The 144,179-nt window shown below is 41.4% G+C and overlaps 4 protein-coding genes across 7 annotated transcripts; 3 read left to right on the top strand and 1 right to left on the bottom strand.

Annotated features, from left to right (window-relative positions):
- Positions 1 to 27,997: 27,997 nt before the first annotated feature.
- On the top strand, positions 27,998 to 56,124 carry CD99 (CD99 molecule (Xg blood group)). 2 transcript variants are annotated; one of them, XM_055802578.1, is made up of 11 exons: positions 27,998 to 28,195; positions 45,187 to 45,222; positions 45,584 to 45,670; positions 46,118 to 46,150; positions 47,643 to 47,684; positions 47,831 to 47,872; positions 49,352 to 49,423; positions 50,747 to 50,788; positions 51,343 to 51,453; positions 52,263 to 52,316; positions 54,246 to 56,124. In XM_055802578.1, the coding sequence occupies exons 1-11, from the start codon at positions 28,135 to 28,137 to the stop codon at positions 54,269 to 54,271; spliced, it is 606 nt and encodes a 201-aa protein (XP_055658553.1). In that variant the 5' UTR covers positions 27,998 to 28,134; the 3' UTR covers positions 54,272 to 56,124. The 2 variants fall into 2 exon arrangements, with proteins under 2 accessions (XP_055658553.1, XP_055658552.1); XM_055802577.1 differs by having other exon boundaries at positions 52,260 to 52,316.
- A 13,530-nt stretch (positions 56,125 to 69,654) lies between these two features.
- Positions 69,655 to 81,927, top strand: XG (Xg glycoprotein (Xg blood group)). Its single transcript, XM_055801979.1, has 9 exons — positions 69,655 to 69,718; positions 71,807 to 71,848; positions 72,197 to 72,253; positions 76,033 to 76,068; positions 77,839 to 77,904; positions 78,814 to 78,870; positions 79,528 to 79,566; positions 79,850 to 79,969; positions 81,167 to 81,927. The coding sequence occupies exons 1-9, from the start codon at positions 69,655 to 69,657 to the stop codon at positions 81,181 to 81,183; spliced, it is 498 nt and encodes a 165-aa protein (XP_055657954.1). The 3' UTR covers positions 81,184 to 81,927.
- A 3,277-nt stretch (positions 81,928 to 85,204) lies between these two features.
- GYG2 (glycogenin 2) lies at positions 85,205 to 105,451 on the top strand. Of its 3 annotated transcripts, none has more exons than XM_055802999.1 (9): positions 85,205 to 85,537; positions 91,176 to 91,317; positions 93,033 to 93,207; positions 94,474 to 94,636; positions 95,202 to 95,328; positions 96,234 to 96,456; positions 98,629 to 98,769; positions 100,442 to 100,552; positions 102,470 to 105,451. In XM_055802999.1, exons 1-9 carry the CDS (start codon positions 85,531 to 85,533, stop codon positions 102,629 to 102,631), a joined length of 1,251 nt encoding a protein of 416 aa, XP_055658974.1. In that variant the 5' UTR covers positions 85,205 to 85,530; the 3' UTR covers positions 102,632 to 105,451. The 3 variants fall into 3 exon arrangements, with proteins under 3 accessions (XP_055658974.1, XP_055658976.1, XP_055658975.1); XM_055803001.1 differs by having other exon boundaries at positions 100,428 to 100,552; positions 102,470 to 102,595; XM_055803000.1 differs by lacking the exon at positions 100,442 to 100,552 and having other exon boundaries at positions 85,207 to 85,537.
- Positions 105,452 to 111,374: 5,923 nt separating this feature from the next.
- On the bottom strand, positions 111,375 to 125,018 carry LOC101918386 (arylsulfatase D; the record flags this gene model as incomplete). The annotated part of the gene is given in 9 exon segments (XM_055801978.1): positions 111,375 to 111,615; positions 111,618 to 111,681; positions 111,683 to 111,801; positions 118,462 to 118,565; positions 119,630 to 119,698; positions 119,700 to 119,778; positions 122,510 to 122,635; positions 124,040 to 124,180; positions 124,853 to 125,018. Coding segments are annotated over 9 exon segments (1,107 nt in total), but the record flags the coding sequence as incomplete, so codon positions are not given.
- Positions 125,019 to 144,179: the final 19,161 nt, after the last annotated feature.

The raw sequence follows: 144,179 nt of genomic DNA, 5'->3' as shown, positions 1-144,179 counted from the left end.
GTGTCCCTGAAAATATGGTCGAGACTGTATACATTCTTGCATGTGGACATCAGCTTCCACTGCTAAGTTTCTACTTTGCAGCCTCATCATAAAATTTCACACTGGGTTAAATTTTGGCGTGATTCAGAGGAAGATGAGCCAGGAATTAATGAAAAGAAAGATTCAGCAACACAGTAATGGAAAGCTAATGCTGCTGCTGTTTGAAAAGCTGGGGAGGGGAAAAGAAGAAGAAGGGAAATGATGTCAGCAAAAGACATTTACTGTTCTTCATTTCTTCACAGAGCTACTCCTCTGGAGTAACAGAGAGAGATCTGTTGAGCACTCTCCATTGTTGTCAAAAGACCAGTTGTATCAGTGATTTTCTTACAGTCTAGATATCGAAAAACTTGTGAGGTTGTTCAATACCAATGGCTACCTGGAACCAAGTTTTGCTTATAAAGTGAATTAAATTATAATGCCAGATTCAAAGGCTGAATACAGAAGAATTTGTATATCCATAAGTTCGGCCCATCCATAACAAATGTTAGTAGAGCAGATCTCATTTCCCCAACTGAGGCATTCACCTCTGTTAAGCTCAAACTAGCTACATCTCTGCCACAGCTGGATAGTATAAAAAAGAACTCTTAGAAAAAAAAAATGCAACAGTGCTTCCCTTGGCAATATACACTCATTATAGTGCTTGCACAGAACTCTGACTATGTGTCCTTTCATTCTTTACTTGTTCTCCAAGGAGTTAGGATTAGTGTTAACATCGCATCTCAGCTAGCTCAGCTGCTAGTCCCTTATTACAGGGTCTGTGCTGCAGCTGAGGTGAGACTGCATGTCTTGTTAAGTGCTGGCCTTGTGACATATGCTAGGAAAGTCATAACTTTTCTGTTTATGAAACAAAGAACAATATCATTATCTTGTCCTGGAGTTCTCTCATAACAAGGTTTTGCTGTACAAAATTCTAACTTATTTCTTCCCTCCATCGCTCTTCCAAAGCCTTACCTAACAGGCCACTAAAGTGATATGTTTCAAACTTGTCAAGAGTTGTTGCCTTGCTCTGATTTTCCTTTCAGGGCTGTGGATGGAATAACTGTCTCTAAAAGAAAAGCAAATTAATCATGCTTATTTTTCAATGCACCCTCACTCTTCATACAAGCCATCATTAATTATTTATCATGTAGGCCCTACAACCACCCATGGTGACAAATGCAAAGACAATGAAGTAATCACCTAACTTTTGAGGTCTGTTTACCTCTTCAGCTCAAGGTAAAACTACCTGGCTGTAAATAGAAGGTTTTTTCATTTTATACATAGGACGGGCAGTTGTAGCTGCCTTTGTTACAACAAACCCTCAGGGAGGATACTAGCTTAGACACAAGCATGGGTCCTTTGTTACCCCTAATGATGTTAAAACACTTATGTATATAGTAATACCAAGTAACAAGTGAACATTTCTGCATACTCCGTGCTGAAGCAAGAGTGCATGCAGTAGTGGTTTTCATCACAGTTTTAGATACTCAGGCTCTGCCTGTTCCGGTTGTTACAAACTACTGTGTACACTGTCAGGTTTTGTGACCTCTGTACAATGGCTGGTTGCTTGAATGTCTCCGTTATCTTCAACATTCTTAAGGGTATTTCCTGATTAGAAATCTAACATTCCCAGCTGTGGCTTCCTAATAACCTCAGCATGCTCCAGGGTCACCTAACAGGTCACATATACATTCTACATAGCCACAGCTTACTAGCAAATTTCACATCTGTAATGCTTGTTGCAGCACCTTTTATTAATATATATTTAATTGTGGCAATCTCTTCAAGTTACAAAGTCCTGACCGCATAGTGTGACCATAAGTACATAGCGTGACCACAAATGTAAGGGCCCTTCAAGATCTCCCCTGAAGAGCTGTGGGGAGAGAGGGAGAGTGTTACTTTCCTAGTCTGTTTCTCCACTGCCTGCTCTCTGAAAAGAGGTGGACTGGAGAGGAAACTGAAGCCACCCATGTCCCACATGGGACACTTGCCATGTCCCACCAGTAGATCACAAGTCACCATCTGCAGCTCCACCTCTAGCTTAGCCACATCACGTGGCTCCACAAATGCCAGCCTCTACATGTGACTGGAGGCCCCTTCCTTCTCCACCAGAGACCCAGCAGAGTCTTGCATTCACCTAACAGAGAGATCAGCAACCGGCTTGTACGCAGATGACTCTCATGTGAAGGTGGCTTCGGTCAGAGCACAGTCATATATAGTTTCTGCCACAGCCAACTGTCTTCCCTCTGCTACAGCAGAGATCAGAACTGCTCATGGGTCAGCTCCTGAACAGCTGCAATTTGCAGCACAGATTTTTATTTTATAACCAAAATCTGTCACAGTTTTTAGGTCTCAAAAAGGCAAGACAGGTTCAATGCGCCCACTACATCTAACTGCAAGATACCTGATGAGAGACAAGGACACAAGCAGCTCACTAATCTTTCTCTCAGGCTCCTACTTCCAATTTGATCACTTCTTCCAGTCGGATGGAAACAAGATGAAATTTTGGAAGACTCAAGTAATATTGAGCAGAGAAACAGGGCAGGAGCACTGCCCAGAGGAGACACAATGGGAGGTGTCCTATAACTGGGAGATGAAGAAAAAGAGCTTTGCTCAGCTTCCTTCCTCCTTTCCATGAGGCTTCAAGAACGTTCCTCAAGATTTACCTCTATTGGACTAGTTATCCTTAATAGGAAAAGTGAAGGACCCACTCCAGGAATGAGGTCACACACTCCAGCTTCCTGGCAAGAAATAATGGGAAAGGATCTGACTGAAGGTATCAGTCAGCACATCAGTGTGTTTTCTTCCTTATAGCCAGGAAGTCCAAAGTCTATTTTTTCCCACTACCCAGCTCTTGTGATTTTAAGTATCTTGGCACCTTCAGGAACACTAGGAGGCTATCTTTTAATTCCACTTGGCAGATTACAAGTTTTATTTTAAAATTTGACTCTTAAAATTGAAGGGTTTTTTTTCTGTTAACTAGTGTCCATTGGTTACAATTTCTGGTTGTCCCCATTCATTCAACTCTGACACAACTGTGTCTTTTGGTCAACGTCCACTTTCTAGTAGCTAATTGACTTTTACTTACTAAGTTAAGATTTTATCAAGACTGGGTTTAATATGGTTATTTTCAGGGAAAAAAAAGTGCAAATGTTTCAACAAATATTTATACACCAAACACAAACACCCCAAAATTAAATCCAAATTCATATCAGCCATCCTGGGCACCATGAAATATTAATTACTCGGTGGCCATTAGTCTAACTTTCATCTGAACCATGCATCTCTGCCCCCATGTGTCCTGGTGCTTTTACTCTGCCTAGAAGCCCTCTTGAGGTTATGTAGCTCTACAGCACAGTCACAATGAGAGGGCTGCAAGTAGCACTGCAAAGAGATTATGTAGTGGTGCACTGGTCCTGTAACAGAGCTACAGAGAAAACAAGAATATTTGCAGATCATTCACTTATATCACTTTTCAGTATTGTGGAGTTATGAATTAGAGCACCATGAATCTGGAGGGATTTTGTTTGAAAAAAGCTTCACTGAAGTCAGAACACACAGAAATTCAGGTTTTAAAAAAAGGAAACTTCTAGAAGAAGATATATTCCTCGAAACAAAGCCCAAGATAAGTTGTCCTGGACTTGCAAATAAATAGGAGTAGGAAATAATGTACCAGAAGTAAACCTGTTCTTAGTAAGAAACCTCCTCTAGATAATCTTGTAAAGTCAGATCAGGTTTACTTTAATAAGGCATAAAAAGCTTTTTTCAAAATTGGTACCATCTCTTGAATAGGACCTACTAGGAATCTCCATTGATGCCTACTGGCAATTGGCAATACAATGTGAGATGAAGGAATTCATAGAAACCATGCAAACTTTCAAAACCACTTTGGCTTTCTCAGAAATGACAAGGTATGTCTGTAAAAAAGTTAGAGGAGCAAACCTGTAAATTAATTATCCTGCAGCCAAACCAAGCCACAAGGTGATCTTTGGAAAAAAAACCAAGCAGCTAATCTTGGGGTTTTACCTGTTCATCTCATTATAAGACCAGACCCTTTGGTAAACCTAGATGCATCATGCCTGTGACATGACTCACACGAGGAGGAAAAATTCTCCTGTCTCAACAGTCTTTATGGGGTATTTAAATGAGTAAGAACAGATGTTATTTTAAAAAACAAGCTAGCAACTTCAGGGTGTGGTACATGTAAACAAGGGGGTTGAAATTACAATTATGACAAACAGGAGATGGGTATGAATCATTGAAAGTTATGTGATGGAAATGCAGATGGCATAAGCAAGAATTTGAAGCTTCCAGAAGAGCAAAGCAAATAATAATTATCAACATTTTAAGGTTTCAAAGTTATTCATCAACATTTCCCTCTCCTGTACTGTGTTTGAAGCAATCAAACCATATCAAGAACAAGTGGAGTGAACCTCGCCTAAAAAATTCACAACGGTAGCAGAGATTGGCTGTGGCTTCTGCCTAACACAGTTGCTAGTTTTCATCCCTGAGCTGAGGAAAGCCTGAAGAAATTATTGGTTATAAGATTCATTTTATTGACAGTCCAGGTAGTTAATTCATAACCACTGCTCTGCTCAAGTGCTAGCTGTTAGTTCTGCTCTCCACAACTTTTTGTGGAGGCTAGAGTAGATGGGACACTGTAGCGTAATTCAAAAATCTCTGTATATATTTTTTGTCTTAAACTTCAGCTCTTGGAACCATGTGATGAAGGGAGAATCTCTAGGTTTTTTTCTTCATTACAATTCTTCATTGTAATGGTTTCAGAGAAACATTTGAAACAGGAACCATGAATGATAAGTACAGAATCCAATAAGACAAAACACATGACTCTAAGTCACTACCATAGTTTTTTTAGTAATCCAATAATTATTTGATGATCAGAATGAGGCTAGTCCTAAGCAGCCCGCTCTGACTGACCTTGGTTTAGCAGAGGGGGTTGGACTAGATGATTTCACGAGATGCCTTCCAATCTCAACAATTCTGTGATTCTGTGTTTGCAATGTCAGACACTTCATTATAATTTTAAAGGGGTTCATCTTATAAACAGTAAAGAGACCTATTGTTTTCTGTTACTATGTGCTGATCATTTCCCAATTGCTTCCCCCTGTGCATGAGTGCATGCACGCACACTCTCCCTCACATACACACACACAGACAGTCCTTGCTCTTATCTAATCTATATGAATAATGACTTGGGCATAATAAAAAGTACAACAGGAATCTCTTTTAAATGCCTGTGCCAGAACAATAATGTGAGCCAATATGAAGATGGCATTTCATTAGATGTGTTACGTCAGTGACAAACATGAAAAGTATAAATGTGCCAGTCTCAGAATTCTCTCAAGCCGTTCATTATGCACCTCTGGTATGTCACCTTTCCACCAAGGAGGCAGTGAGATCTGAGAAATAAGTTTTCACATGGAAGTCTACCATCTCCCATTTCCACAGTGATCATTCCTCTCTGTGGATCTGTGAGTGGCACAGTATTTCAGAAGACTTTTATGACACTGGCATAAGATTTAACTCACCACTTTACCAATCAGCCATGTGCTGACATGAGTAGATCACCTATAAAGCCTGAGCATTGTTGAACCTGAAACACAGTAAGAGATCGGTTGATTCAATTGCACTATGCACTATGGGAAGGATAAATCATACAATACAATTTGCATTTAAGGCAAGTAATCATGCCTTTCCGTTTTTCGAAATATCTCCATCATGGTGTCCATTAAGTTGCTGAAATCAGTGGCTTCAGAGCTCTAACAAAAATGTAAACAGTGGCCCGCCAGGTACCATTAGCTTTAGGGCAACTCTTTGCAGTATTTTCTTTCTGCTCTGAGCACCATGGGACTAAGAAGAACAGCCCACTTATCTTTTATTGGTCAGATTGCATTTATTTTACCAGGAAGACTCAGTATTTTTTTAAAAAAATATCAGACTATTTTATTTGTAAAACAGCTGAGTGTTGAGGACTAATGAAGAATTGCTCTGCCAGAACCACAAGCCTCAGGAATGAATGGCTTGCAGGGAGGGGCGAGCAGTAGCCAAGAAGCTGGGAGGAACACTTTGCATTTGCTGATCACCTTTAATGAATGTATTTTACCCCTTCTCCCATTCAAAACCAAGGACACTATTTCAGATTCTCAAGGTCCACTAAATAACACACAAAAAGAAATGTTACAGCCTGAGACCAAATGTCAGCATCCTTCAGCATTTCCACTAGCAGTTCTGTTTATCTGAAAAGCTACTCAAACCGTTTAACACAGCTGCTTGCATTAATCTTACTTATTTCCTTGCTATGTATACTTAAATGCTCCTTGAAGTTGGCCACAAAAATATATGTCTATGGATAAAGGAAACAGTCCTTAGTTTATAGACTGAGTATTTGCAAATGAATGTGTATCCGAGACATCAAGACTAACATTCCCCTGATGTATTATGCTGTGCATTGCAGTGCTTCAACATCGAAAGTATACAAACCTCACTTAGCTGGTACCTCAGCAGCAAGTCTGTGGCTGTAAATGCTACATTTGTTGAGCCTTCCAATAAGCTTTTTATATTTAGCATCTGGAACTGCATCAGCTTCATCTGGCTCTTCCAATAGCAATCCAGCCATGTGAATGCAGTAATCTTTCTGAAAACCATAATCTGTTAAATGGTAGGTTGTTTTACTTGAAACATTCAATATATGCTTATGGAAAGCCTTACACTATGACATCTTCCTAATTTGCCACTCAGCTAATGAGAGTGTTCACATGTTATCATTTTACTGAAAATACAGAACAGTTCTAGCTGCAAGGATAGCTTGTTGCTCTAAACTGCTTAAACTTTGCATCCTTTTTCCTTGGGAAAACAAAGTAGTGTAAATGAACAAGGACCACAAGATTAAACAGAACAACCAACATTTATCTCTTGTGCATTGATACTTATCAAATGTTAACAATGCATTCATAGTAAATATTTATGGAATGACTTCTCTTGTGTCCAGGGAACACACTGTAATTCTCAACATATGGCTAAAAGCCAAGTGTTTCTCTCAGACACACTACCATACTACTAAATAGTATCTGTTCGCTATATGAACTCCAATATGTTCATTATCTATGTATGAAGCGACATTTTCTTTCTGTTAAACAAGACTAATTAATAATTGATAATAATTATTGATTATTAATAATCACTGCTGGTTCTTCATACAAACATTTATTTTTCTGTGCAATTGCAGCTGTAGAATCACTGGAAGATAGCTGTTACCTCTACTTTTACAACAAATTTGTTTATATTTCTGATCTATTGACCACCTGAATACACAGATTTCTATTGTACAGGCCAGCTTCATGAAGAGGCATAAGCACTATTTCCAAGAGTCATCCTGCATTTTACCTAGTGACTGCTTCACACAAAATACAGAAACAGGACAAAGAGGAACACTGAGACCTCCCCTCCAGGCTAAAAGGTCTGAACCCACTGACACATCCCTTCTCTATCCCTTCTACTTCTTATTTCCATGACTGTTTTGTGGAAAGTTTCGTTACAAAGCCTTGAAATGTTCTTCTTATCCATAGAATCACAGATAGAATCATAGAATTGTTTAGGTTAGCAAAGACCTTCATCATCAAATCCAACCGTTAAACTGCCAAGTCCACCACTAAACCATGTCCCTAAGCGCCACATCTAGACGTCTTTTGAATACCTCCAGGGGTGGTGACTCAACCACTTCCCTGGGCAGCCTGGTCCAGGGCTTGACAACCCTTTCAGTGAACAAATTTTTCCTACTATCTAACCTAAACCTTCTCTGGCCCAGCTTGAGACCCTTTCCTCTTGTCCTGTCACTTGTTATCTGGGAGAAGAGACCAACACCCACCTTGCTACAACCTCCTTTCAGGCAGTTGTAGGGAGCAGTAAGGTCTCTCCTGAGCCTTCTACTCTCCAGGTTAAACAACCCCAGTTCCCTCAGCCGCTCCTCACAAGACTTGTGCTCCAGACCCTCCACCAGCTGTGTTGCCCTTCTCTGGACACGCTCCAGCACCTCTATGTCCCCCTTGCAGTGAGGGGCCCAACACTGAACACGGCATTCGAGGTGCGGCCTCACCAGTGCCCAGTACAGGGGGACAATCCCTTCCTAGTCCTGCTGGCCACACTGTTTCAGATATAAGCCAGGATGCTGTTGGCCTTCTTGGCCACCTGGGCACACTGCTGGCTCATGCCTGGTTGGCTGTCAACCAGCACCCACAGGCCCTTTCCTACCAGGCAGGTTTCCAAGCCTGTGTCGCTGTGTGGGGCTGGTGTGACCCAAGTGTAGGACCCATCACTTCTTATTGTACCTCATACAACTGGTCTCAGCCCATGGATCCAGCCTGTTCAGACCCCTTTTTAGAACCTTCCTACCCTCAAGCAGATCAACACTTCTGCCCAAGCTGGTGTCATCTGCAAACTTACTGAGGGCGCACTCGATCCCCTCATCTAGATCATTGATAAAGATGTTAAAGAGAACTGGCCCCAGTACTGAGCCCTGGGGAACACCACTTGTGACCAGCCACCAACTGGTTTTAACTCCATTCACCACAACACATCGGGCCTGGCCATCCAGCCAGTTTTTTCCCAGCACAGAGTACACCCATCCAAGCTGTGAGCAGCCAGTTTCTCCAGGAAAATGCTGTGGGAAACAGTGTCAGGGGCTTTACTAAAGTCTAGGTGGACAGCATCCACAGCTTTTCCCTTATCCACTAAGTGGGTCACCTTGTTGTAGAAGGAGATCAGGTTTGTCAAGCAGGACCTGCCTTTCATAAACACATGCTGACTGGGTCTGATCACCTGGTTGTCCTGTACATGCCACATGATGGCACTCATGATGATCTGCTCCATAACCTTCCCCAGCACCGAGGTCAGGCTGACAGGCCTGTAGTTCCCTGGATCCTCTTTCTGACCATTCCTGTAGATGTGCATCACATTTGCTAACTTCCAGACAACTGTGACCTTCCCAGTTAACCAGGACTGCTGATAGATGATTGAAAGTGGCTCGGTGAGCACTTCCACCAGCTCCCTCAGTACCCTACATCAAGATGGTGAAGACACAGATTATGAGGAACAGCAGACATACCATGCTAGCTTAGTACTCCTGAACAATTTTAGAAGCAGCACTGAGCAATGCACAGAAAAAGATAAAATGTAAGAGTAAGTATACTTTATTACTCTGTTTTCTTCCTCAACTAGTTAGCAACTGGCATCCATGCTATTTTCTCTAGAATTAATTTCCTGCACAGAAAATAAAATTAAGTCTAAAACAAGGTGTCTACATTATAATTGTGAAAACCTCTTATCAATGCATACAAATATTTTAAGCGTGGGTGTCAAGAGTATGGGGTCAGACCCATTTCAGTGGTGTCGAGCAACAGGACAAGGGACAATGGCCACAAACTGCGACACAGGGAGTTCCATCTGAATATGAGGAAAAACTTCTTTACATGAGGGTGAGAGCACACTGGAACAGGCTGCCCGGAGAGGTTGTGGAGTCTCCTTCTCTGGGAATACTCAACACCCACATGGACATGATCCTGTGCAACCTGCTCTAGGTGAACCTGCTTTAGCAGGGGGTTGGACTAGATGATGTCCAGAGGTCCTTCCCAACCCCAACTATTCTGTGATTCTGTGATACTTTTTCAGGGCAGGAAGGAAATGGGATGGTCTCCAGACATCTGTGTGAGTCATAGCATGCTAACGGAAGACAGATGTGCATGCTTATTTGCCACAATGTTTTTCACTTCTTACTTGGTGTAAGTATTTTCTTAGCTTTTTCCTTAATTACATTGGCATGAGGTAAAAAAAGCAACAGGTCCCAGGATGTTTGACTTCGATTTGCTCTGATTTGTACAACTGTAACAGACAAATATTTCAGGATTTCATAGGTTAGAACCACATAAAGACAGATATATAAGCCCATGTTTAGGACTCCATTTCCTTGAATCATATTTTAAGAACATTATCTTGAGATGGGGTCTAGAAAAGCTTGGATTCAGTGCTGTTAGTACTGAAAATCTTCTAAAGGCTTGTCTGTCATTGTACCTTCAAAATATATTTTTAGTACTGTGTTTCACTAGCCTTAACCATATCAACACACCAGAAAGCTGTGCATGCATGGAAGAGCTGGAGGCCCAGCAATAAGGTTTAAATGTTACTATTTTCCATGAACTGAAAGAGGATCTGACCAATTCCACTGCAGTGGAAATGGGCTGCTATTGCTAATCCTGCCTCAAGCACCAAGTTTTCAGCTTGCCAATGCTACTAGGAAGCTAGGCTGTTACTTAATATCCTATTATCTAAGAGCAGCATTTCTGTATTCTGCCCAGTGTGCTGCATGCTCCTCCCAGAAACACAAAACTAGCTCAGCTCCAGTTTGAGAGAAGAAAGGCTGTATCATACAACCAGAAGTCCATTGGGCAACAGATACCCTTCCTTCAGTGGCAAGTCTGTATCTGGACACAAATGTTTTTTGATTTTCTTCTAAACTCGTTATCTAAGGGAAGAAAGAGAAGCAGGAGGAGAAGAAGAGAAGGAGGAGAAAAGGAGGAGAAAAGAAGAAGGAAAACTGTGATTTGTCCATGCTGTCAGGTGGTGATAAATTGATTTTGTTATCTGGGTGATGTCTGGGAAGAATGAAAACAGAAAGCCTCTGCACTGCAGTTATGCTGGTCTTCAGCACTCAGAGGGGCTACTTGCAGCAGGGCTAGGGACTTAAATGATGCTTTACAAACCATCAGTGCTGCAGGAGCTGGAGCTTTGCCATATGTAAATACTGCAGCAGGGAAAGAAGGAGTACTAGGCTTATTCATTTGGACTTTGCTGAGTGTACAGTCTTAAACAGATGGTCCATGAAGTCCATTTATCTGGTCTTTTTTAGCCTCTATGAATAAATAAAACATAACCCAGGAAAATATTAGCAGCTGTTCTCATTGCTGATAAGACAGAATCTAGTCGACCAGTGTAGTATTCTAGGTTTCTGCTAGTTAAAAGCCTCTCAAAGACTTAACATTGATACAAAATTAAAGTATTATCATCGCATAAAGGAGCAAACCTCCTTCCAGGGGAATAACAACATAAACTGTAGTGCTTGGCATTGTGCCATTCAGCAGACATTTAGTCAGTACCAGCTAGGATTCTGGGAGTATTCACTCTTGACTGAGGTTTTGAGGTTGTCCTCTGAAGTCTTCTACCAAATCCAGAGCATGCAGAACCTCTGTGAGAAGTTAGGTCCTCCACACCACCAGGAGAACACATACTCCAAAGTTACTCTTTTGCTAAGCAAAGGTCTGTGGAGGAAAGGAGGAGAGTTCAGCCTTAGTTTGGCCAGAAGGTTCAGGCCCACAGACGCAGCTGGGGGCTGTGCACTGCCCAGCGCCCTGCCCCGCACAGCTGCATCTGGCCTAAGCAGGCAGCTGGAATCTGCCGGGGTGTGTAGCAGGAGCAGAAAATACCAATGACTAACACTTGCCACTCACACCCTTGCATTACTTCCAGTTTGACTTAAACAAGACTGCCTTTTTCTGATATTCTGTCCTGCCATACCCTCACTCACTTCCAGAGGGTAATTTTTCTGACATGTTGATTTTTCTTATTTAGCACTTGATCTTTTGACAAAAGTCAGCATTTAGGTCCCCAGCAGGCAGTTTTAGGACAGCTGAAGGGCTGTCTTAGCAAGCACAGATGATCTGGTTATATCCCACAAAAGCCACTTTGTGTCATGACTAATTTCAGATCCTCCCTATTTCTTATGCAGAGTCCAGCCTTGTTCCCTTACACACAGAAAATTAAATTCTGTGCCTGTATTTTCTTCTGGATTTCCGCTGGCACACAAACTTATTCAGAACAAGCAGACAAGCTCTGGAGGCAATGCAAAGATACCACCAATAGCACTTGCTGCCACCCTGCATGGCCCCTTTGCATTTCACTGCATGACTGTCCCTAGCGCTGGAGGACTACAAGAGCCGATCTTCACATAACAGCACCCCCAGCCAAGGGCCCTCTGTTCTTCTCCCTTTCCCAAGGCAATTTTCCTGCTAGGACAAACTCTGGACTGTGCTTTCCTGCCAACAAGGAATTTTTAACTTTCTGTGGGTTTCTGCATGTTTTGGCTTTGGTAGGAGAAGCAGCACTTCTGTCAGGTGTGCGAGTATCTCTACAAATCTGTTATCTACAATAGTCCTAGGACCTGCTGAAGGATATTCCTCTTCACAGGTGCAGCAGGTGGCATTACAGACTTTTATCTGGCCTTTGCACTGCTGTAGCCACATACATGCAAATGGCTAATAATGGTAAAACAAACCTCAGAGGAGGTAGAGGTAACGTACAATTGCCTGCCCTATTTATAGGCTCGTCATTCTCTGAGTGAAACTAATGTATACACAGGTGTCCTGTTCCCAGGAAGCCACATTCATTATAAAACACAATTCAAATACGAATAATTAACATCTTTTACTGTATCTGATTTGGGGCAAAACAAGGCTACAAAGAAGAAACAAATGCCAAACGAATACACACATCCTGCTGAAAGAAAGACTTCACTTTAGATTAATTCCGATGGGACAGCTGTCTTGCAGCTTCTGCTGCTGTAAGTCAATCTGGCATGCATCTCCCTTCACCGACAGAATACTGCTTTCAGAAATAAAACATCTTGCTTTGGTTACAGCTCACTATTCACATGCTACATTGAATATTTTATGAAAGGGACATCAGGTGTGTCAAAAGGCACTCTTTATGGCTGCCTCTGTGACTACAAAGCAAGTCTCCTAGATACTATGTTCTTCTTACTTGTGTAGATGGACTCCTTACATAATAACCATGCTCTCAATTTTTAGGCATGTGTGACTACATTTACCTCAAAGGACAGACATATTCCACAGCAGGACCTCCACATCAAACCAGCTGTGTTGATTCCCAGTCACCCTGATTATAGGACCTCTTGAAAAACCCTGCAACTATCTCCCATGCCTCTTTCTAGGAGAGATGTGTATCTGGGATGGTACAAAGTGCTACATCTGAAGCCAAGGGCTGGGCATCACTCCCAAGCTCCCCTGGTAGAAGCACAGCTTGGGAGACTGTTGATAAAAATATTTTCATCTGTTTCAGAAGAAGCTTCTACAAGTAAAGTGGTTTTAAGGAGTTACTCCCACTGCTCATCAAGTGCATGTTTTCATAACAATTCAGCTATGTTTCTGTTGTGCATATCTCTGTATTTCTCTGCTTTCCCAAACACAGACAGCAAAACTAGCAAGATGCAGTCTTTTAATTTTAACTTGAGAAATTAATACTGTTTTTTACCATGAACACTGGAAGAAAATTCCTTGCACTCCATCTATTAGATATTAAACAATAAGGGATAAAAGTGCTGAAGAACCTTAAGGGTGGTTCCCTCTACCAGTCCCTTCCCTGGACTAGTTTCAGTTTCAGTCCAGTTGCCATTACTCTAAATTTCCTCAGATTGCAGCTCCATAACTCCATTGCCAGTGGTCCCCATTTCTAAAGAAAACAACAGCTTGCCTTGGCTTTGCAGGTGGGCCGTCAGCATACCACCTTAATCCAACACAAGGGCTGGCTGGCTTCCTTCCCCAGTTCCTCAAGAACCAAGTGCCATGCCCAAATTGCTTTCAGAGCCTTCTTCCAGCATGCTCTTTAGTTCAAATAAAAGCTGGCATTGAATTTTTCTTCCTCATCTTCCTCATGACAGCAGAGGCCAATTTCACTCAGCCAACAGCAGGAACCCTCCCTCAGCTCTGTCCTCCTCTAAGCAACCAGTTACCTGCTTTGAAAAACTGCACAACGTGAAAAGCAAAGCGAATGCTTTAAATTCTATGCTAAAGCTATAATCAACATTAAAAGTCATGCTGAAGATGACTGTGTATGTGCTAGAGAAAAAAAAACCGACAAAATTATAGATATTCTAGCACAGAGTTTGTAAGTGAGATACAAACAAACAAAGCACTATGGGACTGGCCTTAGAGCTAAAGATCTGAACATTTTTTTGTCTTCAAACCAAACATTTTATAACCAACCGTTATTTGGGACTAGCTTTGTTAGTAAGATTCACAACAATTTAAGAACAAAGGTGCAATGGCCTGAGGCCGGAATTGCCTCTTTTTGTTTTTTCTACAGTTCCTTTTTCATACTGCATTTAGTTGAAAATTACAAGTCCAGTAGAAAAAAAAAAAAAATCAAAATTTTCAGCTTCAGTTGTTCACAGCACAAACTATGCTGACCTTTTCCAGACAATTACATAAACCAGCAATGATAAGCAGTAGGGATCCCTATTAAAATACAACCCACAGCTTTTGTATGTGTGCATGCCTTCTTTTTGGCCCACAGTTACTGGTTACACTGAAAAAGATTTTATGAAGAAAAACAACAGATACGATAAATTCCAACAGAAACCAGCTTCCAAATATGAACAGCAAGCATAACCACAGCTGAATCCAGCATTTGCTTAATTCACTAGGGATGGTCTGAGACATCTTTTATCCTTTATACTCAACTCAAACTAGGCATGCTGGTAAACCCCCATTAATCTGTTTCATGAGTCATAGGCATCTTTGTTCTGTGCGCTTTGCTGACTGTTTCCTTTATCTGAGGGTGGAGAACGTGCTTTGTATAAAGTTTCAACTCATGTGTAAGTTCTTTCGGGTACAGTACATGTGCCCTACCCAGGAGACTGTGTTTTCCTTTACCGCATATTGCTATAGCTGAAATCAGCTGAAAATCTCAAGCAGGAAATCCCTTAAGGTGAACTACAGAGCTGTGCTTGGCTAGTTTCTATAGACACTCTAGGTTACAGCTTCCCAGAGATCCTATTGCTCACGTACTGTGCCCACTGCAGTTTCTGTTCCTTTTATCTGTCTTTGCAAAGAAATGAAAAAAAAAGAAAACTGAGCAGGCCTTCGGTTGCTTGGATTTTAACCTACAGGCTAGACAGTTGTATTTTAACAAAGAAAGTAAATCTAGCATCTGATGTTTGCTTGTTGGATCACCAATACATTGACTGCAGTTGGGAAAAGTTATACTGGATTTTAGTTAGCAGAAGGAATTTTCTATGGAAAAGCGATGGCAACCTTTCCTACACAGTTTGAAGGGGATCAGATTTCAGTTCACTGCTACTCACCTTGACTTCTCCAGCAAGAGCAGGCATTTCTGGGACATTCCCCAAATAGTGTGTGAAGATGGCAATATGAATGATTTTTTTTTTCTTGAAAACACTGGAAGACACAATCAGTAATGCATGCATAGCCACACAAAAATGCATCTGCCTCTCCTTGCCCAAAGAAGTCCTACTTCAGCTTCTGAAAGAACACACTTGTGAGAATATATAGTTAATGGTTTTCTTCCACTCTTCCATTCTCTACTAAAGAATGTTTCTGAGCTTTTAAATAACTCCACCCAAAATTAATGCTGCTGAGTAAATCAAGGCTTTGCAAGCCAGATGCCTGAGAATTTGACCAAATAATCAAGTGCTGATTTTTACCTTGTATGATAAACTAGAGCACTTGAACAAGGATTTAAATTTAAACATTTAGATCTCTGGTCTTAAGCTGAGTAACTGACATATATATCAAATTAGTTGCGTGTATCGGTTTCACCTTTTATACTGTAAAATCCTTTATGTCATTATACAAATGCCTCACTGAAGAAATGCTGACAGCTGGGACAAGATAATTTATGGTATACTGTGAGTTATGCCAGTAATTAAACATACCTGGAAACTCACGGGAACTAGGAATATGCTAAATGAAGAGTCAAAAGGTTACAATACCATTAATTTTCTAAACAAATAAATGCTGCAAGTCACACAACTATCTTCAAGAGTTGTATAAAAGGTTAAAATTAGTTACATAAATTATTATTTGTAAATAAAGATGAAGAGGCATGTGCAAGAACAGCACAAACATGACATTCAGCTGTTGCCAAGTGAGGACAATAAAACAGTAGAACTGGTTTGCTGAGCTGATGTTTTCTTTAAATCCCATTGTGTTGTTTAAAACGTTCACTGCAAAAGCACTGGGCCAGAACAGAACTTGTCAGATCTAATGCATGTTTGTCCAGTGCTTCATCCTCCTCTTGCATCCCCCCCTGCCCAGCATTACTTCTGAAGCAGAAAATTCATTACCATATGACAAATAGATAAGCAAAACTTGATTTTTCCTCCTCATTAGCCAGCTTTAGGATGTGAACACTAAGGCTGAGTAGAGTTAATGCAGCAGTGAAAATTACTGTGGATCTGAAGGTGTTTCAAAAGACTTTCAGCTGTGCCTAAGACAGTAAGGAAAAATATTTTCTACCTGCTTCTCAGTGCTCTTTTCAGCTGCACAGAAGAGGAAGAGAAAGTGGGCTAGGAAGCTGTTGCAGAGGGTGGCTGCTAAGGGGCGGAGCAGACGTGATGCCTCTTTTGTACAAAGTGAAAGCTCTGAAAATCAATAGGTTGTTGTTGCTATGTCAGAGAAACAATCCGTTGTAAACATCTGGCTTTCCTGGCGGTGTCGGTTTCCTGCCGCCCAGTCCCCCCAGCACTGGAATGTAACAAGACACAGCTGAGGCTCGGTGAGCTGCATGCTCCTGCTAACTACACAACCTCTGCAACGATGTTGCAATGGAGTTTTAGTCACTTTTTTATTGTTTCAGTGCTAACTTCAAGATGAATGCTGAAACATCGCCTTCCTGCTTCTGTATCCAGGACAGAACTGACTTTTACGCCACCTGTGGTCTGCTGAAGTCATTAACTGCATCTGTGCTGGCCACATCCAGTGATTGCGCCTGGAACATTTTAGCTTGTTAAAAAATTTCGAGCTAAAATTTGAAAGTTTCAAGGGTGTCAGTCTACTTGTAGAGCTATGGAAAGAGAGGAAGAGCATGATGTTTTCAAGATCACAAACATGGAATAGAAACAGAAGTCTCAGCTGCTAAGCTCCCTGTTTGTATCAGTAAACAATCATTACCTTTGCTCAAAATGTGAAAAGTCCTCTTTTGAGCTTTTACACAAACCAAAAATCACTTTGTGCATCCTGTACTCGAATATGAAGGCAGTGGCACTCTGAAGGACTCGGCTATTTTAATTGTAAAAGGACAGCTCATTCCCTGGATTCACACTCCCTTACAGAATATTCAGAGAGAAAGGCTAAGCGCACCTTTCTACTTTTCTGCTAAAGTTCCTTTAAATCATAGGCGACATCTGTACCTACTGTCCCATTACACAGTAGTCTCCTATAGGAACCCATACAAGTAGGATGCATTTGGAGGGAGGGGACTGAGGTGGCAAATGTGTATTTGTTACTCAAAGCACAGAAGCGTACACACGATTAGTTCCTACTAATGAACAGGAAGAAAGAAATTACAGATTTCTGTAGTATTTTGTACATTTAAAAAGATTCCCCCTGGAATTTTTATCGGCAAATGTCAACTAGAACTGGGGACCATCTATTGTAAAATATATCATTATGGTAGAAATGCCCTGGACAGATCCATAAACTTTACCTCTCTTCTGAGATAGATGATCAACATGATATGTTCCACTTTCTTAGCTGCTTTTAAAATACTGTAGTCACTGCACTCAACCCAGTGCAGACTGAAGCATAACAAACCATCTTAATCATTAGGGTTTCACCTGATTTTGCACAAGAAATGAGATACAGCGCAGTCAGTAGCAGTGCAAGACCTCATTGATACACACATTAGTGCTTTTGATCCCTCCTCCACATCTGGTATCCCTGTGTAGTTTTACCTTCTTTTAAATGTTGGCAAGCATAAAGCCTCAGATTTTACATTACAAAGGTGTGGGGGAACAGTCTCCACACAAGTCTTATCTCAGAGTGGTGTCTTCTTTGACTCTACAGTACTAGACATAGTGGGGAGTGCTTGAAACTAAAGCTGAATGCCTTTCCTGGCTCCTGTCTAAACCACTCAGCAGACAGTATAGGCAAGCTTAAATGACTCCTCCAATGACCCAGATACAGAAGGAGACAAGGCAACAAAATGGAGCAGTATATGGGGGAAAGAAGGTGAATCCATGATAGGAAAGGCAAGCAGTGATAACTTTGAGATTTTGAACCTGGAATAATAGGGCCAGCTTTTCACACTTGGGGCTTTATCAGGACCAGTGAGACCTCACTCCAGTTCCCCACTCCACCTCCACTAAAAAAAGGCAGGAGGATTTGCTCTCATTTGTTTAAGCTTTCTGCTAGAACTCCGGGCACTTAGGAAAAGAGCATTGTAAAAATAAATGAGTCAGAAAAATGGATGTGGGAATGACGAACGCAGGAGCTATTTTTCTCAAGTGATGCTTGCTTTCCACATTCCTTAAATACTATGGAGAAATTATTCATAGCTAGTGTTCTCAAGGCAGGTACAGTTACGCTAGCTTGTTTTGTGAACGCAAATTTTATGTGCTTAAATGTAAAGTGCTGTATCGTTTGACTTCATGATTTTTCCTAGACTACAGGAAAAGGGGGTGTTCCAGCTGTGTGGTATTTCACATACATACTATTTTTCCTTGTATTTCTTTTCTTTTTTCCTTAATTTTGCAATGCAGTAAAGAAAAAAAAGACAATCATGCATTATACGTTTACTTTAGTAAGCTGCATTTCTTTATTTTTTCCTTTAGTTAGAAATAGAATAATATTAGAAGAATGAGAAGTTGCGAATGTTCTTGCTCAGAATTACACTTTAGATCTACCCACCTAGACCCCAGCATTAGGAACAAAATCACATACAAATTAGTAAATTTTTATTCGTAAGATGTCTTTTAAGGAAATAATAAAAGAGAACTTGAATTATTTAGACTTACTAAGTGCCTTTCTGTTGTATACGCTTTTTTTTTCTATGAAGGCAGGAAGGCAGAAGCTGAAAAGAAGCAAATAATTAATAGAGAATTGGAGGAAAAACTATTTCCTTCTGTAGTATGAGAAAAAAAACCTACAATGTTACTCCTGCCCTTCAACTGACTTTAAATCACCAGTTTCAAAAAAAAAAGTCCAAGTATGAATCAACTGATTAATCTGTGAAATATATTATTGCTCACTGTAAACTGAACCATTGAATAATGTAAAGTGCTCTTGGTTTCTTCTCAGCTGGACCACAACATCGATATCAGCAACTCCTCAACTTTTTGTTTTTTTCCACCCAGACAAATACCTAGGCTTCTCCACTGTTACACCCTTCTCTCTGCCACTGCTGTACAGACAGCAGCAAAGGAAAGGATACTAACAGTCATCTTTTAGGAACCAAACTCAGGAAATCAAGTTTGTTCACCAACAAAGTGCACAAGGACAGCCACACATTTCTGCATCATGACCCACAAAAAACTCTACGGGCTGAGGAGAGAGCCTTATGAGCCGGCTAATTGGCATCATTGAGCACAAATACAAAGAGATGTCTCCTAAACAGATGACAAGATAAACTTCAAGATCCTAAAGCAGGAAATCATTCTAATGCTGGAAATGATTTTTTAAAGAAGAATTTTAAAGTTTTCAAAGGAAAATAAGAACAATGGTTTCCTACCTGCCTTTTTAAGCATCCGTCCATTAGAGGGGCATTTGCTTATTTGGACTCATTTGTTCCTAAGACTGTGCATGACTAACACCACATTTAGTTCTCCAGTACGTGAAAGGAGACTGATCCTGGGTACTCCCATATTTAAAGCATCGCAGGCACTCCACTGCCATGATTTTGCATTCATTTATATACTTCTGTCTTTTCAAGAACAGACACCTGTTCTGGTGCACAGGCACCAAATTGAACATCTTTTCATACACACACATGACTTAGTGACTTGAGCTACTTTGGATCACTGAGTCCATAGCCAGGCTATGCAAAGATGGAGGCCACTCTCTTTCAAACCACACGTGGGCCTGAAGCATAATTTTAGAAGATTGAATAGAATCACAGAATGGTTTGGGTTGGAAGAGACTTTAAAGATCATCTAGTTCCAACCCCTGCCACAGGCGGAGACACCTTCCACTAGATCAGGTTCCACTAGACTACACGACTACACTCCCTGACAAAGTCCCTCCCCATCTTTCCTGTACGACTCCTTTAATGACAAGTGCAAAACAGTACACGTCATAACACACTGGAGCAGCTGCTTCTTTTATTCTGCAACACACAACCAAAATAGTTCATGCCTGTCTTAGACTGTAGATGGCTGAAGTTACCAACAGCATTTGCCATAGCATCTTAATGAAGGATTCTTATATGGAGATCTAAGTGAGAAATACAGGGACGTTTTTTGTTTTATCAGTGCACCTCAAGATTTTGCCCTGATGTGATGCATCTAGTATGCATATACAGAAATCATTATGAACAGAATGCCTTCACAAATGGCTGCTAAATTCTTGTGTCAGATCTGCTGGCCTCTTTAAAGAATCCAGCTACGCCCTCACTGTGTTTATGAAACTGAGCAGTCACATAACCTGTGCTACGTAACAGAAGTGGAGATACAGAAGACAACAAAGCATGGAAGAACAATTAGCTCTCATTAAACCGCAGCTTTCTTCCTTGAACTAAATCAGTTCTTTCTAACCTGAGCCCTTAGCAGAGCACATAACCTGGGGTTATCTCATTGGATAGCCACTGAAATGTCTAAATCCTGGTCATCTTAAAGTTCATGCAGTTCAGTGTTTAACTGCCCCTCAGGGCAACTGGTCCAGCTCACGTCTGTGGTGCAGGTGGCCTTGTGGCCCATGGTGCAGAAGGTTTCAGCTGAATGGATCAGAGGGCATGCAGGCAAGCAAGCCCTAGCTACCCAGGGCTGCATTCCCAAGGAAAGGAAGGGAAACACATGCAGTGACACGTATGACTGCTTGTCCTGGTTCCAGCTGGGATAGAATTAATTCTCTTCTTAGTAGCTGGTCCAGTGCTGTGTTTTGGATTTGGTGTGAGAACAATTGATAACACACCGATGTTTTTAGTTGTTCCTGGGTAATATTTATACTAAATCAAGGACTTTTCAGTTTCCTGGGCCTTGCCAGCCAGAGGGCTGGAGGGGCACTGGAAACTGGGAGGGGACACAGCCAGGACAGTGACCCAAACTAGCCAAAGAGGTATTCCATATCATGGGACATTATGCACGTATATAAACTGGTGGGAAAAGAAGGAAGGTGGGGACATTTGGCATTATGGCGTTTGTCTTCCCGAGTACCCGTTAGGTGTGATGGAGCCCGGCTTCCCTGGGGATGGCTGAGCACCTGCCTGCCCATGGGAAGCGGTGAACGAATTCTTTGCTTTGCTTGTGTGCGGGGCTTTTGCTTTACCTATTGAATTGTTCTTATCTCAACCCTTGAGCTTCACCTTCCTTTCCAATTCTCCTCCCCATCCCTCTGGGTGAGGGGGGTGAGTGAGCAGCTTCGTGGGGCTTGGTTGCCAGCTGGGGTTAACCCACAACAATCCTTCCCCCAGATTTTACAGGAAAGAGGTTTTTGAGAAACTTGTTTCTGAAACAATAAGACATGCAGACTTGAGCTTGAAAGGAAGATTTTCAAGAACAGAGGAACCTTCTGCCTTTTTTTACTGTCTGGACAATGTCAGTACCAGGAGTGTCACAAACATCACTCTGTGGCTGAAAATGAAGGGATTCCAACTTTGGTTTACTCCTTGTGAATACAACAGTTTATGAAAGTCAGCTACTTTTACTACAAGGAGAAAATACAAACAGCAACTGAAGTATTAAATAGGGTATGTTTAGATAATATGGCAAATGGCAACAGAACAACTAAAACATATTCACATGTTCCTGTTTTATAGAATAAAACACTTCTAATACATGTTGGGAGTGTCAAAATTGCATTCATTTAGACTCAGAAGGATGCAGTTTGATGAAACAAGATAAACTGCATGTGGCACCTACCTGTTTAAGAACTACTTCAGGCAGTTTTCTCCTTCTTTCCTCTCTGAAGAGCAGAGACAAACAGAATTTAATATCAGGGAAAATAACATACAAACCCAGCACTATGTTATGATCTTAAAATTTAATTATTTTGTTCTTAGAAGAAAAAGAAAAAAAAAATGACATCACAGGTTTTTGAAAAGGAACAAAAAGTTCATTACTGAAAATGTCATTTTGCCAGAAACAGAGGAAACTTATTCCAGGTTTTCTTTTCAGTAAGTCAAATATTTACATTAAACCAAATATTTACATAAAAATATTCAAAACAAAGTTTCATGGTGAAATGTGGATACAGGAGAAACAGGTTTCAAAAGACATGTAGTGAACCATGAAACCTGAATCTCAGTAGTTAAATTACAAAGGCAGATTTATACAGTTAGCAAAAAATTTAAATATTACCAGAGGAATCAAGAGCTCCTATCAGCAGAAGACCTACTTTGCTTTCATTAGATACATCTACATCTTAGCATACCTTACAAGACTTTATCTTTAAAAAAAAAAGCTTTTCACTGTAATTGATAAGTCTAGGTAGAGTCTATACCATATACTGCTACAACCAGATTTCTTTCAGCATTTATACTAGAGTAGATATTTCTAGCCCATACTATTATGAAGGCAAACTGTTATAAACAGCTCTCTAAACAGCACAAAACTCAATATACTAGAAATCAGTGAAGATACTACAGTCTACTGAAACAAATATTAAATAAAATAAATCTTTAATTGAAGGTGAATGTAAACAATTAATAATAACATTTTAACACACTGGAGTAACTGTAAAAAAAAATGTGTTCCAACAGAAGAGGAACCCATAAAAATACAAAATAACAATTTACCACACACACATATTTGGTATGCTTATCCAAAAAATACCACAAAATTATTTCTAACAAAGAAGACCTCTTAATGTCCTGCCTATTCTGACATCACTAGATCTCTCAGAGGAACAATTAAAACATGTTGAGAAAACCACTGCTTATGTATAAGTAATTCAATACCCTAGATGATGGGAAGCTAGCTGTTTAACACCTGATCCTAATAAAAGGCTACTTGTTCCAATTCTACTGGTGTGAGTTATTCCAGAAGAAAACATATTTGGCTTTAAGGGAAAACGATTGCAGTTGCAGGTATTAAATAAGTAAACTCCTAAGGGAATGGTAGAAAAATAGCAAAGAAGACCTTGCTCAGAAAACTAGGAAAGTTAGTTCCTCAAGATCTATGTATTCATTAAGAAAAAATACTCAGAAAGGAATTAGCTGTGACTATCTACAGTTATAGATATTAACATACTTAAACAGCCTGTGTATAACTACCATAAATCTGTTTGACAACCTTCCTGTATTATACAAATTTATGCATAAAACCATAGTTAAGCCTCCATGTAACCGAGGAAGAACATGTTAAAAGTTGTTGCTGCAGGCTGTATTTGCTTGAAAGGAGTTATGCTGGAAATAAAATATCCCTCTGTTTCTGATACAATGCAATAATGCTAAAAAAAAATATTGTTAGCAAAATAAATTATATCATTCATCAATAAACTGCATGTTCTATTACGGAACTAATAGTGGCATCCATGTCATATAACATACAGCTACTTTTTAAACAACTTTTCACCTAATGTCTCTTCAAATGTGGATTAGTATACAGAAAAATGATGTATAAAATCATGTTTCTCTTTATGAATTGTTATGAAAAACCATAATAGTCTTTGGACATAGAAAGATCTTTGGATAGTCTACAGGAGGAATAGTCAAAGTATATACAGCAGAAGATAAAAAATAACAAAAGAGAGTATAAAGCTACATGGAAGGAATCTGAAAAGGAGACAATACCCAGCTGATCGTTATAGCAGGAAAAATCTCTACAGTAGCAGAAATGAGATGACCTTTAAAGGAAATGGGGTCTCAGTTGCAATAGACCGTGATGCCTCACAACCCAAGCTAGTGCTTTAAATCATGTAGGCATACTGCAATGATTACTGCTACTGGAAGGGAACAAGTGCTAACAACAGAGAAGGGGCATTTACTCTTAATAAGCTGAGGGTGGGTAAGACCAGGTAATTGGCCTTTGCAGAGGTCATTCGGGATCGACACATCTCCCACAAAAACTCCTTTCTGAAACACCCTCTTACTCAACAGGCTGGCTGTAGAAGAATCGAATCTGTTTCCTTAGGATGAGATCCTTACGCTGTAGTGTCTTAATGTCTCTTCTGTCCTGCAAAGCAGAGAGCATCAGGAAACAGCACACAACACAGGAGCCAGCAAGGGCTACACAGCAGATACTGGAGTCTCTTCGGACTGGCTCATTCTGAATATACCCTTCCAACTCAAAATAAGACTACTGCTTCTTTAAAAAATAAAACCAAAACCCAAACACATCTGATGCAGTTTTTATAATCTTTAACCAAAGATCACATGGGGGTTAACTATGTTCGTAATACATGCTTTATATTTCATCCTTTTAAAAAAAACTTTGATTGTATTGACTGACTATACCATATCAGTTTGTTTGTGGCCCTAAAACTTCAACTTGCTGCTAAAATATGATGTGTATTTACAGAAAACTTTGCTGGTGGAACTAGCCCTTTCTCTTTCTCACAGCTCAAGTATGAAAATGTTGGGAGAAAATAGTTTCACACGCTTGACTTTGAAATAAAAATGAAGACAAATGTGAACCTTTATACCCTCACAGCAAGAAGAAACATAAAGATCAGAATCCATGCTTCAGTGGATGCCATGACAGAAACCTGCCCTTCAGTTTGATTTCCAACTGATTAAAAAAAAATAAGAGATGCTTCTGGCAAATAGCCCTCCAATACATTGCTGTTAGATGGGGCCACAACCACAGCCTCAACACACTGAAATATACAACTTACATGAGTGTTCTTGGTGTCAGAAAAATTGCACCTGAAATAAAAAATCAGCACAGAGTATTGCTAAATTCTGGTGAACAGTTAAAGCAAAAAAGGCCACATCATTTCCAGGAGTATTTTCATCCTCATACCAGCTTTGTAACAGTAACCAAATGCGTGTGTGCATCAAAGAGTGGCTTTTTACCGTTGCCAATACTGCCCATGTCCTTTCTTCTTTCTCTAGTACTATCTTTGCCCATATGCTTCACCACCTACTGGCGGTGGCTGTGGCCCTCTTCCAAAAGGTGTCCTCAGGGAACAAAGTAGTAAGGTTTTAGCTGGTCCACAAAGATTTTGCTTTTGGCAAATGAAAATATGTCTTCCCTTTTGCTCCTTTGTGTATCTGGAGAGCTATGCTGTTTATGGCAAGGTTGAGAGTTCATAAGTAAAAGGGGCAAAAAGTTATGCTGAGGCAGGAAAAGAGCTACAAGGATCTCACTTCAGAAGAGGAATTGGAGGAAACTGAGAAGAAAGAACATTTATCTTCATAGCCCACCAACAACTACCGAGATAGCTCTTTAGCTGAACACATCACTGAGTTTGCTCAAGTTTGAAGTTTCCTCTGGGTTTACAACTCCCAGCCTTCATTGTGCTGCTTGGGAAGTCACATTTTTTCTTTGGGCCAAACCATAGACCATACATGTCTTTTGAAGATGCTGTTCTTTAGAAGTAAGTCTTAAGGTAACCGTCTTTCCTTCTAAGGCATCTTCAGATCAGGCAAATGCCCGAGCTGTTTGCAGAGGCTTCCTGGTAGAGGCTATGGCCAGGACACAGAGTGAAAGAGCTGCTAGGACAATCACTGCAGGTTGAGTGGGCCAAAGATAGGTGCTATCAGAAGAAGTGGGGCTCAGATTATGCATATTACTCACACAATCAGATCACCAGCCCTAGTACTAAATTATTTTTATTTTTACAGATCAGTTGGCTTTACATGTGAGATGACAAAGCCTGGGTTTTTTTCTAAGTTCCACACACGGAAGAGCTGGTAACCACAAATAATGAAACTCATTTTCACAAGGTTATCAGTGAAATCTGCAGGTCAAAAGATTAGTAACACTGAAAAAAATTACCAGATATTCACAAATCTGGAAAACTTACTAGCCATAAAATGGCTAGTGCAGCAAACTGCCCCTGCCTCAAGGATCAAATCAAATGGAAACCACTAGCTCTAGTTATCTCACATCTGTTCTAACAGGAGACTGCTTTTACCTCATCTGAAGACAGTAACTGTGATGAAGACTAATTCTGGAAACAGGAAGCTACAGTGCCCTGACGTGGTAATTCCAGGGAGTTAACTAGGCTTTCTTTATTAATTCTGCAGTCCTGGGTGAGGGAGGGGAGGAGGGGAAGGTATTTTAGTATGTTGTGATTTTGTGATTAAAAGGAGAAGCACACAGTAGTCTAAGGAGTATTGATTCTTGGTTTTTTGTCAAGACAGCAACTTCTTTAGATGATGCTTAACAACAGCTATAAACACTCTGTTAAAGGACATCCTTTGAGCAACACCAATAATTTCCTGTGTATGTGCACACAGCATTAATGACTACATCCATACGTGCTGGATTACACAATGCATGTGCATATATTCAATCTTACCTTCTAGGCTTGGAGTCCTGGAAAAAGGAAGCTGCTAACAACGGTGTAGCGATGACTCCAGTACTGCTTCTGCAAAACTCGGATATTCTAACGGAAAAGCTTACCCCTAATTTGGCATGCAGCATAATTTTAAGATTAAGCGTGTTTATTACTACAGTTAAACTCTCCATTGCCTCAGGTTAAATCTAAAAATTACTTGACTAAGCACTGTCAAAGAAGAAGAAATATTACCATCAATTTATGAACCGGTGACAGTGATTCACTGACTCTGTGACTTCCCACTTTTATAGCAGGCAAGGTCCTACACATGCTAGAGAATAGGCATAGCCCTCCCTGAGGAAGGTATGCGACCAGGGAATCCAAGTCAGCCCCACACCACCAATTACCTGCCAAGTCACAGAAGACTTAGAGGCTAAGACACTAACACACTAAGGCTGTGTCACCGAACTGCTCCTTATCCAGTTGATAAGCAGCACATACTTGGCAAGTGAAACCCAGGATCTGGGAGAGGTGTTTTGACATACGTGCCCCCAGCAGAGCTCAGCACAGCTGCACTGCCACGGCTCCTACCCCGTAGGACCACAGCAGCAGCGCTTCTGGCTGCTACAGCAGCACCCGGGGGACTGACCGACCCTCAGCTGAAAGCGTCTGATACAGAGCATGAAATGGCCGTTAGAAAAGGACTTGCACAAAACCAGGACCTTTAACATTCACCTTTTCACACCAGCAAAATCAGTTTGGGAAACTCAGTGCCATGCTGTGCCCAGGTTTACATTTGCACCCATCAGCTGCGGGCCCAGCACGGCATTGCTTGTGAATACAAAACTCAGAGCTGTTCTACCAGCTTTCTGTCGGACCACAGCAAAAGCAAGCTTGTTATGGGCAAGATTATTAGGTGTCCTGGTGTGTTTAGTGTCGGGTAGCTTTTCCTGAGGGAAAGCGGGACAAGAGAGCACCTGGGAGAAGAGAGGGCAGCGGCACAAGAGCACGTGTCTCTAACATGAGAACCTGTGGCCGGTGTCTAAGCCCCGCAGCTCACTTCGTCCTGCCAACGGGGCCCCCTTCCCGGGCTCCCTGGCCCGGTGCCGTCCTCCGCTCGCAGGCAGGCCGCGCCGCAGCGGCCGGGGCCGACCCGCACCCCTTCGCCCGCCCCGAGGCCTCGCTCCTTCTCCAGCCCGCCGGAGCCGGGCGGACTCGGGCCGGCCCGCACGGGAAACCCGGCTCCCGGCCTCGGCCCGCCGCCTCCCGCCCGCAGGCAGCGGAGCCCCGCCACCGCCCAGCCCTGCCCGCGGGCGCGGCGCGGCCATGGCGGGTAACGGCCGCCACCCGCAAGTAACGGCTGCCCCACCGCCCGCCCCGACGGCAGCCCCGGGGGCCGCGCCGCCCCGCCAGCCCGGGGAGAGGCCGCTCCCCGCGGGCTCCGCGCCCCGCACCGCCACGGCGCGGCCAGGCGGGCAGCTGCCCCGCCACCGCGGCGGGCAGGACGGGCCGGCTCCGCCCCAGCTCGGCGGGCCGCCCTCTCTCTCCCTCCTCCCCCGAGGTGGGGCGGTGGCCCGGGCGCGGCGCATCCAGCCCCGGGGTTGGGGCGGTGCTGCCCTCGGCCAGGCGGGAGCGGCTGCGGCGGGTGCCGGGAGCGGCTGTCAGGCAGCGAGCGGCGCTTGCGGGGCGGGCAGCCATGCGGCGGTGGAGGCTCCTTCCCTTGGCGGTGCTTCTCGCTCTCCTGGTCCCCGTCAGAGGTGAGGCGGGCGGCGGGAGCGGGGAGCGGTCCTGCCGCGGGGCCCCGGCTGCCCTGCCGGGCCTGGGTCCACGGGCTCGTCACGGAGGCGGGGAGGGCCGGGGAGCCTCCCGGGGACCAGAGGAGCCCTGGGGGGAGCCGGCGAGTCCCCGGCCGCCTCTGTCCGGGCCAGGGTAGCGGCGGACGCTCCCCGCCTCCGTCCCGTTTCTGGCTGGGTTTGTGGCGTGGTGGTGTGGTTTTTTTTTCCTTTAAACTAACCGGAAAAGTATTCCTGAGCTTTCTGCCTGCCTCCCGCAGCGGAAACCCTGTCTTGTTTTTAATCTCTTCGGTGAATACGTGGTGCTCGCCCCAGCAGGGCCCTTGGGTGCGGGGGGGTCCGGGGAGGGGGCTTGGAAGGGGCGGCGGGGAGCTCAGCCGGAGCGCGGCTTCCATTTTAGGAAGGAGAGCGGAGTCAGGGCAGTCCCAGGGCATGGGACAGTTACCAGTCTGCCGGCACGCAACAGCCTTTAACAGTTGTTTTTTTTTAATTACTGCAAAGCCGCCGGGCGAAACGGGTGTATTTTCTGAGAAGCTTATCATGGCTTCGGTGTGTGTCAGGGGCGATTTTCTGGAACCCCGGTCAGAGCGGCGTGTGTGCCACAGCCCGCGGGGCTTGCTGTAAGGAGACACTGAGCGGGGGAGAACAGCGAAGTTCCCAGTACCGAGTTCTTTTCAGGAGAAAGACTGATAAACTGGAATATGCTGTGTGAACTGGCATCTCCCATTTACATGACTTATTTCTAAGAAACTTTTTTTTAAACTACATTAATTAACATACTCGGTGCTGTGCCTAGGTGTTTTCTTTCAGGTGTGTTGTAAAAGCAACACTTCAAAGCCTAGGTATCTCCTCACTGTAAGAGAGGAGGAAAAACAGCCATTCATAACTTTGACTAGACGCTGTAGATGCTGCATGCAGGATGCCAGATAAGCAGTTTAGCATTAAGCCTGTTTGAATTCAGTTCTTCTGCTCTGGTCTTAGCTGCTAGGGTAGCAAACCTGAGCTCTTGGGGAAATAGTACAATTTTACAATAACTGCCTTTAAAACTGACAGATGATTCAGACTGCTAACGTAGGTATTGTCTTACTGCTTAGGTGGAAAACTTGTTCCTCTACCTCTGCAAGCAGTCCTCGTGGTCACAGGCAGCTGGGTCTTTGGTGTGGTGCTCTTAAGGCGTGGAAGTATTTGCAGTAACTAAAAGAGTCTTTCTAAACTTTCTTCCAGCAGTTTGGAGGTGAAGAGAGGCTGTCTGGTTTCTGCTTTGCAGGAGGGAAGGTGCTCAAAAACTGCCTTCAGGGGTTTTGTTTTGATTTCTGAGGGAAATGAGCAGTTGTAACAGATAGTTCTTAAAAAGCTGGTTAATTTAGCTGGGTAATAGTTAATGCCAATAATAACAACCAAGAAGATAGGTTATAATTTGTTTGGCCACTTTTTCTTGAAACAAAATGGGTAAGAATTTGAGCACTGTTGAGAATGTCAGCCTGGGGAGGGTGGGGCCCTCTGGGGGAATTTCAGACTTGTGGTGATGCAGTGAAAATAAAGGCAAGACCTGAATTATGTACTTTTGAAAATTTTAATTTCACCGTTGGTAGGCTCTCTGTAGTCTGAATGTGCAGAACTGCTATAGAAAGTTAAGGATGTTGCCTTATAAGCAGTTCAGCTGTTGTGCGACGATTTGGAGATGGCAGGTTTCACTGGCACTTCTTGCTTCCATGGTTCAAGTGGATGAGTCTGTGCCTCTGGACTGAGAACTTCTTATGGGATCATTTTAGGCGTGTGAAAGCTGTTAGTGCTAAAACAGCATTCAACATATCATAAGGATTTGCATGTATTATTAAGCAAGGGTGAACTTTGTTATTTAAAGAGCTTGCTTAGAAAACGAGTTTTGCAGTTTTAACCTCAAAACTGGTATTTTAAGTGTTGTCTCATTTGCCAGTATGAGCTGTACAAGTCAGGCAAAGCTGGAATTTAGGTATCATTGGGGCTGGATCCAGAGGAAGGTAGAATGCGAGTTTTTATATCGTCAGTTTCTATAGGCAGTCTGACAGCTTGCCCCTGCTGAGGAGTGGGATCTTTCTGTTTCTCTCCTCCTGTGTTTGGTCTGGTGCCCATCAGGGCCTATACTGAGATGATTCAGCTTGATAAGTCAGCATATGACTAATCTGGTGCATTGAGTTTGCTCTGCCGAGTGTTTGATGAGTGTCAGAGCCAGCATAAGGGAGTGGCAGGGCTCAGTGTTGGAGAGTGGAAGTGAGGTGGGGGCAGAGGAGGAGAGGGCAGGAGGTGTCCTGCTTTGACTGGCTATGAGTTGTGAGACTAGATCAGCCATCTTACAACTGTAAAACCACCAGGTTAGCCCAGCATCTAATTTTAGGCATCTGGTTTTCAAAATACAACAAAAAAAAAAAAAAAGTATTAGGCAGCAGATCTTCTGTAGAATGAATGTGAAGAGCACAGCAGAAGGATTAAACAGAAAAATCTGTATGTGATGAGCAACAGAAAACTGCTGCATGCACGAACAAGGCTTAAAAGTCTCCTTTATCTACTGCAGAAAGATCAAGGCATAAAAACTTTATGCTTATGGAGGATCTCAAGTTTGGACTCGGGAATATGTGATTTAAATATCCTTTGCAGGAATTGAGTACAGCTTGTTGATTGAAACACAGTTGCCACAAGAAATAGTTGTAGTGCACACTGGGAGGCGAGCAAAATAGCTGCTGGAAGCTGAGGTATCTGTGTTGTAAGATCAATACCCTAAGGTGAATTACAAGTGGAGATCCTTCTTTGTAAGACCGCTGCAATTATAGTGCTATGAGTAAAGGGAGGGAAACATTTGTGCCCCTGGCTTCTTGTCGAGGCAAGTCATTGTTGAGAAGAATGACTAGTTGGATGAAAGATGGTGAAATGAGCCTGTCTGTAATCTAGTAGATGGAGCTTTCAGCTAGGGCAGGGAGGTGGTGCAGGGACTCCTGGAGACTGATTTCTGCTGTGTGGGCTCTGGAGTTGTTTGCCTTTTAAATCTGATTCAAAAAAAAAAAAACCCACAAACAAAAAAACAACAAACCACACAACTTTTTTTTTCAGTTGAACAATTTTAGTAGCAGTGCTAGTATGCATACATAGTAGCATGAACTTGAGAAGTGCAGCACGTGTTTCTCCATCTTCCCATTTCCTCTAATTTGAAATGGCCAAGAGGTTTTTTAATGTGGTATTATTTATATAAAATGGCCACTGCATTTCTACATCAAAATGACATCACTGTAACAATCCTTGAGCTTTCCGTAGCTACAGGGATTTAACTTGGCGAGAGCTAAGTGTGACTCATCCTACTGCCATCCAGCCAAGACCAGTTTCAATACCTTCCTGATGTTACCCTGGTGCATGAGATGGGGTTGCCTGTGCTTGAGAAAGGACTCTGCTTTAACTCTTGCTGTCTTGAACTTCTCACTGCAATCAACTTATATTTCATCAGATGACAGCTTTGTTAGTGAAATGCAGTAATAATAGTAATCTTCATCAGTTAAGATGATCTTGCCAGAGGCAAGCCGTTTTCTTTTAGCCAAAGTGCTTTTCCCTGCTCTGGCACAGGAACCTACTCTTCCAAGTCTAGTAAAACTGTTTTGAGAGAACGTTATAAGCAAAATGGCCTCAGCTCAAAGGACCTTTCACTTAACTTACTGCCAGTTAACACAAACTAATAATCATGAATTTAGGAATTGAGAGGAAGAAAACAATCAATTAACCCTCTTCCCTACTTTCAGCTTAAGCCAAACACCCCTACACCCCATCTTTGCCCCCCTGGTTTTCACTGCATGTTACGCTCAGCCCATCCTCTGCTGCTTCAGTGAAGTGATGAGCAGAGCAGGAAGGTCATATGTCCAATGAGTTCTTTCTGCTGCTTCTCCTTGCTTCCTGCTGATTTTCCCCTGCTCCTCTTTGCTTCTCAGTATCTCTGCCACAGTGAAGGTTGTTGGTGGTCCCTCAGGGCTGTCACTGCTGTGGTGTGAGTGGCCCACAGCAACAGTCCCTCAGGTCCATACTCTGTTGGCATGGAACCTTCTCTGCCCAGAGCACATCTCCAGCCACGTGTCCCCTCTGCAGCCTCTCCCTCTGTGAGTCTCAGACCATGTCTGCATGTGTCTCCTGTCCCTGTTGGCTGATGCCCTTTCTTACCTGTGTTCAAGGAGGAATACTCTGTGCTTCTCTGACCACTTGAAGATTTATGCACACCATTGGTGTCAGTGCCAGCGTGGCATGACTGTAAGTGGTGCTGGGCACATCATGGCCTCTTCCCAGACGGGGCACCCTGCAGCCCTCTACTGCTGAAACCCTGCCCAGTTCATGCCCTCTACATTCTTGAGCAATGTGTACCTAGGAACTGTTTTGACTCCATCGTGTCTGCAAAGACATAGGTCTTGTGTGTCCAAAATACATGGCATAGTTTATGAAGGAAAATAAGATGATTTATCATATGTAACAGTACATATTTAATTTCATTATAATTTTTCCAGAGACCACCTAGTAGGTAATTCCTGGTCCTCAAGTGATAAGGACTCCTTCCTTAGGGATTTCAGTTGCAGCAGGAGGATAGTCACGAACTTGTGTCTCAATTCTGGGATCCCCAGAACTGGCTGGTACTTTGTTACCCAGCTGGACTTGGGGTAGATGGTTTTCTGCAGGGCTGGTGTGATGGGTTTCTACTTTTATGTTAACTAGCTCCCCTTCTGACCCAGCTAGCTTCATAGAGATGAAACTCCCTTTTCCTGGAGTGCAGTTTCAAGTAAGCCATTGTACCATTCTACCTTTCCAGATTCCTGGGGATTTGAGGGAATATGATACACTTGCTCTGCTCATTCTTGGACAGCTATGGTTTTAAAATGACTACTGCCATCTGAGCCCAGCCAAGGCTGTGTTCTGTCATGGCAAAATATACATTTGTTTATTCTGTCTAGGGTGCTCCCTACATTTCCCTTCCAAGTAGAAAAGCTACTTAACAACCCATTTCTAGCTTTGCCACTGTGAGGACACAGCACCTGCTGTTGTTGCTGAAGAGAAGGCAACCTATCTGCTTGCCAAGCTTCTTCAAACTTCTGTTTTTCCATCGCACGTACTGGTTCATCATTCGTACTTTCCATGTGTGATGTATTATTCTGCAGATCTCATGTGGTCTAGTTGCTTGCACTATGGCTTTGCTGAGACAAGTCTAAGTTGTGTTCTCTGCCCCAGTACACAAGCAGCAGTTTCATGGACCTAGCTGGCTAAAAATAGCTTTCCTTTGTGCTCACACCCTGTGTCTGTGCTGGCAAGTTGAGCTAACTGGTCAGCCTTGTTATTATGTTTCTCAAATTGCCTTTGAATTTCAAATATGTGCATTTACACTGTGTGTTCAAGTAGATGTTTCTCCAAGTTGCTGTTTTATTACTTTCCATTCTTCTGCTGCTGAAAGTGTTTTTCCTAACTGCTGATTATCACATCCAATCTCTGAGCCATTTCTGCACCGCATTAGTGATTACTCAGGAGTCTGTGTACATGTATACTCAGGGCCACCAATGCTCCTGAGCATGTTCCAAGGCGACTCGAAAGGCCATTACCTCTGCAAACTGACGGCAGCTTCTTGTCCATTTGTAGGTGGCAGCCTCCCCTGTGGAGGGGCTCCAAGCTGCTTGGAGCCCCATTTCCTGCTGTGATTTTACGGAATCCATCACTAAACAAACTCCATTGGTTATTTTCAGCATATAACTCATCATATGCAGGGCATTTTATAGCCAGAGGAGTTCAGTGTTTTCATATTTTTGATTAGCTGGCCACAGACTAATCAGTTCAAGTTGGGAAACATAGGGTTTACCTGCGGCCTGTTACTTAGTATTGCTTCAAGACTTTTTTTCCTCTAATGAACACATCATCAATGCAGTGGGAAAATTCTCAAGAGATGCGTTGCTTTAAAGTTTTGTGGATGATGCCATGGCAGATAGTGGGGCTGTGTTTCCACCCCTTGCAACAGCCAGTTCCAGAGGTACTGCACACCATTCCAGGTGCAGACAATCGGGTTCTTGCTTCTTCAGTTAGAGGGATGGAAAAGAAAGCATTTGCAACATCAGTTGTAACATACCAGGTACATTTTTTGGTCTCTGGCTCATGCAAGAGCTGCAGCATGCTTGAACTACAGCTGCTAATGCAGCAGCTACATCATTCAAAGCTCTTGATGTCTGTTGTTAACTGCCATTCTCCAGTATGCTTCTGGACATGCCAAACAGGACTGTTGTAATGTAAATGTGTTTGAGAGCCCCTTTTCCCTTATTTTTCCAGGGGCTCCATTGCTAATCACTTTCGAAATCTTACCCGTGGCCCCTTAATTAGTTCAGTATCTCTTTCAGAAAATTATTTGCGTTGCTAAGGGAAGAGCCACTGGGTCTGAGTGCATGCAACGTTACTGCAGTCAGTACAAGTCCTGTAGCTGGTTCCCTCCTGTACAAAGCACACCACCTACACCAAAAGCCCAATGCCTTCCTGTCTCATCTGTCCCATCTACCGTGGTCAAGAGAGTCAAACCCAAGAACGGCAGGGGCAGTGGCAACAGGCACAGGCTACCGATCCTGTCTATTCAAACTGAGGCTCCATTCTACTAGAGGTAGATGTGTGTCTTCCCTGCTTACTCTGTAACTGCTCATTCATCACTGGTACACAAGGGCAATAAGATGCACTGAGCATCAGGATCTATTATGGCACCATGTAGATGAGGCCAAGCAGTGCCTGGCCACCTTACCCAGACAGCCCAATAAATATGGTTACTTGCACCTGCTCCCAGGCCAGCAGCAGGTACCTCCCAGTGCAGTGATGCAGGTGGATTGGCAGAACAGTATTCAGTCCAGAGGCTGGGGGCAGGAGAAGGTGATGGCTGAACCAAGCTCTGACTCTGCCTTGTGCTCACAACTCCCCAGCTGGCAGTGCTGCATCTCTGAAGGGCCTTCTGTTTGACTTGGTCATACCGTCTCTTTTTCTGTTCAGGAGCATCCATAAGTCCCAGCATCTGTGAGAGGGGCATGAAGAATTCCCATTCATTCCAGGCATTTTCCCCCAAGATTTACCATGCTGACAGAATCTTGGTATTATCCCTGGCCTTGCTGTTAATCCTACAGCATGCTCCCTCCAGCATGGTACGTAGTAGGTCATTCCTTGGTCAACAGGGGTCCCACCATGTTATCAGCCCTTGCTGCCTAGACCCTGTGAGTTATTCCCAGTACAGAGAAACAGTGTTCCAGCTTGTGTATCTGGCCCTTTGCCTGACTGTCTGCATCTTCTCAGCTGCCGCAGGAGGTCTCTGTGCCACCTTGCAAAAGAACATAGTAGCAGCAACAGCTCTGAGTTAGCTTTTCTGCTGGCTTGGGACCAATACTGCAAAAGCTAGTGATTGGAAGGTTGCTTCGTGTCGTAAAAGCTAGTTTTAGTTTGCTTTTTCATTAAAAAAAAAAAAAAAAGTAACTCTTGTTTTCTCTGTATGCTTGCAAATTCTGGTCTGGGAAAGATTTCCCTGCTTCCTGCTGTGTCAACAGGTTCCTCGCATGTCTGCTGCAGCCGTGTCCCATCCTCAGAGCTCTTTGATTTTATACTTTTCCTTTAGAGGTGAACAGTGCTACGTTTTTCATATAACCCTTAATTTTCAGACGCAAACCTTAATTTTCCTAATAATTCCACAGCCTCCTGTAAAGGTACTGTGCTAACTAAGCAGAGATGTGGACCTTTTTCCCCCCCAAACTTCAGAGAAGAGCAGTGATTCTGAAGCTTGTGGCTGTAGCAAGCTGACAGCTTCTCTGCAGCCAGAGCTCTCCGACTGTGTCTCCTTCTTCCTCTTCCTTGGTCACTGCTTCTTCTACTCCTTTCTCTTGGTTGTTGCCGTTGCATCGTTGTTACTGTCTCCGCTGCCAGTCCTGTCCCCAGGCATGGCTTCCTTCAGCTTGTGCTTCTTACTTGTCCTGAGGACAGTTTTCCCCTCCATTCCTATTGATTTCCTGTGCTGTTCTGAAAAATGAGTAAATTTATAATGCAGAGTAACATCTGGCATGTGTAATGACTGCCTGCAAGTATTAACACTGGAACTTAAAATCCTGTTTATGTTAGAAGGTGATACAGAATCAGAGTGAAAATGGTGAAATTATTTCTTATGATGGACATGGAGAATTCTTGATAAAAGGTTCCATCTAAATATAGCAGAATAGAAGTACTTTCACAAGATGCACTTGAACTAGAAATGCTTATGGTTTCGCTGTGGACACATTCCAGATGTTTTGCTAAGCACATGAACACGTTGGAACCACAAAGAATATAGCCTTGGTACAAAATGGAAGATTTACCTTGTTCCTCAAGTAAAGATAAAGAAGGATGGAAAGAAAAGAAAAACAAACAAAAACCCCAAACCCAAATTAAAAAAAAACAAACTAAACCCTTTCTTAAATTGAGAAAAAATACACTCTTTCCTGACCAAACTTATTACACATTTCTGGCTTGCCATATATCTGTGGCTGCCACTTAGGTAGAATCCAACTGATTATTTAGTTTATCTGTCTGGTTTGGGCAACTAAAACTAGTCACATTGACCTGGGTGGCTGCAGTATCTCTGCAGGACATGGCTGTCCTTCAGAAATATTTTTTTAGATAGTAGTTTTGCATGTCCAGTACAAAGTTGGTTGAAGCAGAAGTAATGAGCTTTCTCCTGCAGTGTTCCACATTGCCCAGGGAAGAAGGCTGGTATCACATCACATGTCCTTTGGCTGAAGCCAGTCTGCACGTTTCCAAACCTATACTGGTGCAGTGCAGTGAAATCCTGGGTCACTGAATTGTCACTTAGTCCGAGTCTTTCTCAAGTAATCCTGTAAACATAAATACTTGTAGGAAGAAAAGTGTCACCGGTGGTATTGAAACATATCAGTGTTTGAAGTTTGATCAGAAAAATAGGTTTTGTTATAAAATCAGTTGACTAGTGCCAGAACTGATTCAATCTCCAAGCAATGGTTTAAAATATGAGTTGAATCATTGCAAACCACTGTACTGGGTCTGGTTTCCTCTACCCTAGCCTTCCCCACCAGAAACCCTCATTGTAAAATCCAAAGTCTTCTACCTCTATTTTAGCCAAAGCTGTAGTAGCTATATTTGAGTGTGCAGACAGAAAATATTGAGAAATGTTTTTAGCCATAGCTGAACAAGCCATGAGGAAAGACTCTAGAATAACAAAGTCAATTTTACTGTACAGATAAAGTTTCTGACTAGATTACAGATTTTGTTTAGAGTTTGCTATTAGCATACAAACTGTATGGAACCAGTAAGACTTCTGGTGAGGAAGCTAAAAGAAACAGGCTGTGAAATATATTGTCAGTTTACAAGTATCAGCAGACAGAAAACAGTCCTGCTTACTACAAGCCATCATTTTGGTGTACTACTGTAAAAATAAGCATATTCTTAACCTAGTTCTGTGCTCATTGCAAATATATATTTCCACTCTATTTTGAAGAAGGAATTCCTAAATGGAAGGCCAAGTTCCATTTACTTGTTCATTCTAAGTTACAATTTAAATATAAAGTTATAATTTAAATTATTTCTCTAGTGCAGACCTCCCTACCCTTTCTGCAGCTGAGCCTTACTGCTGCATTTCCCCATTTCCCTTCTCCTCTGAGCCCCCCGCCCCAGGATGCTCTTTTTTTTCCATCCCTCCCTGCCCCAATCCAAGAAGCTACCAGAGGTGCAAAGTGTGCACAAATAAGGATGCAGAGAAAACATAACGCTGGTGTTTGCTGATGGTTCAGTGGGGAGGGAAGCCTTCAATCTATCACCTTACACATATTACACAGTGATAGTGTTTTACTGAATTGGGATGAGCAGAAAAAGCACGCAACTCGAAGTCATGGCTCAAGATATCACACAGTTGCCCTGACAACACGTCTCCCTTTCTCCACGCGAGGCTGGGCAGGGTACCGAACTGTACAGATGCATATAGAGGTTTTCAGTGCAAAGAGAGGAGAATGTTATTATCTGAGTAGAAGTATAGATAAACTCCTAGCAACAAAATAGCGTTAGGTTATGTGTCAGTTGTAGTTACTTCCAGGAGAACCAATGATTTTATCCAATTACACAATACTGAAGAGTTTGCAACCTGCTTAGATAAAATAGTTTTCTTAAATTCAAGACTAATCTTTTGATTAACTGCCATCATAGTCTTTCCAGTGTATTTAACTGTTAATTATCGGTGCTGGCTGCAGTTTGGGTTCTTACCTAGTGAGGCTTAATGGTCATGAATCTGCTTGTGAAGATGAGAACACTTGAGTTTTCAAAAGGCCTTGAATGTGTGCCCCTTCCGAGCCCCACCATCTCCATTAGTGTCCGTCTTAGTGCTATCAGTGTGTATATTGCTCCGCAGTTTTCAAAGTATAGGTTTGACTGCTTGCGGAGTCAGTCACTGCAGGTTGCCCCGGCCCATGGCCAGCCAGGTTTTGAGTATGTTTGATATGTGGGGGAGGTACTCTCTGCAACAGACAATTTTCTCCACAACATGGAAAATATTTTAGCCCTTTCCAAGGTGCTGTTAGTGACTGTGCTTTGGAAGCTCTTTTAAGTTTAAGGAAGAGATCTGGGACCTGTGGCTCTGCCATTTGATGTTGGCTTGCTACTGAGGGTTGTAACCAGAAGATAATCACCAAGCGTCCAGACTGTTGGCTTGGAGGGAAGGTGGTCACATTGGTTATGGATGTGCAGAATTACATACTGTAAGAAAACAACCAGACTGTGGTAGACAACTCATCACTGGGCAGGTTGTGATTAAGATCCCAAATATTTGCTTTTATCGTCACTACTCGATTGAAGGAACTCAAGAGTTCCTAGACCTTTTTTAACTATGGCATACTTCTCTTTTATCCCTTCTTGTTTCTGGATAAGCAGCTCAGCCATTGGCAGGACTGTTGTAATCTCGTTAATACTCTAGCTTCATAGTTGACTCTGTTGTTCTGTATGCTTTCTGCTGATTCAGAAGTATTCATTCTGTTCTCTGCTGTATCAAATCCTCCCTGGAAAACTGCTTATAGCTCATGTTTATAGCCCCATCATATTTTCCTACTTTCTGTTGCTCAGAGGGGCAACGGAAGTTGTGCAGTGCGTGCACAGGAGACTTTCAAACAAGCAAAATTCCCCAAAATGCTTCAAAATGTTTTTTTCTTCCCCAATAAATAGCTTATTTTACCATGTTCTGTTAAAAAACCCTCATATGACTACAGTTACTGAAGTAAACAGGTTTGAGTCAAAATGTGTAGGCTTTTTAAAAATATTAAATTGCCATTTTTAGATGGAAAGAATAGTTAGTAATTCAGATATTAAAATAAATCACAGATTAGTCTAAAAACTATTTCCTAGCAGACAGATCAGGAAAAGATTAGGCCATGTAATCACCTAACTTTTTCTTTACTGTATTTTCAAAATTGGTGCAAATAAAGTAGCTTTTCAGGGAAGTCGCTTTTGTATCACTCTACAAAAATTAAATATGATAGTTATTAGGGTAGCCTGGTGCATCTTTTGGAAAAGGAAATAAATCTTTTTATTGTTTGCAGCAGAGGCTTCGCTGACTTTATTCCCATCAGATATGTTAGCGAAAGCTCCAGATGTGCAGAAAGCACACATTCCCCAGATGTAAAAAATTACCTTTGTTTTTTGGCTGATTTACAGTTGTTATTTGTGTTTGGGCCATATTTATTTTTAAGTAGGAAGGGGCTTTGTTCTTAGAACTTTCTATGCAAAGCTTTTTGTTTTCTCTTGCTCTGTAGAGAGACTAAACTTGAAAAGCAGCATCAATAGGTGGGTATGTGCAGGAGGAACAGGGTTTGAAACCAACTGTGTGGAATTCAATTTCATAAGACTCCAGGCAGGGCTAATTATAAACTGCTGTTTGGCAGTGGGAGTAAATATCCCATCTGTGTTGCCTGACGCAGAGGAATCTTGCCTGCAAACCTCTGCCCTGGCTGAGAGATGGAGTACAGTTTTAAGTATGTTCTTCCATTCGCAGTGAACTTAAAATCTTAGAAAGGCAGTCCTTTACAGCAAGGTATGGAGAACCAAGTCACCTTTCTCCCAGGTTTTTTGTGATTAAATTGCTCCTCTTGGTTTTGCCTGCGTAGGACATGTTGGAAAATAACTGTCAGAATGTGAGCAGAGCAGTAGAATTCTTTTATTGTTGATAACTAATGCTGGTGGGGCAAAACCTGGATTGAAACCAAGTGCTGGTAAGCTTAAAAACCAGTGGTAAGGGATGTGATGGCTTTGCTCTGCACTTGAAGTGTTTCATGAACAAGGTTCAATGTATTTGCTTTCCTGTATTTTCTGTAGCACCTGATATGGTTAGGTGTTGAATATTTCTACTGCTTGTGTTTTCAGTCCCCCAAGGGGAAGGAACACAAGATGCAGGAGTATAAAATCCAGTTTCCCTGCTGGAAGTTGGAGAAGCTGCTTGTTGCCTGATTGCCCAAGAGTTTATGCCCTTGTAGCTACCAGCATCCTCATCCCCCAGGAGGGCTGCCAAACCTCCTGTAGACTCTACAGAGATGAGATGCCTCTTTGAGCTCAAGATTTTTGCAGATTTCATGAAAGTGAGCAGCTAGACAGCAGGGCAGACCCAAGTTGGGCAATCACCAAGCATATGAAATTTAACAAGAGCAAGCGCTGGAATCTGCACCTGGGATGGTATAATCCTGGTTGTACGTACAAACTAGGGGACAAGAGGCTGGAGAGTAGCACCGTGGAAAGAGATCTGGGGGTTTGGGTTGATGGCAAGTTGAACATGAGTCAACAGTGTGCCCTGGCAGCTAAAAAGGCCAACCGTGTGCTGGGGTGCATCAAGCACAGCATAGCAAGCTGGTCAAGGGAGGTGATTGTCCCACGCTGCACTGCACTGATGTGGCCCCACCTCAAGTACTGCGTGCAGTTTTGGGCACCTCAGTATAAAGGAATCAAATGGTTGGACTCGATGATCTTAAGGGTCTTTTCCAACCTAAATGATGCTATGAAACTATGAGAGGGTGCCCAGAGGAGGGCAACCAAGATGGTGAAAGGCCTCAAGGGCAAGGTTTGTGAGGAGCAACTGAGCTCACTTGGTTTGTTCAGCTTGGAGAAGAGAAGGCTGAGGGGTGACCTCATCACAGTCTACAACTTCCTCAAAGGAGGCAGTGGAGGGGAAGGTGCTGATCTCCTCTCTCTGGTGATCAGCAATAGGACACGAGGAAATGGAATAAATCTGCATCAGGAGAAGTTCAGATTGGACGCTAGGAAAAGACTCTTCACTGAGATGGGGGTCAGTCACTGGAACAGGCTCCCCAGGGAAGTGGTCACAACGCCAAGCCTGTCAGAGTTCAAGGAGCATCTGGATGACACTTCTAGTCACATGGCTTAGTTTTAGGTAGTTCTGCAAGGAGCAACAAGTTGGACTCTATGATCTTTCCTTATTGGGTCCATTCCAACTTGAGATATTCTGATTCTATGATTGTAAGTTATTTGGCCGCTGACAAGAGTGGCAGGTAACACCACCCAGTGGTGAGATCACAGCTGACTACTGTCACCTGGTCCATAGGCCTACAACTGGAAGACCAGCTGAAGCATGCAGGCTCTGTGGCACCCTGTGGTACACAGGGCACTGGGGAGGGAGGGAGGGAAGGAGGAGAGCACCCGCATTTAGAAAAACAACATTCGAGCAGTTAGTTGCTCAAGTCAGAAAGTTATGTTTGTGGTGATTCATCACAAGTTTCCTTTCTTGGTGTGTTGCCATACTTGTGACTGATGGAGGAACTTTCCAAAGCTTGTGTCAGCTTCTGCAGTGGAATGTAAATATGACTAATACCGTAGCAGTAAGTATCTGAGAGCGGTGATGGGTCTTTGCAAAGGACTCCTGTTTGGGTAGTTACTTTGCAAAGACCCATCACCACTCTCAGGTACTTACTGCTACGGTATTAGTTACTTCACTGTCTTGAATACTCTTTAGCTCATCAGCTTTTCAGAAGCATATGTTTGCTTGCCTGTTTTACCTGCTGTTTTTCCGCCATCTGACACAAACTATGCAGGTTACTGGGGACAGCCTGTTGAAGAAATGTCTCTCTTGAGATCCTGGTATTTGAGCTATGAACACAGAAAGAAAATAGTGTAGACGCTTCTGAAATGTTCTTGAATCTGTTCTTGCCCCTAGGAGCTAGAAACATCTGCTGTATTGTGCTTTATACTCAGTATAGTATCTGCTTTATTTGCTTAGACTAAGAAAATGCTCATAAGCTTGGTTACTCTTGGTGCTCCTTAAGCCTGTAGGGAGTGTAGCATATTCTTGCTGACTTTTTCTTCTTGGATCCTGCAGCTACGTTTATTCTAGTCCTGTGGCTTTATCTCTGTTACCTAATTGTTTCTCCCCTGGTACCAGCTGAATCCCTGGTACTGAGCCTCTCTCCTTTCAGACTAAGTAATAGAACTTCTAGTTTAGTTGGACCCACCCATACAAAAACCTGAATGAGTACAGTTGTAAAAGCAAATGATTTAAAGACATAGGAAGGTTTGTTATGGACAGTGGAGAAACAACCAGGCTTTTCTAGGAAAGCAGACTGCCAGCACTTCATAGTGCAGATTATTGTAATGAGTTTGATAAGCTAGGTTTTGACATTTTCTCCTTCTTTCTTAATAATGTGTTTGAAGAGCCTGTCACCTTGCTGCATGCTTGGAAAACAGAATTGCGGTTGCAGAATATTGAATAATTCCAGTCGATATAGAATTATTTTTTTATTAACTCTCAGATTTTCTTAGTGGTATCTCAAAGCATGCCTTATGTGAGATTGGCATCAACAATCTCATCCTAAATTATTTCTCTGTGAAGATTATATGTGAAGACAATACCTTAAAATAGCAATGTCACTGAATGCACTCTCTTTTACACTGGTTTCCTCCTTTTGAGGGAAACCACTGCAACTGGAACTATTCAGAGTTCTCAGACTGTTTCATGATGACAGTAGGAGACTCTTCAAATAGCCTCTTTTCTGCTCCAGGTAAAACTTCAGCTACACCAAAGCATGATGTTGAGTATAGGTGCCCCTCCCACTCCTAAAAAAGAAATACTGCTCTTGAAGTACATTCACCAGTGTAACATGCCTTGACTTGGTGATGTATCTTTAACCTTGAGACATACAGTGTTAACATATGGTGGTGGTCCATCCTCTGCTACTCTGATAGAGTGTGTTGAGGAGCATGCATCTTCAACAGATCCTTCTGCCTGACTTCTTAGACTAGTAAATATCTGATCAGGCGTTGTCTTAGTCATTCCTCCCTGGAGGACTGTAGGCTGAGAGATTAATGTATTTGAGAAAACAAACAAACCAGAATTTGAGTTTGAGGAACAACTATGCAAATACCTGTTTAAATTTCTCTTGAGTGTTTTGACCTTTTTTTGCCTGTTAATGTGGAGTTTTCTTGGGTAAGTCTAAGCAAAGGGGTGACTTCAGAGGTAACTGAGATATGGGTCTTAGCAATGGCTCATTTTACTGAGGTTTCTGAGGTTATATTGCAAGATGGTGTAGGCTTCAGATTAAAAATATATCTTAGTCTCATTTCTTCTCTGAAAAAAAAAAAAAGGCATTATTAGTTCAGTTATCTGAGAAGGAAGAGATTTCAATTTTGACCTCAGTTGACATGAAAGATGTTACCAGGTATATGAGCATCTGTCATTCCTGGGACTAGACTTGTGACTTGTCCTTGTCTTAACTTAGCCTGTCATGTAAGCAGAAAGAACGTTGTGCTTGTCGTTTGATTTTTGATGGGTTTTTTATTCCTCTCTTCAGACTTTGCAATATCAAGTTCTATTTCTTCTCTATAGGTAGCTACATTCTTAGAGGAGAAGTCAGACACATCTATGTTTTATGTGTGTTTCTTCTGAATTAAGGTATCTTTGGCTGGAATTAAGTTTTACTCTGGCTGGTTTGATAGTAGTTAGAAAAGGTCTTCCAGCTTCTTTGGGGCTAGGGCAGCATATTTGGATGTCTTTTTCTTAAATAGTTGTTATCTACTTTTGTGCCTTTTCCCATTCTGCAGTGAAAGTAGGAATGATGAACTATCAAGCAGTTGTTTTAGCTGTCCATTTGTCTTACAAGCCTGTGCTGCTGAGATCACACTACTATGTGCTGTGAAACCAGTTTGTATCATGTATATATTAAGTTACTGAATTTGCAGTTGACTGGGTAAGCAACAGTAGCTCTAGCAACTGACTTAATACAGCAAGAGAGAATGTTCTTTTCCTAAGAGCTGAAAATGAAGCTTAATCTACCTAGAGTGAAGACCACATAGCTGACAGCTGCATTTAGCTGTCTTTTAGGAAATTGAAGAGACTGCTGAAGATCATCTGTAATAACTTAACCACCTTCATACTGTTAACCTTTGTTAGAGGAAAAGATAAGTCTTATAAACCCATGAAAATTAATTTTTGATGCCAAGGTATTAAATCCATTACCCAATCATATAACTTTCATACTGGCCTTTGTGCTTCAAGGCTCATCTTCACACTTGGATTGTGTAAATTCTTGTGAATTGGAGCTGTGCCCCTGCTTATTTTGCCATGCAGTAGAAAGAAGGCTAGGAAAGAATATGCTTTGGTTGTAACTAAGAAAGCATGCAATAGCAGTGGCAAGAATAAAGGATTAAGTGCATTATATTGACTGTAGGAATATACGTTCTGGTCCTCTGGATCCTCTGTGACAGGGACACTTTTAGTGCTGTTCCTTTGTTTTTCTAAGAGATGTGTGGATAGTGGTCTGCAGAAAGAGAGGAGTATCTGACTCAAAATATTCTTCTAGCCTGATGCAGGAAGCATACCTCAAGGTAGATCAAAGACATGGTTATGACTGTAATAAGTGTTGGTTTTGAGTAAGGAAAACCAGTGTTCTTACTGTTGCTTTCATCTTCTACAGGCAATTTTGATGACTTCAGCTTAGAAGATGCAATTGGTAATTATTACACTCTTACAAATTTTGGGAGGTAGGTGGGAAAATAGTGGCTGTTCTTTTGGCTTGTTTGTTCCTGAGTCCCACTGCATGACCAAGCATGACATCTTCCCCACAGGTTTGTTTAAACCTCAGTGGAACTATTCAGCTATGGGTATGTCAAAATGTGATGACTGCATAGAACTGAAATTTGTCTCTGGGAACACTCAGGGATACCTCTTAAGGGGAAAATGTCTTGCTGTATAGACTTGATCCTTGTGCTTTTCATTGTATAGGCATAGGCTTACATTTGTCCTTCAGGTATCCTTGGAACAGTGTATTAAATAGTATTTAGACTTCTTTTTTTTCTAACTATCCCTGACAGAAACTACGAAGAAACCTCCTCCATTGAAGCCTCTTCCATCAAAGAAGCCTCTTCCATCAAAAAAGCCGCCACCATCATCAGATTTCAGTGAGATCTAATTGGCTTGTAATGCCTTTTACTGTGTAGTACACAGTCACTTGAGAGTCTGATTTTTTTATTTCTATAAAAGAAAACAGTTTCTTAATGGCAAAAGGATTTCTGCATTTTTGAGTCTTCTGCTAATGCTTTCACAAATTTACTTTGTGATTTCACAAGTTTAAAGACCCTGCAAGAATCCCTTCTGTTGGCTTTCAATCTGCATGTTTTGAGCTTGCTCACCTTGAGCTGGCCCTTGGTAAAGTACCATGACCACCAAAAGCAGCATGTAGTTTGGCAGATAACGCCTGGTAACTGGTGGTCTTCTGTGGGCCACAGCTGAATGACCGTGCCATTATATTCTTGGTGAAAACATCATGAGGTGCATTTTGTGTAAAAATAGTCTAAAATTAGTTCAGTTTTTGCATTACACTTAAAACTTCCCTTCTTTCTTTGTAGATGATTTAAACTTGGAAGATGGTCTTCAGCCTGGTAAGTATCCTGTTTTCCTGGATATACTGTTCAGTGGTATTTCATGCAATGTCTATCCATCCTTTATTACCCACATTTAATAAAGACACTGAGTTGATTAAGGTAACAGACTGCAGATAAAAATAATTGCAGTGTAGTTATCTTTATTTACCTTCGTTTTTAAAGGTCTGGGTGACAAAAACTGTATGTATTTCACTCATTTCTTTGCCAAGTCCTACTTGTTTCATTGCTGTGTCTTCACTAGATGGCACTAATTCCATTAAATATTACTTATGGAATTAGTTTTTAAATCTTAAGTAATCTCTTCCTTTCCAGGAAGTAACTTCAGTAGCACAAGGGAACATTAATGTATTTGAAATTATATGAGGGAAGGTACTTTTTCTAATGTGCTTCAGCTCTGCAGTGTGGGCAGGAGCAGAAATTGCAGTATTGTTTTCACTCAGCCAGTAAAAAGTGCATCCAGTTAGGCAGATAATGCACAGTAGATTTTTGTACCATCGCTGTTGCAGTATATACAGCTTTCCTAACACAGGGCATACAGTAGGACAGCAGCACTGTCGGCTGCCCTGTTTGATTTAGCCCTTTGAAGTTTTGTCTCTCTGAAAGCAGTCTGTTTCGAACTGCTGGCACTTTTGAAAACAGTTGGCTAACTGAGAAACAGTTGGCTGAATGAATTGGATGGTTCAGGTAAGCAGAGAGAGAGGATCCTTTATAAGATGGGAAGTCTAAGTTGGGGTCTTAGAACTGTGGTTTGGAGGTGCACGCCTCTTTCTTTGAATATGCAGAGGACCTAAGAGACCTGCTTTGATTTGTGCTAGAGCTGGGAGGCGGCAAGACCACACAACACCGAGGAGAAGTAGCATACAGAAGAAATGGGACACTAGATGTGTTCAGCTGTGGTGAAAACAGTTTTACAAAACCACTGCTGGTGTGTTAATTTGATGTGGGCAACAAAGACTGTGACCATATGGTGCAGAGATAATTACTAAGATCTCTTATTCTCCTATTTTGTGGCAGGCTAAATGAAATGTCGTGGGGACCATATTTCTGGTTCTGTTGTGTGTATCTTGTCTTTTTTAAAGTGAGGTACCAACCTTTATTATTGGTTAAAATCTGGTAGTTTTAAGAGAGGAAACAGTCAAGTAGCCTATACCTGATAGAAAAATTTGAAGAAGTTCTGCATTTGAAATCAGATGTGCAAGCTAAAATGCTGCATAACACTTAGTGAGTTCTTCTGTTTGTGTTCAGTTATAGCAAGGGTGTGACGTACAGGCTAATGTAGCAGAAGCAGTGTTAACTGCATTAAAGTTCAGTGTTTAACCTAAAATAACCAAACAAATAAAACATTAGCTAATGAAAGGAAAGGAAAATGGCACGGGGAAGATTTGATAACATTTTTTAGGTCAGATAGTCTTTCAAGGTCACTGTATGCTCTGCTTTTGGTCTCTTCACACTAGTAACTTTGCTTACTTTATACTATGTTTGTCTACAGATGACCCCAAGCCAGGTCCACCTGCAAATCCTAGAGACACTGGTAAGACTGACCTAACAGGAATTTCTGAACATAGAGAAGTATTTGTTAATCTTTCCTAGTCCCTTTCAAAGTTACCGTACTGTAGTCTGATTTTGATATTTTAACCTTTTGCTTTTTTTCCCCAAAAATCTCTCTTTCGTGTGTAGATAACCCCAAGCAAGGTCCACCTGTACATCCTAAAGACACTGGTAAGGCTTTTAGCACAAACTCCTGAATAATTACATGGGTTTACTGTCTCAAACTTCTAATAATTACTCCTTGTTAATTGGCTGCTATGTCAGTCAGATGTTGCACTGAATAAACACTGAGGATTGAGGAAAAATTGTCTTGCAAATAAACTTTGCAGTAGTCTTGAAATTCCATAACAAACCTGTTGAGTTACCTGCCTTTCACTTAAAAGCGGGATGGTGTGAGGAGCAGGAAGGATGGGACAGAGTGTGTGTGCTTGGAGCAATGCTGTTCTTGGCTGCCTGTGGTGGAGCATCTGTGCATTGGATTGAGTCCTTTCATCTTTAAAAACTGAATCCCTGCTAGTTGTGCTAAAATGTAAGCAGGAGTTACCTGTGATCTGTATTCTTAAAGCATTTCAATGAAAGGCAAAGCTCAAAGTTAAAGGGTAATTTTTTTAGTGGGTTTTGGGTTTTTTTTAAAAGCCCAGTTAAGAAATACAATTCTTTTGTGTTTGGAAGGTAGGCTTAAAATACATGTCCTTCCCTGCCTGTTGTGCTTTAGAGGTCTTCTCTATCTTTGCCTAACTCAGAATAAAACAGATTCAGATAGATGCAACTGTGACAATGCCATTATCCATAAGCATGGTGGTAAAGAGTCCTTACCTGGAATGCAAGCCCTGGTTCTTGTTCCTTCTCCTGCCTGATTAGCAGCAGGTATTTGAATTCAGTCTTGCACACCTTGGTACAGTGTTTTTACCACCCAAGTAAAACATCCTCTGATGCACTGCTTTTAGTTTTGCTGCTTGAAACGTATTCACTTTGCATAAACTACAGGTTAATTTGGCAGCAGTGGGAAGGAGGGAGTGCTCATGTCCCATGAGGTAGGGTCCAGTGGAAATGGAGAGGAACTGGTTCAATGTCCTGCAATAAATCAGAGGAGGGAATTGCATTTTGATCTTCTCATTGTCATGCAAAAATTGCAGCCACTGGACTGTGGCATATTGAACGCTTTTTTTCCCTCTAGCTAGTGTGTCGTAGAGGTTCCAAAGACTGGTTGTGACTTAGAAACCCAACTCTGAAGAAACATTCACAGCTGCAGCCTTGAAAAGAAAGGGTCCTTTCCTGTCCATGCCCTTTCTCTGCTTTAACAGGATGACGAGTCCTGGGCTGTTCCAGTTAGGTAGCTTACAGGGCTTCCTGCTTGCTTAGGAAGCACACTTGTGCGGTACTGCCTGCTTTTGGACACTGACTTCTCAGCTGTTCAAGAAGTCCAGAGGCAGCAGTGCTGCTATTAGACAGTATAGTGCCGAGCGGAAGGGACTTGAGATTGGGAGGGCTTTTGAATCGTGAACATGTGACTGATGATGATGCTGAGCCTAAAAACACCACAGATTCAGCTGAATGATCTAGAGAAAACTTCCATGTCACTATGTGCCTTGAGTTGTCTTTTCATTGAACTTAAAACATGTAAGATTATATTATTTTTAATTTTAATAGGCAACCTTGATGATTCAGATCTATACGATGGCAGTTTACCAAAAGGAGGCGGCGACGGTAGTGGCAGCAATGGTAAGATAGCAGGTTGTGCTTCATATTGATCCTGTGGTTACCTGAGCTTTTGATAAAAGCTTGCTCACAAGCTGGTTAGCATGGTGTAATTTGTAATACCTTTGATTCTGGTGTCTGAAACTTAAGAGCATGCATTCCAGTTCAAAAGCAGTATGTTCTGCCTCTGCCAAAAACCACAAGATAATTAAGAAAAACTGGTCTAGAGGTAAAACCTTTGGTGATTTTTATTGTTATGCTAAGAAAGATGGGGCTAAAAATTGAGTTGTGAATATGGTACTTATTTCAAAATTCACTGTGAATATAGTTCTTAAAGGCATCCAGGTGTTATTTTCAGATCTTCTGTGACATACTCTCAGTTCCTTTTAGTTCTTCTGGTTAGGAAGCCTAGGGATGTGCTAGAAGAGGGTCCGCCTTGTGTTCTTAAATATTTCCTCTGTCCCACAGGACTAATTGATCTTTAAGACTTCCCAGTGATGTGGGGTATGTCTACTCTGAGCAGCATAAAACCATTTCGTAGTTTACCAAACTGAGTAATCTGCCATATCTAATTTTTATGGCACAACTCAGTACAGAGATGGTCTGAAAGACAAAGCTGCAGTAATGGCCATCATTAAGATGGGGCTAGGTGTCCCTGTGTGCATTACTGCAACTTCACTGTTTCCAGATCAGAGTTAGCTTAATTATCTTGATGTGGTGTTAAGGCATGCGGCTGGTTACTGAGTTCTTCAGAGTTGTCCTAGATGGAGGTTACTGATGTTGATTTTTTGGGAAGATTTCACTTTCCAAGGTTCCTTTGGGGCAGGTAAATTGAAAATTGACAGGCGCAAGAAGCACCTGTTGAGACTTGTGTGGTGTTTTCATCTGCACAGGTTCCTGCTTCAGTCGTATGAGTTGCATAGTGAGAAATAAGGATAGTATTTATGGAACTTCTGTCTGGTTTGCCAAGATAATTGCACAAGTATTTAGTAAATGAGGCAGGGATTTTAGAAGATAGTTGGTTCCATGGAAGTACAGTTGAATGCTACTCTGAAGTTATATGCTGTTCCTTTCCACGGAGTGTTCTGTAATGGTGGGCAAGTTGATTAAACCGGATTTCACAGGTATACTGTGCTCATTTTGTAGAAGTGCTGAACACCCAAGGCTGAAGTGTGGCTTCACCACCATGAGCTGTGCATTGAAAATAGAAAGTTTGAGTGCCAGAGCTTAGCACTGTATGGATATAATAGATGGCTTGTAATTTTGCATGATTAATTGACAAAAAGGTTGTTAATTATGAGTGTTCTTTAGACATATTAAATCTAAACCTTTTGTTCATTTTTACAGAACGGAAAGGCCCAAGTCCAAAGAGTGGTGAAGAAGCTGAGGGTAAATGCATAAATTTGTGTGTGATGTTGTCTGGTGTCTACGTGTCTGAAGCTTGTTTTCTGGGTTTTTCTGTATTGCTAATATTCTGCTAAAATGGTCACTGCTGGTAGTCGGTTTCAATTTAAAAACTTTTGTGGAATCTAGAATTCTTACATTCAGGCTCTGCTTTCATAATTTTAAAATCTATGTTGCAAGTGACTCACAAGTGTTAAGGACTCAGAGATGCTGGTGCCGTGATTGCATGCCTACAAGTTAGATTTGGGTGTGAAAGTGGAATTAGTGGAACTTAAGACAGGCATGCTTAAGTTACTCAACTGTATGCATTGCTAGGAAATCAATGATTATAGAGTAGAATTAGAGGATGTGCTTTTCATTATTCACAAAGACAGGAGGAGTTGATTTACTACAGTTTCATGTCATAATTTCAGGGTTGTTTTTTTGAAGTGTTTACAGGGTTTACTTCGAGACGATCCAACTTCGACATTGCTTTCAATTCTGAGAAATGTATGCAAACCTTTATTTTTCCTCCTAACTTTTTTAACTTTCTCCCCCAGGTTCTCAGGGAGCAATAGCTGGAATTGTGAGTGCTGTGCTTGCTACTGTGATTGGAGCAGTGTCTAGTTTCATTGCTTACCAGAAGAAGAAACTCTGTTTCAAACAAAGCGGTAAGAATTCTACATTAGTTTTGGTTTCTACTGTCTAGAGAGATGGTTTTTTGTATTTATATGGGGTCTAGAAATTGATCTTAGGCATAAGGTGGTTTTAATAGCACAGTGAATTTATCTTCACAGGGAGTAACCTCTCTTACTAGGAGAGGATTGTCTTAAGAGTGGGTGTCTGAAGAATGCCTCATCCAAAATTTAGACTTTCAGAAGCAGACAAGAATTAAGGCTTTGCATTTCTTAAAATAAAAGCACTTCCCGCTAAAGAGTAAGTAGAAGAGAATGCAGGAGAACATTTCTTTAAGGAAAATTGAGTGCAGGTTGGGGATTAGAGACTATTTTCATGCTGAAAAATACTTTGTCATTTCTAATTTTGCAAATCATACCTTTGTGTCTTCACAAGATGCTTGCCTACATATGATTTTTCTGACAACTACCCAGATGTTCACCTCGAAATGAATCTTTCTTCTGCAGTTGTCTGTTGCTTGCTATCTGCTTTCTTTCCACCTATGTAAGGTAGAACTTGGATGAGAGAACTTTGGTAGAAGCTTTGTTGTTGTCCTTTCCAGTCTTTGGTTGGTGAAGAGCACTCATCCAGCCAGGCACTGCTATTTTGTAATTTGGGTAGTTTGGAAACTGAGTAACATCTAGCATCATGTTAAAATTAACATGCAGGCAACACAGGGGCAACTCAACTGCTATCAGTAGCCCAGTTTGTTCAGCACTGTTTCTTCTCTCAGATTACCTCTATTAATTAACAGCTTCAAAGAGCAGAGAATTTGAATACTAAACATCTGTTTGCTTCCCAGCAGATGAAGAGAATGTGAATATGGAAAGCCATCGAGGAGCACAATCTGAGCCACCTGGTAAGAGAAGAATCTAGATGAAAGATCAACTTTTTGGTGGGGATCCTATTAAATGCTCTTTATTGACATCTAACATAGTGGAGAAAATTACTTGCACTGTTTTGATTTGTTTCCAAAAAATTGTTTGTAACTAACGTGACAACTCACTTAAAACTGAATAAAGATTACAGTTCTGATAATACAGCCACTCTTCTGTAGCTTTTTATTCTTTGAACAGATTGGTTTATTGCCTTGAGGAGTCCTTGAAATACAGGAGCTTAGAGAAAGTAAAGGGATGAAGCCTGCTCCCTTAGTGTGATGCATAATGCAATTAGCTGACAGATGTTTCATTAGTGTATGTTGTGTCTGATTGGAATCTGATACTGTTTTTTGATTGATTGTAAACCCATATAGAATTGCACAGATGTTTATTAAAATGTTAATAGTGTTTGGGCAGAGATGAAACTACACTGGAGATAAGGAGGACTGAACTTACTAGCATGTTCTTAGAACTAAAATATTCTCTGTTGTGACCAGAATGTATGAAAGGATTATCAGATAATAAATCTTTCTACAGTGGTGATAGCTGTGGAAGGATCTCTTTTAAAACAATAAAACCTGAACCTCACCCTTCCAGGTATGGTTATCTAGGATACTTGGCTGATGGATTAACCCCAGGAAAGCCATAGGTAGATCTGGAGGAAACAGCATAGGTGAAAACTTGGCCTTCTGGACTGGTCAACAAAGGAAAAAGCAATACAACCTAATGCTGAAGTTTAATGAGTGTCTTTGAAATGCTGAATGTTAAAATCTCAAAGCCGTATAAATTTACAATGTATTCTGCTGCGAGCTTAATCTAAAACCTGAAGAACTAGTTCTGTTTTTTTGTAATTAGAAACAAAAATTTATACCTTACTTCTCTCAGGTATTTCATTAGTTTGCTAAAAGCTTCCATCTGTCTCATGATCCTCTTCATAATTATTTTCCCTTTAAGCAGTCAAATATATAAAACTCTCAAGGAAAAAACATTTTTTTTTTGACTGGCTGTTGAAGTCAGGACTGCAGATAGTCAGGTATCTTCAATTCAGTTATGCATTAGTGAAGCAAGCAGTATTGTTCAAAGACCTCTACCAAGGGCAGTTAACGTAAGAGCTGTAGTCAGGATATGCTCAGATTTTGGCCAAAACTCACCAGAACTCAGATGTGAAATGCGTCAGATGATGCATACTTTGTTTTATCCAACAAAGTCAAACTTGGGTTGTTATCATAAATTATTACTCCTGCCTATGTATTGATGTCATGTTACATCCCAAATCTCATACCTCTCTTATATTTTTGTCAGCAAGCATGAGCATGTTTTGAGCCAAGAAGCTGGGCAACCATGGTCAGCGTGGTGCTACTCCTTACCTAAGTTCTGGGAGTCAGCAGACACTGGCTCTGCTTTTTGTAATACACTGTTGTACCAACATGGCTCCTAGTTAGAAGCAGGCTTGCATTAAGCCAGGTCAGATGGCATGGCAGCACAGGTTAGCGTTTTGAAAATTTTATGTAGACTTATCTTTGACTTCCTGAAAATGTAGATAACCTAGGCTAGCACTTTCTTTCAATAACCCAGTTTTTCTATTATTTATGCAGACTGTACTCCATTTCATTTTTGCATCTGCCAAACTGCAAGTCTGAAACTGCTTGTTGGGTTGTACTGCAGGTGTAAATAGCTACAAGGAGCTAGTAGGACGTGGTTATTTGAGTGAGAAATCTGAGATGTAATATCCCTTGGTATGCAAGGTACTGGCTTCGTAGAATCAACCCTCTGCTTACCTGAATTTATCCCACAGTTTCAAATACCTACTGAAAAAGTCTGTTGTCCGCATATACTGTTACATGGCAATACATAACTTACAATGGATACTAACTTAGTGTACTAATCTTGAATTGTTTTTCACTTTTTAGTGCAGCGCACACTTCTGGAGAACTAAAAGAAAACATGGTGAAGAACAGATCACTGAAACTGGATACAGAGTCTGCGTTCTGCCTGAAAGAAAAAAAAAAAAGGAAACAAAAAAGCATAATGTAAACAACAGAGTCTAAAGTTGCATGAGGAAACACTTCTTGTTTGCTAAACACCTCTGGGAGTGTGACTTAGACCTAAGTACTTCTGTATGGTTAGCCCTGTGAAGCATTGTTGCACACCAATATATGGCCTTAATGACAGGAGTGTAGAAGTATGTTGTGCCTTTACATTCTTTCCTTTACTCCTGTGACAAATGGGTGTGTCTCAAGCGCATTCAGTATGTTCAACTTTTTCTTACCTCTCCAAAACCAATAAGCAATTAATATTTTGTTATGCCTTTGCTTTCAGGCAGTGCAAACATTTTTTTTAATATCCTGTATGCAGTGAGCGTACCAACCAAACAACTTGGTGTGTGTTGTGGGCACCTGAAAGCAAATGGCTCACTGGTATGGGTAATGGATCTGGGTGTGGGTGCTGCTGATACAATCTGTGTAGCTGCCTGGGTCAGCCACCAGGGAAGGGATACTTGTTCTTGAGCATCCAAGAGACAAAAATTCAGTCTTGTTTTTGCATTTTTTTTCATTGCATCTGTCTGGTACAGATTCAGAACACCCAAACTAATGTACACAGAACCTTCAACCTTTCTGGTGCTTCCTGCTTAGCAAGTACGGAGCTGGTCAGATGTGGAAAAGCCTGATTTGCAAATCAGAACCATAATTGGATTTTGTACATCTGGTGAGATTGATGTTTGGCAGCTGCCTAAACAATAGATGAAGTATTGGGGTGTGGAAATTAACATCTTCAGGCTTCCATAACCAAAAATTTAACAGAAAACTGTTGAATTCAGAAGGCTTGCCATACACACTTAAAAGACAGAACCAGTACTACAATTCTAAAGTACAGAATAGCAAGACTGACTGGAACAACCCAGCCTCACTCCACAAGCATTCATTGAACATTATAAATAGCATATGTATGAAGAATGCTTTTGGGCTTGTGAAGAATTTCCATCGGGATAAGGACCTATGATTGCATCCTCAGCTGAAAGCACTTGTGAGCTTTGCTCTTGAAAGCCACAGGAGGGTTTCAAGTATCTGTGGAAACATGGAAAATTGCAACTCCTAACAGTTAAGGGACTAAGTCTGGAATAATAACTAGTTCTGTCTAGAAGGAATAGTCTGACCAGTTCTGTTGACTTTCATTCTAATTGTTTCCAATTTTCATGCCATTTTACAGTATGTGTCTTACTAATGTGCTTCAGCCACCTGGTTCTACAGAAATATGATATTTCATGGAACATCTTAGAAATCATTATAAATTTGGATATTAAACATGTAAATATATCTGTACATTCAAATATGAATGTATGCCAAGGATAATTCATTTAAGAATTTCTTGTATATGTTTCTTAGCTTGCAACAAAGCTTTACACAGATTTTAGTATTTTGTATTGGAATTAATTTGTAGACCTCGTTTTGCCCTACTACTTTTAGTATAAAAGTGCTAAAACCTTTAAGTGTGTTTAAGGGTGGAAAAGTGATTTTTTTATATAAACATTTGATCTGTGTAAATACAAAATGAAATGTACTGCTTATCTGTGTGAATAAACAGGTATAATAAATGCCAAGTGTAGAGAAAACAGAAATAAGCCAGTGTTTGTTAGGGATAGAATGGCGGGGGAAGTTCAAACTAGTTTTTAGCTAACCAGACTCTTGAATCCTTCTTCAGCTTTTGCAAGCCTAAGATTTACTTACTAAAACCTCTATGAACATTGTGATTTTTTTTCTAAAAATAAACTTAAAAAAAAAGAAAAAGAAATGTTTAAGTATTTTCCTTTGTAGTAGCTCTAGATATACAAAAATTTTGGTGCTCTACTGGAGGAGCAGTCTTCAAAGACAGTTTGTCTTCTTGCGCCATCAGCACTTCAGGTTTATTCCTTCTAAAATGATCAAAACATCGGTAAGAAAGTTGGCCAGTAGCAACAAAGCTGTGAGCTGCTTTCACAGGGCACTTGCCAGTGTGAAGTGCAGAGAAGACATCTATCTGTGTGAAGTACAGGCATGGCTTTTGAAGAACACCTAGATTTGGTAACACAAAATCTGCTGATTTGCACAGCGATAGAAGACTTATTATGGGCAACTTCATGGTGTTTGTGTTGAGTGTTCCTCATCCAGCTATCCTAATGTGCTTTACACGCTTTTGCAGGGCCATGTGTCTTTGTCTCATCTGATATGAGAGGACCATAGCTAAATGAGATGACAATGCAGGGGCTGCCAAGTGACTAAATAGTAACAGATTTGCTGATCTTTTTTTTTTTTTTTTTTTCCAGTCTAAACAGGCATAGATTGCTGCATGAAATTTGGGCACAGCTGTACTCCACAGAGCAGGCAAACCTGAGATGATGTTTGGAGGGAATGGGTGTTGTAATGGTAATTTCAACAGCTCTCATCTCCACTGGCTTTGTCTATGGCGTTGTAGGCTGGAGTTGTGAGAGAAGAAAGACAGACTGGCCTGCTATCACCTAGCAGGAAAAGGTTAAAGAGAAGGCTTGACATTTCAGGCTGGTCTCTTGTAAGAAGCTGCCAATTTATGGATTTCTGTTACTTATGTGTGGATAGAATGTTGCAGTTCGCTTGTTTTAGATATCAGGGTATTAATTGCTATGTTGCTATTTGCCCCACTACCCACTGAGACTTTGATCTTGTTCCTAGTTAAAATGCTCCTGCATTGTGTAACTAAACATCCTCATTCAGTATTTCTTACGTTCATTGGGTCAAGGAACATTATCCCTTCACAATTACTCATCACCCTGCTGAAGCGTTTTCATGATCATCTCCCTCAGGTCAGCTGCTGCCCACCATGGCCATGTGGGCTGCCAGTGATTTTCAGATTCCAGTCTGGGAATTGACATTCTACTTTCCACACAGGTATTGATCAGACTGTGCAGTGGGATGAAAAAATACTGTCCTTTCCAGGCCCAAACTACAAGTTTATTCCTGGTGAGGTACCTTCACCATTAATCTATGTTTAAATGGATGGCAACAGAGTTTTGTCCTGTTCCTGTGGTGCACCCTCTTCAGTTCTGCTGTTTTTCCAGTCTACCTCCTTTGAGGAGGAGAAGTGACTTTCAGTAACGGGAGGAAAAAAAGCAAAGCAGGATCTTCTGGTCGGTTATCATGTCACTTTAGCTTCTTCTACAAGGGAGCTGAGGTGGCAGTTTAGCTTTTTAGAACTTTCAGTTTTAGGTGAGAAGGACGGCGTGAAAAATGTTTTGATGGTTTTCAAACCTGACGTCCATTTCAAATATCCAGGCTTATCCAAATGAATTCATCGGGCTGTGGAAATGAAAGCAGGCAATTCTTAAGCATAAAATTTGGCAGGTTTTTACTGTAGCGCCTATTCATGCTCATTCCAATATCTGTGCCAAATTTTGAATGCTAAGGAAAACTTTTTAGTGCACTCAGCTTTCAGTGTACCTTGGGCTGAATTACACTCCCAATGGTGCATTTCGGTGTTTTTCTGGCTAATTATTTTAGGCCACTATCTAAACTGTACTATTCTCTGTGTGTTTTTCACTTGACAAGATTATGAAACAAACCTTAACCTTTTCATAAACTGAAAAGATTATTTCTTTTTGCTGTTTTCTGTTACACAGATATAAAAGACACATTTGAAAGAAAGTGAAGAGATTATTTGGAATAGGATAAGGACTTGCATGAAGCAAAAATACAGTTTTTTAAAACTCCTGCATTTGGAGTACTTTAGGAACCACCGGAATAAAATACATGCATGTTCCTCCATCTGCTTATGAAAAACCACTGAAGTTTTAGCTAGCGTGTAAGAATTGTATTCTTCTATTCCAAGAAATTTTATCACTGATTCACTTGTGTCTTTGGCTTATATTTAAATGAATGTCTAATATTAGTAGATGTTTTAATATTTTAATTAAAATACTTCCATTTTTATGACAAAAGATAAATACTGTAGGGTATTAATGGCTTTCCCCAGTAGATCTAGTGTATAATTTGGTTCTTTCATCTTGGATAGACTCATACAGTAGGTCATCCCTGCCAAAGACAGCAATGTCTAACCTTTGCCCACAGGAAGGATGGGGCTGCCACCGTGGTGAGTTGTGACTGTCCTCTTTTAGCTTGTCTCATCTAAAAGAGGCCTGATGGGCTAAAAGTGTATGGTGTAGAGAACAGACAGACACACTGGCTCTGTTTCTCCACCCATTTGCTATTTCTTAAATAGATTTTTTTTCTTGAAAGAACAAGTCAAAAAAAATAGGCAATTCATCCACATTGTCAGGTGCCTATTAGGCAGAACTTCGTTTTCCCTTTAAATAGAAAAAAATGGCTCAATGATTTCTCAAAGTGATAAAACTGCAATTTATGGTCAGACATAAGGCCTCACATTTGTTTTTAATATATAATGTTGTTTACCTAATATGTTGGGCAAGCAGTTGCATGTCTTTGACAGAGACAGCTGAGATTAAGAAGTTCCTGCAATGCCAAGAACAGAAGTGGGATAAATATTCGAGACATCCCTGCTTCAGGGCTAGGTCCACTCCTTCCTGTGCCTTCTTCATAGTTTTTATTTAGCTACAGAGAGCAGTAGCTGGCTTCTGAAGAACTAAACAAGGGGCGCATCAGCTCCAAACTTAATCTGAGAATGTTCAATATCCCAACTGACCTAGTATCAGCAGACAGGTGAGATAATGCATTTTGTGAAGACTCCATTTACAGCTGTTTTGAAGTAAAGCTACTGAACATTTGTTCAGACTTGCCTAGGACCAGTACATAGCCTTGTTAACATTCCTGTTCCCTTCAGGCAAATTCATCACTGATATGAAGATTAGCACGTGTGTGCCTGCTTCTGTTATGCTGGAAAAAAATAAACAGTGGACTTACAGAATTGCTTGTATTGTAGTGTAATTTTTTTTTCTAAGTGGCTGACAAAGTCATCTCTTAAACCTAAATGTCCTTAACTCTTCTGAGACTGAGCAATTGTCCCTGACAAGGAGAGTGATGATACATGAATTAAGCTTTAGAACTCCTATTACTACCTTAAAAACAGTTAAGCTATGTGGTACCATAAGCCAGGCCTTTATAAACCATGTTCACATTGGCATGGGGTGTGTGTAGCTAATCTACTTGAACATCAGGTATCTTGAAGATCCAATATCACCAGGTTCTATCAGTCCAGTTTATGTTGCGTCAGGTTTTTGTAGTTGGCATAACAGCACGTATTCAGTGCACACGCTGTATTGTATGTTCTAGGTAACTCGACAGAAATGCAATTGGGGCCAGCCTGTGCCCCACATCCAACTGATTCACCCAGCGACACCAGGACCCTACAGACTGGCCATTCATGGTAGCAGAGTCTTGAGCATATTTGCTGCCCTAGTCAAACCAGCGCTGACAACCCCCCTGCAGCTTACCCCCCAGCAAAAGGGAGGGCGCACGCCACTCTCCTTGCTAGTGCCGGGTGCCAGTGTGATGGTGGCGGTCCAGTTCAAAAGACAAGTGTGCTGGCACACAGGTTTGCTGGAGAGAGTCTATGACAAAACTGGATTTAAATCACATCAGTGATTTTAGAGTAAGTTCATGGATGGATGCACACATGATTTTTGTTCATTTTCCAAAGCTTTGTGTTCTCATGCATGTCACTATCTGAGATCTCTCTCCATGTAGGATATGCATGGATATTTATATTTTAAAATATATCTAGATCAATGAAAAAAATCATGACAACGTTTACCTTGTGATGATAAGCATCCGCCGGGGAGCTGAGCATGCTTCAGTTCAGTAGTCCAATATCACATTTTGAGTTTACAATTATTTATTTTTTTTTGTCATCTCTCTGTAGACAATTCCCAAGTCTCTGATTCTTGGCCTCTGCTTCCCTAACGCAGCAGTTCCAGTTAGCGGTTAGGACTCTGACGGGGTTGCCTTTACAGCAGTTATTGCTCAGCCAAAAACTGAGCAGGGCAACAGCACTCTGAGGACAGAGTCTACCTGAGAGATTTTTTTTTCAAGTATGCATCAGAGAAGGCTGGTCTCCTCACAGGCTACTTGAGCTCCCATAGCACCACACCCTGCTTTGAAGGCGAGGATGTCAAACAGGTTGGCTTTCCCTCCGGGAAGGAGGTGGATTCAGAGCCTGCTGGCTCCCTCCTCATTGGGTGCTCCCACTGGCTCCCCAGCTCTCCACACTCCCTGCCTGGGCAATAAATAGATTTCTTAGAGGGTGGGTGGCACCTATGGTGCTGCTCACAGCTTGGCTGTAGTGGAGTTGTTTGCTTTTGTTACTTGTCTTGTAACAAAGAAGAGGTTTCTAGAGACTTTTCTCTCTTCCACGGTGCTTGTGTGTGATGGTGAGAGAACTCTTTGGACAGAGCTGCTGATTCCAAGCGTCTCCCTCAAACCTTGGCGCTGCAGTTGAAACATCTACCATCGTCAATTGTTAAGAAACAACCACAGCAATCAAGGCACTGCACGGAAGATCATGGGGAAATTCAGAAGCATCCTACTTTTGTGCTTCGGCTTTCTTCTAGTCCATGTAAGAGGTAAGTGACCTTTGCCTTGGCTTATTTCTAGGGCTTGTTTATTTAGAAATGCTTGCTGGCATTATTTTTGTTGCTACTGTTTCATGAGAAGCATTCAAGAGTGTTTAGAGAAATACTTTTGCAGTTTCTAAAGAGATATATATCTTTTGGATGATCTCTTATGATAGACATGATAGTTAGAGTTTGTTTGTTGTAATTTCTAATTTTGTCTTTAGTGTTGCTCCCCTAAAATTATTCACAAGCTTGGACTGAAGTATAAACTTTTTAAATGGAAGCTGTTAAATGAAAGCTTCCATGGGAACTTAAAGTTTCCAAAGGGATCCTTAGCCAAATACTAACTTCATGGTTTTAGAGCTTTTTTTGGTTATTAATATTCTGAAACTTATTAGTTATATTGTAAAAACAAATTCTGATTCAGTTTAAATATGCTTATACTTTCATATTGGTGCTCATGGTTTAATAATTATAAATTAATTATTTATTAACCTTATCCAAAATATTCCTGAATATATAAAGTCCACACACAAGCATACTTTATTTTTTCACACAGGATTAATGAAGAATTGAATACAATTTGAGAATATTTTTTGACAAATGAATAGCGGTTGGGAAAACTTAGTCCTTTCACATTGACTTATTTTTCTGTATTCAAATACAATTTTCCCTCAGCAAAACATTCTGTAAAACTTTTTTTGATGTCAAACCAAATAGGATCATCTTTGTGTGCATCTGCCATGTAGTGTAATAGTAATCTTTTCTTTTTTGTATATTAGCATTACTTCAAAAACTTGTAGCGCAGTGTTTGACTGCAGGAAGAAATCAATCATTAACCACTAGTTCCAAAATAGCTGCTGCTGCTCATTCTCCCACCACCTTTGATTTAAATGTAGTCCCTAGGAGATCTTGCAGTGATGGGCAGTGAACAAAACAGGCCTTAAACTAGTGCCACGGTTCTGTTTTAACAAATGAGGAATTATTTAGAGGTCTTCAGCACGTAACGTGGCACAGAAACAGCAGAGCGGTAAGGCTGTGCTGGCCTGCCCTGTAGTTATGTTGTGAACAGTGATGATTCACATTGTCTCTCATCACTGGCATGCAGACTTTCTTGTTCTGGAAGACTCTCTGATGTTGAATATTTCTGTTCAAACAATCTGAGCATGGGCAGGCCAATTTCCATATACTCTATCACTTTAATTACAAGAATAGTCAGCCCAACCATTCTTGCTTTATACATGTGGTAATTCAGAGCCAGTCCAAGGCCCTGCTTTGGGGAAGGAGTCATTGCTGAAAGCTGCTGTGGGCTTTGGGCACAGTCTTACAGCTGTGGCAACTATTCAATCCATTTTCAAAAGCAAAATGAATTATTTTAAGTCTACGGCAACAGCCACTGAATTTTATCATCAAAGTATTTACCTTATTTCAGGGGACATTTACAGAACCACTTCTGAGCCCTAACCAAGGCACGATATGAGAAAAGCTTGACCATGCTGGTGAAAGGGTGGTCTAAGTCATTAAGATAGGAATGTCTATGGCATAATTAACATTTTTATACGCGTTCTTAATTCTTATCTAAACTGTAACCATTTGTGATAACTTCCAGAAACGACTGTGCCACCACAGCCAGGCCAGATCACATCACTTCTCTTACCATCTACCATTTCATTTGTGTCTGGCTGTCTTCGTTTAGTTGGCTGGACTGCCTTGATGGGTACATCTCAACAGAGACATGGTATAACCAAGGACCACATTGCATGAGGAAAGCGGGACCTGATACAGTTCAGAAACTTACACGCTCACTGCAGTCTTCCATACTTCTATCTATACTCTTTGGCTTTTGTTATTTCCAAGCTTAGGCAGGTTAAATGAGGTCTCCCATATAAGTTGAGCTGCAACAACTAATTGTCTGAGTGGCTTTTACACCAACTCAAATGAAAGAAACTTCACAGGAACATCTTCCACTGAAGTTCACGCTAACAGCCACGTCAGTTACTGCAGCTCAGCTGACCTGTGGTAATTCAGCCTTGGCTGTGTCTACATTGCCCGCTCAGGGTGTGGTAAGACACGATGTAGGTCCTAGTCCCCCAGTAACTGAGATCATGCACCTGTCTGAGACATATTGTAGGTCTCATTTGGGCCGTATAGCTGTGGGTGTCCTGGCAGCGGGGAAGCAGTGCAACCTGAGGGCTCTTCTCCTATAAGGAGCTGGAAAGCAGCTGAGACTCTCACTCTGCCCTGACAGCTCAGAAATGCTCATCAGCTTCTCAATATAGATCTAGTCTATATATCCATGGTCTTTAGGGTCAACTGATAAATCACGTTTAGTAGTAACAAAGACCATGCAAAGGTTGATCATGTTTAAGATGCATTAAGCTTACTCCATCAGGTATTGTGTGCTACGCAGGTCAAGGGAACAGCATTTATCGCTAGCCAGTAAACCATGTACCATTGCCCAGCTAAGGCTTACAAAAATGTTGACTCAAAATTAATTGTATTCTCAGTTAATTAGCTAGGCACTTCATGGGGAGAAAATTACAGACCTTTTGGATTTGAGACTCTGTGTTACTAAGTTTTATGAATAATGTAGTTACTGGAGTTAAAAGACATAATGGGAGAGATGAAAAACACAGTCCTGTTTTTCTTACACTGTTATGTCAAGCTCCAGTCCCCACTGTCACTCTGTGAGGTCCCTGTGTACGTGCCGAAGCACCCACAGTATCAGCAGGGATATATCAGAACATGAATTCTCTTGTTGCTGGGTGCCCAAACTATTTCATTCCCAATACCAGAGCTGCTATCACCTATAGTCATGTCAGTGCAAAAAAATGATTGCAGTTTGATAAATACATAGCTGAACTGGTTGAAATGCTAACAACAGCAGAACTGTTGCAATGTCAGAGCTTGGGAAGAGCTAACAGCCGGTGAGGTTCCTCAGCTTCTCACTTTTGAGACATTGCTGCCATATTGCAAATCTGGTAGCGGTGCCCAGACTGCCTGTTTGTAGTATGTGTTTTTCACTCATTTGTATCAGTGACTGTCAATCCCTTTCCATCCTACTGAGGGTAATAAATAAACAAATAAATGTCATAATTCTCTCATTATTAAAAAATCAATAAAAATCTGTGGCATTTTGCCTCGTGGTTAGGAGCAGAGGGATTCAGATTGTTTTGATCAAAGTCTGCCTTTGTTTCCACAGGGAGGCTGATATCTATGAATGTTATGGGAAAACACTATCAAAAATCTGATCTGTAGTACATCTCATGAAGACAAATAGGCCATCCCAGTTGAAAGAAAGGGCTTGAACAGATTACAGAAATATAACAGTCCCACTTACAAGCTTTGCCTGTCATCAATGCATTTTTTAGTTCCTGAGGAATTTATTTAAGATACTAAATCACAGCAATATATTTTCAAAGGGCAACAATGTTCCAGATTAAATTAAAACAAAGCCCAGAGTAGGCACTAAGATTAGCAGACAAAATAAAGCAAAGTCCTTCCTTATACCCCAGGTCTTATAACATTAGTGATGGAGGAACCAGGAGCATACACTCCACATTGGGAAAACTCCTAAGTTAGCAGCAACAAAGCCTCCCAGATCACAATCTATATTGTATCAAAACGGCAACTCTGTCTTGCAGGTTACCATCTGCAAGGAGCAGAAATCGAGATATGAGCCACACATTTCTATTCACAAAGATTGTACAGATCATTTTGTTTCCTGAGCATAATGGTAACAAAAAGAAGGCTGGCTCTTTGTTCAGAAATCCAACCCAGATTTGCAGAGCATTCTGCATGCCGAGACTCTTGATTTCTGTTCCCTCTGAAGGCTAAGCCACCAGATCCTCTTCTGAGCCCCCTGCTTTTGAAGTTCAGATACCAACTGATGCTCCACCACCCTCTGCCCAGTGTCATTCAGAGAGGCTTCTCTCTGCATTCTAGTGGCTCATCCAGAGGCTTCTTCAGCTCTGCGAAGAGAGCCTGATTCTTTTTCTCATTTAGTCCAAATGAGATGAGTCCTGAGACTCCATGGAGACTTTGTTGCTGAACAGACCTGCTTACTGACATCCAGCAACTCTTTCTAGCATTATTCTTCTGTAGAAAACATGTTCTTAGTTGCATGAAAGAGAGAAGATGCAAGCCTTCCTTCTTTGCTGTCTTACATCTTAAACGCACGAAGAATGTGTATGGAATGCCCTGATCATTCACTTCAACTTGGCAGTATTACTAACCCTCTTGGAAGCAATACAGTAATTATGCCGGTGGGCTACTGTGGGTCCAGGGGTCACAGGATTAGTTTATAGAACATAAGAGAATTTCTGAAACAAATTTAACTTGATGTTAAATTACAGAATAGTACTACTGAGATCTGTGCTACTGATATTGAAGAGCTAAAAGTATTCTGCACTTATTTTACCACTGAACTTGGGATGAAGGTTGGAGGAGGAACATTAAAAGACACAAGCATCAGAAATAGCAAAGCCTGGCATCTCCCTGACCTCCCCCACATTATCTTCAGTTCCTGCTGTTGTCTCTAAACTGCCAGCTGGGGAAGGTGTGGATTAGCCAGCCGGTACTTAGGCAGTGAGTGGTCACTCAGACCCCAACACAGCTGTTGCTTGTGCCACACTATAGGGTTTCAGTAGGAACACTCATATAGGTCTCTTGTTTGAGCCTATCTGTACAGTTCTCATGTAATGTGACTGTCATGAAGCCTGACACTCTCAGACCAAAGAGTTGAAAAGGGCTGGCAGATTTACGAACCACACAGGGACAGAGAGAAGCTTTGATGGAACAGCCCATGCAATGACCTAAGCTCTGCTTTCTTGTGACACAAAGCTGAAAATGTAGTAGTGATGGAAGGAAGATGTGCAGACGTATGGTGCTGCTTCCTGGGAGGTCCCAACTCTTTTGCTCTGCCTGTAATTTTACAGCACACACCAGCTTCTTCTGCACTCTCTGAAATAAAATATAGAAAATGATATATGTTTTATTTTATTTATGCAGGGCATATCACATCATAAATAATGGCAGCTACCTTTGAACAGCTGTTGTTTGTCCACAGCAAAGCAAACACTGTAGAACTCGAAGAATTTCTTTCATGTTTGATGAGACCATGCTGCACAGACCTAAAGCAGTACTGCCACTCTTGCTTTATTAGTGCCTCTTATTTGCTGGTAATTATTTAAATATGTTCTTGTATGAATAAGTGAGAGACCTTTTCATTTCCCTTTAATTCAAACTATAAACAGAAGTGGCCTAGGAAAAAACATGAAGCCAATAATCAGGTCCACATGCTGTGGTCTATAGATTGAAACTTAGATCTTAATTACAGATTTTAACGCATACTAATTTTTCCACCCCAGCATCAAGAGCTTGTAACAACAATCATTGTTTATGGAATGAAAGGGCCATGATGGAAAAAAAAGCTATGGTAACCTCATCAGGAAATATGGATCATAAGGGTATTACATCAAAGAAATAGTATCTGCTCATTGAGATTTTGTCCAAAGTTTTCACTCTGTGGTGTAAACCTTTACGTTCTCCCATAACTTTTCCTACATGAGTAATTTCCTTTAAACAAACATAATTGCTTCCTGAATAAAGTTGGACCAGTGAAAGGGTATGTTCTGAGTCACATACCTGGGAGAATACATCCCATTTTCTCATTACAGCTGAAATATCTCATGATTGTATAATAATCAGAAATGATATGTGCAAAGAATAACTTACCATTTCAGCTAAAAAGAACATAAAATGGGTCTCATGAGCTATTTTAGTAACATACTGTTCCTTTTCAGAAAAATATTGTTGTAATTTGTGAGTCACCCACTTCTTCCTCAGTCTCTGCTGGCTTCATGATGTTTTAAGCTCATTGTATTCACAAAACAATTTTTATTTAATTACAATGAAGAAATATTTTTTGTTCTTGTTTTTAAATAATGAAAAATCAACTTATTTTCCCTTTCTATTTAGCTCACATTTCTAAGTTAGTTGCTTCTAATTTATTTGTAACACAGGTAATCTCATCCCAATCACATGACTACTAGCAATGTAACTCAAAGCCCATTTAAATTAATCATATTAATGCCAAAAGGATTTATCTAACACATACATGCATGCATACATTTAAGATTTATGCCCACAACACATGTATATACACATATAAACACATTTTCTCATGGATCTTAGCTGCATTTTTAATACTAGACTATGCATGTTAAGTGTCTGAGAAATTATTTTCATTTGTCACATAACCTGGCTCCTATTTAGCCATATTCATGCTGTCTTTTTTACATGTGCATCATCTTAATGGCCACAAGCTGTGTTCATATGTATCCAGTGCAGGGCTGAGCCTACTTATGGAGATCAAAAATTGCAAAGTCATGCCACGGAAGCCTTTTGTCAGAAAACTTCTGACTACAGTTGTAATGACAATGAGGTAACATCCACTTGCAGATCCAGCCTCACCCTTGTAAACCTTCCTTAAAATCTGTGGGATCTCAGACCCTTGTGATCAATCAGCTACACAGTTAAAGGGTGCTGGATTCATTTAATGTTTAGGTCACAAATTAAACCATAGGGAAAAGATGCTGCTGTCTGCATTTTAGTGACTCATTATCTGGGTCACATTTTCTGAAAACTAACATGGGCAAAAGTTTGTGAACATTAAGTGTCCATGTGCCTGAGGATACGACTTCGCAGGCAACTGCCTTGATAGGGTAAGATGACCTCAGCTCAGTGGTGCTTCAGAGGGATGTGTCTTATATTCAAGAAAACTTAGTAAAGTTTCTTAAAATCTTAAAAAAAGGCTTAGTATCTCTGTGGCAAACAGCAACCATAACAGTCTCCACAGTAGAGCAAGTGGACTAACAAGGATTTTGTATCACCAGCCTTCCACACTTGATATTAAAAAGGCTCAAAGAAAGCATGGGCTTTAGTGAAAGCAAATGTCCTACCCAGGAGAATCATGCTTGTAAAAATAAATCTGGTAACTTTGAAATTTAAGCTGCCATGTTTTGATGCTTGGCTTTAGAGTTTATTCTCCCCTGTCTCGCTGCTACAGAGAAGTCTACCATTAGCTATGTAGGCCAGGTCTACACTTCAGATTTTTACTGGCACAGCTACATGTGTTGGGTGGGGATGAGGGAATTACATCCCAAATAAGTGTGGCAGTGCCAGCAAAAGTCCTGCTGTTACTCTCGTTCATTGTGTTTGAGAAGCTAATATAAACATTATTAAAACAGGTCCTTTTGCGATGCAAACCATATATCCGTGTGGAAGGCTTGCTTGCTTAGCTTAGCATTTTCTCATTTGCAGATAAGGACTGTTCTGTGGTGTAAGGCAGGAGTTTATAAGCATTTTCTCAAATTCTGTTATGAATTATTGTGGACTACCCAACAAAAACCACTATTACAATAATTTTATGTCTTTTCAAAAACAGGGATACTCCCAGATGAAAGGCTAGAAGTGATGCCAAGAAATAGTGTACTAGCCCAAAGCAGTAATAACAGAGATAACTCTGAGGTAATACCTCCTGCATAGCTAAATCTCTTCATAACTTTATCCAAGTTAAAAAAATCAAAAACCAAACAAACAAAAAACCACACACACACACACACACAAATCCCAACCAAACAAAAAGCCCCAAAGGAACAAAGCTGTATTCTCCCTACTAGAATTTCTTTCTCATTTTCATCAATATATTTCCAGCTGTTTCTATTATGGAAGCTTGTCCAAAAAAAAGGCCATTTTTGTATGTGGAAAATTAATTTCTTTCAGTCTGTTTGTTCTGTGAAGAACCTTGACTAATTTATTTCCATTGTCATTTATCTTCAGAGTTCTTTGAAGTAACTGCAGTTCCTATTGAGCTAAATATTCTCTGAGTCTCTAACGTGTTTTTGGTTTTAGACCCGCCATTTTGCCGATGAAATCGGCTGTTCAGCTAGTTATCCATCTGTTATCCTCCCAAATTAGATTCTTTAAATGTCTAGGTGCAGTCTCAGAAATGGTAATGAGCATTTAAAATTCTGCTCCACAAAATCTTACTCCTTGCGGTCATTTGATGTTATTATCGGAGGAAGTAGGGATGGAAGTCCAAGCAATCTTTTGGTTTATTGGAATATCATTTACCACGCCGCACAGATGTTCACATACAATTTTCCCATCTGTCAAGGTTTATATTTACACAGCCAAAGAGTTCCTGTCTTGCTCCCAATCAGTCATTCGTGTTGGTGTCTGTTTCTTTTCACTACTTGGTTTATCATCAGAAATAACTAAAACAGAAATCAATTTAACTAATTTCTGCAGGAGATTTTCAGGCTGCTTTTTTCTGTCCTTAAAATTTCTGTAGTTGTCTTCTATTTCTCCCATGCAGTCTCCAAACACCTTTTGTCTTTTCCCACCTTTTGGATAACCGAGTAGGTGTACCACAGGAGAGGGAAACGTTGGTATTGTCCAGAAGGGCAGATGTCAGTAACTGTTTCAGTCTGCTGTTTTGCTTTGGGTCTCATGCAATTGGAAACATCTGCATCATCTTGCTTGAATTCCATAATCTCTTTTGATTAGATTCCTCCTTCTATTTTTCTCTTTTTCCTAACTTCAAAGAAACGTTGTACCTGGAACCTTTCCAGAGTCTTCCTTCACAAGACAATTTTGTCACATTCTCTTTACAGCATTAGGACCTCGGCAGCTGATTTTGTATCATTAGTTCCTGCGTGTTGGGACCTGTAACAAAGGGGCTGGTTTGGCCAACAGCTCTTGGTGTTACAGAATTATTCCTGATGACTCACTCGACAAGAAATGGTTTGAGGCCTGCTGGCGGTATCCTGCAGCAGCAGGGTTCAGGTCAGACAGCCTCCCTCAGCACTCAGGATTATGATCAAGAATGAAGATTTATCCAGAGAATAAAATCAAAGGACAGTCGAATTTAAGTTGCTCATATTGCTGGCACCAAAGAAATGCTTCAGAAAAACACAATTTGACCATTGGAGGCAATGTCAGGCTGTCAGCCTGCGGGTAGGGGTCTGCATCAGGATCAAATGGCCCCATGTCTGGGCAGGAGCACGGCTGTGGGCCCCCACAGGCTGGGGCTCAGGCCCAGCAAGGGCTGGTGGTGCCCTCAGAGCTCTGGCAAGGAATATCTGCTGAGGAAGCCATGAGTTAAATTTATGTATTTAATGAATTCATATAAAAGAGAGAACCTGTCAGGGTCTTAGAATATTATCCACCTAAGGACCCAGTCCAAACGTTACTGGGCTTGGCAAGGTTGGCTGAGCGGCCAGGGCAGGTGAAGGAGAGGTGGTCAGACGAGATGACACTCCAAGATCAGCTGATATGATCAAAAGGTGATAGATCAATGATAAGATAAAATGCTACTCTAATAACATTACCAGGGAAGTCTTAATGCTGTTATCTGCTTTGCCTTTCCAAACACAGCTTTGTCATAATTTTATATAGGGACAGTTTTGCTTTAGAAGCCATTCACTATTCTGCATTCCAGCCTTGGTTTATCTTTTCTGTCAGACATCAGCTGTAACTAAGTTCACAGACTTATGTGAAAATCCTCACAGGGATCAAAACATTTCTACTTAATGCTCCTGCACTGATTGTTATTTGAGGTTCACACAGTGTTTCATCACTGATAATTAATCTTTCCCGGAGCTCTTCAACAGGCGAGAGCTATTATTCAGGAGCAGTGATTAATGTGGAGAATGCCATGAAGACAGACAGCACCTGCCAAGATGAGAGGGCTGAGCTGAACCCAAAGCACTGTCACACTGGAGAACCTCAGATGGCCTCTGTCTATTCCTCAGTTTCCCCACTTAAACAATGACACCTTTCTTATTGTGAGGTGTACAAGACATACCAAGAAAAACACTTCATCAAAAAGTTAGGTATTAAACATTTTAGATGGGATAATAAACAGATGCAGATCAAGAGGGTTACTCGACAGAGCATAGTAAAACATTTCTGCTTAGGGGAGCCATGGCACTTCATGACTTTTTGTGGGCTTCTGCAGGCTGATCTTGTATTTGGTGTGCAAACACAAGTGCGGTGAAGTTTCAGTCTGGATGAAAACTAATGGATACGTACTTTGCAAAGAGCTGTTTCATGAAGGCTGTGTATTAAACAGGAAGTGGCAGATTGTAGAAAGTGGAAAGTAAAACTCACATGAATAACTGTGTGCTCAGTTCAAAGTTGTATGCTTCAATTTATACATTTTAAAAATTTTCCAGTTTTATTTACCTGCTAACTTCAAAGGTCGGGATACTAATAGCCCTGCCGTGGCATTTAATGACATCATTGTCACCTAACACAGAACAGAAAGGGTTCTTTTCTCCCTTTTCAGATTTTTTAAGGTACAGCGGAAACTAAATTAGGTAAACACATCTTTATATATTTTACCGTTGGCACATGTACAGGAAGAATTAAAAAAACCAAGGTTGTTTCATGTTACAACTGATCACAAGGCAGATTTGTCAGTAAAACTGCTCTCTGAAGCTGAGCTAGTAGAACAATAAAAAAAGATATTGAAAATTCTCACCTAACAATTCTCTTTTGCAAGTACTGTGCTGAAGGCTACCTTCAGCCGTCTCCCAGCAATAGCCCTGTGTCCTATAACAGGCAACCTGTGGTCTTCAAAGGCATATTTGCATAGCGGCTGGGTATGGATAACATGAGAGCACAGGTATTGCTTTGCGCTACTTGAATGAATAGCTTCTTTGAATTAGGTGAGCCTATCTTGCATGGTCATTCAGGACTGCATGACACAGGGATAACAGCTGACAGCTTGCTCTGTGCCTGCTCCTGTTTGGATGGATTTTACTTTTGCCTCTTACTGGTGTTCTGGCTTTGTCCAGAGCCCTCAGACCTAGAGGTCATGGAAACCTGCCCACTGATTTAGTATCTTTCCTTCTGTCACCTTCCTTCTAGGTCAACATGATTTTGATTTAGCTGATGCTCTTGATCACCCAGGTAAGTAAATCTCCTATCCTTAGTTTACCATGGCATTTAGACACAATGATACATCTTAAATCCTTTTCCTCGAGGACTAGCATAGGAAGTGGCTATCACTTAATTTAAAGATATACAGAACTTGGAAATGCTAGATTTCAGTGTTTCTGTCATAAACTTAAAACTTTTCTAAAAACAAACAAACAAAAAAAAAAAGGCTTTGAAAATATATCACTTCATTTTTAGCTTCTGCTGTTGATACATAAAGACTTACTGAATGCAGCTCTTTAGATTTGCAGATATCTTCTTCTGTTAAGTTGAAAACATTTAAGCTGTTATTGTTTATTGGTGTGCCGTTGGTTCCCACAGATGACATAATTACCAGGAAGCCTACAGTGATCAGAAGACCGACAAGGCCTGTACTGAGTGAGTAATGAAAACAGGTCGTAACTGACTTTAGACATGTAGAAACTGTCTCCCATGGGATTCTTGATCATACTCGCTAATGTACCGTAGATGAGATCATTTGTGTGAATACTAGTTGTCTTCTGTATGTAAAGTGTTCTTTGGACAATTAACAGTTACATGTCTTTACTACTTTCAGTAAGGCTTTTGAGCATGACTGGCCAGTGATGGCATTTTATTTCCTGAAGATCTTCACGCTTTTCTAGCCTGTACTGAACTCCCTGGGGAGTATAGCAATGTGTAACTGTTGCTAAAAATGGGTAACTGTTTCTTTACTTTTTTTTCCCCCATTATCTTTTCTTTTAACATAAATATTCGTGATGATTGATAACAGACTTGGAAAAGAACCACAAGGAATTTGGGTATTCTTTCTTTTCCCCATATATTTATTTAATACTATCTAGTACTGATTGTGTCAGAAAGTAAAAAAAGGCTCTGAACAGCAAAGAACCAAAAGGTTTTAGCTGTAGTCCTGAGGATGACAAATGATGATTTCCAACGAACACTGGTCATTTCTGAAAAAAACCCGAAATACAACCAACAACAAAACCACACATGCATTTATGATGGAACATTTTATAATAACATAGAGATTTTTCAACTAATCTACACTGAAAGAAATTTCTGGCCATCAACAAAATGCTTGGATCAGGAAATGCTGGATAACATTAGCACACACAACATTCAGTCTTTTTCTGGATAAACATCGCAATAAATCTTTAGGTACATGAAAGCAGTTACATATGATTCCCTGGCCCACTCTTTGAACAAACAGGGGCAGCATTTCATGAATGTGGTATCTGCTAAATCCTGTTAATGGTTGCATTCTTCCTTCCCACTTCATTTTGCAAAGCAAATCTGTGTTTGGTCTAGATTAGAAGTGTCTGTTGTAAAGTACTGCTAAGCCACTGCCCTCATTTAGCTAACTGTCCTGAATTCTTTTAAAGTCAGTGGAGATAAATCAGCATGTCTAGGGAGATGGTTCATATGACTCTAAATGTGTATTTGTTCTCTTCCTAATATAGATATTTCAAGTAGGTTACTTGAATTATGCCCTAAAAAACTCTATTCTCGCGTCATGTTTTAAGGGTAACCTAGGGATGCCAATATCTACAGCGAAGCTGCCTCAGTCAGATGAAAGGAATTTGATTTTTAGAGACTCCTAAAACTGTTAGATATATGACTGTCAGATGATTATCTGCCCTACCTGAATCAACTTCATTAATTTTTGAGAATTAAGAACTCTATATTTTCCAAACCATTTTGGAATTTCTTTCAGCACTGCAGAGGATTCCCAGGAGTTTAAAGGCAATTAAAACTAATTTAAAAAAAGCAGTATTCAAAATCATTTACCAGATTTGGAAAGTACAGAAAGATGATACAAGAGTATGTCCTAGCGTGTGCCTAATGTTTCATCTTAACCTCAGGGTTTTCTCTATGTCTTATGCAGCCAGCATCATTGAGAAATGAGGTTGGCTGAGATGATGATTTTGGTTCAGCTGAGGTCAACTACTACACAGGTCATGTCCTCTGGGCATCCCTTCCCACACACCTCTGCTGGAGTTGAAGCTCTCCTGTAGGCACCTCCTATCTGGTTTAACAAAATTCAACACAAAATTTAATGGAAGATGATGTTTATTTACAAAATCTCTAAATAAGTTGATTTTACCCATTCACATTCATCCTGCCATTGATGTAATTCAGCCATCTGCTCAAACGCACATACTCAGGAGCACCAAGATGTGTGTGCTTAGGTGGTCTGGTGAGCATCATGTGCAACACAGGACAAGGTATGCCAGCTACCGAGTCCTTATCCTGTCTCTGTGGTTCTTCTTGATCAGAAATGACAAGCTAGTTTATGTACAGACCTTTTCTGCCCTTTAGGAGTCATCAGCTATTATGGAGAGGTCCTTTGCCTCATAATCTTGCTTACTTCAGCTTCTCTGGTCAGGTTGCTGCCAGAAACTATCTGCTTTTGCTTTTTTGGGGTACACAGACTATGCCTACAGTCTATTTTCTGGGTGGGCAAACAGGAAAAGTAGTGGAATAGATGGTAGGCTGCAACCTTTTCCTTTAGAGCGCCCTTCTGCTTTTCCTCTGCTGACAAGTCATCTGTGCTGTCATCTTATCAGAGTGTAGGCCGGGTGGTAAGAACGCATTCCTCAACTTTACTGCTGGGGACGGTGAGCTTTATTGTCTGTTCTTTTAACCCTTTGCTCTGCTGTTTTTTCTGGTCCCTACAGACACATGCATTTCCATTTGTATTTCATTCATACCAACCTTAGTATTTCTGCAACAAATCTCTGCATGAGCCCTCCAGAGTGGAACCCTGCATTTTACCTGGATTCTTCATCTTGATAATTAATTGAATCCGGTTTGCAATTTATTCCTTCTTACAGTGTTAGTGTTTGACAGGTAAAGGTATTTTTGAAATGCAACTTTCTGCTGGCCAGACACCAACAGGACCAACACCTGACATGAACAAGCCAAGTCATGCAATATGAATTTGATTATTTTCATACCATATTTCCTGGTTACATCAAAAGATTTCTGAGTTGTTATACAAATAAGACTAGATTTTGTACAAAAGCAGCTTCCCAATCCCTCTAGATATGAAGAACATGAGAAGGCAGAGTTCTGTATGGTGGTGCATTTGGATGGATTTTCCTAGGGTTTGGGAATTCTGAAACAATTATAATGAAAAGAACATATATGTAATGGAGCATCTGTCTAATTTCTGTGGCAATAAGCATAGATATCAAAATTTAGGTAGAATTTGCTGTCCCTTTTCTTCTGATTCATTCTAGCACTCCACATTTATAAGGAGCAAGAAAGGGATTCTTGGAGTTAAGACATCCATCTAATGTATTTCTGCCTATTACTCAGCGACCTTTCAGAACTCACCATCGTTCCATACACACCCTAAAATACCACTCACATACTCATACCTACACCTGCATGCTAGAAATGGAGTTCCTCTTGTTTATGCGTCTGCAGCTCATGGACAAATTATTGAATGGAAAATTCCATACCAGGTACAGCAAGACACATGTACAGTGCTGGCGGAATGGTTGTAGTTTGTTGATTCACTGTGTAACATGCACATGCAGACATTAAAGTATATTTTAAAACCTTTATAGCTCAGCCAAAGCAAAGCAGACTGTCACCCGACCTCAGACAGGCGCATATGATTGCTTGAAGCAAAAATTTTTATGTCATGATGACCCTTACATAAATTAGTTGATTCAGTCTCTCTGCACAAGTAGGTTTCTTACTTCCCAGCATTTGTTCTTGAAATAGGTATTCAGTTTTTATAGTTCAACAAATTACACTTATGCCAAACATGCATATACCAGTTTTAACCATAGGCATAAATTTTAACAAATAAGTATATTGTAAAAATAGATATATTTTAACATAGATAATTTTATTTATGTACTTACAGTTATATTGAAAAGGTATTGATCTTGATTGCACTGTGAGATTTATTCTGGGCTTATTTAAAGCAGGAAAAAATCTTTTGTATTCAGAGTAGAAAATATCATATAATGATATGTCAGTTATTCTGTGGGCAAATATTACATTCTATAAGAGTTTTCAAGAAAAGTGTAATACCTTATTTGAATGTGTGGGACTGACCTGAAAAAGTTGCTTGTCAAACATTCAGTTTTACATTTTCTATCATCCCTCAGTAACTGTGTGTAACTCACTTCTCTAATCTTCCTCCTTTGCATTTTCAGACAATGATCTGCATTTAGGAGATGCTCTTGGTGGGGGTGAGTACTCTCTTCTTTTCTCAAATATAATGGGGTTTTTCAGTAGCCTTTTTCTGAAGTCTACCTAATCTTTGAAAAGAGATTTCAAGACTGCAGGAGGAACTTTGGTAATGGGAGTCATTACAAGCCCTGTACATGCAGCCCTTTTGCCAGAGGCCATCGTGCAGAGTGGGGACAGCAGGACGGGCTGTGTCTGGTTCCCAGCTACAGGACTTGCAGGCTGGCCTGCCTGTGCAAGCTGAAGTCAACTGTGGTTTACATTACCAGGCCATGCTACCACAGGCTTGGCTGGGCAGAGGATGCACTGCCCATTCAGTTGCCATGGTTCAGGGTGGTGGCCTCTGGCAGAAGGCTGAAAACAACAGGTGATAGCAGTAGTTTCTTCAGCTACCAAAAATAAGTCTGCCTAAGATTAGGAATCAGAGGTAGCAGTGGGTAGAGAGAGGTGTGAGCTTGTTGTAGCTCTACTGATCACAAATCAAGAAAGCAGGAAGGTTTCAGGGATGAGCACTGATGGACGTAATACAGATTGAGCTTGAAGCAGCCAAGCTGTTGTAACATGATGTAACTTCCACGTATTTCTATAATATCCAGACTTGACCTAGGAAGTATGCACAGTACTGTGCTGAGCTGTGTAGATGTATAAAATCCTTGACTTTGGGAATTTTTGCACCACATATTGTTTAGTGTGTTTAGAGGCATACCAAGGATGTGAAGTATTCTAGAATGGTTCTTATACACTGAAATTATTTAAAATGCAAGTAGTATTGAATCAAAGCATAGAAATCCACTTGAATCAAGGGTACACAAAAGAAAAAATACTTCTCAGCCCATTGTATAGAACCTCTGAAATGTGACTCCAGTCTCAGTGGTGTGGTTTACCTGTGTTTCAGTCATAGAGAATCACACCTTTATATCATTCTTTCCTATTTCTAGGGCTTTCCACATTTCCAGTTCCCCTATGTTTGAATGACATGTTAGTTCACACTTTGTAAACTATCTAATTTTGTTTAGAATTCCCATGTTTATATTGCCATTTCTTCCTGCCTGTACTAATTGTTCCATTCCTGCAAGTTTTTAATGAGTTAAATTTGCGACTGAATTGGTTGAAGAAAGGACAGCAAGAGCGGGCCTACTCCATACAGACAGAGCAACAGCCCTGGACGTTAGCTTTGGCAGGTTTTGACCTGAGTCAGCTCTTGCTACTCCCAGCACTGTATGGGTAGTTTGGAAACTGCTATTAGTCATCAGAGCTCTGGCTCTATCCAATGCATCTATTTCTAATACTTTGGCAAAAATTATGGTCAAATACCAGCACAAAGTCCTAAACAAAAAAGCTGAAGTCTGAGTTCATTTTGCACTGTTCAAGAGCAGAAAATTCATCATGCATTAGATAAATTCAGCCTCTGTCAGACGAAACTAATCTGCAGATCTTATTAATACCTGCTGATGGCACAGAAATAACCTGTTGCCACCTGTCCAGCCCAGAACACCAGCTTCTCTGATGGCTCTGCATAACTGCCCCACTGACACCCAGAGTAACACACTGCGCTTCCCAGCTGTCAGCATTAAACAGTGTTAGTAGTTGCCAGAAACACATTGAATATTTCCTCTCAACATTTTTGTGAATTCTTCTCTCACACACAATCCTTTTTTTAATTCACCGGAGGACAAATTAGAGATAGGTATAAAATCTCAGGTTATCATACTCTTTACGTACAGCTCTCAGTTTTGCCTGTTCAACCACCTAACAATATTAATTATCAATAGGTGATATCTCAAGGAAACCTCTATACCCACCTCTTCCACCACGACCGGGAAGCTATAGTAATTCTGGTAAGAATATTTTGTCTTGTGAATATCTAGCACTATGAGCTGTTCAGAGCAGATATTTTGAATAGTTCACTCTCTTATTTCTTTATTAATAGTTTTTATCATCCCTTCCCGCCATCTCCCTTTTGTAATCACTGTTCCTGACCCAGCATCTGGAAAGATTTTCTGAGTTTTAGTGTTGGTACTATAAAGATTTTCTGTCTGCCCACAGTGTGGGATGTTGACTTCTAAATGGCATGAGACTAACACTCCTCTTGTTTGCCTTTTCATTCTGGGTATGTATACACTGAATCATGCTAAGGTTCAAACGTGACATCTAACCACAGGGCATGGATAAGCCTGTGTTCAAATCCATACTGAGATGTGCATCTGAGATGGCACTGGGGTGTATAACAGGTGGGACAGGGGACATAGATGTAAGCCTGTACTGCTTTTGGATGTGGTCCCAGACACCCACTGAAATAAATTGCAAATGGCACATCTATCCCAGCTGCCACCACGTATCCCATATTTACTTCTGGTGTGATTGTAGCGGTAAGCTGTGGGCAAGTCCTTCTGGAGTCTTTCCCAGAATGGACCCACTGGCTTCCTGCTCTAGGAACTGCTGGGGTTTGAGGTGTTCATATTATATAAGGATTTGTGCTACTGAAAGCCCAAGCCCACACATCCCACAGGTGCCAATACAGATGCAGAACAGGTAGACTCCAACAGTTTTAGTACTCCAGCTTCCAGCTGAATTTGAATAGGTGACTGCTCAGTGCAAGACACCTGACCCATCCACCACATCGAAGCTGGGATTTCAAAGGTCTCTCACCCTTCCCTAGAACATTACAAAAAACTGGACAAGGGAGCTGAAGGGGTTACCATTGTTCAGATAATTTTGCCACATAAATCCTAATATTTATCTTGCAGGAGGTTTTGACGACTCAGATCTCCTTGATGGGAAGCCTTTACCACCACACATAACAGGTAGTATTTGCCAGTTCTCCTTGCAGCTTCTTCCTAATATTTGTAACTTGGAGCTGGCTGGTTTTGCTTTAGCAGTAATGTTTGTCACTGAAGGTATAGGACAAGACTCTGCTATTTTTATTTAGATTACATATCCTTCTCCACAAACCATGGCTTTGAGCCTGAAGCTCAAATGTGAAACATATTCCCAACCACTTTGTAGCATTCTGGCATATGCCCGAACCCTGCAGGATTTATTGCTTTGAATTCCATTAGGACAGTCCCAAAGCAAGGGGCTTCTGCTGAGATCTGAAAGTAGATGCACTGGGCCTATGATCTTGACTTGAATTATTGATAAATCATCTGTTTGTCTGGCAATAGAGAACAGCCAGATTATACTGGCCTCCCATTCCCTGTGATATTAGCTTGATGTAGACTGCTAAGCATTATCCTTTTTTTAGAAGATAATATTCTTCTCCAAAAACAAGTCGTTGAGAGGATGGATGGTTATTCCTTGGGCCAGCACAGCTGTCAGTGGGGACTGGGAGGGGAGCTCCTCCATCACAGTCCTGCCAAGCCACCCCCTTTCACTCTCTGTCACACTTTGCTGAGTAAAAGACTTTGTTCTCAAAACAAGATGAAAAACACTTCTTGATTAAAGTTCACTCTCTATTCCAGGAGAAGAGGAGCATCATTTCAATCATGGCGGAAACACGGGTATAGTAAACAAACTATTTTGTAATTAGTTTCTGATCATCATAGAATAGTAAGAAAATGTTAGCCTTATAAAAGTAGTACATATACTAAATGAGGCTTTAAGACACCATTTTCACACTAGCTGTAATGTAATAATTTCTAGTCTTCTGCTTAATTCTTTTTAATGAATTTCCAGTGTTTCACCAAACAATTCTCACAGTTTGGCAAAAGAACCCCTTATTAGAGAATATGCTTAAGTCAAACCCTTTTGGTGTCCCTAAAGAAAACCTCTCTTTTTTCACAGATTCAGGATTAATAGCTGGAGTTACATCTCCTATAATTTCTGCCTTTGTAATATTAGTTGTGGGATCGATAGCGGCCTACTCTGCTTACAAGAACAAGAGACTTTGTTTCAAACCACAAGGTAAGACCAAATCAATTTCCCACTTTCCAAGCTGATTTAGTGCTGAAGTAGATGGGAATTTTACAAACAATTTCAGTCAGGGAAGAAATAGGTCAGGGATGAGGGCATTTGAAAATCTCATCCTGAACAACCTCACTGGTCTGTAAGAGGTAGTGGTAATTAATATTCTTCATCAAGGACAAGTATAGGAAGACATAACATGCCCAGAAGATGGATGTATGTCACTTTACGAAGGAAATTACACAACATGAGGACTCTGCCACCACAGAGGTGACTGACTGTTGTGGCTCTGTGCCTGGAAACCAGCCTGCATGGCCCAGGTCAGCCTCGCCTGGGGCACCCCAAGTACCCTCTGGCCAGGGCCGCCATTTCAGTTCTGGCCTAGGTGGGCCTCCTGCCCCAGCCTGCGCCACATTCCCACATGCATCCCCACACGCCTGCCCCGGCTGTGAGCCTGGAGGGATGGCTGTTTCCTGGCTTACCCGTGGGCTGGGCTAGTTGGCTTGCCTTCATTTGGTGATGGCTGGCCCATCCATGGGGCCCATTTGCCATCACCTTCCCACCACTGGGGAGGCAACAGCTCAGGCTCCCATGCGGCTGCCCTTGGCTCTCGGCTCTTCGGGAACAGCCTGGCCCTGGCCCTTTGCTGCCATAGAGGTCAATTTAAAACTTTAATTTGCATTATTTGTTCCATAATGGGAATAACGACTAAGACACGAGCGAAACACAGGAGTGTGGAGAATCTTCACAGGCATTTCTGAGACATCTGGGATCCCCTGGCAGTGCAGAGAGCCTCAGTCTGGGGGTGCCATGGTGGGCTCCAGGGCAGCTGTTGCTGCCCGGACGCTGGGGGAAGGCTTGGGCAGAGCGACACTGGAGAGATGCAGCCAGAGCACAGCCCAGGATGCTCTAGGGGAGGCTGGTCAGGGCTGCCAAGGCTGTGTGTGCCCTCAGGGTCCTGACAGTCACTTACTTTTCTCTGTTTCTATGGCTGGAGTGTAGCCAAAGCATCAGGTCAGGGATCCTATAGCCCTTTGGAAATGGAGAGTGAGACAAACAGGGAATTCTGTCTGTATGTCTCTGGGGGTGAGAGGTTCCCATCTGCTGCCTCAAAAGGACTGGAGCAAAAAAAAACCAGGAAAGCTGGCAAAGGGCATCTGTGGTGAAAATACTGAATGTTCGATCTTCATTTTTCAGGTGGGGATACAGTATAAACCACTGAAAGAAGAGTGGCCCTCTGATGACAGACTCCTTTTGTTGGTGACATTCAGCCCACAGACCCAACAATTTTGTTCTATTTTATCATTCTGACAAAAGAAAATCTCCCTCTAAAGAACGTTATGTTGAGACACTGAAATTCTGCTCTCTTTTACCTGATGTCACCCTTGCACCTTGAGCTTTATGTCATTGAAGATGTGCTTAAAAGGTCAAGGGATTTTATTGAACTATCCAACCTGCATTCATAAAGGCTAGAAACACATTTTGATTCAGAAGTTATTTTAAGCAACAAAAAAATCAAGTTTAATATAAGCTAAAATTTGAAAAATTTTGGTTTGTGAGCATTTGTGTCACTGCACAATTTTTTTTCTGCTTTCAAAATTAGCCAAAATACTTAATACTTCTGATAAAATAGGAGTAAAGAAATCGCTGTTTCCATTCATACGTATTGGGTTTCTTAAGTATATTTCTGTATTGTTTATAATGGTTAAGGAAAATTTTAAGTTGTATAAAGGATTAAAAGTTTTAATGCCTTTGCTTTGTATTTATGTCTGAATTCTAGCAAAGTGAAAGGAGCTATAGATGGAAAATCAATTCTTAATTTGAAAATATAGCATGAAAAGAATACGTACATTGACAAACCACTGTTTAAAAAAAAATAAAAATTAGAGGAACACATGCTGGTTTATTTATTTATTTATTTATTACTGAAATGTGTTTGGCTTTTCTCAGGAACTGGAATTTCACATAAATTTTGTTTCTCTTCTTGAACTTAGGCCCTGCTTTAGAAGCCTTTAAAGGCAATAATCTGGCAGGCTTTTTTTTTTTTTTTTTTTTTTTAAGAAATGTATCATTCATAATTTCTGTAAAGGGGAAATAGGTACAAAGTTTTCTGAATGATTTAGAATGAGTCCATGACACTTTGTTCTATAAAATCTATGTCACACCAACTTTTAAACTTCATACATATATGGAGGTATGGTTGATAGTTTTGCTAGCAAGGCTGTTTCACTTTTTTCCCTTGTTCCTGATCAACCTTGCCATACTAACAAATGTCCTTATGTAGACAGATCTATCAACAAAACCTAACACTTCTCCAGTCTGTGTCTTCATATAGCTAACTGAACCAAAATATTAGCAAACTAATGAAATGCAGCCAAAAGCTGGCAGAACTAGTAGTTTACTGACATAATCCTGCAACACAGACATTTTAGCTAACTCTTTAAAGCATAGAGGAAATCTGTGTTTTATCTTCATCTTATATGTGAAGCATGCTTTTTCTTACTGAAATTCCATGTAAATGGAGGCAAACATGACTTTGTGTTTATTAAATTGTTGAGAGAAAGACGGAATCTGAACAAGTACTCTTTTCATAAAATAAAACACTATTCTATCTAAATTATGCTTTAAATGGATATATAATGGTTGCTGAGGAGATTACCACAATCTTTATTTTGATCCTGAAAATAAGCAATGACAACGTACAACAATTTAAATATGGAAATATCTTAACATCTTGATAACACACAAATGAACAAGCACCTTTGTGGTTATCACTTGCAACTTATGAATGAGAACATATTTTTAAAATAGTTTTCAAGGACATTTGATACTTCTTAGAAAATACTAATTTGCCATGTTAACAGTTAAAACAGATTGAGATATATTTTGCCAGGTAGACATAAAGTTTCGACTAATGAAATGTTAAGTGTTTTGTAGTTACCACTTCATTTTTTTGTTTTACAATGAAAATATGTATTTTGTTTCTTTCTCTTGACAAGTTTCAATAAACTCATGCTGTGTTTTATCTAAGGTGATCTGAGTTTTGTTTGTTTTGTTTGTTACTTTCTGGGACATATGCTGACTGACAACTTTTATATACAAATTCATCTATGTCCCACTAGGGAAGAGAAAGAAATGCTTCAAATTAAAGACTTCAGGGGAAAAAAAGAAAACAGCTTAAGAATTATTTTTTTTCAGGAGCATTGTCCAGAGAAGGATCTATGTGCATTATTAACATTTTTGCTTTTGAAATATTACTACAATTTATTTATATTTGTTCATGGTATTTTCAAAAATATTTCTTGTGTTAAAATTACTAGCCAAAAAGCAGATGTTTTTATGGTGAATTTGAACAAAATCCATTAACCTGAACTACTAAACCCTACCCACCCAAGTGTTTAACCTTCTGAAGGTCTTTGGTCTAATTACATCAACATATGAGTGCAGGCACACTTTACAGTATTAATTTCCCTTTTAACTAGGATAATGACAATAATATTTTTTTAATTACTCTAAGAATATTTTTTATTATTATTTCAGATAACTGAGGGATTATGTAGGGAAGCTCTAAGGTATTTAAATCTGGACAGGAATGAAGGAAAATAAACTGGATGTTAGACCATCAGAAATCTAGCTTGTATTATTGGCTCTGACATTTGAAATCTATTCTATACCCTAAAAAAGTTGCTGGCACACAAATAAAACAGAAAATTATTAAATGTAGATGTCACTTTTATTACCAACCAAATGCTTTTGTTGGTTATAGAGTCCCCCAACTGAAATAGATCTGCTAGTGTGAAATTATCTGCAACAGGGATCTTCCTACTCATAAGCATATTGTTTAGTTGATCTGTCTATATAAGCAGATGACTAACACATGTCCCGAGAATTTTGTTTCTGCGGGACAAGTAAAGTTTGATTTCCTGTGCGTTTATGTCCTTCCCTCCTTAAATACCTCGCCACTGCCAGAGCAAAGGCATCCTCTTCTCCAGCAGAGCTCTAGGCTTTTCCCAGTGTGTGAGAGGACAAATGCTGCAGCTTGGAGTGGCAACACCGATCACTTGCAAGTTGTTGGAAATAAAGGCTGAAATGGTTGAGTGGTATGTGCATTCTGTTTGGTGGCACACTGCCTTAAATTGTTGTCCTCTGCTAAGTAATTCCTGAGGTTCACAGGGCAGCCTGATGCAAAAATGCCTCGGCCGAGCCAGGTCAGCCCAGGCGTGCCCCGCAGAGACACTGTGCGGCTGAATGCCGTGTACAGTCGCTTCCAAGGTAGTGGCAAAACCACGCTGGTGAGCGCCTGTGCACCGATACATGCGGCTGTGGAAACACATTTAGCCCTCCAAGTAGCATAGGCTCTCTGAAAACATTGATTTATCTGGATCACAAGTATCAGACTGCGTGTGTCTGCAGCGGTTACGAGGGCTCCGGAGGAGGTAAGGGGTGGACCCCCCTAACCCACGGTCAATCCCAAGTTTCGGGGTAACCGAGGCCGCCCTGGAGGCACCGTACTCATGCTTCAAGATGGTTTTTCCACACTCTGCCGTCCTCACCATCAAAGGCGTTGATGTTTTTTTCCTCAAAGGGCCGCACGGCAGCCTCCCCCGGCTTATCTTTATCCCTCTCCGCTCCTGCAGCGCAGCGCGCGCCCGGCGGTGAGGCCGTCGCGGCGGAGGCGCGCGGGGTGCGGGAGGCGCGCGGGCGGCGGGGCGCGGCCCCCACGCCCCCCCGTTTGTCAGCCCGACGCCGTGACCCCCCGCGCCGCCGGCGGGCCGGGCGCCCCTCCGTCCCTCCCGCAGGGACCGCTCCTCCCTCCAGCGCCGCCCGAACCACCGCGCGCCGGGAGCCCGGAAACGGCAGCGGCTGGGCGAGGGGGCCCCTCTCCTTCCCCAGCGCCCCCGGGCAGCGCTCGAGCAGCCTGCCGGGCGGACGGCCCGAGAGGGGACGCCTGAGGGAGGATCTCCGGAGGCCCCGCTGAAGCTCACCGAGAGCAGCGCGCAAGGGACGGGACGGGACACGACGGGACGGGAGAGAACGAGGCGACGCCCCCCTCCAGCCCCCGCCACCACGGGAGGCGCTCAGGGCCCGCCAGCGCCGAGCGGGCGGGGTGGGCGCTGCCGCGGGGCGGCCCGGGGGGCGGGAGTGCCGCGGCGAGCCGACAGGAGGCGCCGGCGGGCCGGGAGCAAGCGGGCGGGTGGCGGGGCCGAGCGTTGGCGCTGCGCTGCCGGGGGAGCGGGGCGCTGCGGGGGGCACGGCGGGGCGGGGGGCGAGAGGAGGCTGCCCCCCCTTGAACTAAAGTCAGCGCCGGGAACGCGGAGGGGAGAGTGGGGGGGGTCGTGCCAACCACCCCAAGCGGTCCCTGCGGCTAATGCCGTTTCTCCGCTGCTGCGCAGGAGTCCCTGCGAGTGTAATTCACCTCCCGCAGCCTTCAGCAGGAAGGAGGCTAATCCTATTCCGCGATTTAGCGGGCCGGCAGCGAGCAGGTGAGGCGGCGGCAGAGGTGGGCGCCGCGGGCCGGGGCGGCGGGCCGTGCACCTGCCTGCCCCCGCCGCCGCCGCAGGATGTCCGGTGAGTACCGCGGCCCGGCCGCCGGGCTCTGCCGCGGGGGCCGCCGTCGCGCGTGGCGGCCGGGCCGGGCCGGGCCGGGCCGCTGCCCCCGGGGCCTCTCCCGCCTCCCAGCCCCGTGCGGGCGAGGGTCTCCGCGGCTTCGTTACCAGCGGAGTGCTGTGCTGTCAGCAGCCGTCTCGGATGAGGGTTTAAACTGCCTGGCCGGTGCAATGAAAGAGCTGAACTCATCGGTGCGTTCTGCCCGTAGGTACGGGCTGGCCTGCCCGGGCCTCCCTGCGCTTTCCCGGCGGGGCGGGCAGGGCTCCCTCGGGCTGAGGCAGGCAGGGAAGCTGTCCTGCATCCCTCCTTACATAGCATCGGTACCGCTGCTACTCAGTTATCCTTAACGCCCAGAGGAGCCCCTCAGCGAGGGCTGACCGCACAGGGTGGGTGCGGGTACCGTTCCGTTTCCTGACGCTCAAAACTGAGGAAGAAGTTGAGCAGCAGCCCCCCGCCCCCAGGTGGGGTTTCTTGAGCCATTTGGAAGATGTCACGAACACATCTTCCTTGGGCATTTGGCCGGGAGGATCCCCAGTTTGAATTCACCTATGTGGCACCTCAGCACTGGGGGAAGATGCAGAAAAGGGGACCTGCAAATTAAAGGGTCAGAGGACTGCGGTGGTGGTTGGTTGATTGGTTTGGGTTTGTTTTTGGGGGGTTTTTTGGTTGTGTTTTGGTTTTGTTTTTTTTTTAAGAAGGTGAAATACTGAAACACCTACCCATACATATGAAGTCATCTGTGCTGTCTCTGGATTGCTGAAACAATTATTACTATTTTTTTTTTTCAAACTGGTATATTACTATTTGGAGACTAGTTTGGGGTGCTATGTATTATGCTTATTTGTGTATTAAAATATTACTGCATTTGATTTTTTGTAAGGATCACTTACTAGCTGTTCAATAATAAAATTGTAGGGTCTTGAAACAGAATGTAACTGTTTGTAACTGAAAGATACACAGTGAAAGCTACACTGAATGAGAAACAAGTCCTCTTTCTGTAGCCTTCCAAGGTAACAGTTGTAATCCCGTCTACTAAGATTTGGTATTGTTATAATAAAGGATAAGAGAGAATCTGGTTTTGGATTAGGCAGAACTCCATTAGACTAGACCAAGAGAAATACTGCATGCCCATCAAATGTCAATTTATATTCTGTCTTAAAAAGGTCTGTGTAAAGTGTCGGTTGTGCCGCCTTCATCAGTAATGTAAGTATTTCTACTGTTGGACCCAGCCTGAAGAGGCATGGGAATTAAAATTGCCAGGTGTCATTTGTTTACCAGGGCAAGAACTGCCTCTTTGCTGAAAACTTACATAAAAATTGCTGATGGTGGTCTGACATAGCTTATTGTCTGACATCATTATTCATTTTACCTACTTAGAACAAGATGCTTCTTGACTGCTTTTAAGGTTGTGGGTGTCAGCTGGAGCAGAGCTTTCTGTTCCAGGTGCTTCTGATATGGTTGTGCTAGGTCAGAGTAATGAGGCCTGTCACTTTATTTTTACAGTAGTCTAACACTGAGACATGCTTCTGGGGGAGGATTCGTAGAGACCTACATGTGAGAGGGGGAGCAACAAAATTGTTGTTTGAAATTGCTGTGAGCTGAGGCTGGGATAATGTCATTGTCGCACGGGATTTCAGAAAGGCGCTTTGGGCTCAGCGGGCACAGGTCCAGACTGCAGCCTGCCCATCCTACAGATTGTGTCTGAAGTAGAAAGGGGGAGGTGACAGAAGAGCAACAGATGGTACTAGGGAGGAATTTAAGCAAGCAGTCATACGGCGTTGGTTAGTATGAATGGCAGTACATACTGGAGACCTAACCAGTCTGTTGGAGGCTTATAGCTATTCATTTATCTACTCTTGGTTTTATGCATAAGATAGCAATACGTTATTTAGAGTATGCTTGTAGGAAATTTGTAGCCTATGAGTCTCTGGTCTCCTGTTGCAATTTGGAGCGGGCAACCTGGCAAATTTGAGTTGTTACTCTAGGAGCCGCACCTAGAGCATGTTTATCCTTTCTCTGTCTATTAGAAGAAAGACCAAAGTATGTTTTAAAAGCTGTCTCTAGTGGATTATTACTTAAACTTGCCTTGAAGCTAGCAGGCACGTGGTTCATTCAGTGCTTGTTAATATAAGGCACTCCTAATTCCCAGTGGGTACCTGGTGTTTGCTCATTCCCTCTCTTTCTTTGAACATCAAAGTGTGCAGCACCACCCTGTCCACTTGCTGGTGCGGATTCTAAGTAAGGCCTTTAGCTGCCCTCTGACCAGTTTTCAGGCCTGTTAAAGAATTTTGCCTCTGGCAGTGTCACAGGTACTACTGCTATGAGTAATTAGCATAAGAAGTTGGTGATCTTGGCTAAAAAAGTAACAAGTTTCACATAAAATCAGCCTGACTGTAGCAATTCACTTTTGTCTTTTCTTTGTTGCTGTCTGTAGCTGTAGAGCAGGCTCTAAAATAACTTGGCAGTTACTTGCTTGAAAATCCTTGGTGTGTTCTAAGAAACTATCATTAGGTATTAAAACTGAGGAGCCACTGCTGATGGTAATGATTTTTAAATTTGCATCTTCAGGTGCTGTGTGGTAATCCAGCCAAGAGAAAAGAGCAGATTTATAAATTCATACCACATGGTTTTAATGTGATTCTTAATCATACACTTTTCTCATAATTCACTGAGAATTAGCCATAGGTTCCACAGCTTGAAAACAATTTGCTTGAAAACTTAATACTGTTCACACTGGGTGTTTTCCATGAAAAATCCTATTATCATTCACCACAAAGACTTGAAAGTTATGTGTAATGATGTACTTGACACTTAAGAAAAAAAAAAAGAAAGAAAAAAAAAGAAAAATCCAGTTGCAATGAATTTTAAATAGCTACAACTTTGGCTTTCAAACTTAAAAGATCAAATCTTTGGTTGCAGCTTGAAGTCAGTGAGTGAAATCCTGTGTACGTTGGTTTTAACGCAACATTGTCCTTGATTTCAGTTAAATGGGAATTTTCAGGTAAATGGTTTACTTTTTCACAAGGTGAAATGAAAATCTGATCCTTAGTATTCAGTTATAAAAATAAAATATTTACTTATAGGGACAGTGTTCCAAGGAAGATTATAAACAAGGCAAGTCAAGAAACACCTCTTCCTTGAAAACACAGGTTAGATGAAAGAACAAGTAATGGTAAAATCCTTTGGGTTTAACCCCCCTATGGATCCTGAATGGATTAGTGATGCCCCTCTACAATTTTAAAATAGCTAGGATGTGCCTCTGTCTTTGCACCAGGAATATTTTAATGTTGCATGGTTTCGGTCACTAGTTTGATTATCTATTTCATTATCTCTGTAATGATTCACTCTATTAAGAAGGCCATAATATGTATCCCACATCTGATTCTCAAAACAAGCAATTGGTTTATTTTTTGTGTGAGCCATGGGCAAGAGTTTCTTAGAAGCTGTATTTGTTCCGTAGTTGGCTTCCTTGTGGTTGTGACCACAACTTTTGCCGCAGAGGTACAGGGCATGAAAGCATGTGTAGCATGTGATAATTTGCCATACCAGCTTGCTGAACTATTTGATGGGCAGCTTGTGTATTTTTATGTGTATTACTTAAGTAAAGATTCAGCTTCTGTAGCTAAAAGAATTTGCAGAAGCAGTAAGATTATGTGTTCAGCTTTGTGGTTGTTATTTAAAACAGTATTTTAAGATTTAAACTCCCACTCATTTCACAGTGTGCTTCTTGTATTAACGTACCTCCCACATTCCTCTCAGTAGTTGTTTTATTACCTTTGTTTGGCTAAAGATGTTGCCTGACACAAAAGTGCTTTTCTTTCCTGACTCTTTGTGTCTTTCCAGAATAGTTTTATTGCTAAAGTAGCCTTCAGTGGTTTTTTATTTTTATTATTGTTTTTTATGTATGCTTATATTTATTCGTTCAACCTTCTGGAAAATTGCAGTAAGAGCTGTTTACTTGCACAGCTGTCCTTTTAAACCACTCCATGTAAGCAACTCCTTATTGTTTTCTGGAACACCCATAACTTGCTAGAGCTGTTGTTATAACAGGAGATTTGAAAGCTCCTTTTTTCATTTGCTTTGTCTGGAAATTGTGATTAAAAAAATGTTATTGGAGTTTGCTTAGCTGAAGGATCTGCAAGCTATTTTAAGCTTGGATGGATGATTCAGGGGGTTTTGGTCAAGTTTAGCACTACTGGCATTCTTCTGAGGTGCAGGGATCTGTTGCAACATCAGCAAACGCTGATTTGAATTGCTGGATGAGAATTCGGGACTGTGTGGAGATGAGTGGGGAAAAAAAGGGGGAAGAAGACAGTGCACCAGTGAATCTGTGCTTTGCTCTGGGTTTGGAGGACACGAAAAATGATACTCAGTACCTGAGAGCTTGTCACCAGCACCAACCATACTTCATTGCATACCTTGATGTTAGGTTAGAGGTTTGAACTCATTCATTTTGGCAGCCTCTGGCAGAGGCAGCCGTGAGGTCATTTGTTGGGTTCTCTGCAACTAGTCGTGTGAGATTCTTTCCTAGAGTCTCGCACGGAGCCTGGGAACTGTATGACAGGGTGTTTATGTTGTTGCTGTTGTTTGCTTGTTTTAATTTATTTAACATAATTGCTTGTCGCTTAAGATGACAGTGGCTTTAAACAAGTATTTCAACACAAGTATTTACTGACACTCTGGAGACCTCAGTGGAATTCCCCTCTGCTGTGTGACCCACTCACCTTGTTCTGCTTAATTTTGCAGCCTAAAACACTGAGGTCTTCCTCCTGCTCCAAGGAGGCTGTTCACCTTGCTGAATCATAGGTTCTGGCTCTCTCCAGGAGACCCCCAATAACAGTGGTTCTGTCAGAGGGCAGAGCTGAAGAAGCAGTCCCTGGTGATACTGCCACAGGACTGGTATCTCTACACAATACATTATGTCTCCTGTTGTGCAGGAGAGTAGCTTGCTTTATTTTTTTATTGTAACTTTTTTCCCCCATGTGTTTCTTGACAATGAGATTCCTGATTTTCCTGGAGTTACTTGAGGTAGGGATCCTTAGCTTCTGGGAGGTGTACCAATGTCAGTAGCAATTTCTCTGCATTTGTTCAGCCAGAACCGGTTACTCCAGTATAAAAAGGACAGAGCAAACAATGATGCCTGTTGGTTGGAGTCAGGAGGTTATGGAAAGAAGGATGTTTCTGGCTAGTACTTAACATCTTGGTTTTTTCCTTAGCTTTTGGCACTGTATAAACAGGAACATTTTCTTTATTGGTTGTATTATACTATGTGAATTAATCTAAATATTACAGATCAGCTTTTTGGATGACATTATTTTGGGGCAATAAGTTTCAGGCAATTATTAGTTTAAGGCTAGTCCAAAAACTTTATACTTGTTATTATGTAAATCAGGCAAACAAAAAATAAATTCAGAAGCATACATTCTGCAGTCACATTCACTGGATTTTCTATTCAATTGTGTCTTCTGGGGGAGTTCGGGAGAGAAAAGAGCTTATCACAGGAGCTGCAGGTTGTTATAAGCTGCAGCCTGTAGGAAGGAACCTGCCAAAAGAGCTTATGTTAAAGCTGTAAAGTGACTCTTCTGAATTTTTCTCACAGTAACAGACCAAGCCTTTGTGACCCTTGCTACTGATGATGTGTACTGTCAAGGCGCTTTGGTTCTCGGACAGTCATTGAGGAACCATACAACATCTAGAAAACTGGCAGTACTAATTACTCCAGAGGTTTCCAGTGGGATGAGGTAAGTATTAATGTATTTTTAGAGGTTGATATTATGGAAAAATAAACAACAGCATGAAAGATTTTAATAGGATTCCTGTGGATTTCACAGCATTATGTCTGAAGTTTCCCCTTGGCTAATGATTTCTGAGATGAGTCCCAAATAACATCTATGATAAGATTGTAAGGCTCATGAGAATTCATTGCAGAAGTAGAGCTTGTGGCTGGAAGTTGTCTTAAGTCCATAATTGGGAATATAAACTGAAAGTTTTAGTGTCTTGTTTTTGAGCTAAAATAAAGGCACTACTGGGTTTTTTCTGCAAGTTTTTCTCTTTTAGAAGGAGGTAAGATACATAACCACTTGTGACATCAGAACTCTAAAAACCTTAGGGGCTCAGTTTCAGGTGACTGATCTTAAAATATTGGTGCACGGCTATCATGATGAGAAATTATTTTGCTGCTTTTTTTTAATAATTGTCTAATTTGGGCTGTGATTTTACAGGCACTACAGAATTGCATGTACAGAAATCTCATTAGACCTGTTGAATTCAAGCCCTGTTATTTGGAGGACTGTGTTCCGTGTTAAAAGGAACCTGACATGCCATAGCTACTTAAACTCTTAGTTCTGCTTTAGCCTAGGACATGTGCAAGCTCCTGATTTCTGTATCTCATGTGAAAGTATTTGCAATGCATCTGGCTCAAGAAACATATTTTCCCATTTTTTCTGTGATTAGATGTGTAGAAATGTGTTATTACAGGCTTTTTAAAGTATGTATTTTGTCAGAACACTCTTTCCTGAGGGAACACTATATACATTTGACATCTGAGTGGATACTGAGTTCGTCAGTTTTTTCATCCCCATTCAGCGTGGGGAAAAACCTTTTTAATTTTTAATCAGGGATAGCATTTAAAAAAAGTGCATCACTGAACTATGCTTCTGAAAACCTGTACCTGCTCTTAGTTCATTACTAGTTAACTCCTGTCCCTTGAAGATCAGTCAGGCAAAAGCTAATGACTCTGAAATCTAGATAACTAGCACAGTCTTTTCTTCTCCTGTTGTTTGTATGACATCCAGGACTTTGTGGCTAATAGTGTAAGGTAAATAAATAAGCTGTGTTTAAGAGACTTTTTTTCTTGTTTCTGGAAGGAAAATTACTAACTTTGGTATGACCTGTAAATTCCCATGAAAGATAAGCACAGAAAAAAGTTTTCTTCCTAAAAGTCTCTTTTGAGGTGATTTGTAGTAATGAGGAAGTATATATTGCCTGTTTTAAAAGGTGCAGTTTTGAAGCTGGGTTTACTTGGGCATAACAGGTGCAGATGAGTGCGCTGGCAGTGTGTGCCGCATCCTGTGCAATGCGCAGGGAACACAGTATGGTGTCTTCTTTAGAATCAATTATGCAGGTTGAAAGCCGCTTTACTTTCTGCTGTTGTTTCTATAGGAGATTAAGTAACTAAAGGAAGGATTGATTTCTCCTCCAATACAGCACCTGTCATTTCTGAGTTGTGCTGGCCCCGTAGCAGAAGAGGTGATGGTTTATGTCCTGATTGATAGTTGTCACTTCAGCAGGTGGTTTACAAGGACTTGTTGCTTCTGACTTCTCATTCTAACCGATCAATCTAGCCTTTGTTGTTGTTGTAATAAATGTGGTGCTGTGTGTCACTTTTCATGCCAGAATTGAACTCTGATGAACCTCTCTACATTCCCTTCTTTCTCTCCACTGCATGCTCTGGTAGGTCTGTCCTTCGCAGCGTATTTGATGAAGTAATCAAAGTAGATGCACTTGACAGTGCTGACTCAGTCCGTTTGGCTCTGATGCAGAGGCCAGAACTGGGTGTAACCTTCACTAAGCTTCACTGTTGGACACTTACTCATTATAGCAAATGTGTCTTCATGGATGCAGACACTTTGGTGAGTAGAGCAGGAGCCATGGAAACGTTTATGTCTGTCTTAAAGATCTACTTTGAGTGTTGGATACTTCCTTGTCAAGCAGCCTGCTGGCTTATGAATTGACCAGATTTGCTGGTGGTCACAGGAGCTCCAGCTGGCAAGTTTTGGCAATGCTTACAGTTTTGCAGGCTGAATAGAAATAAATCCTGTTTTGAGACTACACTCAGGACCATCCTCAAAAGAGAGCATAAACTCACTCTGTGTATGGGCTTCTGACAGATGTTTAAAATAAATCTCATATATTTTTGTTTGGACTTATTCTGATCAGGAAGGCAAGCCAGTTTTAAAATGGGGGGGGGGTGGGCGTGCAGAAAAAGTAATTACCTTTTTCTTTACATTTTTTAGAGGTATAGAGATAAAAATGGTCATAATTTTTGCAAGAACAATGATGTCAGCTTTCTCCTGCACATACATGGCTCACTTTGGAACACTGGGATGCATTTTAATTTAATAGGCCTGTATTTTAATTAGAAACCAAATTAAGTTGTTGTTCTCAGGGGGTGAGGCAGTGAGGCTTATGAATTCCTGCTTTACATTAGACGAGGAAGGCAACTACTTGTTTTTTATTTAAATTCAATGACAAAATCTTTCTCCTAAAAGAAGTTTTCTTCTCCTGCTTTTTTTAGTGGCTCAGTTGTGGGTGGGGTCCAGACTTTCAGCGACTGCACAGCTTGCTTTCCACCAACTTTAAAAGTGATCTGGGCCTTAACCTGATTACTTGGCTTTGGTTTTTAAGCTTCACAACGTAGTGGAACAAATCAAACTTCTGAGGTTGACTCAGTTGGAAAACTAGTAACAAGACAGTTTTTCTGCTACCCCTTTAATCAGTCTGTTGCTAACTCAAATTATTTGGATTCCCAGCTTTCATTCAGCTCTGTTGCAGTTACTGAGAATAATGGACTATGGGAACGATGAGCTAAACAAGAAGGAAATTGTGTGTTTTAATGATATGTTGTAATAGTTAAAGGGACCTTCTGGAGGGTCTCTGAGGTTCATGAAATAATTTCACAGGCTTTGTACTTTTATCAGAGAAATTATGGGGAACCACAATTAATGTTGCCTTATTATACAGGTTCTGACCTCTAGCATATTTTGCATTGCCACTGCTTTTATGCTCTGCAAGCTATGGCCAAACTAGCAGCTTACCATATTGGTACTGGTTTAGCAATTCACGTTCTAGAAAAACTTTTCCTCTAACAATTTTTCTTCTTTCCTGCTGTCTCTAAGGTGCTTTGCAACGTCGATGAATTGTTTGATCGAGAAGAGTTTTCAGCAGCTCCTGATTCTGGTTGGCCTGACTGCTTTAATAGTGGTGTATTTGTGTTCCGACCTTCTTTGAAAACTTACAACCTACTGCTGCGGTTTGCTGCTGAACATGGCAGCTTTGATGGTAAGGGGCAAGGCATAAGGGGTGAAAGGCAAAACATTAGATTCCCTGTCAGTAAGCTGTTTTTCCATAACTTCTATGCCATCAGGCAGATTAGAGGAAGGCAGGAGTTCTTTGGGCTTTATGTAATTGTGTCCCCACAGAAATGTAAGGTGCAGACCTTTGCCTCTTACACTGTACTTAAGACCCATTGACTTATTGTGGACTATACTTCCCAGAAGAGGGCAATGAAGGGACATTATGTCTGAGTCTTGCTCAGTAGGTTTTAATTTTGCTGTCTGGTTTAGGAGAGAAAAATACAGCTGATCTTCAGTCTTCTGCTCTGAGGGACACCAAAACCCTTTCCTACTCCTTTCTTCATACATTACAATAGGACTCCATTTACACTGAACTTGCATCGGAGTGGATCATGTATTACTCACTTGTACCTGCTCACATGGCCGTATTGTCAAGTCCAAGTTACAGTCCCATGAACACACCAGTCTCACTTCCATCCTTGGATGTTACATTTTGACATACATTTGAGTGTATGCATAATTATGGTAATTCTGTTTAATATGTTCTTTAGGAGGTGATCAAGGCTTGTTGAATAGTTTCTTCAGCAACTGGGCAACAGCCGATATTGGCAAACACTTACCTTTCCTCTATAACTTGAGCAGCAGTGCTGTATACACCTACATTCCTGCTTTCAATCAGTAAGTATAACACTGACGGACTGTAAACCTTGGTAGTTTGTTACAAACATTCTATTATAAGAGAAAATAATAATGATGTATTTGTTGATTATAAATGACAGTAGTCATTTTTATATGTAAAAATCATGTGGTAGAAGCTTAAATGCAATATGAATGCCTTACATCTGAACACAGAGAGAGTCCCAGAGTCATCTATACTATGTTGTTTCAGAGAAGCTTTTCTCATGTTTGAAAAGATGTAGATTACTTCTGTATTAGGTTCTGACAGCTTTACTTTGAAAATTGTTCTCTTCTTTTCCAGTCAGTTCTGTGGGAAACAGTTGGTTGTTCGTTTTAAATTTTGTAAACCATTTCTTAGTTTCTTCCATGAAAGAAAATTTGTGCTAGTAAATATGACTTCAGACAATGCAGTTAGAGATACTTTTCTGTCAGAAGGCAAGTTGGATTTAGGGTGTCATAAATTACTGTTCCAGTTGCACGAAACACTTACAGAAAGGTGAACTTAGGATGATGTATTTATGAGTAATTTTTAATATGGGATCAGTAATAACCGATTTTGTTGATTCAGTGTTTCAAGTGGTATTTATTTGTGTGTGAACAGAGTGTGCAGGAGGACTGGAAATGGTACTGCATGAGCCTGTCTGTTTCCTTCATGAACTTTTCTACTAGAATCAGCAGCTGGAAGCAAATGGCAATGCAGCCTTTTGTTTTCTGTATGCTAAATGAGATACCCTAAACTAATAAGACAGAAAAAAATATGAATATATATTCTCATATTGAATTTGCTGTTGCAAAGTGTCAAAATCATCTCACCAGTGAAAGTAGGCATGTTTCTTTAGTGGTTTATACAGGCTAAAAAACCCCAAACTATTTAATCCATAGACTTGTATGTTTAATCTCTACAGTTTTGGTAGAGATGCCAAAGTTGTTCACTTCTTGGGAGCGACAAAGCCCTGGAACTACAAATACAACCTTGAAACAAAAAGAGTGATGCAGGACAGCACCACCTCTGGATCTTTTCATCAACTGTCATTTCTTGCCTGCTGGTGGAATATATACAGTGCTAGTATATTGCCTTTGTTAGAAGAACTTCAAAAGATGGAAGAATCAGGATCTGAGGACTGCAAGGTAAGTAGTTAGCGGGAATATGCTGGAATCACAACAAAAATTCTGAAAATCATGTTTGCTAGAGGAAGGAATAACATGGTGTGGTGGGTTGACCCTGGCTGAATGCCAGGTGTCCACCAAAGCTGCTCTGTCACTTCCCCTCCTCAACTGGACAGGGTAAAGAAAGCATAATGAAAGGCTTGTGGGTTGAGATAAGGACAGGGAGATCACTCAGCAATTACTGTTGCGGGCAAAATAGGCTTGACTTGGGGAAATTAAATTTATTACCAATCAATAAAAAATAAAAGAAATAAAAGCAAATCTTAACAGACCTTCCCCCCACCCCTCCCATCTCAAGCTTAACTTCACTCCTGATTTGTCCCTACCTCCTCCCTGCAAGAGGCACAGGGGAACAGGGAATGGGTTGTGGTTAGTTCTTCACACATTGTCTCTGCTGCTCCTTCCTCCTCAGGGGGAGGGCTTCTCACACTTTCCCTGTGCTCCAGCAAGGGGTCCTTCCCGTGGGAGACAGTTCTCCACAAACTTCTCTAATGTGAGTCATTCCCGCAAACTGCTCCAGCATGGGTCCCCCACAAGTCCTGCCAGCAAACCTGCTCTAGCGTGTGCTCCTGTCTCCATGGGCCCACAGGTCCTACCTGGAGCCTGCTCCACTGTGGGCTTCCCATGAGGTCACAGCCTCCTTCGGATGCATCCCTCTGCTCCAGCATGGGGTCCTCCACAGGCAGCAGGTGGAGATCTGCTCCACCAGTAACCTCCATGGGCTGCCTCACCATGGGCTTCACCATGGGCTGCAGAGGAATCTCTGCCCTGGTACCTGGAACTCCTCCTGCACTGGCCTGGGGGGCTGCAGGGCTGCTTCGCTCACATATTCTCACTCCTCTCTCTGGCTGCAGTTGCTGTTGCACAGATCCCCACCCAACCCCTTGTTAAATACGCCATCCCAGAGGTGCTACCACCATCACTGATGGGCTCAGCCTTGGCCAGTGGTGGGTCTGTCTTGGAGCCAGCTGGCACAGGCTCTGTCAGGCATAGAGGAAGCTTCTAGCAGCTTCTCACAGAAGCCACCCCTGTAGTACCCCCCCACCAAAACCATGCCATGCAAACCCAGTACACATGGGAAAACATAGTATCTGTTGATTGGTAGTAGCAGTGATTGCTTCTAGAAGCATCTAAACTAGCAGTTTAGGAAGAATTTTCAGTACTATTGGCTTTCCAAAGATTTCCTCCAGCCATCTTATTGATTGATGAAGCCTTTGTATGGGAACGTATGTGTATAGGTTCTGAAATATAAATTCTGAAAATTAAACACAAAATATGATACAAATTAGCCAAAGTTGATAGTCCGGCTTTGAAACAAACAGACTTTTGACTTTTTGAAGCTAAGTTGATGTAGACCATCAAACTAGCCCTTGAACTATAGTAAAATTTACCTTTTCAGAACTGCATTATAACTTGTTTTATGAGGGTCATAACAAATCAGATTTGCAAAAGCAGAGTTAATTACATTTAAGGTGTTATATCCAGTACTCTTATGTCATCAAGCATTTATTGAGCTCTTTATGGTTTTTTTTCTTCAGAAGTGCAGTAATGTATAGTTTCTATGAATAGAATAAAAAAATCTGTTGATAAACAGATGATTCTTGGAGACCAGCAGCATAAAGTAATGCGTAGAAGTAAGGTTTTTAATTTTGTATCCAGAAAAGACAATTTAAATCACACTTACACATATGTAAATTTAATATTAGACTATTGGTATCACTGAACTAATTGCATAGTCCTGTAAGATCAGTTGAACAATTACCATCAAAGCCCCAGAGAGTAATTTGGTTTGTTAACCTCATGACAAATTGGAAAGCAGAAGAAGGAATGGGTAGTTTTTGATCTCGTACTTTAACATGCTTTAATTTTTAAGAAATTGTGCAGTAAAGAAATATTTCAGCTATGGTACATTACAGTGGAAATACCTGTTTGATTTACCTGCTGCTGCTGCTGGCATAGTCATGCGTGCAAAAATGTAAATCAATGTGCTCTAAATCTGGGACCACAGACTTTTTTGACTTTATTAACTTAATCCTTTAATGCTGAAATCCATGTAAGGAAGTGAAACTGTTGTAAGGTAAGATTTTCCTGCAAAATTGTATTTCAGTGGTGAGATGTTTTTGTTTTTGTTAGCACACTTTCAATGGAGTTGAAATTACACTGAAAAAGGTCAGTCCTTATGTGGCCAATTCGCTGCAAATGCCTGTGCTTCCAGAGCAGACGTATGAAAAATATCCCACAGTGTGTTCACCTGAAGAACTTGCTTTCAAAGCTGTAAGTATATTGTATATTACTGTATGCAGTAACAAAGTAAAATGAGATACTAAAATGAGATTTTATTAAATATACCTCTGATTGGGAGATTGCATCTTCTTCAGTTTAGCTGTAGCTATTGAATTTTCTTGCTAGCATCAGAAATAGAGTATTTATATTCTTTAGTCTTTAGTCACACATGCATGATGTGTCTGGAGGTTTTAAAGAGCTTGCATTAAATTCTATGAAGAGGTTACTTACTGAAAATTGTTAGGTACTGGAAATATAATATTAAAATAAAGTGTTACCAAAGTAATATTTTTAATATTCTTGTGAATTAATATATTTTAAAACTTTTCCCAGAAGTGTTGACTGAGAAAACTGTTCCTCAATTTTCTGTGATTTGGGAAACAAGGAGTGTCTTACAAGGATTCACTGATGAATATTGCAGGGGTCCTTGTTCTTTTGTCACTCTTGTGTTTGAGTGTTTTGTTGCACTGACTCCCCTTATTTTATGAATGAATGAAGTTGGACATAATATCACAGTGTTTCTGCTATTTTTTTATATATATATATATACACAGGTGTAAGTCTTTATGTGTTGTATGATAAACCATACTTAGCAAGTTACAACTGGGAGAAAATAAAATTAATGTTCTAATGTCATTTACTATTGTAACTTGTGGACTACTCTTTAGTAAGACGAAGACAATTTTTACTATGTTCAGTGTTTCATCTCTTTAGATGGTAGTTACTCCATAAAGTAAAACTGTAGTTTCCTTCCTTTCTTTTCCACCCTGAACACGGAGGGGATGAAGTAAAACTGCAAAACTTCCAGCTCTATAACTTAAGAATAATTTATTTGCAAAGGATGTGTTATCTTGTGTGCCTCATGCACGTGACTCCATTGGAAATGCTCAAACTAAGTAGGGATACATTTTCAAGATGTTTGCTTAGGGTAAAAAAAACCATAATATTCACTTAAAGTAGTGCCATTCAAACTTAAATTTCTTTTATTTTTTTGATTACCAGGATTATTTTATCAGAAGATCATAACAATTAGAAATTAATAGCCTGATTCTCATCTTACTTAGGAACGCCATATTCCACTTCTTGTTGCTTAGCTTCAGTAATCTTGTAGGATTGTTTTGGTGGAAGAGACTTCAGAATGGGGTCTGTCTACTAATTTATGGGGGTTTATTTGGCAAAGGCAAATATTTGTGGCAATATTTTTGGGGCAATGTATCTTACTCTGTTTTGGAATACATTGTTTTGTTCTTTTCTATGAATATAAAAAGCTCATGAGTTACAGAGCAAGCTATTATCTTAAAATGAGCTTGTTGTTGCAGTTTGGCCTCATGAGTGGTAGGCATCTACTGTCAGCTAGCTTTCCAGGTTGTTTCTGTAGTCACTGAAGAATGACGGCCACTCTGAACCTATTTTAGAATGAGATGAGCTACCCTCTGGAGGTACTTATCCTAGATTGATTATAGCAGGAGCTTAGATTCAATGCCATTTTGATAGCTAAAGCTGGGTGAGATGAATTTTGTCCTTGGTGATAATATGTTCCGTTCCTTTTCCTTCCATCCACTTCCATCCCCAAGACTAAAATCACTTTGTATTGTATGAATTCACTTGATAAGGAACCTATGAAAAATATTCTCCTAATAAAACCTCAGTGGCTGTATTTTAGCAACCTGTACGTGAAGTTGAACAAACTGGTTCTAACGTCCATCTCGGTGAGCTTGACAGACCTTCAGAACAGCTTTTATTTCATCCTGCGTTTCCGGAAACATCAGAACTGGTACATGTAGCTTTCTGCATTGTACGTCTGATAATTGCATGCATGTCTTTGCTGCCAAAATCATTTTGGGAAATATCAACTAATCATGATGCAGTGTGCAAATAAATTTTTTAATGTTTTAGCTATGTAATTCCTTAACTGCTTTCAATGCTAGGATATGATCTCTTTCTACTTTTCTTTTAAAAACTTCTAAATGTATATTTTCCTCTGCCAGCCCCCAAGTAGTAAATGCATGGTGTTAATTTTAGCTCTCCCAGTACTAATACAAGCAAAGCTGTTCTTTTTGTTGTTGTTGTTTTTGTTTTGTTTGTGGGGTTTTTTTTACCTGCTGAAATAATGTTTCCAAGGAAGTGGAAAATTAATGTACAGTGAGTCAGGCATGGAGCCTAAGCTACTAGGCTTTCCTTTGTGGTTTTGCACTGCATTTATCTGTGGGTAATGTGACAGCAGTGCCATTCTTGGTGTTGATGCGGGTGACAGGGTGTCAAGGACTTGTATCTTGTAAGGTACACAACAGAGCCATTTTCCTAGTGCGTCCTTTTGTATGCTTGTGAAGCACTATGGTGAAATACTCTTAAGACTGTGAAACAAAAGTGTAGGTGAAACTGCAGCTCCTGTGCAGCCAGGGGTGTCTGGGCCCTAGCTAAAATTCTTCATTTTTAAAAACATGGTGATTCCTGTCTTGTTAATGGCATCTGAAGCCATTGATAAGGCTTGCCAATGGTAAAGGAAGGAATCTTCATGGATTACTGCAGCTATGTGTATACAAAGCCTGAAAATTAAATACCAAATATTGTTGCATATTTGCATTTTCAGGGCACAAACATGCTCATGCTCTTCAGAGCATTTACTTATGTTTAAAGTTACATACAGAGTGGGACCCAGGGGATACATATGGAAGGATGCAGTTGCCTAAACCTGTAAATGTCACGTTGACTGTGTGAAATACCTTATACTTGCCTAGGTGCAGATCTTGTGCAAGTCCTGTGCTTTACCTTGACCAAATGGGCAGATGTAATGGATATTCCAGGACATTTCGGCAGCTTAAGCCACAGATTCCTGCCCATTAACTTCTATTCTGAAACATTTTTATGTTAGATTTGAGGGCTTCACCAGCCATTCTGGTTGATTTGTTTTGTGTATAACGTGAGATGGGTTGTTTGCCTTGGAGCCTTTTGGACTAGTACTGAAAGCAGTTTTCAGTAGCTGCCTTGACTAGTCCTTGCTATATTTCATCTTTATTACTGGCTATAATTGGGATGTTTTGGTTTTACTGACATTGGTCAATCATGGGCACAGTTTTTCTGCTGTGTAGTTGAAATTATCACTGATAATGTATCTTGCATTTGTGCACTTATGATAGCTTGATCTTGAACCAGGATTCACAATTTTGGACCATCATTCAAAATGAACTAGTTATTGGTATAATGAATAGTGTCAATCTTTTGAATTAGTTTATATGGATAATGTGTCTCACATCTGATAAATAATACTGATTTTGCTGGAGATAGGTAAAACAAATGACAAAAAATTCTAGGAGCTTACATTCACATAAAAGCCTGCTGAAGGCAAAATTTGCACAGATGCAATGTTATACTTTATTGTAGGAGATTTTCCACCCTAAACAGGCCATATTTGTAATATTCTTATTGTGGTGTTGCTGAGTATGCCAAGGTCTGAGTTAAGACAAGTAAAATAAATGTTTGGTAATGTTCAAAGGTGTCATGGCAAGTAGTAAAAGCATGGGAAAATGAGAGCACATAATCAAAACAAGAATGAATGTTTGAATACTGTTTGTTTTATTATTTTAACTGGGACTGCACAAAGCAGAAGTTTGACATTTGATGTTTAACTTCACAGCACCGAAATGAGAACAACCAAATGACTGTTTTCCCACTGTTCTGCTTCTTCCCACAGAATAATGTCGCACATTCTGTTTCAGAGCTGTCTATTCACTTCAGACCAGAAGAACCAATCCCAGAAGATGAACGGAGAAAATGGGAGGAAGGGCGCATGGACTATATGGGCAAAGATGCTTTTGAACATATCAAAAAGAAATTGGATGCATTTTTACATTAAGATGGAGCATACTGTAATGGCCACCATGATCTGTGTTTCTTCTGTAAATGCAACCCTTGAATACTTGGCTATTTTCATAGTTTATTTGACACCAAAGTTAAAGGGGTAGATATAGATCCTCATATATTTTGGGGGAGGATTAACAAATATGGACTCCTGTTTTTTACTGTTCAGAGTGCCTCATCTTTATTGTTATGTGTGTTTCATCTTCATTATTCTCCCATAGTGCCTTCTGAAGTATAATGAATGATAGCCTCTGAGTTTGAACTCACATTTTTATCAGTGTTCGCTGCTCCTTCCCACAGCATTCTGCAGAAACAGTCATGAATGTGAAACATGTTGGAAATTGAGATTATTTCCCAAGTGGGGATTATTTCGGAAGTACTTTTGGAAGATGCTATGAAGCTATTTAAATGAAAACCTTGTTCTTGAAACCAAATTAACACTTTTAAGGGCAACTGTAGCGTAGACTTCAATATGAGAAAAAAGTGAGGAGATGAAATCCTGGCCTCATAGGAATCTGCAACAAAACTTTGTAATTTAAGTATTCTTAGGATTAGAGGAAATTCAGACTTCATCTGAGATCACTAGTGGATGTTCTCCATATTTATAGGAAGCTGCTCAGCTTCATCGCCAGCATGATGAAAAATGGTGTAAAACTCGTTAAGACAGACTGATAATGTATGTTAACCTTTTTGTATATTGTTGCTATAGGATACTGTTGGGTTTTTTAGAAATTGTTAGCTTCACTTGCATATTCAGAGTTGCTAGTCAGAGGAAAAAATGCTGAGACTATGGTATAAACCTTCTGGTGCTTTATATCAGTTTGTTTACAGTACTTCCAATTGCAGTTGACAAACACATTCTTCTTGTTTAGCTTTGTTGCCCCATATTGCAGCCTACTTAAGTGCAACTGAAAACACAGTTGGCACTTGTTTTAGTAAACAGGCCCTTTGGAGATCTTTTAAACAATAGCTCTGTGTGGGAACTAATAAATCTGTGAGTATAGTTCCAGAAAAATCTACTAGTGAGACTCCCATTATATTAAGGATACTTATGGGGGATTGCTTTGCGAATTTGGGTATTTAAATTTAACCAATGTCAGCAAGTTTGTCTTAGCAAACAAGGATAAAGAAACACTTGAACGAAGAGCTCGACAGGCATGCTAATACGATAACAGATTTGACACAGTTATTCATGACACCACACAATATTAGAATAAGAAATCTGCAGTGCTGATGCAGGACTTAAAACATGTTTCAGTCTTAATATGTCACCAGTTTTGGTACAGATATACCTAATGAAATAACTTGGGAATTCTGTTTAAAAAGCAATGATGTAATGTTATGCATCAGAGGGATTGCCATAGATGATCGCAGAGAAAAAGGCAGGTAGGAGGGAAGGAATTTTTGTTTCTTTTTCCTCCATCCAAAAAGATTGGGGGCAGGGGGGCGTAACTTGCACAAATTAGGAAAGGAATGAATGAGTCTAAAGGTCCCTGAAAGGAAGAAAAATTATCTTTGAGTATTTTAGAATTACTTTCTAATATTCACAATAGTGGATTTGCTTTTGTGGGGTATTTCTGATTTTATCTAGTTCTTTATTTCTCATTTATTCTAAGCACTCTTAAAGTGGGAATCTCTGGTGGGTCTGCTGAATTCAAGCTTCTAGTTCAAGTTAGATGTTTAGGGTCTCTGAAGTCAAAGTGAGAGATGTCCAGAAGATGATTCTTCTCAAGGTCTCCATTAATCATAAAGGGACCCTTGATACCCTGTCTCCCTTGGGTAGGTAACCTTTGTGTGTTAACGTGGGTAGGTGCGTTCTGCCGGTTGTGTGTGGTGCAGTGCAGCACTATGTGGAGATTGCAGTAGCTGCAGGGTACTCTTACTTACATAGCACTTGATCTGCTGATTATCCCCATTTCTTGGTGAACTTGTGCACCTCTGAGAATGTTCCGTTTCATAAGCGTTATTGCTAATATAATTCAAACGGGTTTTGAAGACTATATAAAACCGTAATCAACAATGTGAACTCATGCTTCATGCAACTGTACTTTTTACAGTAACTGTTAGATCTTACTGGGCACATTAATGAGATTATGGGAGAAACGTTACTGATGTGAAATCAGTAACTGAAAAGTTTTAAAATAGGCATATGACTGTAGTAAAAGGAGTTGTCATGGAATACATTTGGAAGTGTTAATATGTAAAATGGTACTGTGTGTGGATTATACAATGTTTTGCGAAGAACTGTAGTACATTAATGTCATGGAAATAAAATAGAAATGGAAAGCATATACGAAGTCATGTGTTTCTCAGATGATGCAGGGTTACAGGTTGTTTATGTTGTGCCAGCAAGTATTATTTGTGACTTGCTAGTGACTTTAATTTTTTTTTTAATTTTGTTAAATTGCTTTTGAGACATTAGCACTAGCTGCTGAGCAGAATTAAAGGTGTGTGTTATAATTATTTCTACAGACATACATAATTATAAGCTTTAGTATCTCTTGAATTAGCATAGCAGTAGTTGTTTTATTACATTTCATGGAAAAACATAGCTGTGGTTGAAATCCCTGCCTGAGTTTGTGTACTGTCTTCACACAAAAAATGTTGAACTAGTTAGAAGTAATGTGGTGCCGCAGTGGATTCTAGCACAGTACTGTTGTCACCAGGGTGGGAGAAGGGAGAATCTTGTAAGCAAATTCAGAATTTGCAAGTGCTGTACTTTGGGCAGTATTTTTTGCTCTTAAGAACATCCTCCTGAAATCTTGGGGCCACAAGCAGGTCTGGGGGGTGTTGCAGGCTGCATGTTGCCGTGATCCACAGGGTTGAGGTTTGCTACAGTATTTTTTGCTCTTAAGAACATCCTCCTGAAATCTTGGGGCCACAAGCAGGTCTGGGGGGTGTTGCAGGCTGCATGTTGCCGTGATCCACAGGGTTGAGGTTTGCTAAGTCAGAACATGACTTGGGAAAAAAAACTTAGCAAGCTTAACTTGGAATTTCTTCCACTAATTGTGATATAGCTTTTACCCTTAGGGTAAAGAAAGTTAAGAAGCGTAGGCTTTTTGGTGCAAGACATTGTTGCTTTGGCAATTTGGAAGGCACTGTGGAATAACAGCCTCAATGAAATGTAGAGGGAGAACTGTAGATCTTTTACCAGCTGGTCTCTGTGTGTGTGTGTGTGTGTAACTGAGAGTTTTGTCAGTATTGTTTTTAAGCCCTAGTGACCTGACCAGCAGCTGTAAAGATTTTGAAAGGCCAGACTGACCTACCGCTGTGTGGCAGACTCCGTATTTAAAGAGGACAGATTGTGTTTAAAAACAAAACATGCTGATTCTTCTGTGATGTCCTTAGAGTTATTCACAGCTAGACTTAGAGGCTAATTTCATTTGCCATACAACTATTTTATTGGGTGCTCTTCATGTATAAACAGGAGATAGTGTGGGTGTGCCACAAGGAAAATTCTTGAAAATTTTAGACATGTGGGATAATTTCCTAGCCTACAGGAAAAGGAGGTGGTTGTTCTTGAAATATCACTTTACTTACTGCCTGGTGTCTTGTGAGGACCTTTCCAACTGGGTTGTTTTTGGGGAATAAGTTTTCTTTGTCTCTCTAGTTCAGTCAGCTCACATCAGTTGTTTTGTAAGGCTGACATTTGAAAAAATGCATATTTATTTTTTTTTAAACGTTGATTTTTCTGTCCACAAATGGGAGGCTGGGTTAGTGGCAGGTGGCTTCATACATTTACATGCTCCTGAAAATGTCTACTTGTTCACCAGAAACAACTCTGCAGCATGCCTGTTTGTTCCTTCATGGATCTGATTCTCTTCATTTGTTAATCCAAACTGTTCCGATTCCTATGACTTTGAAAATATAAAAAACGGGCCCATCTCATGTTAATTCACATCTCTAATATCTTTACCTTTGTGTAAAGGTATTTAGGTCAGTCTATGGGGAAAATGTTTTAAGTATTTGATTGGGGGTTTTCCCCCAGTTTTCTCGTCGTCATTTTGGGGTTTTATTTCTGTGGGTTTATTTTTTTTTTTTAAATCACCCTTGTAAGTGAGTTTAAATGCATAGCAGTCAATTCTTAGCCTGCAAAAATACATGTTCATTTATATTAGTCATTGAAGTAGTCTGCGTTTACCACTGCCATTATAATAGCAAAGGTAGTTAAAAATACAGTGCTATAAAATTGACTTTAAACATTATAAAAACTAATTGTTAGAAGGCTGACAATGATATACTGTGAGTAAAGGAGAAAAATACAGCTGCAAGTATTTTTCCTGAATTTTACTTTGACTGTTGTCGGAACCCTTTCAACTTTAACAAACTGGAGAGAAAAAAAAAAAAAATGTTAGGAGAGCCAGCCTTCGACTTGTGATTATTTTAATGTTTTTCTCACTTCAGGATGGCATAATGTTAATTGCCTTGGAAAAGTGTTTGTTCCCTTTATGGTACTGTACAGGTTTCTGGATCATAATTATAGGTGGTTTTCCTTTAGATGTGTAATATCAGGAACAGGTGATTTGTTTTATTTCAGAGAAGTAAGATTTTCAAAGCCTTCTTATAGTATTAAATACTTGGAACAGAACTGATTGCATGTGAGGGGTGAGTACCTGTTTTGTTAGTTTAAAGACTTCCTGCACCCCCACCCCCCAATACCCCCAGTTCTTTGTGTTTCCAAACCTTTAACTTAAAGCTTTTAGACAAATGGCTGAACAGGAGCCAGGAGCCAGGATTGTTTGGAACGCGTAGTATCACTATTTTCACTATTTATCTCGGAGAAATGGGGGTGCTTTTTTTATTATTATTTTCTTGCTTTCAAAAAATCTTAGTAATGCAGTAGTATGTTGATGCAAAGACAAAACTAGGTTTTTCATAAATTTGTTTTTTACCGTGTTGTTTAGATAAAACATTACAATCAAAACGTTCTACAAAAATCTTCCAATATTTTATTCGGTTCAACAGAATATATATGTGTGTGTGTATTTTGACCTCCAGTCTGGTCATGAGCAAAACTTTTTTGATATTTACTCCTTCTTTTTGGTCATTTATGTAAATGCTTCTCAAATATACTCAGTCTCCTCGGAATTTCAGGCTGAATGAATTTAGCTCAAATTGCTTTTCTCAGTTTATCTGCTACACAATTACTTTGTATCCTCAAATGATGGGATCTTGTGATCCATATGCTGGCGTTCCCTTGGGTCCCAGTAGGGAGCAAAGCAATGTGTCCGATACTTAAACATGGTGAAGTGAGGTCTCAGAAGCTTATTGTTTCACAGCAGTGAGACTTGGCAATTACTTTATTGAGTCACTCCAATGCAACAATTCTGAATGTCATTTAATAATGATCAATCCATTGAGATGCAAGTCAGCTGTATAAATGTCAAACATTTATACAGTCCAGCCACAGCTCTTTCAGTAAAAACAAACTTCATTTGTGACAAAGTAATGCTTCCCTCTCTGTGGTGTCTATGTTTAACCATGTGTAGGCACATTCTCCTGTGGTTAACACTGGCTTGGAGATTTACCAATTGTGTCATGTTTTCCCAAGAGGCCGTTTTATATGGTGCTTGCTCCCTTCTTTGAAGGGAGAGACCATGAGAAAAGAAGGGACAAAGCATGTAATTTAGCTTTCATTCGTATATTTTGCAAAAGATCATTATAGATGATTTTTCAAGCAAACCTATGTAAATGAGTTGAGAATTTGTTTGTTAGTATTATTCAAATGCAAACGGTTTTTGTAACAGCATTTTTAGCTATTAATGCATTTGATATGGAAGTGTGTGCCAGGACAACTCTTTTAGTGTGATGCTGAGTTCACCTGCTTCATGGGGAATATACATTTCCCAGGAGATCAGAACAATACCCTGTTGCAGAGCTTGCATGTTCTGGTTAGAGAGACAAACAACAGACAGAGCTCTGCAACTACTTCATGGCTACAGTCTGCAGGAAACAGGTAAAATAATTTACCTCCTTTCCCTGCTTAGCACTGTCTCCTCAAACTGCATCTTCTAAGATACATGTAGCTTTAGAAAGTTAAAGGAATTTAGGACCTAAAATAGTCTTTCCTCCTATCCCCCATGTTTTTTTGAAGTCACATTGCGTATCCTGTTCAGCGATTGCTCATTACTTTGTTCTCCTGTCCCCTGCAGATCACCCCTGTGCTGTGCGGGCTGTCTGCCCTCTTCCTCTCCCTGTATGGGGAGAGCCTCTTTCCCTACACCTGTTTGAGGTCTCTAGCAGTTACTTGACAAAAGCCATTAACTCTGTGCTGCCAGGCCCGTTTCCTCCCCCTCTGCCCAAAAGCCCCTCCGGCTTTCCACAGATGCTGGCCAAGGTGAAATTATCTGTGTTTGGGTGTCAGGAAGGCAGCATGTATATTCACATCTGACTCTATATGGCAACTCAGCAGATTTATGTGCACTTGGAGATGGGAGTTCAGGGGTTTTGCTGATGTACCAGGCTTCCTAACCTCTCAGCGGGAGCTTGGACCCATGCTTAAATGCTGTGTGGGTGCTTGAACACTTTCCCATCCCCTGGTACACGCTCTAGTCGTGGCCTGGTCTGGGACTGGCCATGTTCTTGTGTATGACTGGGGTGGGTGAGTGGGGAGGGCAGTGAGGTGAGCTGAAAAAGGCTTGTCTTCATGCTTAACTGACAACAAAGCTGTTCCTGAACTGACTGGCTGCACTCTAGAGGACAGCTTTTGGCTTTGCTCCCCACTGAGCAATGAGGTTTCTCCCCCACCTCTGAATCAGCCAGGCTGGCTTTAAAATGCACAGTCTTTTATGCTCTTTCCTTTCTGCATGAATCCAGTGAAATACAGCTTCTCTGGCTACAATCCCTGTCAGCCACAGAAAAATGTCAAATCTCCTGACAAGTTCTCAGCAGTGCTGATGTGGATTTAAATGCTATCAAGCAGTAGAGAACAAATGTATTTTTAGATACTTCTGTCAAGTCTGACATTGATGTGTCCTATCAGTTCATTGTCAGATTAGCCCTTTGACTTATGTGGAATAATTTCCACGTAACTTGCTTGGTGACCTTTTAAAGAAAAGGTAAAACAAGAAATAACCTGAAGAAATGCCTGGTCAGCTGTTTGGAGACTTGGGTTTGATGCTGCATCATGGTCACAACCTGTGCTGTTTAGAGCAAAATAAGAGCTACTTGCCACGCCGGTGACATACCACATAGGGCGTGTAAGTCAGGAGCTTGCGTGAAAACACTGCAAAAGGTGCACAGTCCAGGCGTACACACTCGTTTGTCCTGAGGCTGGTGAAAGGGCTGGGACCTGCTGTTGCAGCTCAAGATCTGAGCACACCACGCACTGCTCTGGGATTACCAGCTGCTGTGGGCCGCCTTATCTCCTCCCATTTCTAAAAGGCAAAAAATGACACACAGACAACCTTACAACCTTGGTACTGAACGGAGCTGCGCTGGTGGGGTTCTGCGAGGCAACTAGTTTTAAGGAAACAAGTTGCCTGAAGCACCTACCGTGCTGCTCTTACCATCCCTTCTTTTAAAATCTTGCTGACCTTTATCTGTGTGGTAGAGTGAATACACAGTGTTCAGGAAGGCTTAGAAGTTCAAATCAAAGTCTCTGACACACAATCTACTTTTTTTGAAGCAGAAAATGCAGAAGCCTGTGCTTAAAAATCAGATTTGACATGAAAACCCTGCAAGAGCATGGTTAGGATTATATATAGAGAGACTGATTTATTTAACCTGAGGGCAGCAAGAGAGGATTAGATATTTTAATTCCCTCCCTTTCCCTAATGACAGTACAGAGTGCTGACACTTCTTTGGCTTGGACAAGATGACCTGTACGCTGAAGTGATTAGTGTGTGCAGTGAATTTTTTAACACCTACTGAAAACAAAGTGCTGTCTCACAAAACAAAGCACTTTTTTTTTTTTTTTTAATGTAGCATAATAGCACTCTTCTGAAATCAGGAGCATTGCCACTCAAGTGGGACATGCAGCTGATGAATTGGTCTCGCAGATCATGAAATTTAGGACCTATCTTGCCAAGGCAGCTGGGTGATGATTTTCAGTGCTCTCGGAGATCACTTAACAACATGGAAAATGTATGCCAATAGGAATCACTGTGGTTTAGCATTTCAGAATAGCTCCATACTTTGCTGCTGAACTTGAGATGATAACTTTAGCTACCTGATTTTTAAAACATACTTGTCAGTTCAGTTTTTTCCTGGGAATTCTTAAATAATAGATAAATGAATGTACAAGTGAGGCAAAAAATTGCTATAAATTAGTAGGTATTTATTTCTTTGAGGCCAGAATGTTTCAGTATGTTTCCAAATTAAATGTGCAATTGTGCTTTTAAACACAGGACAGTTTTTTTCATTAAGAAGATAAGGCCTGAGTAGAGATCCCCTCTTCGGCTCAGTCTTGTTGCCTTAACATGTATATCACCTGTATAAACAGCTGCAGTTAAAGTTTGCTTTCTATCATTTGTAATCTACTTGAGTTGAAAATCAGCAAGGAAATACATTTTATTTATTTGAGTATTTGATCCAGAGTTAGGCACTTGAGGGATAAATTATACAAGTGACCTATAGGCAGAATATCTTTGGAGCCTATATATATATATATTTTATTTTTTTTTAAACTACAGGCTTATTGTATTTCTGTGGGTAAGAGAAAAGGTTGAAGAAAAAGCATCAACAATGTCCCTTTCAGTTATTCCAGTGTAATTTGACCCATATCTCTCTATGACTGTAGTCATGTAAATGTGAATACTATCAGCTTTTTAAAAGCTAACTGTACTGTGATTTTTGGTATTAAGAGTACGTCATCTGCTTGGTGGTTTTCTTCATCACACCAACAGAACAGGAATGTGCCACAGCACGGCTGTAGCCATGGCTTCCATATATTGTTGTAAGGAGACAGCTGTTGTGCGACTGGAGTCAGGGTCTTGCAATGCTCTTCTGTAGCTTTTCCTATTCTCGTTACAGTGTCAAGGGCTCAGTGTCAGCTGATAGAGGATTCACGTCAGAAGGATCTTGTAAGAGATCAAACAGCAGCGGGAGGGTCATGATGGGTTACACCATCCCTGAAACATGGGCAAATTCCTCTTTCAAAACAGGCCTCAGAGGGTTCTGGTTGGAATACTGGACTGGCATAATGAGCCTTCCATACAGTCCCACCTGTCACAGAAGCAGCACATTGGAACAGCTTAATGGCATTAGGGGTCAGGGGATGTCCCTGAAAGGTTGGTTCACATTTTAAATGATCTGATTCCTAGGGCAAGCTTATGTCCTGGTTGTCACATACAGGGAAAGGGTCTTTTGGGAGCTGGCAGGGTTTCAGAATGCTTTTCATGGTTCATGGGTGCACCTTGGCTCTGGGTACATGCAGGGCCATATACACGGTGTGGATGGTTAGAGTCTAATATTTCTGGTGCAGAGGGAGTCTCTGCCACTTTCTTGTGTCCTTTTAAAATTCTACATGCCTCTTAGTGGGGAAAATGGAAGTGCTGGTAGGTAGTTCTGTTGGCTCTGTACGTCTCTATGAAGAAGAGCACCTGGGCAGAAACTGACCACAGTTCATTTCCATGTTCATGTTCCAGCACACTTTCAAATAGGGTGGTAATTTCAGCCATGAAAACAGTAAAATCTGGAGTCTAGTTTTTAAGATAATGTGATGGAGGCAACTAGTTTGCAGCTTTAGAGCTTGTACTTTGTCAAGCTCTTGTACTGACCATGGCATAAATGCAAGTCTGTAACTTCTAATGAAGAAATGACAAAATACTAGCAGTTCTGAAAGCAGTTCAATAGGAGATTTTTTCCTTCCTCCTCCATCTTTTTTACCCTATTCCTTGCCCTGCATTTAGAAAGCACTAAGCTGAGCTTGAAGGCATGGATGTGCCCAGGAAGAAGGCAGCAGTTAGATATTATGTCTGAAAAAGGGAGAAGAAAGGGAATATTCAACATGTGGAGCCATTTCTGTAATGCATTGAACACAAATAGCTGACAACTGCATTGTCTCTACATGGCATTTTCATTTTGGTTCAATGGAATCAGCTGAACTTTCCTTCCTTGTCCCCAGAGCTGTTCATCATGACTGGACCCTGCAGCTTTATTCTTCTGTCTCTGTCTTATCACTACTGCTAGAATGTATTTTATTAATAAATAAAATTTTTAAACCTCTTAAAAGGTGAGGGGGAATAAATAACAGATATGAAAGCTGAGGTAATATTTTAGCTTAAAATTTGCAGCTTCTGGCTGGTGGCCTGGCTGTCTATGTATCTATTTATTTCCACCCCATGGTTTCCACATCCTGCTAAGCTAAGCTTCTGCACTTCTGTGAAGGGATGATGTCTTAATGGTTCTGAAAAGTTTTGGCATAATACATTTAGAAATGTTACAGATTTTAGATATCTCCCTTTCTGAAATTAAGAGAGAAAGGATGCAGAAGGTGGATTTCTTAAAGGAAATGGGTTCGCTTCCTGATGGCTTACTAAGGACAGGTATTCCTTAGGTCTCTTTGGGTGTGTGCTTCGGTGTTGGCTGGGATGTGCTCTGTGACCTCCTACTTTTCCCTGTCTTGTGACTAGATAAGCATTTGTCTCATGACAAAAATGCAAGCATCCTCTGTTATATGAGGGTTCCCCAAGCATGGGATTTGGGTCTTGCGTCTGTTGCTCAGGTAGCATAGATACTTGTTAGAATGAGTTAAGCACTGTGGGCCATATGCATTTTTCTGATTAGCTGGCTCTAGTCAGAGCGCTATTGTGATAGTGCTAAAATAACCATTTAACAGACAAAAAATTAGATGGACAGGTAGACTTACCTAGCTATGCATACAAATTTGTGATCAATGTTCAGAAAAATGAAACTAACTAGTCATTGTTTTCCATAAATAGTTGAGCTGAATTTCTTACAACTTATACACTGTACAGTGATTTGAAGTAATAAGTGTAGAGTGTCTGAGGAGAATTGTTCTGATTCTGCAAACTTTTAACATTCACTTTTCACAGCTGCAAATAATTACTAGGTTGCAGAGTAGAAGAAAGCCAGGTCCTTGTTAGTCCATTCTGAAGGATACAGGGGGGCTGATTGTAATTAACCTGTGTTGGTGATCTGAGTAGACAGCTGGGTTACAGAAGGATAAAAGAAAAAAAAGGTGGTAGAAATCAGAGCTGATGAAAGCAGCAGGGGTTTCACTCATCTATCTCCAAGAGGCAAGGAGGCATACACAATTTGCTACAAGTAGCTATGACAGAATTTGAAGGATGTGTGTGAATTTTAAGGCAACATGTTAAAGTAATGTGTCCAAGGGAAAGGAAACCTGCTTCTTCAATCCAAACATCTCTCAAACCCATCTGGTAACAATCAATCAGTTTAACGAGCAGAAAGAAATGGACTGTCACTAATAAGCCTTATTGTGCTGTGGTAGAGGAAAGGACTCTTTAACATACAGACAAAGGATTCTTCTGGCTTCTGTGAAGGGCTTAATTGATGGGCCCTGCCTGGGTGACATCAAGGCACAATGGCTTCATATCTAGCCTGTCCAATAGATAGAAGTAAACAGACAATAAATATGTAAAACGAGCATGATATACTTGTAAATGAGCTAAACCAGACTTTTAAAAGTTTGTCAGCCGAGTCAGAATTATTGGCAGTTGAAGTAAAGAATCGGAATTTCTGGCTTGCCTGAAGGCTGAGCTACATGGTAATATTTGATTAGCCACTCTTTCATATGCAGAAAGTCACATTGTTTTCAACCTCCTTGCCATGAACAGTTGTGGTTCGATGGGAAAAACTGTGGAAAGGCATGTACAGGAGATGAAGCTCTGTGTGTGGCTTCATAGAACACAAAATACCACAAAATATAGCTTGCATCTGCATGTTGTGTGTATGTTACAGGTAGTGTGGGCTGTTAGAAACTGATCTGTGGAGCAGAACACTTATCGATGGCTTTACATCCATGCTGTGTTTGTGTGGGGGTGTTTTAGTGGGAGCTGACTCTTGTCTGGTCCTGTCTCTACATCTTTTAGTGATTAGAGCATATTAGGTATGATCCTGGAGCCTACCTTACAGTTTAGTTTCATCTAAACTAAAGTCCTGATCTCCAAGCCCATTCCACAATGCAACCCAAAGCACGAGTGGGTACGCTCAAGAGGGATTTGCTTCACAAGCATGCTTCTGATCTGAACTAAAATTGTAATGTAGACACACCTTACATAGCCTGGGAGAGCAAGAGGTGGAAGCTAGGTGAGGAGAACAGCAGTTCTTTAGACTGAAAAGCAATTCTTCAAACGCATCCCTTGATGGAGGATGTATTTAGCTTTGCTAGGGAAGTGCAGCATGACTTCTAGTAGGAATTCTCTCCAGGAGCCACTGCAGTTAAAACATAGCTTTCTCTGCCCAGAAACTTTCTCTGTCCGGTAAAAAATACACATTACAAAGAAATGAAGAGAGATCTCTAAGAATAGAGATGGATTTGGAGGCATAGGAGACTTGAGTTTCTGACTGCTGTTCTGCTTTATGTAGAGCAGATGGGTAAGTGGGTGCAGGGTTAGACGTGACCGAGCCTGGAGCTACTGGCAGTTCTGGTGTGGGGCCAGCTTGGCACCAGTCCGCATCAGGTGAACTGATCTCTCGCTGCTCCAGTGGCAGCTGTAAGAGCTGGACTCTTCACTGTCAGTCTCTAACTCCCTGCTGAGCTGAGTATTGGGTACTTGGGGAGCACTATTCAAGGCAGCGACTCTCAAGTTTCTGCCGAGCACAGGCTGTTGTGTGCTCCCTGCGGAACGGCGCAGCCCTCCTCGGGGCGCAGGGCTGCCCGGCTCTGCCGCTGTGCGGTGGGTCGGGCCTCGGGCCCGGAGCGCAGGTGGGCACCGGTGGGCACAGCGCCTCGAGATGCAGCTGCTGCCCATGGCGGGGGGTGCCCATGGCGGGGGGTTTGCCATGGCAGGGGGTGCCCATTGTGGGGGGTGCCCGGTGGGGCCCCGGTGCTGCCCCACAGCTCCCCGCTGAGTGCCCACAGGTCCCGCGGGTGTGGGCTGCTTTTCCTACAGGGCGCCTCGAGATGTGAAAATGAAAAGCGGAGCGGCTGACTGTGCCCGAGAGCCAGGGAGGGTTTATTTTATTTTACGTTGTTATAACCTCCTCGTCTAAAGCACTCGCTGACGTCTGACAGGCGCCCCCCGGCGGCCGTTGTGGCCGGTGTGCCGTTGCGGCCGTTGGCGGTGCTGCGCTGCCCCCTGGCGGCGCCTTCGCTTCCCGCGCTGCCGGCTGCGGGGCGCACGGCCCGGCGGCTGTGCCCGCGGCCCCGGGCCCTAGTGCCTGCCCGCCGCGGCGCGGGGCCGGGGGCAGCGGGGCGCACTGCGGGGGGCAGCACCGCGCTGCAGCTCTCCCCTGCCGGGCATTTCCCTCCACCGCTGGCCTGCTCCTCGTGCTTACCAGAGAAGGGGCGCACCAGTCCCTCCTCCCATGTTTTTTTTCTGTAATGTAATCCCATCAAGGTGCCTAATAAAAAAAGTGACCGTGACTGCGACAGAAGGAGAGACTGATGGCTTAAAGCCTTAGGTTATGGAGTTGGTTCAACTAATCTTGATTTATAATTGCTGCAGAGACCCAATTTCCGCAGGAAAGATGCAGAGTGGTCATTTGCACGTGTCATGTAGCGATGATATATTTTAATTGTGGCCAAACACACAGAAGGAGGAATCGAGTCCTGGTCTGCTTAGATAAGTAAGTAGTTAGGACAGCCAAAATTTTAGCCTCGAGCATTTTAAGGGTGGTTCTCTCACTGGTGTCACCCCGTTTCATAGCCGTGTTGGTTATCAGGTCATCCAAACGTCCAGCCCAGCGGGAAGCACCAAGGCAGAGGGAGCTGCCCAGACCAGGCCCCTGCCTGCAGCTGCGCCGAGCAGCAGCCCCGCAGCAGTTCTGCCCCACGGCAGCAGCCCTGAAAGGGCTGTCAAGGCCTTACCTCTCGGCTACAAAGCAGAAAAGCCGAAGTCGCAGCACTCTTTCCCTTTTCTTTATTTCTTTTTCTTTTTTTTTTTTCTTCTTTAAATTAACAACCCCGTTCCTAATTCTTAGACAAAAATGGGTTTAGCATTTATTCTCTGCAGAGAAAATAAAGAATGAGGATTCCCAAGAGAAAAAAAGAAATGACCAACCTTCCCTGGAAGACTTGAAGGTGCTCCACTCCATGGAAGAATTGCATTTATGATTCACCCTTGTACTTAGCATTTTCTACCATATAGCTCCTTAAGCGGTGTGCAGGTTGCTCTGGATGTCACCCTGAAGGCATAGCTCCTCAAATACTACATGGCTTGTATAGCTTAAATATTTTTCCTTGGATGAAGTACCCAGATTTGCCTTTGGGAATCAAGAACCTAAAAATAAAATTCCACCATGGCACCTGGCACCACATACTCACATTTAGTCCTTATCCCTTTCTTCCATGTTTCCTGTTGGCCAAGAGCAGTGACATCCCACCTGGGAGCCATGCTTGTGTCAAATGTGGTGTGATGGTGAGGGCACTAACCTCAGGGTGAAACTGGCAGTAACAAGTAAGTTTTGTAGTCTTTGAGTGTTCACTGAGCAAGTAGATTCTTGGCTTGATACTATCATCATATCAGAAAGCATCATAAAAGAAATGTAAATGGGCACAAGAAATATCACCCAGTGGACATTCTGACATCAGAAGGATTTCTTGCTGGGCTTCCTATGGTTGTCTCACCCCGTGGTCAGTGCTCAAAGCAGTCTTTGAACAGCCAGCTCTTTGTCAGTGGACCAGCTGAATGTGAACAGCTGCTGATGGTGGAATGCCCTAGCATTTGTAACTGCTACCTATTTGCAGTCGCACAAGAACTCTGTAATTCTTCTCTCACTTCACAGATAGGAAAAGCAAAACAAAAATTAAAGGGGCTGATTCAAGTTTCTAAAAGATGGGAAGATGAGTAGTCATAGCCTACTCCATCAGCTTCTGCATTTCTCCAGCTGTGCAGAAGGAAAAAACCTGAGTACAGTATCCCCATGAATTCATCAGCTTACCGTCATGTCATCACTTACTATCACATCATATAGTCACAGAAGGTGCAAGTCATCTCAACTAACTTTAAATTAATGTAAGGATGATTTTTATATCTGATGTGGTCAGTCTCAGCTTTTCAGTCAGTGGAGAAACAGGCCTGACTGATCTAGCCCAGATGTGCTAATCAGAAGGAGGTGAATAACACCCTGTAAACATCTGCATCTCCTCAGTGGCTATAAAACAACAAGCTCAGATCTGGGCACCTGGCATCCAGGTCACGCAAATGCCATCCTCTGTTCTCAGCGGGAATAAGGACACAGCTACCAGTCACCGGCCCGTTCTCTTTTATGCTGTAATAATGGAGGGCGACATCAACAAAGATTGGGTGGTTGTTGAAAGCTCAGGAAAGCGTCACAGCTTGTCTAATGCCACAGCTGAAAAAATCTAACAAACAGGATAGAGCTACTGAAAACAAACAAACTACCACTTAAGATAAAGACCTTATGTGTGTAGTTCCTTCTTCTTCAATCTTACACTAAATCTGATCCCAAATGCTTTTGCAGCAAAAGCGATAGAAAGGCTGCAACAACAGTGTTATTGTTGAAGCTAGGCTATGCAGGAAGCAAACCCCTTCCATCTTGGGCAAGGCAGGACAACCAACAATGCAGCCATTCTGCACCTTGCAGAAGAACTGAGAGTTTGAGGCAATAAACTTACTCCAAATACCTGTACATATGTTTTTGTGTGACAACCTATTGCAAGCTAGAGGTCATTACATCATGTCTGATCTGCAGGAGCGGGATGTTTATACTCACTGTCCTTTTGGTGCCACTGCACTGCACACAGAAGTACACTGCAGCAGTGAAACATGAACTCATGCCCAGAGCGCAAAGGCAGTAAGGTGCGCCCATCAGTTACCCTGATGGAGAGGACAGGAGCCACCAGGCTGCTTAAGAATTTCAGTCTGCAGCTGGAGTATAAGCAGTACTCACTCTTTATGTATGCAGCATTACAATTTCAAGTATCATTTCTAAACCCAGCTACTGTTTAGCTAATAAGCCTGGAGATTTTTAATTGGGTGGATGGGTGGAGACAAGTGATTAGCAGTTACTAGCAGTTTTTGCAACTACAGCTAGTTCACACATCCTGCCTGGGGAGATAATTCACCATTACTGTAATCTTCCTGGAAGTAAGCGATAACCATAGTGAAGACATGGTTCACAGCTTTTAATTTTTCTGCCTGAAATGAAAGTCACTGAAGTCACTGATAGCTCTGTGAGCTTGAGGCTTTGTAATAAAATGGGGGGGGGGGGGGGGGAAGGTAAAAAGCCACTTACTGAATTGACTAACAGTTGGTTTAGTTACACACCACCAGTCCTTTTATGCTTCTTGCTCAAATGGCTTAGCCACCCACACTTTCTCCTGTTCTTTAGAGGAGTCTAACTCAATGCTACAAATCCTTTACTGTGGAGGATGCTACTTCTCCCACACTGCCAGCCAAATGCAGACCATGTGCCATTTGTTCCACCTTCCCTATTCATGAGCTTCCTAGACTTGGAAAGGGCCTGTCCTGGTACTCTAACAGGATCAACCAGCTTTGTGAGCATCTGTGAATTTTTGATAAAAAGCAAAATGAAACGGGGCAACTTTGGTTTTAGGGTTTTTTGAGATTTTTTTTTCTAGGGGGGGTGGTGGGGGGGTGGTGTTCCATCATCCCAGTGTCCCAAATCAACCAGGTTGCCTTTCAGTGATTAGAAAACTGAGTTAGCTAAACAACCTTTGATAAAACATATGGTTTTCCTTTGCCTTTCCCATATAAGCAGACAAGATGGGGAAGCTACACAGAAAGAAAGCTAGGGAATTGCCTGGTTTAGAAACAAGCAGAATTTAACTTGTGGCTGTTTGGATGCATGACATATACAGTCAGCTTCTATCTAAATAAAAAAAGGGGAGTAAGTATGGTTTATGATGCCACCTTTGTACCTGTCCTGAGGCACTGCCCCTCCAGGCAGGTGAACTACAGTTGGGAAAATGTCCACAAGGCTTGTCATAATTGATAACTGTCCCTGCAGGCAACACTCCCGTTCCTGGGACATGGATCCCTCCTTCCCAGCCTCCCATTCCTTTTCCACCTGTTAGAGAAGGGAGGTGGGGAAGTACCAAAAAAGAATAAAAGATACTAGATATTTATTATACATATATAATAACAGGGGTTTTAACTTTTAGAATATTCAAATAACTTTAATCTATTATCAAATCTGTTATTCAAATAACAGCAGATCCTGGAGAACAGTAGAATGACTACAGTACAAATTCCATTCTTCAAAAATAAGTATTAATCTCTTTATTTTAGACTGCTTTCTTGGGTGGCACATACAGCAACCCACTACTAAGCAGTATTTTTGGCAGAAAAGGAACAATCCCACCCTCTAATGCCTGAGAAGACATTCTGGCCCATGCTTTTAATTGAATGTCATGTTTGAGAACAATCTCCACACTCCCTAAAACCATGCCCAAGAAAAAAAGTCTTCACTAATAAGAAGCAAAATCTGACCTCGTGTCAATGGAATAGAGGTTGCAGCCCTGCTTGGTGCCTGAGGAAGGGAGATTAACACAGGGCAAGCTTGGCTGTCAAACAGTTAACAATCAGAACCACCAGGAACATGACAAAATTATTTGCAGTCCTGGAGAGCAGCGACAGGGATTAGAATAACGTTTGATTGCCCTCCAGGAGTTGAGAGTCCCAGGGATGCTCTGGGGTGGTCCCAAATGGAAGAGTGCAGAACTCAAGCAGTGAACAGGGTAGTGCTCTGAATATGCAGCAGAGAGGAAGACTTTCCACCCACATTTCTGTTGAAGTTGTGTTAAGGTAATCCAAAGAGTCTTTCTTAACTGGGTTTCTCTTGCCTTCCTCTGGTCTCCTCCATGCACTGGCTCTCTTACAAGTCAAAATATTCATTGTTTTGAATAGTGTTTCAAAGTGAGAACCATTTACTAATTACAGATATGAATTATAGATATCAAGGATGAGGATATGAATGAAACCATTTGTTTAAAGCTAGAACTCCAAGTTGAGGGTTCACTTAGAAAAGAAAAATCGCAAAATGTTGATTCTCAGGTACCTGTATGACCTTTGCTCTGTTATTCCTCCTATGAAGGGCAGAAATGACAAGTCATTGCTGGAAAGTGTTGTAGGAAAATTGGCAAAAAAAACTTCAAGCTATCTTATTAGCTCAGCTAATAATTCAGCAGTTGAATGGTAGTTTATACTAGCCTCTGGCTTTGCTAAGTAATGCCAGACTTTGCTATGAAGGAGGTGTGCTCATAGTTACAGCTTAGAGGCAAGGTTCTCAGAGCTTGGTTTTAAAAGCTGACAAGGTGGCAGGATGGATTATAAGCAGGGCAAGTCCAGCTACTTGTGCAATAATCTTTGTGCTATGTAAGATAACGGTATCTCATGCTTTGTTATTCACTAGTGGCTGTCCTTATTATTTGTGTGTGGCTTACTTATCTTCTTGTTTTTAATAGCCTGTTAGCAATAGCAGCAGTGATTTCTACAGATATTTCTGAAATAAACTAATTTTTTTAATCTTCCTAGTTAGCTTCACTGGGATATCCCCTGTTCTGCTGTATGTAGACATAAATGGGAATGTCTTTCTGTTATTAATATCTAAACTGATATTATATGTCCTCTTATCTCCTCCCTAAGCTTGCATGATTTCATTATTGTCCTTTCATACTGGAGACTGTCTAATCACATTCACCTTTCCTCTCTGGACTCTTCTGTTACTAATATGGTTGTGTTAAGCTAGTAGAAGTGAATTTGGTAGGTTACGTTCTGAGCTATTCAAATCAGCCCATTGGACTTTTTGCATTTGTTACTGGTATGGAAATTTCATATGCAGAATGGAAGGCAAAGTTAGCATTTAGGACTGTTCCTGGATGAGATCTCAGCTGTGTCAAGCATTGCTTGTGGGGCTCATCGAGTAACATGATGTGCATTTTGATACTGAGCAAGGTCAAGGCATCCAAATCTTCTTCTGTAGAGAAATAAGTCACGGGGGCAGTTTTCAGGCTTCATTATACAGTAAGTGCCAGACTGCCCAAGCTGTCACAGTGGATTTTTCAGGCTTAGCATTCTGGAGTAATCACATGCAAGAGAGACCACAGATCTTCATTTCCATAAAGTTTTTGACACTATGTTGCAAGCCGGTCATAGAAAGGGAGTCTAGATGAAACATCTATAGGATAGATGAGAAACTGGAAAACTGTATCAAGAAAGTAGTCATCATGATATCTGCCAGTGTTGACACAGATAATCATCTACTGTGAAAAACAGAAGGATGTTTCAAGTGAGATGCCAAACCGTGTGTTCTGGATCTGCATCAGGGGAAGTTCAGATTGGACATTAGGAAAAGGCTCTTCGCTGAGAGGGTGGTCGGTCACTGGAATGGGCTCCCCAGGGAAGTGGTCATGGCACCAAGCCTGTCAGTTCAAGAAGTGTCTGCACGATGCTCTTAGTCATGTGGTTTAGTTTTATGTAGTCCTGTGAGGAGCAGGGAGTTGGACTCAATGATCCCTATGGATCCCTTCCAACTTGAGATATTCTATGATCCTATAATACTACAAGATTTTCAAGTAGTGCTTTGGGTTATGGCTGAACTACTTTCCCACATTTTCTACTGAATTTGCAACATTACCATACATCAAGAGAGCTATTGGAAAATATTTAATTAGCGACATTCATACTAGAAGTTTTAATGTTTGAAAGTTATACATATGAGAAACTGGTTTAACTGATTTCTAGACATTTTGGCAAAGAAAAGTATCTACAGAAGCAGCCTCATTTGAATAACAAGCAACAAATGCAAAGTGCTGTAGAATAACCTTGCTGGTGCGGTATTCTTGCAAAAGTAGTTTGATTTAGTGGGATCCCACCAGAACACTGGTTCCAAAAGAGAACTTGATATTGAGTGCTGGATGTCATGCCTAGAGATGATGTCTCTAAAGATGTCTTTAAAATAAAGCCAGCCAGATTTCAGATTTTCAGTCTTCTCAGATTGTTCTTTCTAATGAATGGGACGCAGTTGCCTAAGCTTAGTGAGTCTTTATAAACCATTTAGTATGCACTGGGATATTCTGATTGACCCCCAGAATGACGTCTTCTCCAAGTCCCATGTCAATATCTGCTGTCCAATGCTGATGCCTCAGCTATGCTGTGGTTTCTACAAACATGTCCTGGTTTCAGCTGGGATAGAGTTAATTTTCTTCTCAGTAGCTGGTGTGCAGTGCTGTGTTTTGGATTTGGTGTGAGAACAATGTTGATAGCACTCTGATGTTTTTGGCTATTGCTGGGTAATATTTGTGCTAAGTTAAGGAGTTTTCAGTTCCTTGGGCCCTGCTGGTGAGGGGGCTGGAGGGGCATAGGAAACTGGGAGGGGACACAGCCAGGACAGGTGACCCGAAATAGCCAAAGGGATATTCCACACCATATGACATCATGCTGAGTATATTTGGGGTATATTTGCATTATATTGAGTATATTTGCATGAGCAAATGCTTTGCTTTGCTTGCATGCATGGCTTTTGCTTTACCTGTTAAATTTTTCTTATCTCAACCCTGGAATTTTACATTTCTTTCAAATTCTCCTCCCCATCCCTCTGGGTGAGGAGGGAGTGAGCAAGCAGCTGTGTGGGGCTTAGTTACCAGCTGGGGTTACACCTTGGCAAAATGATACCAAGATGCCTCTGTTAGGACATTAAGTAATCTCTTACAACTAAAGTTCTATCAAAATATATTGTTAAAAAAAGAAAAGGGGGAAACAAGTTTTATATAGAACAAAATGCTTACAGAGTCAGGGGTACACAGTTTGAAATGTACATGATTACATTTCTCCTTTAGCAAGCCAGAATCACGTCAGAGGAGCTACACTGATTATTACTGTCATATGCTGTGGCTGAAGTTTTCTGTCATGAATTTACATGGCTGAAGTAAATCTGTTTTAAAACATCATTGCTGAAAACTCTTCCACAGTCTGACACATTTCTCTATGGAAACGTTTGCCAAGGCTTTACAAAGTGTAATATTACACTATAATCTTAATACCACTAAACATACAGTGTTTGCACAATTTTCTTCTTCCTGTTTCTACCTTTGGGTGCTTTTTGCTGTTTGGATTTTCGTTCATTTCTGTGTTTAGCCACATTGCTGTGCTTTATCTGGGGATTTTCCCAAAGAAATCAATCACTAAATCTAGTCATCTTTATTTTTGCCCCCCTCGGTGAGACCCCAAATCCTTAGAATAATTAGTCTTTAAAATGGTTTATTTAAGGGGATTTTTAAAAGCAACAATGGCTAGACAAACTGCAGTGAACCATTGGAGAGAGGTCCAACCTGATCTGAAAAGGTATCTGCTAGTCAGGAAAGCTGTTCTGCTTGGAGTACAGACAGCAGCTGCAGTAATGTGCTGGGTAAGTCTCACTCCGTCCTTTTCCAGGCCATCAGTGTTTGGGGTCCTAAAAATAAAAATCCCACCTCTGATAAAAATGTATGACACAGAAGTTTATAGTATCCCACTCCTCCTAGGTTTGACAAGGACACCATCAAATTTACAAAACTCTCTGTTTTTCTGCAGCTCAACTAGGAAAGCTCTATGTTACATATTTCTTGAGATACCTGGACTCCTTAGAAATTAATTTTTCCATGGATACATTTGTTTTTATTAGTAACTAAAGAAAGAAAAAAAGTATTTCAGATATATCCCATATCAAAAGCTCATGCAGCATAGTGAAGACATTCCATTAATAGATGCAGTACAAAATAATTTCCAAGACTATAATAGGTTAGAGTAAACACAGAATATATGTACAATCATTCTATCAATCAATCTATATGCAGATTGATAACTACACTAGAGATAAATATATCACATAGACTGAGCTGTCATTTCATAACAAGCCTACAAGAGTTTGCAAAGTTCTGACTGTGCTGAAGGATAGAAGTCCAAGAAAGTTGTTCAAGCATGTCTGCATAATTATTAGCCCAGTAGAAATTACCGGAGAACATTTATTTTGTATGTGGTTTGAAAAGAATAGTATCTAGATAAACTAAACCATTAATAATTAATTTTCTAGTACGAAGCGTCATCAGTTTTCTCACTGAAATTCACCCGGAAGGGATAATTTATTTTTTAGAATATGTTCTTACTTATTGTATCATTGCTATATCACCCCACATCTCTAGTACCAAGATCATCAGCCAGTGTCAGTAAAAAATTGGGTTTTGAAGGATTTGATACACGGGTTCTTGGAAACAAGCATAAAATTAGAAAAATTCTTAGGCAGCTCCTGAAATTAGAAGTAAAAAGGTAAAATTACAAAAACATTTGTAAGCTTTACAATAGACTTTATTCTTCAATGAGGACTCGGTACAGAGGCAAACAGCTACCAAATGCTGCCAGCAGGTGGAGCTCCTGAGTAGTTACAGAAGTTCCTGAGTTTTCCAAAACCAGCAACACTTCTGTGCGCACGGGAATTTTGTGTGAGCATTTCTTTATTGAGATTTGCACTGATCTTAGCAGATGTTTCCCGTAGAATGAGTGGCTGGATGCTTGCAAGTCTCCTGAGGCACGCCTTATCCAGGAGTGCGGGACACTCCCGTTAAGGCTCCTGGAACAAGTGGGACAGAAGCATGGAGGCGATTGATGTGGAGGCACACTGCTCATGATGGCAATGGCTTGCCTGTTGCATCCACCGCGTCCAGTGCTACACAACATCATCTGGAAAGTGCACCTTCAGGCATGGGACCATCTGCAAAACCAAGGTTGCAGCAAAGGGCTTAAAAATGGCTATCTTCCTAGAAGATCCTAAGAATATCTCCGCTCATATCTTAGTTGCTCAAGGTGGGTGCAAAAGGCAGCTTACAGATGTTCACCTAAAGTAAAATACATATGCTAGAACAAACCTACTGACTGCTAGTTCATTGACAGATACTGCAATGTGATAAATGCATAGTAAAAGTACCATACTATGTATTACATATACTCCTAAACCTCCACATCCTATAAAACTAGGGTAAAAAGCCTTGAAATACCAATAGATCTAAACCTCTATTAGCTGCTCTTAGATTCTCAGTGTGTTTCAGGGGGTGGTGGTGGTGGTGTGAGAGAGAGATCTGCTTACTTTTTCTTAAGCACAAAATGTAAAAGCCAGGAAAGACCCTCAGCAAACATCTTTTCTTACCATTGCTTTCCCTTGGCAAGCTTCGTGCCCTTGTACGAAACAGGTACACAGTTGGCCACATAAATTCTGGTGAAAAAGGAAACAAACCAAGAAACATCAGTGCCCAGTGGGTCTGCCGATCTTGCCTGTGTGGCTGGCCATTAACTGCCCTGTATTATCACACTCACACTGCCCTGCCTGTGGCTGGCTGCAGCAGAGGCCAGCTCACCTACCAGCGCTTGATGGCAGAGAGGGTCCCTACCTGCCTGAGCACGCGCTTGCAGAGCCCTGTTGAACCGATATTGCAAGGCAGAGGGGCACTTCTGAGGACAGGTAAGGTCAGATAGCACAACATACAGTTCTGCAAGATCTGGCCTGTTCCCAGCTGCCAATAACTCCAGTGGGGGTTGTGAGCCTTTGGAAAGAAAGGTAAATGCCCATGGCTTTAGACAAGTATTAAAGATGCCAGTTACTCAATACCTGCACAGAACTGTTGGTGTTCCCTGAAAGGTTTTCACCATTTTATAGGTGAGGTGACGAACGATAAGTAAAGCTAGTATCTCGGTTACTTAACCTCGAATTATCTTTAAGGTCAAGGAAAAAGAATCTAACCCTTACTGTGATCTTAGAAACCATAAAAAATGCCTCAAAGAAAAGCCATCCCCAAAAATAATACTTGCAGTGTCATTCTTAGGGAAAGGACTGTAAATTTTTAGGTTTGTATGCCATCTAGTACGTTCAAGGAGGTGTTTCTATCTGAACGTTACTGAAAACTGTCCAGAAACATAATACGATGATAAGTTCCTTAAAGGTCTTCAAAACTTAATGACATTTATAAATTTAACAAGCCAGTTTTTCTGCCCACCAACTCTATGAAATCAACCTGGACTTCAAAAACCTAGAAATAACCTTTCAACTTCTAAATATTTATTTTTGTCTAGCAAAGCAAATTTCATGAGTGGAAGAAATTTCCTATGCTTGCTGAAATAGAGAGCACACCCAATTGCTCTGGACAAAGAACGGCTTGGGAAATGCACTCCTTTTCCTTGGGAATGGCCACAGACTAAGGGATCTGCAGAAAATGTTGCACTACAATTGTGCAAATAGTCATAAAGAAGTACATGGTAAACCAGCTCCATCAGGGACTGGCATAAACTCATCTTTGTGGTGTACACTGAAGTAAATTAGAGATGACACTGTGAGAAGAGATAAAAATCTGAAATATCCCACCCATGCAAAATCCCTACTTTTCCACACTTCTCTCCATTTCAAACCAGCACAATTAAAGAATAATTTGTTAGCTCTATTAAGGAACAGATTGAGGCTAATAAGAATATTTAATTTCTACAACAACTAAAAGCACATCTGTAAACATAAAATCACTTCTAAACACTGAGAACTGAAAAGTTCCACCTTGACTAATCAAAAACTTGTGGGTTTTTCTCCTCCAAAATCAGCATGTTCTCCAGTGGGAAAATATAGCATTTTCTGAGAGTTCTGCCTTTTTGGTACATAAGAGTGTTACAGTTACCTTGAATGTCTGCGGAATAATAAAGTGGCCAGAGCAGAGTATAATCCTGGCCTATGTATTTCAAAGGATGAGCCATAGGATAAAAAAATTGCAGATGCTGTTATCCTGACCAGGAAAATAGTATAAGAAGAGTCAGAGTCTGGGGTCCATTGATGATTTTTCCAAGTGACATCTAAGTACTTGTTTGGCTATGGCTGACCCAATATGGGAAATAAATAATAATAATAAAAATAGCTTCATCTCTATTAGTTATGGAATTTACCACAGGGTTGATGATGCTTCCCCTCTCTGTTAGCAAGATCCTGAAAGGCAGCACTGAGGGATCATCCTCCCTGAGCGGTGGCTAAGTCAGAGATCAACGGGGAAGCAGCAAGATCACTCTGACCCAACGCACTGGTGGTTTGAAGCTAGACCCTCCTGTGAATGCAAATGCCAGTAGCCTAATCCCACGCTTTGAAAAACAGGCTGTATTAATATGAAAGGAAGGACTAACTAGTAGGATCTCAAATCTTTTATTTATACGGTAGCAGTGCCTCAGAGTCACAGCCTGGCAGTAGGTCGCCCGGAGCCCCAACGAACTATGGCCCCATAGGACAGAGCAGAGGTGACAGTCAGGCAAACGCATGAAGGCATTAACACGCAAGAGGGAAGAACTAGGAATGGCTCTGGTTCTTATCTATAATGGCAGCATCTTTTGTGTTTAAAGGGTACATCACTAAGCCAAAACTATTGCAATAAAGATGTTCTCAGCCTGCACCGAGTAGCTGAGGATCATCACCATCCTTTGTGAGCTGTAGCAGAGCAAAGGAACCAGACAGATCCAGGACACGTAACAAAACCCTCGGTTTCCTGTGGGTGTTTGTAAGCTTTCCAAGAGGGTACAACAGCTCTGCTGCTTTCCACTTTCTCCCCACAGGTTCGTGCAGCACAGCCAGCTGGTCACAGCAGGCACATTGGTATTTAGACAGAGACTTTGTACAGCCGCTCAGGAAAGGTGTGAATTTTGAACCAGGGAGGTGCAGTGCTATTAAATATTAAAAGCTAGTTGGATCTTAATACCATTGGCTGTGGCATGATTAAAATTAGTGCTTCCTAATTTACTGCAAGCCCTTTTAGGACCATTACCCTTACTAAAGGACTAGAAGTATGAAACTTGGTGTTTGGTTTTTTTTTAAATCAATTTAAATATGCATATTTATAGTTTTCTGTTAGGCACTGAATCTTTCTGAAAGCAGAGCTCTCACTGACATTGCTAGGATGTGATAAACCCATTACTGGTCCCAAGGGCTTGCCCAATTCCCTTAGATATTAAATAAGAAAAAAACAACCCACCTTAATTCATAATTCCAACACTGGCCTCTAAAAATTAGCAGAGTTTCTTATAGAAATCCAAGAAAACATCAGGTAGCAATTCCCTCTGTAAGCCAGTAAGCCACAATAAATGATCAAGACTAATGAAAAAGGCCAACTCCTTCTAACAATGTGGAAAACAAACTCTTGTCTCAATTATTATTCTGGCTCTGAAACCCATCTTGCTCCTTGGTGTGCTGAGCACTCCTGATCCTTTAAGACACGTGTGGGAGGAAGCAGGGTGGGACTTGCTCCTTTTCCTCTTCTCTAGCACAAACACCACCTGGGATCTCTGCCAGCAACAGCCAGCAAACTGGAACCACCAGCAAACTGGAACTGCCACTGCTATGCAGGTTTTACATGAATTCCAGGCTGAGTACAAAGTCCTTATTCTTGGAATACCAGCACAACATAGCTACTGCCCTTTCTAAATTCCTTATTCAGTTAATTCTGTGCAGATTTTTCTAAAGACTGTCACTGCTCTATTTCAGTGCCTCAAAAAGAGATGGCATAAATAATAATAGCCCTGGGGTTTTGTGTCCCCCACCCTGCTTTTCCAGTCTTCCAGACAGGATAACAGAATTAGCTTGGCCTCCCCCTTTTCTTCTGTCATGATGTCTTTTCCTCTGTCATGTCTTTTCTTTGCTGCATTTTCAGGAAAGGTAGACCTACCTATGCTGAAGATATTAATTGCACTTTCTTCCCCCACCCCAAAGAACTGAAAGTTCAGTATATCTACCCACTACCACCATCTTTCAGAACTTAACTCTGTTATAATATGTTTTACCCTTCAAAAGGTCTTGAACAATTACGTGGAGGAGCTCTCATCCATTCATTTTCTGACACTTCAGTCCTCTGAGTTACGCAAATACAGTGAACACGGAATTTAACACTTCGTTCTAGAGAACTCAGTAGGAGTTGGTGTGGAAAGATGAAGCAGCTTAAACTATCAGATTAATATAATACAGTGGCAGGAATAACCAGCACTGGAGGCAGCTTTTTTATTTGTTGACCTCCTTGCACTTACAAAAATAACTTAATATAGTCATAAGTTGTCAAATTGGGCTACTTTTATGAATACCTTTTGACTATAATACTTATTTTTTATAACTTTAACAGCTTGTGATGATTCTGGTACAAAGATTTTCTTTGAAAATAACTGCATTTCTTGAATTATACTATGTTTTGGGAAAGGTTGATCTTTGAAAATTGCCAAAAAGTATTAATTTTCACCTGCCTTTGGTCCAAATTATGACTAAACTTTTCTTTCAGCCCTTCTAGACTGTTTACATCTTACCATGTGATCACTACCGAAGATGTGCCCACGCTGCTGCTGGCATACCTTAAAAAAACAGACCAAACCCCAACCCCCAAAAAACCCCACACCTTCTTATTTTTTCCCCAATAACAAAACTCTACCTAGAAGCAGAGGAGGCATTCTGCTACCGCAGACCTTGCATCCTGTTCCTCACCACTATGTTAGTGACCCAATTCAGAGGTAACAGCTGAGATTACTTATTGTCTTCAAAAAAACTAAGCTTTAAGCCATGATTTTTTATTTTTTTTTTTTTTTTTTTTAGAAAAAGAGCTTTGTAACAGTGAAGCAGAAAAGAGATTACTTTTATCTCTGCATTATGAGCCCTGTGGTATTTCCTCCTCTTCAGCTTACCAGTTTTTCACTGAGCCTGAGTACAGGAAACTGCTGTTTACTCACTGGTGCATACAGGCAAATTCTCTGCCCGCAAAAACTTGCTTTTTGAGTTATTGTGTGCTTTAAGCTGCTTTTCATCTGGCTTTTTGCACATACCCAAGTACTAAAAGCAAACACTGGCACTTGTACAGCTCCTTCTATGTTTGACAAGTTTTCTGAGTGGACTTACAGTACTGAAGAACATAGATATTGAAGTGACACAAACAAAAATTTGTGAAATTGTTTCTACATCACACTTAGGAAAAAACATTAAAAGATAGGAAGAAAAGTGTTAAGTAAACCATCTGAGCAAGTAAAATGTTTGCAGGGGTATTCAGGGGGGTCAAGGGAGGAACCAAAACAACAACAACAAAATCTTTCCATTTACTAAATTCAAACACCGATTTCTCTAGAGTTCTAGCAACATGCTTATAATAAATTCTGACGTCATCTACTCCTGCAAAAATACAGACATTAACAGATTCAAAGCTCCAAAATCTCTGCAATTTCACTACAAACTCAGTGCAAAGTCTCTTCAGAAAGTCTGGCTGGGGTCACACCACCACAGGGTTTTGGGTTTTTTTTGTTTGGTTTTGGTTTGTGGGTGGTTTTTTTTCTTAAACTAGTATTGGCAAGATCCCTTTTTACAAGCTGTAGTTTGTAAACCTAAATACTGCTACTAAACATTTTGGGGCATTAATTCCAATATAACTCTCAAATGAACCTTATTTTTCTAGAACTGACATTGAAACAGTGTAAACTATCAATCCAAAACATTTTTATTGGCATCTTATGTGCAATAAAATTGCTTTTGCCAATTTGCATGCACCAGAACCTGTTTCTGAAGAGCAAAATGCTTCTCTCTTATTTGTAACTTTAGCAGAGGTATACTGCACATCAACATTTTGTACTGACTGTGAAATATGTTACTGTTACCCAGCTAAAGCTGCAGATCTGTTAAAAAAATCTATTCACAACTCGAGGACAATCCCTCCTCGATCAAATTTGCTCTGTCTCAGGTGTTGCTCAGCATCCCAACAATATTTCTTCAGAGATAACAGGGCAGGACAGGAAACAATAATGACTCAAACTACTACATTTAGATAGAGTACAACCATAATTTGGGGGCTATAGGGGCACAATTGCAAACATCTAGGGTTCTATGTAAGTTTAGTATTTCCTATTGCTGCCTGCTCAGCATCATACACTAGGCTCTCTGCAGAGTTCTCCAATTATCTTCCTTGAGTAGGCATCAATTAGGCAAATATTAGGCATATACCTCTACAGTTCTCTCTTACACACAAATCTGTAAAACCAGTCTGTATTCAAGCCCTTTACCGTACCGGACAGGATATCCTTAAACCTTTGGTTAGTGGTGAATAATGCAGGGGAAAAGCTCTGATAGACATTCCTTTCCTTTGTTTTTATCCACTTCTCTTCCCAGCAAGAGAAAGGATACAACCAGTTACTGAAAGCTTTGTCAGCAGAGGACCCAGTGTCACAGGACATGTTAGTAGACATCTATCTCACAAAATTTGTATGCTGTCACCTTCCTTACCAACAAAAAGTGAATGTCCCACAGCATGGCTGCAGCCACAGCTTCCACACCATGTTGTACATGGAGAGCTGCTCTGGGTCTGGAGCCAGTGCCCTGCGATGTTCTTCTGTGGCTCTTTCAATCTTCTTTATTATAGTGTCAAAGCGGGGCTCAGTGTCAGCTGACAGAGGTTTGGCTTCAGAAGGGTCTCGTGAGAGATCAAACAGCAACAGAAGTTCATGATGGGTCACACCTTCCCCAAAGCAGGGGCAAACTCTTTTTCCACAACAAGCTCCAGCTGCAGGTGGATGTAAGACTGGGGTCACATAAGGAGCCTTCCAGATGGCTCCACCTGGCAGGAAAGAAATCTTATGGCACAACTACAAGACTGAGGAAAATGGAAAGGGCCTTCAAGTGATAGCAGTACCACTATTTACTAAGAAGACCTTACACACCATGGCACCCTCCTCATCACAAAGCAGATTCTCTGTGTGGAGTACTGACTTTGAAGATGAAAAACACCAGAAATATGAAGGAAATCGAGTTAAATTTCCAGTGTAGTCAATGACAGCCTGTGTTCCCATCCCACTTCCTATAATGCGTTCCCTTTGTTACTTACAAGTATTTCTTTGCTGTAAGACACCTCCAGCTAGCCAGTCACTGGTATGCTCTCCACAACAATTTCAATAATCTCAGAGATCAGTGCTGATAAACACCCATTATGCAAGAAATTTGTCGATTAGCAAGATGGAAATCAAGAGGAGAAAGCTCATGTTTTGCTGTTACAATGGAACAAATACTTACTGCCCTTTTGGTGTCACCACACTGCGTACAAGTAGGACCCACAACAGTGAAACAGGAACCCATGCTCTCACCTCTGAGCTCTTCCTTGCAGTAAAGGCCCCAAGTTTTGTCCATCAATTGCCCTAAGGTAATAGGGAGAAGCATATGCAGGCAGGGACAAACCTGACAGCCAACTGCATACTCATCACTGTCTTCGCATTGGCTGCAGCAGTGCTTGAGACAGCATACAGAATAATTTGGTCATAGATTTAGAGCAGCTGGCAGACTGCCAAGCCAATATTTAAATCCCTAGTTATTAATAGCTAGGACAACTAATTCTATTTAGCAATATGTAAACAATGTTTAGAACTTGGTCTAGCAGAAAAAAAGCAATTGATTCAGGAAATCAATACTGATCTCATAACTGTTTGCATTTTTCAATTTTCAAAGGAGCTTAAAGAAACAAGTTGAACAAGGCTGGGTTTAACGACTTTAGGAGGTATTTGTAAGTGTCCAGAACTCAAGCTGGTGCCAAAAGAACCTCAGCCATCAATTCTTTCCTCAGAGAGGCTGAAAATGGATTTGAAACTAGCACCTGGACTTTGGCAGGAACAACTGCTCTGGCCACACACACGCCTGGGGGCTCACTAGTTCAAAATACCAGACTAGGCTTGAGGCTAAGGAATATTTTGGAGATCTCCAAGGAGGATAAGAAACATAGTAAAAAGTAAAAAGTTAGCTCTCTTATCAATCTCTCCTGTGGAAAATGTCTCCGTACCTGTCTGTACTGTGGCAATATTCCTCCAGCCAGATGAACAACTATGGGATAAATATCCATAGGACTTGGAGATTCATTGGTAACTGTGCCTGCAATAATGCTCCTGGCACACAGATCCCTCCTTCCCAGTCTCTCATGCCTTTTCCACCTGCAGCAAAATGAATCAACAGATGGCAGTTCAGAGGCAAACACAAACCTCTTCCAATAGATGATTTTTGCCAGTTACACTTGGACCCTAAATTTCAGAGTTCATTGAGCCAGAGAGTCTCCCAGGGTGTCTGGATCTCTTGGAACCAAGATTTTCTGTTCCATGTTTTTAACACATGCTATTTATTTCATAATACAGTGATGTTTTTACATAGTTACATTTGTACGGGAGCCTAGCTCTCCTAGAATAATTGACTACAGCACCATGAAGACTGAAAGAGGTCTCACCCCTGTCTTCACCACCAGCAGAGGAGGACAACAGAGTTCCATAAGCAAATTCCCATTTCTCTGCATAACCCCACCAACATCATGTGAGGGAGATGCACCCAGAGCATGCCAGCAAAACGCCTGTAAGGGAGACCTTATTGCTCTCTACAACTACCTGAAAGGAGGTTGTAACAAGTTGGGTGTTGGTCTCTTCTCCCAAGTAACAAGCAACAGGACAAAAGGAAATGGCCTCAAGTTGCCCCAGGGGAGGTTTAGACTGGACTGGATCTTAGGAAAAATTTCTTCATCAAAGAATGTCAAACATTGGAACAGGCTGCCTGGGGAAGTGGTGGAGTCACCACCACTGGAGGTGTTTAAAAGACAGAGAGCGTAGATGTGGCACTTAGGGACACGGTTTAGTGGTGGACATGGCAGTATTAACGATTGGCCTGCATGATCTTAAAGGTCTTTTGCAACCTAAATGATTCTATGATTTTACCTCAGAGACATGAGGATTCATGCACTTAATCATATCTAATAATGCTTAAATATAACCATGGAGAATAATTAGCATCAAGAATGAACTTCTTACTACTGATTTCACAGCATGAAGTTTCTTTTGAGATCTTAAATGAAGTGAATCAAGCAAAGTATTTCAACACAGTGATATTTTATGGGTAAGCCTAGAATGACTAGCAATTCTAAACTTATTCAGAAACAGGCTCTAATTAGGGCACTTACATTTAGTTAGGCAAAATCTATGTTTACATTTTTAAAAGCCTTCAAGTGAATGCAGCAGAGTGAAAAATACTATCTTTTTTCCATCAGGGCAAATTAGATGAAGATGTCTGCCAGGTTATCTATTATATGCATTTCCATTAGGGCTGAGAAGTTGCAAAACCAGCCCAGCTCAGTGGAATCTGACCCATCTCAACACTGTCCAGCCCAAGAGGAGACAGGCTGCGAAGAAACAGATCCCACACAGGAAAGCATTTACATCACCTAGTGCGTGGTTTCCTGATAGCGCGCAGTAGTCATTGCACTGGGAGGACAGCAAACAAATGATTCCTGTGCTACGCTAGCCCATTCTGAGCAGGCTGATGACTCTCCTGGGGAGCCTGGCTCAGAGGCAGTCTGGATCTGCTTCAACATACAAGGAAAAGGCATGCCAAAACAGTCCGGTTGTTCGTCTTTTGTTGCGTCCTCTCTCCCATGTCAGTCCCACAGGGCTTCCCCAGCCACGTGGGACCAGGAGAGCTCCCAGATTCTGAGTACTGGGTGGGGGAGAAGGTGCCAAGGGGTCTGGAGATAACATCATCACATATTTTCAAGCAGGAGTGACAGGGAAGTTGTCCTACTCTGCAGAAAGAACCCCAAACATGGCCTACAGCGCCATTATTCCAGCCTCTAGGACCAGCTCAGTAATTCCTTTACGCTTAGAAAATCTCCTTTTCCACATGCAACTGTCCACTGTCTCCCACCTTCGCTCTGACTGCTCTGACTTGGTAAGCTCATAGGAGGGGCAAAAGGCTGGCACCATGGTGAAGGCATTAGCCTGTGTCCAGTGCACTCAGGGACATCCTCTGGGACACTGGGAAGCTACCTGAATCCTTTTTCCTTTGGGCACCTCTTTGTAAACCAGGCATGAGACTTTCTTGTATCCAAAGATGGTTCAAATGCAGTAAAACTTGTGAGGACCTCAGTCAACGTTGTTTGTAGCTGCAGAGAGACACACTTTGAAATGCATCAGCCCAGAGGTCAAACATATTTCTGTTATGTCCATGGTTTTGTAGTCTGCTTTGAACCAACAACACCAGGTTCCACAAGAGTGTAGAAACAGCATAATTGCAAATCCTGCCTATAGCACTGGGCAATTGCCCAGATGTCCGAGTCATGTCATGCTCCATGGTGTCGCGGCCACACTATTACCAGCTCCCACCCTTGCTACATCAAAACTTGTCTGGATCCATCTTTCTAGGCAGTTGTTGCACCTCTGCCTGGAGCGTGGCCTTAGCTTTCCAGATGGCGTTGCTCTGGCACGCTGGGTTTCTAGCCCAGCACTGGTAGCTTCAACAGGACACGCCTTGCTGATGCTGTCTGGGGTGGCTTTCTCTGCTCTAAAACACTTCTTCATAAAGTGCTGATATATTATGTGACCAATGCTAAGAGAAATTCAGGACACTGAAGGTTTTTCACACTGCTCACGGCATGATCATTACAGAAACATACATAGAAAATGCCTCATACCAGATAGTCTTGGCTTTTTACACTAGATGAGCCACAGATGTCCTTTACAGAGTAAGTTATAAAATACATGTAAACATTTGTCACTGTGTGGCATTTTTTTTAATGTCTCCCTCCTGTCTTTCAGTGGGACTTTGAATTGACTCCTTAGGAAAAGCAATGAAAAACATTAATTAAAATTTTGCTGCTCCCTGGACATTCTTGAGTGTTATATAAAATGCCACACATCATTACAAATATACATTCATATTTTATTTTAAGCACATTACTAATTGGGATTTAATAGAGCCATAGTGATTTATTAGGCATAGGATTGCTGTAGTAGAGGCATATATGCACACACTTCCATATAGATGTTGACAGATATGTACGCATGTATAAGATATTGTGATGTCAACAAAATTCTGGGAAAACTTTTTTTTTGCAAAGAAGCAGTCAGCTTCCACATTTACACTGTGTGTTTTGCTTCTGATGTTCATGCTAGCCTCACCATTGCTCTTGCCACTGAAAAAATGATTCAGATGTCCTATAAATGAAGGGTATTCAGGGACCAGGTATTCAGGTAATAACCCACAGCATTTTCTACCCTTTGTGATGCTCTATAAATGGATATCTGCTACAAGGCATGCTATTTAATGAAAAGCAACTCTTAAGAATGCATTTGTAACCTCTAGCCAGTCAAGACCATCAATGAAGGATGTTATAATCAATGCTCCAATGCTGAGAAATGATGCAAAGAAGGCTGTGAAGGCTCATCATTCATTTATTCACCTGCTCTGGATGATCCAATAGATGGTGTTATTCTTTTTCCAGAAACTTTTAAAAGAATTTGCAATGAGTTTAAAAATAAAAACTTGCCTTCAGTTATGAACCTAGCTACCATTACAGCCCTGATCCATTTCCAGAGTAAACCTAAGGACTCTCAGACTTTCTGAAGGTTCTCTACAGTCACTGCACATCATATGAAAAATACGTTGCTAATTAATAGCAATTCTTTCTTGGAAACTGCTCCCAGTGTGGTTCACCCCTATTTACTCGTCAGCTAGAATGTCTAGAAGCAGAAGCCCTTGAGCATGCTCCCTCAGAAGTGCTACAGCATCTACAAGGCTGCACGGAGTCCTGCTTTTGCCAGCAAAGGAGACAGTTTCTCTTTTGGCAAACCTGAGCACTCTAGACTAAAAGTTGAAGGTGATGAATAGACCAAAACAGTGCTAGCAGACGAGAAATCTCAGGATTTCTTCCAATATCACATCAGACTACATGGACAAGTGCAGCAAGTCAACTGTGACATGTATTCTGTCAGATTAGTTGCTTGTTTGACTTGGGACTTTTACTGAACTCCTACCCTCTTCATTTTCATCGTTTTTCCCTTCTGCACCATCTTCAGAGCTGTCTGATACATCAGCCTCTCCCAGCCTGTGCAGATGCACAGAGCTTTCCAGCTCAACAGCACAAGCTCGAAATGGAAGGAGTTTAATGTTGCTGACTCACTGAATAAGGAACATATTGTCTGAAACAAGCAGCTTCAATGAGGTTATTTTTCAGCCCACGGCACAAGACACAGGGAAGAACCTGGGTGAGATTCATGGCACATTGCCCTGGAGCTGGTCTCCTCATAGACTTGCAGCCTGGAAATCCACAACAGCTAACAGGAAGATCCTAACAACTTCAGTACTGCCTGGACCACAGCTGCAGGCAGCCACACCTCTGGGGGTCCAGCTGAGCCGGGATTCTCCTGAGCTCTCTGAAAACCCCCGATGTCTGAATTTTTTAATTTCATCTCATATGACTGTGAGCTGCTGGGCAGACTTTGTTTGGGACTGTTTTGAAATAAAACTTCCTTAAAATTCCACAGATTGTGGAAAACTGCTAATGTTCTGAATTTGATCTGGTTTGGGGTCAAAGCCAACTTTAAAAAAAGAAAACACCATAGCTCAAACATCCTGTTTTCTATCCAGTTTAAGCATCTGCGATGACCAAAAATAGTAATTACCCTCGCTGCTTAGAACTAGAAAAGACTTCCTCTTTACAATTAATATAACCTACCAACTAAAAAAACAACAAAGGGCCAAGTTTAGGATTTCAGTTTGACTGTTAGCTTGAGAGCATGCCGTACAAGCCCTAGATCATTGGACTGTGTCCACTCTGCTGCCCTTGACTGTACACATAGTATATAAAGGTCGTTGACATTGCACTTGACCGTTGCACAGTTAACGCAGCTTATGTCCAGTTCTGGACGTTAAGTTTCATCAGAGCGGAGTAGAGAGGGAGAATTACCTCCCTCAACCTACTGGTCATGCCATCAGTGCCAGAATACACACATCGCCAGATCACATTGAGCTTCTCATCCACCAACACCCCCAAGTCTTTCTTCTCAGGGTTGTTTTCATAGACCATACACTGCTCAAGCCTGTGGGAGGACTGCTTGTCATGGCCCTTCCCCTTTCCCACCACGGACACGGCACTTATGCCCAGTGCCAAACCGGGAGCACTGCAGTCACTGCCAGTGTGTCACCTGGCACCCCCTCCAATGCACGGTACTACCAGCCTTGGTTTTGGAGCCAGCTGGCCACCTTCACGGGTGTGCTGCAACCAAAACCCAACGGGTGCACCACTGGGATGTAACTTTCCACTCATTTTCTCACTTGAGGCATCAAGGAGCCATCCTTCATCCCTGCACCAGAGCGAAGCAACCACTGCCCAGCAGAAATTTGCCACAGGAGACTGGCCGTACCCTAGCGGTGGGACAGGCAGCATGAGGATGTGTGCACCCACCCCCTGGGGAAAATATAGCTTGTTTCATGCAGAAGTGAACTTGGCAAGCTTGACCTACCTTTTGGATGGCTCTGGTGCAGCGGACTGGAAACTCGGTGGCATCTCCAGATAAATTAAAAATGGTGCAGGCTTTTGTTGGACTAGGGAAATGATTAGCGTGAACCATGATTCCGTGTCTTACTTAATTGCATTAACTGAATGTTCCCTTATCGTGTTTTGTATTCAGCATGCTGCTGGATAGTGTATGGAAAACAGCCACACAGAGGGGAGCTGAATGTTTAAGCCTAGCAGGGGAAGAAAGACAGATTTTTTTTGACTGTGGAAGCATAAGACTGTATCTGAAATAAGACTATGCAGTGGATGTTTCCACTAAAATGAGAAGTAGGTAAATAGTGAAAAGTGTCAATATTTGCATTTTCATTGTTAGGTTCCAGAGCTTACTACCAAATAAAATGAAATGCAAGATTTAGGCCCAGGACTCAGACTCATCATAGGGCTGTTTGCTGATTCAGACAGACCTCGCTGACAGATTTTTTAGTGGGTTTCTCTGAGCCACATTTTAAGATTTTCTTTACAACTACACTAGCTTAAATTAGGGCTGGTTAAAAACTGGCATTTTGCACCTTCACACACAAATGCTCTAAATCTTCTTCCTCCCCTTCAGTTTTGTAAGACTTAGAATGTAGTTTCGTTGAGAAGGATATTTGCAATGCTAGGGTTACTGTAGTCATTTCATCTGGAATAGCCAGTATCTCTTTGGGGATAGTTTGGTTATTTTATGTGTACCATTTTCCTTATGAATATGCTCTCAAGCTTGCAAGTAGGCAGTTGTTTTAAACCTTCCATTGAGCTCTACACAGACAAATATGTATGCACTTGTAAGGAAGAAACCATTTTTTGTGACGAGCACAATGACTAGTCACTTCAACACAAGCTCTTTGTTGTCTGACTGAAAGATCAAGTTCAAGCCAGTATGACTGCTCCAGTCAATCCCCAGTGCTCCACTGAATGATTTCCTAAGTGAACCCATAATAATTTTGAATTGATGGATCTGAAAGGCAGTTCTATTCTACTATAATTTTACCAATTGCAAGGCTGATACTTGGATGTCAATTTTTGGGTTGCTACCACAAGAAAATGCTGAACCATGAGCATCACACACTATTTCTCTGAACTAATGAGGGATGCCAAGCATACAGACAATATGCCTGCAGCACAGATGTTGTCAGCTGGACACTTGAAGTTACGAGGACAGAAAAGCCGAAACCAAGTTTCTGGAACAGATCTGGGTGCCTGAGTCTTGGCTGTGGCTAAATATGGTAACTTGAGCAGGTGGCTACTTGTAAAGGTGACTATGCAGTGATGCTAGAGGAGTGCAAGCGTGTGTCTTTCTATGCCTGCTCCAGAAGAGGTCCTGGGTGGGTCACAGCACCCCTTGCCCTTGGGAGGCACAGCTGCAACACAGCTGGTAGAGACACTGCAAAGCACATTGCTGCATAACCAGCAAATGCCTTTTAACTTCAGCATCTCCCCGGCTAGGGAAACCAGGCTCTGGAGCAGAGCGTGCTGAACTCCAGCACTAGCCCTCAGAGAGGGATCAAAATTCTCCCTCCCTGTTGCTGCTTTCTCTGCAGATTCTCCCTTTTACTGCTTTTTTAAAGTATTTATGATTTAATTTTTTTAAAAGGGGCCCCTTGTTCCCTCACCTTCAGCCCATCTCCTGGATCATGAGCTGCTATTCTCATCACACAATGTAAAAAGTTCCAACATGGCAAGATGGTTTACGTGTCAGTACATGTAACTAAGGTCAAAAGCCAGATGCTTGTGTAGCAATGGGGTGATACTGCTAGAGTGTTTGCTGTTGTGTCAGGACCAGACACCACTCCCCACAACCAGGTGTGTTGATGCTACTAGAGGCATCAGGACAGATCTCAGCAATTCAACCAAGTGAAATGCTGAAGTAACAAATGGATATTGGCCAGACAAGAGAGTTTACAACTGGTGCAAAGCTAGGAGGGAGCACTGGCTGTCATGTCAGTTGCCTTTGGTTCAGGGACTACGTTGACAAAAGGGGTGTTTCTGGGCAGCAAGTGATGTCTAAGCTAAGCCTATGTGTATGGTTACTACATTGCACAGCTCTGCTTTCTAATCTACCTTGGGACCGATGCTGACAAGTCACCCAACAAAGGGTGACAGTTGCCCTTAGCTGGGAAATCGCCATTCCCTCTTTGCAAGCTCTGAGGTGCTCTGGTGGGAAGAAGAAATGTGTTCTGCAGGGGCAACGGCAGCCTGCTAGATTTTAATATCTTCAAGCCTATGCTTTGACTAGCTTTCTCCTTGCCTGTTCAAGATGGCAGTCTACAATTCTGTGTCTGAAAACAGAAATAATATAACCATTACTGGCACTGTCTACATGTACACAGGAAAACTGTGTTGCTGTTTGCTCCTGGAATTGTTTGAACTGAAACATTCTTACTTCTAGAGATATTTCAAGGAAGATAATCTTTTATAATAGTTTCTCATCTTAGAAATTACCATCTATTTCCATGTCATTCATGAGGAAGGCAATGGATCACCTGCAAAAATGTATCCTTGACTTCTGTGTTTCCCTTTCTGGATTGCTCGCTCATTTTCTTCAGAAAAAAGCAAAACATACAGTCATGCCCTGCTCATATCACCTGCCAGATGCCAGTGAGGTGAGCACTCCTTGCTATGCTGGCTCACCTTCCTCAGGCGTTGTGTTTGGTCATGAAACATTCTGTTCCAGAGGAGGTAACTGGCAATGGACAGGCAAATCCTCCCCTGCTGGACACGTCGTCATCCTGTCACCTGCAAGAAGTTGTGTGAAATGATTAAGCCTCTCCCAGCAGCTATGTTGCCACTGAAAATGTCATATGTCTTCATATGTCATATAGGATTTGGCATGTTTTACGTATGGAGAAGCCAATGTTGTAAAACTTAGGTGTACAGCATGAGTTTTATAAGCCAGTGTTTGTGCCTCTAAATAACAACATCACGATTTTCATAGGGGTCTATCCTTTTCAGTGTTTGCTGCTCCCCTCCTGTTCCCCTTCCAGGAGCCAAAAGGGTTTCTCTAACTCCATAAGGGTCAAGGCTAAAGGACAGAGTTTATGTGAGAAGGACTTCAAACCCTGAAGCAGACAGGTTTGCCAGAGATCCATAGAGTAGAATTTGACCAAAGGGGTGAGACCATTAATTAAGTTGATATGCTGAGAGATAAGTGCCCAACAACAAGATGGAGACCTTCTCTCCAACTCGGAAAAGCCTTCCCCAAAACAGGGTCAAGGCACCCACAGGCAGTACCATTCACAAGTAATTCAGCAAGAATTCAACAAATGCAAATTGCTCCTTCTTCAGACACAGCTAATTCCATCCTGTGTCCTTGCTGCTCCCCCAGATTCCCAGCCAGAAGGACATCATCTGTCAATGCTGATCTTGTTTGCAATGCCTCAGGCTTTAGATAAAGGGGAAGGGATGAACACAGACCTCAAAGAGCATCCTGGAAGGGAAAGAGAAGAAAAGCTTCAACTGCTGGGTAGCTTGAAGTCTGTGATCTCAAGAGGCACTTGAGATCTGTTCCCAGGGAAAGTTGTCTCTCTTTAAAAAATCAGTAATGTTTTCTGCTTCTTCCTTCCCACGGTTCTTCCCAGAGAGAAGCCCCCTGTGCAGTGCTGAGTGGAGGTGCAGACCAGCCACTCCAACATAAAGATTTCAGAAGCGCAGGACACCTACAGCCTGAAAGGAAAAACAAAACCTGTGAGATGTTTCCTCCTAACCCATGAAAAGCTATCTGGGAATCACAGAGCCTGTTTTCTCTCCTCTTTGTCTGCAGCTGAGGAGGGTTGGGGCTCAGGCCCTGAGGTCCTTTGCTAGGGAAGGCAGCCTTGATTGCTTTTCCAACTGGATTGCTCCTCAGCATCTCCTGCTCCCCCCAGGCATCCTGTGAGCGAGGAGCCTTTAAGGAGGCCTTCAGGGCTCTTTTGCTGACATGCCCTGGGCACAGAGGCACTTAGAGAAGGGCCAGGACATCGACACAGTCCTGCTAGGTCTCTAACAGAAACCTGTGAAAACTTACCAGTGCCCTTGCAAAGCCAGTGTCATTCCCATGGAGATACCACTGCAGATGGGTAAGCTTTTAGCTTAAATTCCTGGAAAGGGCTCACATACCACTCTAGTCCTTAGGGTCAGGTCATGGATTTTGGGAGAAAGTACAGCATTTGCTTTGAGGAAGAGCTTGATTATTCAAATTTATTATGATACAGTGTGACAGGAAGGAGAGATGTGTGGTAGAAGAGAAGAGCAGGAAGGCTTTTACCAGCAGACAGCAGCTTCCTCTGCTGCTGTGCTGGGTGTGGAGGACACACAGAGAGGTTTCCCCCAGAAAGCCATAAATGAAGTACTGCTGCAGGGGCCTGTTGAGGTTTGTCTCCAAAGAGAAATGGCATTTTTGTTATGGTGAACCACAAGAGAATGTTAGTACATCCTGCTTCTTGCAAGGCATGTAAATAGGAGGAAAGAAATGACTAGTTAACTGTTTGAAATAAAAAAACTCCCAAGAAACCTCAAGAACTCACCACATTAAGCATACAGGAAAATACCACAGATCTGGCACTTTAATTATATGCTAATGACATCCAACGAGGAAGAAAACCTTCAGATGTCTGAAAGAAAAATACATGACTGAAAAGGGTTGTGTATTCTCATAGAGCATTTTCTGACAACAATTCCCACTTTCTTTTTAGTTGGGTTTTTTTCTTTTTTTTTTTAGCATTTGAAAATCAAAACAAACCAAAGAAGCAGACTGAAGAACTAGGTGAACCTTTGGCATTTGTGTCTGATTTTCAGCCCCTGGACATGAACTGAAAACAAAGCAAATCCTGCTGCAGAGAGGTTTGTCAAATGTGCAGACTTTCAATGACCGTTCTGTTCATAATATTTTTCTGGTTCAATTTTAGCTAAGATTGCAAATGGTCTTTACCCACCACCTTCTGGTGAACTTGTCTGCAAAATACTTATTAATTTCCTATAAATTTATTTACTCCACATGGAAAAAAAACCCCTAAACTAGTACATATATGTAGCAGATTTACTGAATACATACCCAGACATACAATCCAAGTATCTGGTATGATTTTTGTTGCCTTACTGGTTTGCTCAAATTATTATTTCCCAAGGACTTTGCATTACACCT

Source organism: Falco peregrinus, chromosome 4, assembly GCF_023634155.1.
Source record: "Falco peregrinus isolate bFalPer1 chromosome 4, bFalPer1.pri, whole genome shotgun sequence".
Taxonomy (NCBI): Eukaryota; Metazoa; Chordata; class Aves; order Falconiformes; family Falconidae; genus Falco; species Falco peregrinus.
This window is presented reverse-complemented; position numbering and strand designations above follow the sequence as displayed.

What these genes read in the sequence shown, in the direction of transcription:
- CD99 (XM_055802577.1), top strand. Translation starts at nt 28,135, where the DNA reads ATGCGGCGGTGGAGGCTCCTTCCCTTGGCGGTGCTTCTCGCTCTCCTG. An exon ending in GCCACCATCATCAGATTTCA is followed by an intron (nt 45,671 to 46,117) that starts GTGAGATCTAAT and finishes CTTTCTTTGTAG; the next exon opens with ATGATTTAAACTTGGAAGAT. An exon ending in ACTCTGTTTCAAACAAAGCG is followed by an intron (nt 51,454 to 52,259) that starts GTAAGAATTCTA and finishes TTTGCTTCCCAG; the next exon opens with CAGATGAAGAGAATGTGAAT.
- XG (XM_055801979.1), top strand. Translation starts at nt 69,655, where the DNA reads ATGACTCACTCGACAAGAAATGGTTTGAGGCCTGCTGGCGGTATCCTG. An exon ending in CCTGCAGCAGCAGGGTTCAG is followed by an intron (nt 69,719 to 71,806) that starts GTCAGACAGCCT and finishes CCTTCCTTCTAG; the next exon opens with GTCAACATGATTTTGATTTA. An exon ending in TGATGCTCTTGATCACCCAG is followed by an intron (nt 71,849 to 72,196) that starts GTAAGTAAATCT and finishes TGGTTCCCACAG; the next exon opens with ATGACATAATTACCAGGAAG.
- GYG2 (XM_055802999.1), top strand. An exon ending in TCATGGATGCAGACACTTTG is followed by an intron (nt 93,208 to 94,473) that starts GTGAGTAGAGCA and finishes GCTGTCTCTAAG; the next exon opens with GTGCTTTGCAACGTCGATGA. An exon ending in CAGGATCTGAGGACTGCAAG is followed by an intron (nt 96,457 to 98,628) that starts GTAAGTAGTTAG and finishes TGTTTTTGTTAG; the next exon opens with CACACTTTCAATGGAGTTGA.